This window comes from Nycticebus coucang, chromosome 19 (assembly GCF_027406575.1).
Source record: "Nycticebus coucang isolate mNycCou1 chromosome 19, mNycCou1.pri, whole genome shotgun sequence".
In the NCBI taxonomy this organism is placed as follows: Eukaryota; Metazoa; Chordata; class Mammalia; order Primates; family Lorisidae; genus Nycticebus; species Nycticebus coucang.
In genome coordinates this window covers 14,905,124-15,032,888 of record NC_069798.1, presented here as the reverse complement: position 1 = coordinate 15,032,888, position 127,765 = coordinate 14,905,124, and the positions used below count along the sequence as shown (strand labels likewise).

The 127,765-nt window shown below is 48.0% G+C and overlaps 1 protein-coding gene and 1 non-coding gene across 3 annotated transcripts; both read right to left on the bottom strand.

Moving 5' to 3' along the window:
• Nucleotides 1–13,819: 13,819 nt before the first annotated feature.
• Nucleotides 13,820–122,415, bottom strand: CABLES1 (Cdk5 and Abl enzyme substrate 1). Of its 2 annotated transcripts, XM_053571680.1 has the most exons (10): nt 121,334–122,415; nt 76,654–76,725; nt 70,585–70,677; nt 52,472–52,549; nt 34,886–34,982; nt 33,820–33,976; nt 32,638–32,741; nt 21,968–22,074; nt 20,545–20,752; nt 13,820–16,944 (listed from the first exon to the last, which is right to left on the bottom strand). In XM_053571680.1, exons 1-10 carry the CDS (start codon nt 122,158–122,160, stop codon nt 16,804–16,806), a joined length of 1,884 nt encoding a protein of 627 aa, XP_053427655.1. In that variant the 5' UTR covers nt 122,161–122,415; the 3' UTR covers nt 13,820–16,803. The 2 variants fall into 2 exon arrangements, with proteins under 2 accessions (XP_053427655.1, XP_053427656.1); XM_053571681.1 differs by lacking the exon at nt 52,472–52,549 and having other exon boundaries at nt 121,334–122,295.
• Nucleotides 99,240–99,343, bottom strand: LOC128572172 (U6 spliceosomal RNA). Its single transcript, XR_008376083.1, has one exon. It is a non-coding gene; the product is annotated as a U6 spliceosomal RNA (small nuclear RNA).
• Nucleotides 122,416–127,765: the final 5,350 nt, after the last annotated feature.

Here is a 127,765-nt window from a genome sequence, read left to right as displayed (position 1 = left end):
GGCTTGCATTTCCCAATGATTTTACTCTTGGGTCCGGAGCCTTTCCGTAAGCACCCTCCTGAAGGCCCCTGGGTAGTTGGGGGGGCCAGCCCCACGGCCCCACCTCTTAGCCTCATGTCCTGCCCCTAACCCCATGGGGTGCTGGGGTTTGGAAAGGCCAGTAGACAGAGGACCCGGGTCGGAGGTGGGCACGTTCGGTCGTGTTTCTGGGAATGGGGTGGAAGGGAGATGGGGCCGGCCTGAGTGTGATCCAGTGTAGGGCTGGGGAATAACATTTGTACGCGCAGGTGTCTCCTACATGTTATGTCACTTCCTGATCACCCTGGATGGGCTGGCTGTCTCACGAGCCCCTGACAGGACAGGAAACCTCCCCAAGGTGACCCACTACGAAAGCAAGATTCCAGAGTCACTTTCAAAAGCAGCCCACCCTGGTACCTCCCAGTGCCAGGTGGTTTCTGGACCTTCTCCTTTTACCTCCCCCACCCCCAGGTCCCTGAGCTCTGAGCAAAGCAGTGAAAACAAGTTCCCCATGGATGGCTGGTGTGGGGGCGCTGCTGCTTACCACCCTCTGGGCATCCCGCCTGCGGGGCAGCTCCAGGGCCTCTGGACTGGGCAGCAAACCGCTGGGAAGGAGCTGTTCTGGGGCTTGCACAAGGCTCCCTCTGTTCTGGAAGCGTTTCAGAGATGCAGACATTCTGTGCTTCTCAGTGAGCCGAGGATTCTTTGCTCCTGCTGTGAGCTGATTTTCAGTGGCCTAACTAGCAATGGTTCACCCTTAGTAAAACAAACAACAGCACATAAACCTCAGCTAGTTCCACCCAGGACCAACTGGGGAAGGGTCTGAAGGAACAGTCTCCCACCCTACTTCCTTGGCAGCCAAGGGAGAAATCTCATTTAAACAATTGCCTGAGCCAAAAGGAACATTTGAGTCGTTTATTTCCTGCTGTGTGTGAAAGGCCCACATTACTGGCAAAGGCAAGGCCTTGTGCTCATTGGCCTCTGAGTGAGCTGGAGCAGGGGGGAACTGTGGAAACCCTTGGAAATTCAGAGAGTGAACCTGGCACCCCTCGCCCAGGCCTGTTGATTTGCATGACAGATGGAAGGTAAGTGGGGTTGTTTAGTGAAAAGGGCTCCATCCCACATGCCATCACTGCACTGCCAAAGGATTTCAATTGGTCCTTCATTTATTTCCTGTTCCTCCATTCATCACATTCAGCCCAGTGCCCACGGGATGCCAGTCTTTGTTACAGATGTCTCCGTTTTCTCTGGCAGGACTAACCTGCCATCGTGAAGGAGTCAGCCACTCGGGTTGCTGAGATGAGATCTGGTGTTCCAAATAAGGTGAGGCTGCAGGGAGGTTCAGCACTGAGCTGTCCTCCAGGCATAATCTCACCTGTTCTGGCAGGAACAACTCCGTGACCTTCTAGGCATTCTAGACCTAAAGCAAATACAAGCGCCCTGTTTTTAGGAAGGCCCTATGTTTTCTTAGTCACACAGATTGAGATTTTTAAAAAATAACAGCTTCATCTGTCTTGGCACCTGTAGCTCAGCAGCTAGGGTGCCGGCCACATACACCTGGGCTGGCGGGTTTGAACCCGACCTGGGCCTGCCAAAACAACAATGACAACAACAAAAATAGCTGGGCATTGTGGCAGGCGCCTACCGTCCCAGCTACTTAGGAAGCTGAGGCAAGAGAATCACTTAAGCCTAAGAGTTTGAGGTTGCAGTGAGCTATTGCTCCCTGGCACTCTACCAAGGTTGACATAGTGAGACTCTGTCTCAAAAACAAATAAATAAATAAATAAAAATAACAGCTTCATCAAGATATAATTCACATGCCCTAAGATTCGCCTAATGTGTATAGGTCAGTAGGTTTTAGTATATTCACAGAATTCTGCAACCATCACCACTATCTAACTGTAGAACAGTTTCTTTACCCCTAAGGAAAGCCCACCCATTGCCATCCTTCGCCTCCTCTCTTTTGCTGACCTAGGCAACCACTGGTTCACTCTCTGTCTCCATAGATTGGCCTCTCCTAGAGATTTCATACGAATGGGATCATGGAATATGTGGCCGTTGGTGTTAGAGTGAAGTTTTTAAGAGGTTCATGTACTCCTATCAAAGGCAGCCTTCCCAACCTGGGGAGGAAAACTGTGCATGGAAAGCGGGGGGTGATATCAAGGGACTGTAGAGATAGGTATAAAGAAAATCTTAGGACACCTGCCCATCCTCCTTATTCAGAAGTGAAAGCCAAGCCTGGTGGCTGAGTCAAGCAACACCCCCTTCCCAATAAACAGCTGTCACTAACTTTATGCATCAGCCAGATCTCCATGGAAAGATAAAAGGTCCCAGGCATCTACCATGATTGCCCACACAGATCATTCAAAAGGAAATTCTTAGCTGACCTCCCATAAAGAAGGACATGCAAAATGTAACTTGAGATCTGTAGGGTAAGTCTAGCTCCTAAAACTCAAGTCCCTTGGGATTCTGCACTAATAATATGAATAACTTTATCTTCCCAGGTGAGAAACAGAGATGAGATGAGATCAAACATTTTCCCCTACCCAGGGACAGCTGCATTACCGATGCTTCCTTCATTCCCTTTATCTTTTTAAATATCTGTGTTATCTTACACAAAATGTAGATTTCCTGGGTCTCCCAAGAATGCAACCATTCGCCTCCCTGCCCACCCCCTCCTCCTTTTTCTGTGTGGCCACTCACCTTAAATACTGAGTTCCCAAATTCCTTTTCAGGAAAAACCAGTCCCAGATGCTTCTGTGGCTTGTGTTTTTCCCAAGGGCTTCCTCAAACTTTGGCTTAATAAACGTCCATTGATTGAGATCTTTGCCTTAGTCACGTATTTTGGGTTGTCACAGGACTCTCCAGAGAAAGGTAACAGGAGAGGGTCTGGTCACTGCTCTTCTAGAGCCCTGGGTGCTAGGTTTAGCCTTTATCTTTCAGCCAATGCTATGTTACCCTCAGGCCTTCAATAAAATCCATTCTGCGCAACAGCCTTGTGCTGCCTTATGGTTTGGGTAGTAAAGGGTCTGGGTCTCTTTTGTGGTGAAGTTGGATCTGGAAATTGATACAACTATCTGGTGGTAGCACTTTAAACTTTTGGCTCCTAGTAGAGGCCATCTTCTCACTGAGGTTACTAATGAGCCTCCACCGTAAGGCCAAGGCTGTGGCAGCCCTCAGTGTGCCCTCCACTCTGTCCCCTGTTCCCTTCCTCTCGTCCTGTGTTCACCGTGTTCACGTGACTCTGTCCTGTCAGAGTGCCAACTCCTCTAATGGCTGTTGGCTAGAGAATGCCTTCCTCAGAGTGCATATTTGGTAAGCTCACAGACAAATTAAGTATTAAAAATATTACAGAAATAATAAATGATTTTAAGACATTTGATAGAGACATTATAAACATGTTTGACCAATAAACCCAGGCAAAAATGTCTGCATTAAATTGTGAAGGTGTTTTTATTTTACCAGCAAATTAAAAACTACCCTGTATTTTGCCATGGATAATGTGCACCTGCGTTTTTGGCCCAACCTTTCAGGAAAAAGTCTTTTGTTTTAATTTTTTAATTCAAAATTTTATTTATTTTTGGGCACTTGTTTTTTGTATTATAAAGGAATTTTGTAAAACTATCAACTAGTTTGCTAGCTCTCCCCTAAAGTATAGGAAGAGAAATCTATCGCTCTAAGAGAAACACGTGGCTCTTCATTGGTTGAAAATGGTTTTGTTGCAAGTTTGTCATAAATTCTAACAAAACTGATTACTGTAGTGCATGGTATTATTTTGCATATGGATATCGTTATTGTTTTCTAGAGCTACAATTTTAATGCCTAAGCATAAATAAAAGACCTAAAAACATTTATATAGGCTCAGCGCCTGTAGCACAGTGGTTACAGCGCCGGCCACAAGCACCAAGGGTGGCGAGTTCGAACCCAGCCCGGGCCAGCTAACAACAATGACAACTGCAACAAAAAATAGCCAGGCATTGTGGCGGGTGCCTGTGGTCCCAGCTGCTTGGGAGGCTGAGGCAAGAGAGTCGCTTGAGCCCAGGAGTTTGAGGTTGCTGTGAGCTGTGATACCACAGTGCTCTACCAAGGGCGACATAGTATGAGTCTGTTTCAAACAAAACAAAACAAACACAAAAAAACACATTTATATAGTAGGTACTCCTATAACTTGGTAAGCAAAGTGTATGGGGATTTCCTCCCACCAACAACTAATTAATTCTGTAGCAGACACCTAGACCCACCTAGGTATCCTCTAATTTAACTCAATTATGATATCAGTTGCCCAGAGATAGCAGCAAGTCCGTCAGGTCCAGGGCTCAGTCCCAGAAGACTGCTCCCCACTTCAGATGCCAATCGCAAGTGAGAGAGCGTTGCCCGAACATCTGACTGGTTATCAGTCAGAGTTCCCATGATCCCCTCCTCAGGCTCAAATAATGTGCTAGAGTGGCTCACAGAACTCAGGGAAGCACTTTGCTTGTGTTCACCACTTATTATAAAAGATAGTACAAAGGCTACAGATGAACAATGAGATGGAAAACATACATAGGATAAGGTATGGGAGAAGGGGCTCGGAGTTCCCCTGCCAAGAACCTCTACATGTTCAGCTACCTGACGCCCCCAACCCAGGTGTTCATTTTGGTTTTTATGGAAGCCATTACATAGGCATGATTGACTAAATCATGGCCGCTGGTGGTCAGTTTGACCTTTAGACCCGCTCTCCTCTCCAGAGTTTGGGGGAGAAACTGAAAGCCTGAACCCTCTGATCCTGCCTTAGTTTTTCTGGTGTCCATCTCCATCCGGAAGCTACCCAGGGACCCCCAGCCACCACTCACTGGCATACAAAAGAGAGTTGGAGATTCTGAGGTCTTAGGTGCTGTCAGGAATTGGGGATGAAGACTGAACATATTTTCACAATATCACAAAAGGGCAAGGTAAGGGAAGAGGGCCTAGAGCCTCTGTTTTTCCCAGCGTGAGGTCCTTCTAGCACCTGGATGTGTTCTCTGAACACTGATTGAGGGTTTTATACAGAGGTTCCTTGGTTGGCTAAGTCCTTGGCTGCTGGTGATGAAGTCAATCTCCAGCCTCTTGGGGAGTGGAGGCGGTTGGGAGGAGGCTGAAAGCTCCAACCTAATCACCGGGGTGAAGCTGTCTAGGGGGTCCACCAAAAGTCATCTCATTAGCATAACCTCAGGTCTGGTTGAAAGGGGCTTATTATGAAAACCAATAAGTGCTCCTGTAACTCAGGAAATTCCCTGGGTTTTAGAAGCCAGTAGAAGTTTCTAAAGACCAGTAGTGTTCAGGACCAAATATTTCACTGGAAAACCAAAGAACTATTTGATCCTTTGTTAAAGTATGGTCTCAGGAGGGCCAGAAGCATCAGAATCACCTGGGTGCCCTAGCATCTGAGGGCGGGATCTAAGAATCCATATTTGCAATAAGCTCCCCAGGTGAAAAAACACGACCCTTGTTGTATCACAGCCTCCAATGCCAGATGCAGAGGGGGAGCCACACACACCTTCCGCCAGGGACTGATGCCAACGGCTGACACGTGCTGACCGTGCTGTGTGCCGGGCCGTGTGCGCACTTCCTGTTTATCATCCGTGTGCTTCTCTTCACCTCTCCTGAGAAAGGACCAGAGTCAACTCCATTTTACAGCTAATGCCTGAAGCTCAAAGCTCAGGAAGTTTTCACAACTGGCCTAAGCCCCTTCAGCAATTGAGGGGCGAGATCTCCCAATCTCTGACGAGGGCAGCTATTGTTTATGTAAGGTTTAGAATCATTGCTGAAGCAACAGCCTCATTATATTTTATTATGGGAGATGAACCACGGGAAAGTGGTTTATTTATTATCATTGCAGTATCGTGTACACACACCCAGACCTCTACCGGCAGATAGTGAAAGGGAAACATGCCCTCCTAATATTTTTAATACTAAAAATATTAAAAATGTGATTTATGGAGCAGCAACGTGGTCTCCAGAGAATCTGCAGTCCCATCCTAGACCAGTGGCCTAGGCATCTGCATTTTAACAAGTTTGTGCAAGTTTGAGAAGCTCTGCTAGGATCAGAATTTTTTTTTTTTAAGAGACAGAGTCTCACTTTGTCACTCTCAGTAGAGTGCTGTTGCATCACAGCTCACAGCAACCTCCAGCTCTTGGGCTTAGGCAATTCTCTTGTCTCAGCCTTGCGAGTAGCTGGGACTACAGGCGCCAGCCACAACACCCAGCTATTTTTTTGTTGCAGTTTGGCCAGGGTCGGATTCGAACCCACCACACTTGGTACATGGGGCCGGTGTCCTATTCACTGAGCACAGACGCCACCCTCAGATCAGAATTTTTGACTGCCTTCCATGTATTACTTATTGTGGGCCTCAATCCTTGAGTCCATGGTTTGAAGCTATGGCTCTCAAATGTTGAATGTAGAAAACTCAATTGGGGAACTTGTTGCAATATGGATTCCCAGATCTCACCCCCAGATTCTAGAATTCCCAGGGATTTGCATTTCTAAAGGCACCCCAGGTGATTCTGATGCTTCTGGGCTTACTACGACCACATTTGGACAAATGCTCATCAAATAGATTTTTGATTTTCCAATGAATACTACTGATCTTTGGAAACTTTTATTGGCATCAAGAGTAATCTCTCGAAGTCCAGGTCTTCTGCTAATAGCAGAAGTTGATAGGAAAACTGTTTTAATTTGGGACAGTCTGTGTAATACTCATTTCTCCTCCTTTCCTATCTCTGTGTGTCTTGATTTTAGTTCTGGGACTTATGGTTTCCTGAGAATAATTTTGAATAGTTAATACTATAGAAAACATAAAAAGCCTATTGTCTTTTCTGGGAAGACTGAGTTAGTACACCCTTTGGGTGGCTTGGTGAGGCCAGGAGCGTGCAGTGCGTGGGCTCTGGGAACCCTACCAAATGTGTCTCCCAAAATCAAGTCCTCAAGAGCTTAAATGACTGGACAGAGGTGGAAAATGCCTGTTAGGGTGGGAACTCATAGCATAGAATGAGAAAAAATTTTCAACATAAAGATTTCCCAGAGATAGGAAAAGGCATAGCACGAAAATGAAAGAAGTGCCAGCCTTAAGAGTAAGGGGTTTGCTGGTTTTTTTATTGGGATAAAGAGAAAAGAAAAAGAAAGAATATTTATTGCTGCCAGCTGATAGCAGAAGGCCGCTGTGAAGCAGCTGAGCTTATTTTTTCCTTTCTTTTCTATGAGGCGGGCTATCAGTCTCTTTGGAGTGTGGTCTGAGAGAGAGCTTACACCCCTGCTGTCTGCTTGGGAATCCTTCACTGTGCTGTTTAAACTCTCAGAGTCACAGGTGGTTAATCTTAAAGACAACTAGTTAAGCCACAGGTGGGTAATCAAATAAAAGGGGCAGTTGTATGCTGTGATCATTTTCTTCAAAGAGGCAATTGTGTGCTGTTAAGTTTCCTCTTTTTTCTTTTTGTTAGTTTATTTTTCTCTGTGAGATAGTTTATTAGCAAGGCTGTCTTTTAATACCCATATCCAAAAGGGACAGGGACTTGTAGGGACCTTCCAAACGGGGTGGCCAGAGAACTTTCAGCTGAAACCATGAGATTTTCTTTTTTTTGTAGAGACAAGAGTCTCACTGTACCGCCCTCTGGTAGAGTGCTGTGGCGTCACATGGCTCACAGCAACCTCTAACTCTTGGGCTTACGCGATTCTCCTGCCTCAGCCTCCCAAGCAGCTGGGACCACAGGCGCCCGCCACAACGCCCGGCTATTTTTTTGTTGCAGTTTGGCAGGGGCTGGGTTTGAACCCGCCACCCTCGGCATGTGGGGCCCGCGCCCTACTCACTGAGCCACAGGCGCCGCCCGAAACCATGAGATTTTCTAAGTGCTGGGAGGGCTGACTGCTCTGTGGGTGTGGAGTGGGCACTGTGCTGGGGACTGGAGGAGGCCTAGAAAGGAAAAGGGGCTTGTGGGGAAGATGAATTATTTAGGCTTTCTCACCTGAAGGCCAGCAGGTGCTGGGTTATTTTGGATAACCCTGATTAAGCCGGCAGGTACCATGTTATTGATTCGTTGAGGGTACAATGTTATCTTAAGTAATCGTGATTACTCAATGCTTCATTCAGAACCACTGTTCTGGCTCCTATATAAGGCTCTGAGGTTTCCCACCTGTGTGGACGTCCCAAGGCTGACTGCCTATGGGGGGAAGCTTCCTATGCTATGTTTCCCCCCACAAGCTGAATGAAGTCCAATGTCCCTGTGCCTGCTCGCTGGCTACGGTGAGTTGAATAAAGGGCACATCAAAGCTGCCTTTAGCTCCTTGGTTTTTATTCAGTCTGTCTGAATCCTGGGTGAACCTCCTCAGCCTCAACCACTGGCACTACAGGCTGAGTGACAAGTGGGGGAACACGACATCCTTGGGGACCAGCAGGACAAGGGGCAGTCAGAAACCCAGGGGAACTTTGAGGAAGGAAAGGGGTCGGGAAGTCCCAGGTATGAAGCAGAGGTGCAGGGAGGTAAGACTTCCAGGACAGCCCGGCTGTGGACTGGCAGTGCAGAGAGAACAGCCTGGGGAACCCAGGGGAGCAGAGATGAGCCTGCAGGAGGGTGATGCAGGACACAGACCAGGAGGTGAAGGGGGGTCCTGTGGAGGAGAGGGAAGTAAGCCCCTGCTGCAAGAAGACACAGCTGGAGGCGAGTGAGCACAGAGGGGATGTGGAACAGCCTGGGTCTAAAGCAGCCCACCAGGGACGGCCCGGGGAGGAGGTGTCTCCCCAAGAAGAGCTCGTTTGGATTTGGATCTGACACATCTGTAAAACCTGAGCAGGACTGGTGAGGGGTGCAGGTTTGGGGGCACGTAGTGCACGCTCTGAAAACCCCCCGCGGTCTGCTGTGCTGTCCCGAGCCTTGTGTATGCTGGGCAGCAGGGCAGCCCCTCCCCACTGTGCGTGGTGGTGATGCAGAACATGGCAGAGCCTTACCTGCAGCAAGGTGGAGCCATGTCGCTATTCACAAAAATGTCCCCAGTTCTTCAAGTTAGTGAAGGGCCAGCTGCATTTTTACGCAGGCTCTGACTGAGATCTGTGCTGGGGGTGGTGGGGCAGCCACCTTCTGTGGCAGGACCTGTGCAGGTGTCAGGTGAGTGAGTGTGGGCTGCTGGTCAGAGGCTCTGCCCTGGAGTGGGGGCCCAGGCTTGGGGACACAGACAAGCAGGAAAGCTAGCCCCTCACCAACGAGCCAGGAGTCACCCACTGAGCCTCTGTGTGGGACTCTGTGAGGGAGGAGAGAGACAGCAGGAGGCTCCACCCCGCCATTGCTCAAGGGCTCCCAGGGTGGCCTGTGAGGACCGCTGTCTAGGGGAACTGACCGCCGTGGAACTCCAGGGGCAACATTACAGGGCCTCAAGATCACCCCACTGAGCCCCATAAGGGAGCATCTGGGGCAATTTGAGTTCAGGGCAACAGCAAAGTGCCCAAAGTCCATCTGCTGGCCACCCGGTGTGGAGTCACTTTAATTGAAGAGATTACTGTACCTCTTCAGGCTGCCCTGCCTCGCCACACTTGTCCTAGCTCCTGTGTCCCTGAGCTGCAATCAACACCTCTATCTGCTCGAGCTGTGGGAACAACAAAGAATCTAAGTGAGATTTTGTCCCCGCTTGGTCCTAGGTGCCCCATCTGTACTCCAAAGTCTTCCTCTACAGAGCAGGATGATTTTTTTTTTTTTGCTAACAGTTCAGTGGAGGCAAAAATAGTTTCCATTTATTGGGCCCCTACTGTGTGCCAGGTCCAGTACAGGAGTTTACTGTGCCCTCTCATTGGCTCTTCCAGAACCCCTCTATGGGAGGAGTCATGACTCCCAGCAGGTGGGGGCTGTTTGGTGGCTGGCTTACGGCTGCCTGCACAGTCTCCTGGGCTCTAGAACCTTTTCCTTCCGTCCAAGCCCACCTCTTCTGGGATCAACAGCCTCTGGGCTTTGAAGGGATGCTGCTGAATAATTTTCCCTTCTGTTTGGGGCCTTCTGCTTCTGGCTGCATGCACTTCCCAGAAAAATGTTCTGGACCCAGGCTTTCCTTGAAAGTTACTTTCTCCATACAAAAAAAGAAGTGGGGAAACTGAGCCATTCACATTTGCATCTTGTTTTTATTTTGCAAATAAAAATGAAAATTGATTTCATGGGAGAAGGCAGCTGCCTTGGGAGGAATGAGATCTAGTTTAGACATAAAACGGTATGTCAGTTTCATCAGGGCCTTCCAGATGCGCCTGAAAGGGGGTCCGGGAGAACCTGGACAGGACGTGTGGGGGCTCCAGCGCTGGCAGTATTTGTGCCTTTCCTTCCAGAAATATGACAAGTGGGAGTGGGGGTAGGCTTCCTTTTTTATTTTTATTTTTTTGAGACAGTCTCAAACTGTCGCCCTGGGTAGAGTGCGGTGGCATCACACCTCACAGCAACCTCAAACTCCTGGTCTCAAGCGAGTCTCCTGCCTCAGCCTCCCAAGTAGCTGGGACTACAGGCGCCCGCCACAACACCTGGCCATTTTTTGGTTGCAGCCGTCATTGTTGTTTGGCGGGCCCGGGCTGGATTCGAACCCTCCAGCTCAGGTGTATGTGGCTGGCGCCTTAGCCGCTTGAGCCACAGGCGCTGAGCCTCTCTTTTTTTTAAGCCAGAGTTTTTAAAAAGTAACTTGTAACAAGGGTCCTGGCAGGACATGCCATCTAGTCTCCTCCCCATTGGACCCACGGGGTTTTCTTTTTAGTCATATTTCATGATGGGAGAAAACCCAAAGCTCCAGCGTCCTTGAGAGGCTGCCCTGTGAGGCCAGCAGCATGTGGGAGGGGCCTGGGTGCCACCCGTGCCCCTGAGGGCTGCTTTAGGGTCAGGATCACTGTCGCCCGAACTACCTTTATTTCCTTTTCCCCCTAGAGGTGTGTGATTCTTCTTGACCTTTCCTGCCGGTTCTTGGTGCTTTTTTGGAAGATCCCTCCTGCTTGTTTCCAGGACACTTTGGAGTGTAGACAACCCGGGACCGCCCTGCTTGATGAGGTATGCTTCCTATACCATCTGTCAGTGGTCGTATCCCGCAGGTCACAACAGGAACTTGATGGCTGCCGTGATAGGGGCAACTGAAGTGAGCTCAGGGAAGGAGTATTCAAGACACAGTGTGAGACCCTGGGACCAGCCCTTGGTTAGGGGCGGCAGCGGGGGTACCAAATACATGGGCCGACCCTGTTCCCCTCCTGCTCTGATTTCCAGGCTGTGCCTTTCCTTCCAGAACCTACAGCAGCTGAGGGCAAGGGAGGCTGGGTGCTGTTGGTCTGCAGAGTGAGAACTAGGAGGTTTGGGGGACTGGGGGGTGGAGATGCTCCGCAGAGAATCAACTCAGAAGTGGAAACAGAACAGCCCAGTGGGGCAATCTTTGTGATCCTTCTGATGGTTCATTCAGCTCTCCTGGTGTTTATTTGGTGGATTCTGTACACCGGGTGCTGTGGCAGCTTCCCAGGGGTATGCTGGGGGACCGCCCTGGGGACGCTCTAGAGTAGCAGTCAAGGACTGTGGAGGTGCCCCTCGAGCACATGGCTCAGCCTGGCTTTCGCCCTCCACCTTCTTGGCTTCTCTATCTTGACCCAAGCTTGAGGCAGAACTGAGCTGGCTGGAGTTTGAATCTTGCCTCTGTCACTTCATAACCGCATCTTGTTGGGAAGGTAATGTTTCAGGGCCCCCGTTTTCCTCATCTGTGAATGGGTGATTTCAGTGCCTAGTACAGGGCTGGCACCGGATCCCTGCTTGGTTAATATGGAGTCCTGCCCAGCTCTGCCCCCATGGCAAACCCTGGATGCAAAGATTTATCTGCTTATTACAGTTCGTGTCTGAACCCCCTAATATTATTCGTACCTGTCTTCCAGCCAAGAATACAACTTTTCAGTTCTCTTTTGACCCTCTGCCCATTAAGGCTCCTTCTGGGAGAAGGTGTCACCAGGTACCTTCCACCTGCCCCCGGGGATCTCTGTCCAATATCTGGAAGTGCACAGAACCCAGTGTGAGACACATCTAATAAACCTCAGGTGACCTCAGTAAGTATGAGTCTGGAGGCATGCTCATCCATGATGTCCCCAAGGTCATGGCTGTAGGGTCCCAGCTACAGTAGAAGAGAATCATGCTCTGGCACTGTCATAGCCGACTCTCCTTGGTCCCAACTCTCCCCAGGGACCTGAGAACTAGGGATTTGAGCCCCAAGTAGTGACCTCAACTGATACTGGCTGAGCTGATACACCCTAAGTCAGCTCTGTGCTGGGGACCTACCTCTACAGAAGCTGTAGCTTGGTCTAATTTAGATATTTTGGCCTCGTGCATCCAAAAAAACATTCAGCAAGGCAGCTAGGGAAACATGTCAAAACTACCTCATAGGGAGAGACTGGTACTTTTCTTCTGGTATTAAAAGAAACTATTTCTCTAGACCTTTTCTAATTTAGACCAACTCTGTACGTGATGAGTGGTGTCTCTTTTTACACAATCTTGTGTCCTGAGCTTATACAGAGGAATTGTGCCTTCCAGTCTTTCATATGCACACAGATCATCCATGGATCTTAGGATGCAGATTCTGCATTTTTTCTTTTTGACACAGGGTCTCACTGTGTTAGCCCAGGCTGGTCTCAAACCCCTGGCCTTCTGTGATCCTCCCATCTCTGCCTTTCAAAGTGCTAGAATTATAGGCATGAACCACTGGGTCAGATGCTGCATTTTTATTGTAACAAGCCCCCATTCCAGTGCTGTAGATGCTGGTCCTTGGGCCACACTGAGTAGGATGGTAGTAGGAGATGGTATGGAGAGTCTTTGACTTATGACAGTGGTTCAACGTACGATTTTTCTACTTCGTGATGGTGCAAAAGTATTCAGTAGAAACTGTGCTTGGAATTTTCATCTTTTCCTGGGCTAGCCGTGTGCTGTGCATACTGTCTTGTGATGCTGGGCCAAATTCCATCCCGTAAAGCCTGTTTGCTAACAGTGTTGCGTACCTCCTGTTATTACTGAACGGTTTAGGAGCAGCATGCTTAAGGAATGGTGGGCTCTGCTATGGGGCTATGTAGGTGTAGTCACCGTATTTTCGACCTGGTGTTTCCAACTTAGGGTGGGTTGAGACATAACCCTAATGTAAGTCAAGACATCACGGAGGGAGGTGCAGTCCTTGCCAGGTTCCTTCATGGTTTGACCGGCCCTATGTTTGCAGAGTTTCTGGGCTATCTACTTAAAAGTCTGAATGGTGCTGCACAGGGCAGGGCTCTCTGAGACAGCACCTTTCCCAGGCTCCTTGAGGCCCTTTGGCTTGGACATGAGGTGACCAATAGGACCTTTCCCCTTCATCTCTCACTTTCATCTTTTCCAGCTTTTTACCATACTCATCTTGCAGTTGTGCTATGGGAAGCCACCTGTTATATGCGACTTCAGAGTAAATGGAGGTTTACTTTTCTCCAGCTCTCAGCTCTCCCCTATGTGGATTAACTGTGGCCTGGTCAGCATTGTCCCTACTGAACTACACTGACAGCCCCAGAAGGCAGCCTGAGGCTGCCCTGGGGAGGCAGGACTCCCCCCTACAAGCCCCTCGCATTGACGGACTTCTTCCACCACTGGACCAGTAGCACAAGGAGCAGGTACTCAAACCACCTGGCTTGAATTTACTTTGTTCATTGCCCTCTGCCCCCATAGCTTGCAAAGGTGAGGGTGTGGCACAGGCTTCAGGATGTCCTATGTCACAGGAGGCAGCAGGGTGGACCAGGGGAGGGCCAGCCACTCAGCACCCAACCAGATACATCTAAGTGGTAGATACAGAATTCAGCAGCAAGAGCATGAAAGTTTTATTTGCTGTTGAGGGATGGAGGGAACAGGAAGGAATGACAAGGAGGGGACGGAAACCTCCCATGTTCTAAGGTGGGGCCCATGGTACAGAGTGCTCTGGGTGCGCTAAGTGGCTGCCCCATGCCAAGCCTGCCAGCTGGTGAAAGCAACAGCTCTGTAGGGGAATCTACAGAGAAATAAAAGCCAAGGTAAACAAAAGACGTCTGCATTTAGTTTGAATTTCCTGGTTTAACATAGATTTTATTAGGGAGGAAAAATGGTCACTTCTAAGTATCCCTGGGCTGGTTGGGGCTTGGGCCCCGGGCCTCTAGGGCAGGGACAGTGGAGGTCCCCAGCTCTAGATGGGCCCCTGCTCCTGCTTCCTCCCAAGGGCAGCTGTCCCAACCTTGCTGCTGTTTGGTTCCCTTACTTAACAGTCAGGGCTGACTAGGGGAGAGGGGCTCTTGGTCCCCCAGGCCACCTCTGGGGAAAGAGGCAGATCCAGGTGTGTGTCCCAAGGAGCCTGGTGGGCGGACCTTCCTGCAGGTGCTTGTGCCTGAGAACTGGGGGGCAGCATCAGGGCAGTCCTAAGATGGACCAGGACTCAGAGGGGCCAAAACTGCCTTGGTGGTGGTCAAAAAACCTCAGAACCAGTCTGGTCAGCGGTCTTCTGTGGGTACATATACTCAGGCTTCCTCACCAAACCCCAAGGTTGACAAGTGTCTGGAAGGTTCCACAGCTCAGTGGTGGCTCTGGCAGTGACCTGTATCCTTCACCGTGTTTCCCCCACCTTCTCATCTTCCTTTGCCTCTGGAAAGCTCGTGTTGTGAACATGCAAAGGAGACCTGATCGAATGCCTTCACTCTCAGCCCCTGAACCTCTGCCCAAATGAAAACCAACAAAACTCCCCACTCAACAAACCCATAGGCCAGGAAGGAGTTTAGAATTAACATGTCTTTAAATACACCACTAACTTCATGAGTTCATTTCATAAATGCTAATGACCAAATCTATCACCCCAAATCCAAGAAAAATTAGCCTGATTTTAAGACATAGAACTCAGGCTTCTCGCTCCAGTCTGGGCTGGTGGCCTGTGCCATCCACCTGATGTCCCTGAGTGCAGCAGGAGACTCAAGGTGGGTGGGTGGGTGGTGGGGGAGCTATTGGGCCATCTCTAGATAATGGAGCCCTGCTTCGTAGGACTGGCCAGGGAGCTGCATGGGTAGGTGGAGAGCCAGGTGCTCCCCAAAGAGAAGCAAGGTGACCAACTCCACAAGAGAAGGGGCGAGGGCGTTGTGTGCTTAGGGCAGTCCCTCTTGCACATTCTGTGCTTCCCGATTCGCTTTATTTATAGCTGGTACCCTTAAATATTAGTTGATCTAACTTTCGATCGGCTGAAGAGACCAAATGAATCATGCCCCTGACCCCCTCCAAAATCATCTTACAACTGATTCCAGTCAAGGAAATTTGTTAGCAAAATATTTAGAACAAATAAAACAGTTAAAATTCAGTTAAATCAAAGGTTCTGAAGAAGTCAAGTATTCTGTTTGGGCCTCCCCAGCAGCTGCTTCAATCCCTGCCCCCCACAGGCTTGACAAGACCTTGACAGCTCAGCTAAGGGAAGCTGTCTCTACTCGGCTCCCCCATCACCCCTTCTCTGGCTGCTATGAGAAGCTCCGAATGTGGGACCTCTGTGTGCAATCTGGGGTGGCGGATGGATCAGCAGTGGAAGGTTGAGGTGACTGGGAAGACACGTGTGTCTACACATACAGGTATACATAAAAGGGTTTCATTCTCTTTTCATATGGCTGCAGCCTCTCTTCGGTCAAGGCACCTCTCTCTTGTAGCTCTGAGATGGCCTGGTGACATGCCTACTGCAAGGCGTCCCCGTGAGTCAAGATAAGTCATAATTAAAATCCTGCACTGACAGCCCCGGGTACCCGGGAATGGTAAGAGCCGCTGCGGCCTCAGCTCAACCTGAGCATAAACCCTACTTTGTCTCATTGGGCGAACGCCAAACACCAATCATGCGTCTTATTCCTATTCTGGATTTTTATAAAACGTTTTATATATAGATACACACAGCACAGGAAACGTGCTCAGTATGCACTCTAACATAGAGCACAGGGACGCCGCCACCGAGCGCCACCCCCGCTGTCTCCACAGTGGGGAAAGTGCCAAGGTTAAATACATGCACGCCTCGCGGCGGCAGGAAGGGGCAGGGCGCCATGCTCCATGCCTTTCCATGACTCATCCAACACTGAGAACTCATCTTGTTTGTCCCCTTGGTGGTGACAGAAACAGTATCATTTTCTAAGGGCAGAGAATGTCCAATGATCTGGCGTGGAGACAGTGATTCTTATCCAGAGAGCATCTAAAAAGAATTGCCAAACCTCAGCCTGGCTCGTGACCCCAGGCTGAGGTCTGCTCTATCAGGGGTGGGCTTGGCTATGGGGGTGGGTGAGGGCTGCTGCAGTATCTTGCAAACCCACACGCCCCCGGGGAAAGTGCACTTCCAATGGCCGATACAAAAAGAGATTGGCACAACTCTTGGACACAAGGAGGGCATCTCTGCAAAGCTTTTTCCCAACTTCTGCAGCTTCTCACCCGGCGTCTGTGCAAGCCCTTTGTGCCCTGAGCTGGAACAGGTCTGGAGAGAAGACGCTAGACCACATTCACAAGGTCTGTGTGTGCCTGGGAGGAAGACCAAGGTGGGGCGGCTAAGAGTTCTCGCTAGTGGGAAGGGCCCCTGCTGCGCGCACACGTCTCCTCGTCCCTTGTTCTGTGTGGGACACAGCTCCAGGCTTCTCTGGGCTAGTCACACTGAAGACTCCCTGGAAGGTTCCAGGACTAGCTTCTCCACAGAAACATGTTGAGAAGGAAAAGTTTGGTCTTTTGAGTTCTGTTTTTTGCATTTCCAGTGGTAAGTGTTGCTCCACCAAGCTGGGAGGAAACAGTCCTTGGGCCACCCCGGGGCTGGTGCTAGGAGCTCTGCATCAGGCGTCTGTAGTGGGGCGTGACCTCGTGCTCTGGCAAATGCAGGGCAAACTCCAAGGCCACTAATACTGGGAATTCAAAGGCAATCAGTTCTCGCCTGTTCAGCCGGAACTTCTCTTCCAGTTTCTGCAAGAAAAAGAAAACCCAGTGTATGTTAGTGTTTGAAATTAAAGTCCTAGGCTTTTTCCAAGTTCAACTTCTCTATCCATTTGCTGGTGTGTGCTTCTGGGGACACCCATGGGGGGTGAGTCTGCACTTCCTGCCCTCAGTCCTGGTCGGGGAGGAATCAGTTGAATCCCTCCCCAGGGCCTGCAGCCTCACGCAGTCACGTGACTTCATTTAATCTTCACAGTGGCTCATGCCTATAACCCCAGCACTCTGGGAGGCCAAGATAGGAGGATTGCTTGAGCTCAGGAGTTCAAGACCCGCCTGAACAAGAGTGAGACCCCATCTCTACTAAATATAGAGAAACTAGATGGGTGTTATAGAGGATTAGGGTGTTGTGGTGAGTGCCTGTAGTCTTAGCTACTTAGGAGGCTACAAGCAGGAAGATCTCCTGAACCCAGGAGGTTGAGGTTGCTGTGATGATGTAACCACACCCTACCACAGGCAATGGAGTGAGACTGTCTCAAAAAACAAAATCCATAACCTTGCAAGGGTGATGCTACATTTATCTCTATTTACAGATGAGAAAACAGGCTCCAGCAGGTCAGAGAACATGTCCAGGGTCATGTGGGCAGTAAATTGCAGCGCTTAGAATCAAACCGCACTGGGCCTCAAGCTTCACCTGCTCAAACTGTCAATCAGGCTGAGAAGGCGGGTGGGCTAAAAATAGGGTGAACACCTACAATAGTGACCCCCACGTGCTCAGGAGGTGAGCTGATGGTGCAGTTTGGTTCTTACACCTCACACACAAGAACCTGATTTCTGGGGAGGTCACCCACTTTTAGAGTGTCACATGGGTAAACAGGGCTGCTGCCCACTGGCACCCTCATTTTGCCTGGAACACATTCTGTTTTGGCTTAAGACAAAAACATCACCAATGAAGTTAGTTGTTGATTACATTCTGGCTATAATTGGGATGTGATCTTACTTCAGGCTCATCGCCACTGCAAATGGTTCATCAAACCATGACTGTTCTGCATCAATACCACCAGCTTTTGCTGTGTGGCATATTATTCCACTGTGATCTAATTTACAATTTTTATTACTGTCCGTTACATCTAAAGATTCATTAGTTCTACAAATCTCTATCTGAGCCTATCAATTAGCTCAGATGCAGTCTCCTATGATCACCTCCATGTTCATGTATTTACTGTACAAGCTCAGTGACGCTGTACCATTTCTTAAGATTAGTAAAGCACTGACCTATGGAATGAATATTCTTTCGGGGGGGGGGAGTGCCCACAGCAGTGCACCCAAATATTCTTTCGGGGGGGAGTGCCCACAGCAGTGCTGATGGGGATGGCTGACAGACATATGGGGCATTGTATTAACCGTGTCTATTTTCTGTATTTTGATTATAAATATTAATGAAAACTATAAAATGGGTTCAGCGCCCGTAGCTCAGTGGTTAAGGTGCCAGCCACATATACCAGGGCTGGTGGGTTTGAAGCCGGCCCGGGCCTGCTAAAAACAATGACAACTACAATAATAACAAAAATAGCCAGGCATAGTGGTGGGCGCTTGTTGTCCCAGCTACTTGGGAGGCTGAGGCAAGAGAATCACTTAAGCCCAAGAGTTTCAGGTTGCTGTGAGCTGTGACGGCACTCTACCAAGGGTGACACAGTGAGATTCTGTCTCAAAAAAAAAAAAAAAAAAAGATCTGAGGTTTTTGCTGACCTTAGAGGGACTGCTCCTCCTGGGTTAGCCAAATCCTCTATGGGGACCCCTTCCAGGGTGCCTTTGAAATGCAAACCAACCAATCCAGAGCTTACACCCCACCACTTCCCCTATGGTTCCCAAGCTCTGGGTCTCTACCCTGCCTCATCACCCCAAGGCAGGGACCAGACAATCAGGGACAGCCCCTGTGCCCTGGAGCCCACTGATATTACCCCAGCTAGCCAATCCTAAGCCCGGGTACTGCCTTGCCTGGTCCTCTCTGTAGAAACCACAACAGAGGCTGGTGCACAGCCTCTTCCTTCTCCCTCCTAACCAAGCCCAGTACCTCCTGGGTGGTTCCTATGGCACAGCCCTGTGAAAGACTGAGTGTTCCCGTCCCCCCACAGTTCTTATGTCCTTGGCAAAATCCTCAATGTGATATTAGGAGGTGGGTCCTCGGGCATGACAGGTTTAGGTCAGGGCCTGTGCGTGTAGTTCTCATGATGGAATTAGTGTGTTGGTTAGAACAAACCAGGGAGCTTGCTCTGTGCCCCGCCCTCTCCAAAACTAAGCCAAGACCAGGAAGACATCTTTAAGCCAGTAAAGAGCATCCTTGCCCGGGACAGAAGTGACCAGTGCCCTGACTTTGGACTTCTCAGCCAATGAGAAATACATTTCTGTTATTAAACCTGCCAAGTCTATGGTAATTTTTTGTTTTTTGGTTGTTTTTGAGATAAGGTTTCACTCTGCTGCTAGGGCTAGAGTGCAGTGGTGTCATCATGGCTCCCTGTCACTTCAGACTCCTGGGCTCAAGAAATGCTCCTGCTTCAGCCTCCCTAGTATCTAGAACTACAAAGCATGTGCCACCTGGTCTACCTAAGTTTCGTATTGTTTTGTAGAGATGGGGTCTTGCCTTGTTGAGTCTTGAACTCCTGGTGTCAAGTAATCCTCCTGGCTTGGCCTCCTAAAGTGCTGGGATTATAGGTGTGAGCCACCGTGCCTGGCCATCTATGGTATTTTGTTATGGCAGCTAAGATATCCCTTCTCTTGGGAACTCAAACTATTTTTTCAATGGCAATTGTCTCTTAACCTGTTGCTGTAATGTACCTAAATTTTCTATTAAGATACTGAATTTTAGGCTCAGCACCTATAGCTCAGCGGCTCGGGCGCCAGCCACATACACTAGAGCTGGTGGGTTCCAATATAGCCAGGACCTGCCAAACAATGACAACTACAACCAAAGAATAGCCGGGTGTTGTGGCAGGCGCCTGTAGTCCCAGCTACTTGGGAGGCTGAGGCAAGAGAATCACTTAAGCTCAAGAGTTTGAGGTTGCTGTGAGCTGTGATGCCACGGCACTCTACCAAGGGTGACAAAATAAGACTCTGTTTCTCAAAAAAAAAAGATACTGAATTTTAAAATAGGCATTCATATATCTATCCAAGGGACTAATGTGTCCTAGCTTTGTGGGGGCTCTCCTTTAAAGGAACCCACCCCCTTCCCTAAAGAGGAGCCGACTGAGGCAGCAGGAAGCCAGAGTCTTGTTGACCCAACACATTTAACAGTGGAGGCTCTGGGGGACATGCTGCTCACAAGACCCCTTGTGGTTTCTTGTGGTTATAGCGGCTTCTATGCCTGTGAGAGCTGTTTCACCCCTCATGGGGTCTGAAAATGGATTTCCGTGATCAGACCCAAAGCTGGGCATCTTTGGTCTTGTTCTTTTGTTCTAAGCCAGCCTGAGATGGGTGTCTGACATCCACTGCGGGAAGGTCGGCTTCACGGCCCCAATCTCTGCTGTCCTCTGAGGATTAGAAACCTTTTAGGCACGGTCACCGGCCAGAGTCTGACCCTGGACTGACGTGTTTGGACAGTGTGCTCCCCCAGCCATTAGGACACAGGCCACTTACATCAATCAGATGCTTGACTTCATGTTTTTTGAGGTCACTTCCAATTTTGGCTGCCAGCAGCACGCACGCCCCAGCACAGAGCTTCCGGTTCTGCTTGTTGAGCTTCCCCTTGAGGGCGAGCTTCTCGAAGTAGACAAAGGCCATGGCCACCGTGGGCTCCTCGAGGCCACAGTCCTCCTGAGCCAGCTTACGCATCTCTCGTTTCAAACTAGAGGGAGACAAGGAGGAGGGGAGAGTCTTGTTACAACCTAAGAGTTGCAGAAGACCAGAAAGAAAAAGACTACCCCCTCTCAAAAGCATTTTCTCTTCCTCGTCCCCAGGGTGGACTGGGCTTACGTTCTCAGACGTGTCAGAGTTACTGTGTGGGGGGAGCAAATCACGCAGCTGGGACTCTTCTGGACTCATCTCGGTTAGTCAAGTTGTATAGACCAACTGTGTCATTTTACTTTTATTCTCTCCCCAGACCTGGCAGTGTCGCCACTTCTAGGACAACAACAGGCAGGGACAGCAGCCTAGGTGGGAAGAGTGACCAGCCAGGACTCGAATGACCACAACACTGGACATAGGAGGACCCCACTGAACACAGAAGATGTCCCAGGGTCTCCTTGGAGACCCAGAGTGAAGTTGTCCAACGTAACAGACAACATCTGGAAGACACAGTCATACCAGAGAGATGGTCATACGAGGCAGACACGAATGGGGCACTTGGCCTAAGCCCTGCCAAATACCTGTCACTTGATTAACCAGGACAGAAAGGTGCTAGGCTGTGAGCACAAGTTATAGCAGTGTCCTTAGGAACCCTGCTGAGCAAAGGGACAAAGTGTGGATGCTTAATTTTTCTCATTTTTCCCACCACCACACACACATGTGTACTCGCATGTCTGACAGTTATGGACGCTTTGGCCGGCAGGTGCGTTATCACCACAAAGTCAGTTGGTTCGGCTATAGGGAAATACAGGCCTGGCTTTGATTTGGCTGCTTTGGTGATGGTTTGGCTGGCTGACACCTCTGGGCACACAATTGAGGACAGAGTTATCTCACAGCCTAAGATACCAGCTCTTTTCTCTTCTTGGCCTGGGTTTGAGAAAGCAGAGACCTGAATGTTTATCCTCTGAGTTTTCCATGGTGGAAATCTTATAGAGCCAGCGAGCTGCAGACGGTTTGAAGTGATTCTTTCACTGAGGACCCTCCCCCTAGATTTGTGTCAATGGGGTGTCCAGGGCTTGGACTTCCGTCCTGCTTCTCTTGGCCCTCCCACCACACTGTGGCACATGTCTGCCAGCATCAAGGAGTCCCTCTGTGCTGAACATGACAGTGATTCAGTTACTGGAACAAAAGAGGGGACCATCAGCAAATCCTACATTTAATGTGTACTGCAAGAGGAGCTCGAAGGGAAAGTTCAAGGGGGTGGTGACTCCTGTACCTCCGGATTTTGCTGAGTGTTAACTTAATGTGGGGAAACTTCTCCTTGAAGGTCTCGTTCATGTCTTTCTTGAGATCCGAGGGCTTCACATAGTCAATCACTGTAGTCTGCAAAAGAGAGGCCACACCAGTCACTCTTTGAAATAAGGGTCCCATATAACAATTACGTGTATTACAGCCCCAAACCATCAAGCAATGGGAAAATCAGATTCAAGCACAAAGAGAGTCCTGCTGGATCCAGGAGCCTGAAGGGGACAGTGGCTGCTTGGGGCAGGAAGAAAAACCAGTCTCCGCCATTAGCAGCATGGGGAGGTGTTTAGAAAAACCGTGGGTGCCTGATGTGTGTGTGGGTGTCCCTGTCCCCGTTCCTGTGTCTCAGACTGCTGTTCACATGCAGGGTTAAGAGCATGGGTGGGGTTTGGACTTGCACAAATCTGGGTTCGATCCACACTGGACCATTCACAAGGTCACCTGGCTTTGGGAGACTTATCTAATCACCACATCTGTAAAACAAAAACAGCAATAGTACCCACTTAACAAGGCCACTCTGAGAACTATGTGAGAAGTGCTCTGTGTGGTGCTGGGAGCAGCACATGGTGTGCATTAATGTACACAGTTATGATTTAATAAAAAAAGTTCGCTTTTTAAAATATTATTTGAGACAGTCTCTGTCACCTGGGTAGAGTGCTATGGAATCATAGCTCACTGCAACCGCAAACTCTTCGGCTTAAAGTGATTCTCTTGCCTCAGCCTCCCAAGTAGCTAGGACCACAGGTGCCCACCATAACACCTGGCTAATTTTTTCTATTTTTAGAAGAGACAGGGTCTTCTCTCTCTTGCTCAGGCTGGTCTTGAACTCCTAAGCTCAGGTGATCCACCCACCTCAGCCTTCTCGAGTGCTAGGATTAAAGACATGAGCTACCGTGCCCAGCCTTTAAAAAATTTTTTTATTTTTTAAACTGTAGGAAAATATGTCACAGAAAATTTACCATTTTATAAATTAAAAACAATTTTTTATTTTTAGAGCTGGGGGGTCTCCGTTGTTGCCCCATCTGGGTACAGTGGCCACTCACAGGCACAATCATTGCTCCTGGGCTCAAGAGATCCTCCTGCCTCAACCTCCTGGGCAGCTGGGACTGCAGGTGCACACACCATGCCCAGCTCCGAAAATTTACAAATCTATTTCAATCATTTTTAGGAGTACAGTTTAACAGCATTAAGGAAATTCACCACCATCCACCCACAGAATATTTGTCTTCCCAAACTGAAACTCTGTGCCCACCAAACAACTCCCCATTCCCTCCCCCAGCCCTTGGCAACCACCACTTGACTTTTTGTCTCCTAAGTGAAGTCGCTTATTGTCTTTTCATTACAGGCTTATTTCACTTATCATGATGTCATCAAGGTTCATCCATATTGTAGCATGGGTCAGAATTTCCTTTCTTTTCAGGGTTGAATAACATTCCCTGCATGTCTGTAGAGAATAGTAGCTATTATTAATAATCCCTTGAAACTTGAATTTCTTCCTCCTCATTTCTAATTCTTTCCATCCCTAAAGTCTGGCTCCTTGGAGCCCCTTCTGAACACTTTTCCCTCCCTTTCTCTCTGTGGCCTGCACTGTTAACTCTGATTAAAGTCTTTTGCTGGGTTTCACCTGTTAGTTTCATTCCTCCTCCAGAGAATGCTTGCCGAGGCTGTGTGTCTTCTGGCCGACTACAGGCAACAATGAAAGCCCAGATAAAAGAAGGCTACAGATTCTGACATGAAGGTCCATTCGCAGGGATGGTCCACTGCCAGCAAAACACATCAAAGGTTTCCTAATGGCTCTAACAAAACTTGGTGGCTTTCTCTGAACACCTCTATTTACAGGACACACAGTTATAGCAGACACTTGGAAGCCTCTGGTGTCAGTTAAAGAGCAGGCAGCAAGCACATCCCAATTCAGACTGACCTGATGGGTACCTTCTCTGCCTCAGCATGTCCTGTCTTAAAATCTAATGACTCTTAGAGGCTGGACTTCTTAGCCCCCCTGAGTGACAGAGTTAGGAGACCAAACTGCAGGCATAAGGGTGACAACGGTCCCCTCCACTGCTCATTCTTTCTGGGTTGGGAGAGAATAAATTAAAGCTGACACCAATGCTTTGAGCTCATCCACTAGTCTAATTGTGTGGGCTGTAAAAATTCACAATGCCCAGGCTTTGCCAGAGCATGTTACTGTAAATCAAAGTGCCAATCTAATAGGCTGTGGCTCCTTCTTGGTCTGGGACCGTCTGAGTGACCACTGTTCTCATGGCCACCTAATTCCAGGTCATGGAGTTCAGAGGGCCAGGCCGTGTGATGGACAGGAAACTCCAGCCCTGTGATGCCTGTGTTTCTGCAGAAGTGATCATTCTGCTGTTGGGGTGTGAGGTCACTTAAATGTGCTTTCTTGCAGTTGCATGGCTGTGTGTGCACAGCTGCATAAAGGGGAGAGGGGAAGTTTAGCTGGAAAGAGGAGACCACCCAAGACACAGACTGTCCAGAGGGATGCAGTTCAGAAAGGAGCCCTGTCTGGCTGCCCCACAGGAGACGGGAAGCAGAGTTAGGAAGGCCTGACATGGGGCGGACACCAGCTATCCCTTCTTGGTAACAGGAAAAGATAAGCCCACAACTAACTTATCTGGAGAAAAGTCTATCACATCTATCTCAGAGACACTGGGACACCCTTCGCATTTTATAAAAACAAAGGCTTGACTCGAGAGAGGGGCCTCCATGGAATTGAACGTGGGCCCCACCCTGGCCCACGGCACCAGGTACAAGGCTGTGAAGGCCTCTCAGACAGGGACGGGGTGATCCAGGAGCGGGTGGGTGTGGGTACGCCCCATAACGATCCTTCATTTCCTACTCTCTGCCTCCCCAATCTCCCTAGGAGTCCTCAGGAGCGGCTTTGAACAGACGTGAGCTTGCTGTGGACTCTTACCACTCTCCTCTGACCTGTGGGCAGGAACATTCCAAAGGGACTGGGTTCTAGCCCAGCCCTAGCGATACCTGCACCCCAGGATCTAGGCGTGAGACCAGAGCCAGCTGCTCAATCTCTCCAAGTCTTGGCTGAAAGCCATGACTGTGCAAAGGAGGGACACAGCCAATGATCCGGACAGCCCCTTCCAGCACCCACAGCCACTGGTCAACCAGGGCACTTCTGCGCTGGGAGCTCAGCTGGGCACTGGAAAGATGTTCCTGCTTGTTAAGGTAATTAAGCAGCACAGCGGCCCTCAACTAAAGCTATCTAACCACCAACAGATGGGCATTTCAGCTGTTCTATGCATTTAATCCTTTCCCTAAGAGGAAAGTAAATCACGAGGAAACTATGGAAATGAGGGGGCAGCCTAGGCAGCCCGTGGCTGCATTTGCTGCTATTTCTACCCATCAAATTCCAAATATATAATCCTGGATTGACGCTCCCTTCCCTTTTGGGGAGTGATTCTTTGGTTTCCCTCACTGAAACAAAGTGGTTAAGTACAGAAATACATGCAAAGTTTCATCTGCTTCAGGTTTACCCTTCCACGTGGATTTATCAGGCACGTTCAGTGTCAGATAATTGTCAGATATTTATCTGGTGCTATAGGATTTCTGAAGCAGTATCTCTACCCACTTGAGATGACACTGGATGAATGTGGCTCCAGGTTCACACGCACCCAGAGAGTATGTGGGTACACTTTTAAATGTAAACTTCTTACACGGTGGCCATAGAACATGAGCTAAACCTTACATGGACTGTCACATTCAAGTTTGTGAAATAATTATCACAAATCCAAGACCAATACATGGGAAGACAGTAGATGCTGCCAACACTCTGGGTAAAACGTCGAGGTCGTATTTCATTTTCTATTATTTTTATAAGCAAAAAATGGTTTTAAAAAACACTACATGTTACAAGATGGATGAACCTTGAAAATGTTATGCTAAGTTTAAAAATCCAGACACAAAAGACCATAGACTATAAGACTCCCCTGATATAAAACACCCAGACTGGCATATCCATAAAGGCAGAAATCAGGCTGCCCAGGGCTTAGGCGGCACGGGGTTAAGGGGAACAGCTGAAGGCCTGGGGGCTTCTTTGGGGGATGACAATGTTCTAAAATTGACTGTGGCAATGGACACATAACCTTATGAATATACTGAAAACCACAAATTGTAAAAGAAGTCTGAAAAATGTCAACTGTATGGTATGTGAGTTGCATATAATCCTGCTATAAGGAAAAAAAAAATCCATGCCCAAAACACCCTTCCCTCCCCTCAACCAGCACAGACATTGAAGCCATTTGACTTTAATACTCAACACCCGAAGCTGGCAGGCCTCAAAGACCCTGCCCGTTAGCTACTGTCCAGGCCTGTGCACTTGAGGGAGCCCCTTAAGCCTCAGGGTGGCCCAGATTGCGATTCTGTAAGGCTGCATTACGTTTCTTATAGAGGCCCTCCCCGAATCCAATACGCCTGTGAACCCTGACACCCGAGGGCTGCTCCGGAAGGGGCCTTGTGAGGGAGGGGCTGGGGCTTATTCTGCTTTCGCGTCCCAGCAACCCACCCTGAAGACAGGTAAGCCATCGAGGCAACTTTTTTTTTTTTTTTGGCTGGGGCCAGGTTTGAACTTACCACCTCCGGGATAGGGGGCCGGTGCCCTACTCCTTTGAGCTACTGGTGCTGCCCTATCAAGGCAACTTTTAATGAGGACACACACACACACTCACACACTTTTATTGGGTCAATTATTTCCCACTGCTCAGCCTCTCACAGTGTACTGAAAAGTTCTAAGATATATTCCTACAGCACTGGGGAGATTCGCGGCTGGAGGGAGAGCTTTCTCTGAGCACTTAGATTTTGATATTAAATAAATAAAAGAATGGGCACTTTATCAGGGATATCAAGCCAAGAGATTTTCGTTGAGATTTACACTCCTATAGCTATCACAGGTTTTCTTTCTGATGTCAAAGCAGGGGTAAGAGGGATTTCTTCCTCATAAAGAAAAAGGATCCAGAAATCCTTTCACATAATGTTAATTTCGTTGACTTTGTCTCAGCTCACTCACTTTCTCTCCCTAATTGCTTTCCACACCCAGAAGAGGGGCACCCAAAACTCACTACCGACCTGAGCTGCTGCGTTCTCATGATAAATAACCACTCTCGTGAAACTTTAATTATATGCCAACCAGGCAAAGAGCCAGAAGCGTCCGCCCTCCCTCACCGCACTGAGACACACCTTCATTAAGCTAATGCCCTACAAGACCTTGCACGCAGCCAACTTTCTCATGTTCTGTGGTCACAGTCTAGAAACCGAAGACCAAACCATAGGGCAGATGCAATTTGGTTTGCACACCTGCCTCAGGATTTTCTTTTTTTTTTTTTAATTCAAAAGCTCACCATTGCCCCTTCAGTGGGTCATAGGAGGAGTGACTTGTAGGGATCAAAGTTAAAAAAATACAAGTATGGATGTCAGGCAAGTTTGAAAGGGTGCCCCAGGCGCTTTGTAAATGACAGGCTTCACCTGGGAGCTCACCAACTTTAAGGCATGTTCTACCTGCGGCAACGAGTGGCCTTTTTATATTATACTTAGAACAAATGCTAAAGAAAATACATATTGAAATGCATCCTGGCTGTTTAATATCACCTATGCTGTGACCCAGAAATCCTGCCCCTGGGCTTGGCGCCTGTGGCTCAAGTAGCTAAGGTGCCGGCCACATACACCTAAGCTGGCAGGTTCGAATCCAGCCCGGGTCCGCCAAACAATGGCGGCTGCAACCAAAAAAATAGCTGGGCGTTGTGGTGAATGCCTGTAGTCCCAGCTACTTGGGAGGCGGAGTCAGGAGAATCGCTTGAGCCCAGGAACTGGAGGTTGCTGTGAGCTGTAATGCCACAGCACTCTACCCAGGGTCACAGCTTGAGGCTCTGTCTCAAAAAAAAAAAAGAAATGCAAACGTATGCCCACAAAAAGATACATACAAGAACGCTCATAGCAGCAGAATTCTTAATATCCCTACACTGGAAACATCCCAATGTCTATCCACAGGAGAAAGGTAAACTGTAGTATCCTACACCACACACACAGCAATTAAGAGAAAAATCCAAAAAACTATGGACATACTTAACCCAGGGGAATCTTTCAGGTATTAAGTTATATGAAAGAAGATGGACCAAAAAAAAAAAAAAGTACCTACGGGGTGATCCCAAGCACGTGATGTTCCAGAATAGGTGAAATTAATGTGGTGACACAAGTCAGAAGAGCAGTTGCCTTTGTGGGAAAAGGAAGGGAAGGTGAGTGGACAGGAGGGACTTTCTGCAGGGCCAGAAATGCTCTCGGTCTGGATCAGAGGGGTGGTCACAGAATTCATGGAACCATACACTTAAAACAGGTACATGTCATTCTTCTTTATAATAAAGTATCCTAAGAATGGCAATGCAAGTATCCAATGTACTCAATACCAATATGAAACCAATAGAAAAATAACTACATGCCCGTATGAGAGAGTAACACAAGTATATTCAAGGCTGGGGGAGGGGAAGGGGAAGGGGAGGTGGAGGGAGTGATGAGCTCTCACCTGATGGGCACAGTGTGAGGGTAGTACCCCTCGATGAAGGACTCAACTACAACTTGAACTTTACCTTCGAAATACAGCGTAACCTAATCATTTGTACCTTCATATTAATTCTGAATAAAAATATAAAACAGGAGCATCTGAGTGAACATATGAGGTCGGACAATTAAGTTTGCAAACCAAACCCATCCTAGCAAAGGTGCTTTGAAGGGTGCGCAGGTTCCCAAGGAGGGTACTTTGAGGTGAAGGTGACTACAGTGATGATATTCAGTAAGGAGGTATGTAACACTTTTTTCTAGGATGAGTTCACCAACTTGATTGACCTCTTAAATTATTACCAATATATGTAATATATTGCTGTAATATATGCTACAGCATCATCCAATGGGCAAAAGGATTAGCTCATTACTTCAAGGGTTGCTTGAGTCTGCAGAGGCTCCACAGACACCTTAGAGCCTGAAATTCCATAGATGGGACATTCCCAAACTGGACAACACTTGCACGGTCTTAGGCTGGTGCTTCCAATGGCCTGGCCTAATTGTACTGCTACGGGGGGACCAGGGTCTGTACCTAGGGACACTATTTAGGGGGTGGGCAGTGTTGCACATTCAACCAGCCCATGAAGGGCAGGGCCCAGATCCATAGGCCTGCTGTCTACCTGCGGGAAGTGGAGGGGAGGTGTACCCTGCCACTCACAAGGAGACGAGCTGACCCAGGTCTCAAACAGGGCTTTCAACAACCTGACTCAAATAATCCCGCAGCACTCACCATCCACTTAGGAGCCCAGGTACTATTTCAGGTGTAGCTCCCTGTGCCTGGGCCCAAGTTAGTGGGGAGGAAGGGTCTGTCAGGGCCAGCGTTGTGTATGCTTGACCTCCCTACCTCTGTGTGTGTGTAGAGGGGAGGGCAAGGACTTTTACTGTTATAAATACCAGTTTTGAGTCAAGCATGGTGGCTCACGCCTGTAATCCCAGCACTCTGGAAGGCTGTGGGTGATGGATAGCCTGAGCAGGAGTTTGAAACCAGCCAGAGCAAGAGTGAGATCCTATCTCTACTACTAATAGAAAAAAATAGCTGGGTGTTGTGGCGGGTGCCTGTAGTCCCAGCTCCTCAGGAGGCTGAGACGAGAGAATCACTTAAGTCCAAGAGTTTGAGGTTGCTGAGAGCTATGACGCCACAGTACTCTGCCCAGGGTGACAGAGGAAGACTGTCTCAAAAAGGAAGTATCGGTTTTATGCCTAATCTCTCTCTCTCACATTCAGAGTTTTCCCACACGGGCTTTCCCTACTAAGAACCACCTCTCACCCCTGGATACTCGCCTTCGGTGCATTCTACAGGGCCACCTTCCTCGAGACCTACCTCCTGGAGCCCACCTCCGGTCCTCCCACCAGTCATCTCCTACCAGACCTCCCCACTCTCTATCTAAGGTTGAGGAGAATGGATCTGTGGCTGGTTGGTTCTCTGCTGGGTAAGAAAGCACCTAATCCGGCGTAGAGAAGACCTCAATCAGTATTTGTTGAATGGGCCTCCTCTATACTTGGTCCCCAACACACAGAAATAATGCAAATAGACAAAACGACCCCTCACCCCGCTTTTTTTCCTATAATTTCGATGCCAATGCCAGAGGAATAGCCCTATAACCCATGACTGCTTTTAGGAAGGAAATCTCTGGGCAGCTGGGTTGAGGCCCCTTGCCACACACAATGAAAGTACTGTCAGTAACTTAGAGCAATGATTTTCAACTGGGGTGCCGTAAGAGGATCTTAGGTATGCCACAAAAACTTTTAAAGATCATTACTTACATTATTTTAGAGAGAAGTTCAAGGCACAGTAAGTATATTCTTTCTTGTACCCTTTTTTTGGATCAACGTAATTTAAGTGTGCTGTGGAAGTTTAACTATAGGTTCAAGTGCGCCGGAGGATAAAAAAGGTTGAAAAACACTGACTTAGATGAAGATGCTGAAAAGTGAATTTTATCAAAGTACCAACAACTGTGGCCAGAATAGCAGATGCAGGGCTCATGGAGCTGACCAGGAAAATGCAGTTCCTGAGCAATTTTATTCTCTGAGACGTGGTCTATTCCTGGAAGCACAGACTGCAGAGCCAGCACGGTGAAATGAAGAATGATCCGCTTGGGAACATAAAATGAGGAGGGGCAGACACATGTGCTGACTTGGCAAGTCTCCTAGCACACGGTCCAAGGAGGAAGAATTATAAGTGTGCACGGGCACACACACAAACACCGCAGCCCAGAACCTCCAAGCTCACAGTGAAATCACTCCAGGAAAAAAAATCAGAGGTGGCACCAGCCTGACCCTTATCACGAAGTGTGAGGCATCTGTAGGAGAGCTCTTGCCACCCCGTGTCTATCCGAAGTAGCTTGCCCTCTTGTTCTCTCAGTTACCTCCAAATCTGTTAAGCCTGGTGGCCTGAAGAATCGCTTCATGTCCCACCCTCAGGCTGGAATTTCTGCTTCAGTGACTACCAGGCCAAGTACAAAGAGCCCTGAGCCAGGGGTTCCACCTGGGTCCCCCATTTCCCATCCGTCAGCTGCGAGAGCCTGTCTTAGACTCCCCAAGCTACAGTTTCCTGCCCAAGTTACTTAATCAAGTGAATTCTAATACACAAAACAGCGAACCATATCAAGAATCCTCATCCTTATACCTGACAGCCTCGCAGCCGCTCCCTCCTTACAATGAGGGCAATGATTCACGTCACTGATTGAACACTTACTATGGGCCAACTTCTGGGGAAGATGAATACATCCTGGTTTTTAAAATATGAACAGGTCACAGAATGGGAAAAAAGTAACTCCTGATGGCTGTGGTTTCACTTTCTGTGTTGGAAGGTGGGGGACATTGGATGGGGGATAGGGCAACTTTAAACTAACTGTGAGTCAAAGGCATTCTCGAGGGACTAAGTGTATTCCAACTCAAAGTGTCACATGAGGATGACCTCTGGACTGCCTGCCTGATCACAAGAGAATACGTGCTGGAAGCAAGTGGTGAAGGCCCATGTTCTGCCTGGTGCTTCCCTGACAGACAGATAAGAGTGCTGAGCTGACTGAAGAGCTGGGTGCCCTCTGACTACGTGGAGTTGGTTCCCACACAAGCTATTGCAGACACAAGAGCTTGGAAGAGAAAAAGGGCTCTCAGTCTTACTCCTAAGGCCAGGGCTCCTGAGAATAGCACCGCTGGGAGTACAGGAGGGAGGGAACCAGGGAGGAAGTGCTTGGCTGTGCTGCTCCACTGAGCCTGGCTATGGGCCAGGATACAGGAAGCCAGGAGGCAGTGGGGATGTTCTGGGTTAGAGCCCTCCCACCTGACGCTGGGCAATCAGTTTCCTGTGAAAGCCTGGCTCGCCCCTCCTGTTGCAGCAGCTGGGACTCTTCTTGACCCTGAGTTAGGTAGGGCAAGTCTGCCCAAAGAATGTACGTGGGACCCCGCAGCAGGCCCCTTTGGTGTCTGGAGAAATAGCAGCCCACAATGGTGGGAAATGGTGGTCAGCCAAAAGCAGAAACCAAAATTACACAAAGGGAAAAACAGGAAGAGTCCATTAAAAACAACAACAACAACAACAAAAAACCCAGCAGAGAAAGGGTTTGAATTTAACACCCACAGTGTCCTACTTTCACTTTCCCAAGAGATAATTCTGTCATCCTGAGTCTGGTGCCAAATGTTTGCTCAGAACGCACACGGCGGCCCACATCACCATGGAGCTCCAGACAGAGCTGGACTTGAACTCAGCACTCCCCACTGGGGATGTGCCTGGTCATCCCCCGGTGGGGGCTGTGAACATCTGACCTTGTACATGCCCCCTCAGAGGTGAGGGTCTCCCCCAACCTGAGCTGGTGACTTCATAGATAACCAGCAACCCAGACTTTCCCAGTGCCCAGAAAGTCAGCAGAACTTTGGGTATTGGCCCAGGTGACCAGCAGAACTCTGGGTACCGGGCCTTCCAGAAGCAATGTACTGGTAATGCCTCAGGAAGGTCCGCTAGGCAAAGCAGTCTTTGCCCAAGCCCCGCCTGTCCTGTGAGTGCAAGCAAGCCACCTCCGAGCCCTGCTGAAGGAGCAGGCGAGATGAGCATCCGCAGCTACTCACCATGTATGAAGGAAAGATCAGAACGCGTTTGTGCTTTCCGCAAGGCCACTGGGGGTCGTCCAAGAGATTTGGGTCATAGTCCATAAAGTCTCCCAGGTCACTACCTGAAGATCACATGTAAAACGATAATTAGGGGCCCTGCACCCTCCAAAGCAGAGGCAGTTGGGAGGATGCCAAGTTAGACTGAAGAAGGGCTGGGTCCAAGCGTCACTGCTTGCTGACTTTTGGTACACGTCTCTGCACGCCAAGGACATGTACAGCCCCCCTCAAAAGGGTTTGACAAATTCTTGACTTTCTGACACCTTTTACCTTTTCAGAGAATTTATGTATTAATTTCCTGCTTCATATGGCACGCAGAATGCAGAAAGCATTTGCAGCATGCAGCCCCTCAGAGGCTCCTTTTCTAAGGCTGCAGACCAAGTCAGCAGAGTCAAGTGGTGCCATCTGAGAAGCACGACCTGCTTGGTGCGGATGCTTCCAGGCAGGCTACTGATATGAACATAAATCAGAGCGGCCACCAAGGCACACAGCTGGAATGACCAGAGGTGGCCAGACCTTAGGACGGGGCTTCAGAACTCAGCACTCGGGTCAACCTAGGGAACTTCACATTCACCTGAATTTCTCTGAGAGTGGAACCAGGACAGCTTCATCAAAAGCATTCTCCCTTGTATGATTCTTACAAGGGTTTATACAGGGGGAGCTTGCTACAAGCACACAAGTCTCCCTTCAGCCGCCAACTCAGCTCACCTGCTATGGTAATCGCAAAGAAACTCTCACACTGATCCTGAACTTCAGGGCCCGAATATTTAAAAAAAAAAACCACAAAAGTCAAACTTGAAAGCACTAAGAAAATGCAGGCCAGAACCAGGTCACGGTTGGCTGAGAAGAGAAGCTGAGGCCACAGAAAAGCTGGAAAATCCAGCCACCTCTGCTTGGTGCAGACAGCCTGGGCACTTCTCTGTGTGGAAACTCAGGCAGTCAGCAATGGAGGCTTCTGATCAGAGAGATCACCTGGGGCCTGGCTGAGAGCCCGGGGGCTGGAGATCAGGCGTTCCTGAGAGTCACGTGGCCTGCAGGAACCTGTCCTCCAGGCGGTGCCACAGGGAGACCAAGGCACACGGTGCACGGGAGCACCTCCCGCCACGAACTCCCTGGACCCTGGACCCAGCGGGCTGAGGTTACCTGTGTCGAGGCTCCCCTGGGTGCTGCTCCCCCGGCCTGTGGAGAGGCTGCGGTGGCTCAGGTTACGGAACTGGGAGAAGGAGGAGGTGGAGTCTATGGTATTTCTCCGGGCTCCAAAGGCATTTGTGGGTAACAGAAATTGGGTATAGGAAACAGTCTAAAGTAAAAGGTGGAGACAAAAACAGGCCAGTGATTAATCCCAGGCGATGCTAGGTCTGCATTCTGATCAAGCAAAAGTTGCCTCCCCAAGTTCAGGTCCATGTTCTCACATTTGCAATTTTAAAATCCAACGAGATCTGAAAAATGACATGGGTTTTGGCACTCCTCTGTGCTGACTTCTAGCCTGAGCTGACTTTGGGCTAGGTGCAGTTTTCATTTACCCCACTTTGTCTGACTATTCCTGTGTCGTGGCAGAAATATGAATGTATCTGACAAAGCACACAGACCTTCTCTACACCCTGAGCGCAAAGATGATCACTCAGGTGCAGAGGGACCAGCTGCTCTGGGAGAGGGTAGGGGAAGCATTCGTAATCCCAGGAGCCTCACCTGCAAGTGAACCATCCTGGGACAGTTTCTCTAAGAAACACTTGCATCCTTGCCATAAGCAAGTTTTATGTGGACCCAGCACGAAAAGGTCAAGTTCACCTTTCAGCCTTTCACTCCTGAGACTTCAGCCCAGAAGATGACTGCATGTGGATGAAAGGAATGGACACTCCTATGGCTGTAGCTCAGTGGTCACTGTGTCAGGCTGAGTGACTCTTAGCTTCTCAGGACCATGGGAAGGTAAAACACCTTTGAATAGTCTAAATGTTGTTTGCTGACACCGATAGTTAATGGATATTCAAATCACCCATCACTCCACCCTGGAACACGTGTGTGTGTGTCTGTGTGTGTGTGAGACGGGTGGACATACTGACTGCTCAGAAGTACAGCTCATTCAGTTGTAAACAGCACTGGCAGAGAAACACCCCCTGACACTGTCACTGAATCATGCTGCCATGGAAGCTGGGGCGGCTGGCACCACATGCCCGGGACCCTGCCCAGACCGGATGCCAGGCAGCCTTACCTTCCCGTCAGCACCCAGCTCCACACCTTCCAGACCAATGATCTCTTTCAAGCTCACGGCGCCAGCTGACTGTCTCCCTCCATCCAACTTCAAATCCCTAGAAGGACAAGCCAGAGGAAAGAATGCTTCTGTGTGCACTCCAAAGAGCCACGATGATGCTTACTACACGCACGAGCTAGCACAGTGACACTGACAAAAATGACCGTGTGGGCCCTGGTAGGAGGGAGCCCTCTGTCCCCCCCTCGAGGGCTTGCCAGGGGGGCTCTGTGGGCAGTTCTGCTTTGTGACATAAATGAAACTCAGCTGAACTGAAAGCCTGAAGAGAAAGCCCATGGTTTACAGGTGCCCCTTCCTACAGGTGGCCAGTGAGAACTAAGAAGCCAGGACGGTCCCCGAGCACTGTAGAGCAATAGTTCTCAGGGGCTGTGGCCACCGGGTTCTTCTCACGCCAGGTGAGACCTTATCTCCTTGCCGTTCCCCTTTCTTAGAAGGGAGAAATAAGCAGCACATTGTACCCCACACTTGCATTAATGTACAGAGCTATGATTTAATAAAAAAAAATTCTTGTTCTAGACAGCTATCAGGTTTATTGTGGGGAATGAGGAATATAATGTGATAGTCACACCCCTGTTACCTTGCCAGCCCAGCTGGAAAACAAGTATCTTTTTATAAAATAATAATCTCCAGCAACAATAAGCATTTATATGGCACTTGGCCATTTCCACATCATCTCTTTGGTTAAGATGGTCTTGGAAGAAAGGTAGTAAGGTTATGACCCTATTTTACAGAGGAAGAAACTGAGGCCCAGAGCAGGTAAACAGCTTTCTGAGGTCACCAGCGCAGCAGGTTAGAGAGCCTGGTTTTGCATCCAATGCTCTTTGTAGTATGTCACTTTGCCTTGGCGATGCAAGACAGGTGGACACACTGACTGCTCAGGGGTAACTGCTCACATTGCTCCAGGACCACACCCTGCCCTTGCAGAAATTCTTAAATGCTGCTGCTTTATTAGAATTACCTGGGGATCTCTGACAAATGGCCATCTGGCTCCTGCCCCCAGACATTCTGATTCGGTCAGCATAGGAGGCAACCTGGGCATCAGGAATTTCAGATGCTCCCCAGGGGATTCTAAGTTGCAGCCACCTTTGGGAATGACTGTCTTTCAGCTTTTGTCTCTGTGATACCCAGTGCTTATTAGTGAAAGCTACCCAGTGCTTATTAGTGAAAGCCACTCTCGGACTGATAGCTGATGTGTGGTATGGCCTGGGCAGAGGCACCATGTCCAGAGGTCGTCTCCTACAACCTAGGCAAGGACAAATACAAGGTGAAGGCAAGATGCTCCTGGACAAAGGTAACCAGGGAAAAAGAGAGAGGGGGAGAGAGTGAGCCTGGTAAGTGGGGAGGAAAGAGAAAAGAAAGCCACCCCAAAAGGGAAGGAAAACAGGGATTCTTGCTCCGTCAGGCCAGCATTCCAGTGTGTGGGCATTCCATGGATGAACTGGCTCCCTTATCCTACCTGTGATATGGAGCTCGATTACTGACAGTTTTTCAAAATAAATACCCAAGACCTTCTGCATCAAGTGTCCATTCTCCTTGGGGGGCCATGGGAGTGCCCTACTCAGAACATCTCCGGAGCCCCTTTTGGAATCAACACCAAAGTTATGCAGAAATAAAGCCAATGACCAACCCTCTGTTCACACCCACAAGCCAATCTACTCTACTGCTCCACCAGTTACCAGGACCATTCTCAGACTTCTTCAAGCAATTTAGGATGGAGGAGAAGAATGCCATCAGCCCACTAACGCGGGGAAATGTCTATAAAACAAAACCTTGAACAAGGCGACAGGGCAAAGAATGCTTGTGGTGGGTGGGAAGTCAGGGGCCCTGACCACAGGCCGGACAGGAGGTGAGCGGTGACAAAAACAGCAGCATCTTTCCTCTCACTCAAGGACTTGTTACAGCTTAGTTCTACGGACTTCCTGCTTCCCCAAAGCCAAACCCAGCAAAAGCATTCCCCAAATTCCTAACTCCCAAACAATTTTCCCCATGTTTCCACTTTGCCAGATGGAGATGTTATTTACGGCTGAAATTAATAAAAAGCAGGGACTATCTTCATGGGGTGAGAAGGCCAAGAGAAATGAAATGAGGAGTATGAAACTAAGGCTGTGTTAAGAGCGCTCCCAGATGGAGAGCCGGCTGCAGGCAGGAGCACAGTCCCCTTCTACTTCGGCATCCTGTCTGCACGGAGTCTGACATGTAAAGATGCCCAAGGAAATATTTACTGAGCAGAGGTAGTCAGGCTCTCTGCTGCCCTGCAGGTATTGGTTTCTATAGACCGCATGGAATGTGGGTGTCTTCCACCGTTTTCATCTGTCTTCCGTCTGCTCTCAGGCTCACGGCTTCCCTGGGGCAGCCCTGCCCTGGCCAGCTGTGTGCCTGCCGTGAAGTGAGCACATCACAACATGGTTGCAGAAAGGAGACTAGCGGCGGACTAAAAGAACCAAACCAGCCCTGCCTCTGCCCACCACCCCTCTTCCTGGTGCTTTCCCCAAGGAAATGAAGCCCTAAAGCAGTGGTTCTCAACCTTCCTAATGCCGTGGCCCTTTAATACAGTTCCATTCCTGTGGGTCACGACTCACAGGCCGAGAACCATTGCCCTAAAGAAAAACATACTTTATGTGCTCATATAAAATCCAACATTCCTCTCCATGAGATAAACCCAATATAAAGACACAGGGGTTCTTAGACCCATGTGCCTGAGCTATGCCTGGGAGCACACGGAAGGGGAAAAGGGCCAGGCAAGGTTCCCCTGAACCCAGGGAAGCCATCTCTTGAGAGTTAATGTGACCTACTCAGGTAACACTTTGCACTGGCTTTCCACTTACATCAGGCTGCTTTCTAAATCGCTAAGGCCACGCTATTGGGTCCACCCTCAACTGCTCCTGGAGACACACACGTCTCACTACAGACCAGCACCCCGCCACAGAACTTCGTGCAAAGACCAAGATACCCTTACCAGCCCTATCCTACACAGTGGCCACATGTGACACTGGAGCGGTTAAAACACGCCCAGCTAACTCAGGAACAGAATTTTTCATCTTACTCAATTTTAGTAAACCTCATGTGGCTAGTGTACCAGACTAAAGCGTCTTCTTCACACACTGTTGACAGGTCATGAGTAAACTCGTGTTTTCACACCCAAATGTTGCCGATCGATCAGGAGTTAACTTGTATTTGCACTTCTATTAGCTACTGCAATTTTTAAAACACAGGGCAACATACAATATTGTAAAAGCATTCTTGATCATGTCACTGGTGTAAAACTTGGTGACATGGGATAGCTTCTGCATAAAAGTGCTGGTCAACAGTGTGCCAATGCTTCCTTGGCAGGACTTTGGCTGCCATTAATTTGGAACTTCCTATGACAAGGTAACAGAGCCATGTGCAGCTAATGGCTTGGGTCTGGTCTCTTAGTTTTTTTCTCCAGAGTGGCCCGGCCACTTTGCTGCCCATGACCTCTGGGCCCTGCAGATGGAGAAGTGTCGCAGGATGACCCTCAGTGGGGAGGCAAGTGACATCCATGGGGTCCGTGATCAAAGGGGACTGATGCCCTGCACCCTATCTGCTCCCAGCCACAATAAAAGTTCACATTCCATAGGTGGCAGAGAGCAGCAGAGCTTTTTGCCTGGAAGGGTCACGGGGGCAGGAGCAACGGTTTCTGGCAGTGCCCACTGAGGAACAATAACCAGCATACGACCCCAAACCTCAGGCATTACAAGAGACCCCAGGCCCTTCTTCACATAATTCTGGTGAGGGGGAGGAAGATACCCAGGGGTAACTGAGTCTGAATTCCCCTTCAGCCTTGTAGAAAGGGGACTAGCAGTGAGTTAAAAGAAGTGAGGTTTTTTGTTTGTTTTTTGAGTCAGAGTCTCACTCTGTCGCCCTGGGTAGAGTGCTTCATAGCTCGCAGCAACCTCAAACTTTTGGGCTTAGACGACCCTTCTGCCTCAGGCTCCTGAGTTCCTGGGACTACAGGTGTCCACCACATTCAGCTAGTTTTTCCTTTTTTTTTTTTTTTTTTTAAGATGGATCACTCTGGCTCAGGCTGTCTTGAACTCATAAGCTTAGGCTCCCACCTCAGCCTCCCAGAGTGCTGGGATAACAAGCGTGAGCCACTGTGCCTGGCTTTTTTTTTTCATTTTTTCTTTTTCTTTTTTATAGTTTTTCTATTATTAGTAGAGATGGGGTCTCGCTCTTGCTCAAGCTGGTCTTGAACTCCTGAGCTCAAGCAATCTACCCACTCTGCCTCCTAGAGTGCTAGGATTACAGGCCTGAGCCCTGGTAGCTGGCATAAATGAGGTATTTCTTGCACACTGAAGCTCCTCATTTCCACTGTATTCACACATCAAAACTTAACTGCTCTGACTGCTCCCTGGCAGCCGAGGGCACCCTTTTCTGTACTTTTTCCTCCCTCAGGTTCTGGGAGAGGTTGTCACTAACTTGGGGGCTGCCATTCTGTGTGTGCGTGGTGGAGTACACAGATGCAGGCTTAGCCACCTGTCCACAGAAAACGAAGCACGTCTCATTCAAGCCATTTCTAACAATGACAGCTTCTTTTCACAGCTTTTGCATTTGTACATATTAAGACTCTCAGGTTCTGAAAATTACATCTTTCACAAGAGGGCTGACAAACATCTCTGGGTTGATTTATTTTTTTCAGCTAAGTGCTCTGATAAATGTCACTGAAACTTCCTGATATTAAGCTGAATCACATGAAATTGCCATTCTTTGGTGGTATCTGACCTACATAAACAGCAACGTCACATCGTACCATCTACTACTGCAGACCAGGTAACTGCTCAGACCCTGTGTGAGTGCCAGGCAAGAACCCAAAGCCTCTGCTCTCCTAACCTTCCAGAAGCCCACAAGACTGGAGTCGCCTGCAGAAAGGAACTGTGAATGGTGTAAAGTCATCCAAAAAGAATCTTTTAAAAAAACGCCAGTGAAAAAGAATTAAGTAGAAGTCTCAGGGGAATAGTCATAAAATCTTCATGTTTTCCTTCTAACATCATTGTTCTGAATTCTCATTAAAATGGTATATAAAAATAGAAATATCTGTTTGGCTCCAATGCCAGCATTAACCCTCCAGCACCAGAAGACAGAGCTGGGGAATGGAGAACTGCAGCTGAAAGTAATTAAAAGCAAACTGAAGTTGGACTTTTCAATTTCTTTGTAAAGCCTAGAAGATTATTGTTTTTCTCAGATACATCTAGAGTTCAAATTAATTTATTTATATTGTATCTCCTTTTAAAAGTGAAACAGAGGCAAGTTCAAATACCATACATGGATATTGTCCAAACTGCATGTATTAGGACTTAACTGCTGTACCAGCTTAGTCAGGTTATAGGAAATGATCTCATTTCTGCAGACACCCTAACTGGACCACTGGCAAGGAACCTCGGACAACACGAGGTTCTGATTCCTTCTGTCCCAGGATGAATAAGTGCAACTTAGACCTGTGTACTTACAAGAGCTGATTTCTCAGTCTAGGCAGGCTTGGTCACTTCTGCAGAGGCTGCAGGCAACAAGCTCACTCTGATTGCAAGTTGGTTTTTTTGTTTTTTAAACAAAGGCTAAGGTTTGGAACTGACCCATGGGGGTGGGGAAAGGGGTAGGGGGAAGTCAAAGGAGGTGGGGGGGGATTAAAACAGGTGATCAAAGTGCATTTGGGGTGACAGCCAAGCAAGGAGAAGAACAACAGTTGGTTCATTTGGCGGGGTATAAACGTATGTTTCACAGGACAGCACTGGAATTTACTTCACACGGCCTTCCTTGAAAGCCCATACCTTCATGGCTGGAAACCCCCTGGACCCCGTCTTAGTTTTGGCTTCCCCAGTATAAGCAGATGTTGGTAGTCGTGGAGTCATCTGATCACAGCAGATGGCCAATCTAGATATCTAGGGGATTACCTAGGTCACTATTAACCATAAAATGGCCAACTCTGGATTTCATTGTTTGTAAAATGCCTTTTAGTTTCCTCTCCTGTGGTTCACCAGGCAGCTGCCCACTGAGCCATAACGCAATGGGAAGGATCTCAATGGGAAAACAGGATTCCCTATTACATAATGAGATGCTCAGGCAAGCCATGGTGCGTCCCTCAAGAGCATGATGAATGGGTATTACTGTGAAAAACATGTCCACGTAAGACTGACATACTTAAGACCTGAGAAGTAGATGGAAAAAGTGTGTGTGATGCAATAAACAAGGTCCCCGGTCTCTCTGCTCCCAAGATGGGGCTGTACCGACTTCGGTCCAGGGTCATTTCTCTGATGGTGCTCTCGGCTTAAGACCTTGGAATGCCAGCCAGGAGCTGTACTGGGCACTTGCTTTTTAAAGGACAACAATAGGTTGAACGCTTTGATGTGTAAATCATTTACAAGCCAATTAAATATTAACAGGATTTCTAGGCCCTTCCCAAAGAATAAAGAGATAAGAGATTTCCTGCACAGAAAGCAAAGCCTGAAAGCTGGATTAGGAAAGGAAATACCCCTCGTGTACTAATTTTAATTAAGAGATTACCCATCCACAAGAACTCCAAGACATAAGCCTTTATCTCAGCTTGAGAAGTCCCATTTGTGACCTCTTCAGACACAGGGCAGCTGCCATCCTGGGTGGGGTCGGCTTGCTTCAGCCGAGCAGAACGTTACACCTCCGGTGTCAGTGAACAAGGCCCACATGACAGGAGGCAAGTTAAATCAAAAGCAGCTTTTAGTCTATGAGTCCTTTGTCTCTCACACTCAGCACTTCATCAATAGCCACTGTCCCCGCCCCACCAGGGGCAACTGGCATACAATGAAGGGGTCTTAATGTAGCTTACACCAAAATCTTTGTCTAAAGGCAGCTCCTATAAACAGCCGGATAATGGCATGATTCATCCATGAGATCATTCCAGAATCGTCTCTGTGTGGGAATACTCTTGGTGTGAGGAAAGAATCACAATTTGTGAAAGTGTAATTTTCCACAACGAACATTTTCTGGGGAAAAGTGGGTGGGGAGGAAGGGGCATTTAGGCTCAAAAGCTCTAAGAATAGAAGATAGTCGCTGTTCCACTGTGTCACAAAATGATCAACACTCAGGAAATGGACTCAAGCGGATGACTTCATCTGAATGCCCCAAATGCCAAAATGCCCACAGAAACACCACGTGGAAGCTGTTGACAACTTAAAAACACACCCCCAGAGACACCTTGCACTCCACTGGAAGCCATGCTCTAGGAAGCTAACCCAGCGAGGCCACTCCACCCAGTGGGGTCACCTGAATGGTCTGTGCCTACATCACAAGAGGTTGTTGCTGGAATCATGTAGTTTGGCTATTTCACATAACCCCCAAACACGACTTAACTATGTTACTTTCTACTTTCTTCTGGTTAGATCCATATAGACAGAAATAACCTACCTGTGTGCCTATTTCAGGAAATCAAGAATATTCAGTTGCTGGTGCCAATTCCCTTAGGCGCAGGGACAATCAGGGGACTAGCCCTTAATACAATGCCTGCAGCCCTCACTCACCAGTGGGCTGTGCTTAGCAGGTTCCTGAGCTGGCAGTCTGAAGCTCAGAACTCAACTGCCATTTATGCAATGTTATAAGTGGAGACGAGCCCATACAAGGCTCTTTCAGCCTATAACGTAACCGAAGCAGCCCAAAAGCAGAAACAAGAGCTTGGGTTATAGGAGCAAAAGGTCAGAGGGTATAAGAGGGCAGAGAAACAGGAGGAAGTGGAATCTCTCTCTTGGTTTCCTGGTTTGGCTGGGGCTGACCCTAAGCAACAGGGTAAAGGTCAAGTTTGCATCATTCCACCTTCTTCTCTGACCCTCCTTTCCTTCGTAGAACTCTGAGATCCTTTCCCCTAAGCTATTCCTGTTTTCTACAATTTGTTCCTTCTCTCGACATCTAAATCCACAAATTCCTTTGCAGCTCCCAGGTTTTCCATGGCTGGTCCCATGCTGGTGGCACAGGAGAACGGGGTAGGGGCTGGAGCGGGGTCTCAGGTCGAGGTGTTAGACAAACTGGTTACTAAGTGGGCTCCACCTATTTAGGAGATTCGAGAAAGTTGCTTGCAACTTGCCTAGTGAGTGGAGGGTCACCAAGCCAAACCGCAAATCCACACTAGAAAAGACAAGGCCGTGACTAATGTGGATAAAAGGCAAAAAGATTCAGGCTGGCCTTGGCAACTGTGAGCTAAGGAAAGAGAAGCTGGTTTAAGGCTGGGACTCTTCCCAGAAAATAGCATGATTTACAAGCTTCATCTGAGAAGGGTGTTTACAGCTATGGGAAGGTTTGATGTTACAGTTACAGTGGAAAAGATGGGCAACATCTGTTCCTCTTCTCTGTAACAGGCTTCTACTAGCTTGTTTTGAAAGGTAGGATTTGGGAAGAAAGATCAAAGCAAAACAACCATCTCCTCACCTTCCAAAGAAGAATATAAGGGGGGAAAAAAAAAAGACTAGAAGGAAGTAGACCAAAATGTTAAGACTTGCTTTGTTTAGGAAGTGAGGCTCAGTAATTTTTATCTTTTATTTTTCAAATTTTCTTTAAGCAGCATGTACAACTGGAAAACAAAAAATCTAACAGAAGCAGATCCGAAGATGAATTCATTGCATTTGTAGGACTGTACTGCTGGCAGACTCATCATGAACCAGATGAGGATGGGCTATGTTGGAGCACATCTAGAAAAAGCAGTAAAATAGCTCTATGACCAGACAATGGGACTGCAGCTAACACTGAATGGGTATCTAGTACTTCCTGGCAGGGTGCTCAGTTTTCATGAGTCAAACAGAACTCTCTGAAGTTGACCTTGTGGTCAATTTTATCTTAACAGAAGAGTGAACCTGAGATCAGCAAGACTAGTTAATTTGCCAGGACTGGTGACTCTGCCTGACCACCAGCTGGTTCCCAGGCCATATTACCTCTACAGCCTCAGATGCCCACTGTTGTGAGGGCAAGGCTGGATGTCAGGTATGTGGTTTTCCCTGTAAGGGATGTAAGGCATGAGGGGAGGTGGATAGTTCTGTGGTTAGCTATTTTATTTATTAGGGTTCTGGGTACACCTGAGTTGAAAGAATGGCTTCTGCAGCTTAAAAATAAAATGGTTGAAACCAACAGATGGCCAAATTTCTTCTATCTCTCAATGCTTCTCATCACTGAGCTCAACTGAACCGACTTGCCTGAATCATCTTCCCCTTTAAGAATGCTTTAAGGAATTAGCACGGAACACCTGAAGAAGTGGAAGGAGATGTGCCTGTATGTCCAGGAAGGGCTTCTGTGTCCTTGGAAGTAATTTTGGTTCACTGAGCTCAGCCCGTAGGCCTGCTGTTATGATCCTTGGTAATGATTAGTGGGGCTCCGGTCTCAATGGCTGATATTTGAAAGAAGCGCAGCCCACAGCCAGTCTTCAATCTGAGCCTGCCAGTATATCCTGCCACTTCCCACCCACATGCACCTATACAGGTGGCTGTGCTGGGCTCGACAGCCAGGGCCCAGCAGTGAGGACTGAGGCAGGGTGTCAGTTCACCCCAGACAGAGCAGCACTCCAGGGAAAGGGCAGAGCTCCTCACTCTCCACAGAACCACGCCTGGGAAAACTACCCTCTTCTTACTCTGGGCTTGATTCAATCCCAATAAGCAAAAGCAGTACACATAAAAGGAAAGTCATGAATTGTTCTGCTCAGAACAGGGCTGTGTTCTTTACATCTGGGTCACATGCTGCTGGTTTGGACAAGTCTAAAGTCTCTTACAGAGACTAGGTAAGCAGGCCAGACACCAAAGGGGCTCAGGCAAAGATTGCAGAGCCAGGTGTGACCTTGGTGAAAGCTCCTGGCATTCTTGGGCTTAACATTCAGGGTGCAAGTGTCCGTGAACGGTTCTGAAGGTGCACAGCGTGTGTGATTTGTTAGCAAAGCCGCATGAGAGCTACACCAGCTGTGCACCCAGTGAGGCCAGGCAGGGCGACCAGCTGTGCACCCAGTGAGAGGGCGTTACCTGGCCAGTGAGGCCAGGCAGGGGACCAGCTGTGCACCCAGTGAGAGGGCGTTACCTGGCCAGCGAGGCCAGGCAGGGGACCAGCTGTGCACCCAGTGAGAGGGCGTTACCTGGCCAGTGAGGTCAGTCAGGGGACCAGCTGTGCACCCAGTGAGAGGGCGTTACCTGGCCAGCGAGGCCAGGCAGGGGAGCAGCTCTGCACCCAGTGAGAGGGTGTTACCTGGCCAGCGAGGCCAGGCAGGGGACCAGCTGTGCACCCAGTGAGAGGGTGTTACCTGGCCAGCGAGGCCAGGCAGGGGACCAGCTGTGCACCCAGTGAGAGGGCGTTACCTGGCCAGTGAGGCCAGGCAGGGGACCAGCTGTGCACCCTGTGAGGGAGAATCACTTGGCCAGTGAGGCTGGGCAGGGGGACCAGCTGGGCTTTGGTCTGAGTCTAGGTGTGGCTTGACACCCTTTCATCATTTAGGCTTAAGATACTTTCACTGTGGGTATGACAGAACCATTTGGAGAAAAGCAGGGCCCTGAGGAGCTCTGCTGGGAGCTGGAGTTGAAGAGAAGAGCTGAGGTCACAGCCTAAAGGGCTCTGTCACTGTTATGTCACAAAGGAGACTTTATTGGGGGGGGGGCTGAGCCTCGAATAAGAAAAAGGACAAGAGTGGAGCCACCAGGAGCACAGTGCTCTGTGTCTGATTTTGGCCCAGTTTTCCTCAATGGTGAAGAAATCACAGATCTGAGCTGCGGTCAGAGGTCACGGGGCTGTTGAGGCACAGCACTGGGCAGGCAGAGCAGGGGCCTCAGGCCCAGAGCACGGGCAGTGGGACAGGTGGTGCTGCCCGCTGTGCACAGCTGAATTGGAGACCCCAAAGTTCAGAAGTCCGTGTGGACATCTATGGGGACTGGTTGGAATCTGTCTTGAGGGCTCCCTGCTGGGCTGAGGCTGGATCAGGGCCTTGAGTTCTCCTTGGTTTGGGTTCTGCGGTGGCCTTCTCAGAACTGGTTTGGGGGCAGGTAGATTCTTTGATGAACTATCGTGGCAGAGACCACAGACTAGCTCATAATACCCAGCAAGGGTTCCCCCGGGGGTCTGGCTCTGAAAAGGAGAAGCCTGGAGGTGGAAGCGAATATCCCTGGGGAGATGAGAACGTCCAGCCAGCTGGGAGCGGGGCCCCATGGCAGTGTTTGCACAGGAGAAAGTGTGGATGGTTCTGTGTGTCTGCTGGTTTCTCTGTCCTGGAGATTCCACGAGTTATCTAAAAGCCACGGCCCCACTCCAACCACCAGAGAGGACCCTGCGCCTGCAACTCAAGACACTGAGAATATACTACCCTGTGCTCCAGTCCTCTATGTCCCTAAGGGCCACCAGGCGTCCATGCTATAGGCAAGACTTTGAATTCCTACAGTCAAGGGACAGAATAAAGGACAGTTATTAGAAGCATCTCATTTTACATTTTAACAGATGATTTCCCAAAGTGTCATGGGCAAGCAAACTGTAAATCAATATCTTATGAGCAGCTAAGAAAGTTCAGTATTTTCCAAAGTACTGCCACAAATCTTGTTGTGAAATGAAGCCATGTCTGCCTCTGTGACCGGTGATTCTCTAACGTGGCTGTTTTGCTCCTTTCTCAAGTTTTCATGCATAGTGCTCAGACATGAGAAAGACCTTTACCGGTCCCTACCTCGCTTCCTGGTGGTGTGAGGGAGAGAGCTGGGCAGTGTGGGAAGATGCTGGGAAGACCCCTGTAGGCAGCAGGTCAGGGCTTGGAGCCAGTAAACCCCAACACCTCCGTGGGCAGCCAATGCACCAATAGCACACAGGCACCTTGAGAGTGTCTAGGTCCCCACTCTGCACATGCCTTGCTAGAGACAACACTCAGAGGGGAAAATGTGTAGATTATTTTTCACTCAAGACTCCATCCAGAGATGCTTGGGGTTTGCCCTGGGAGCATCAATATCTACAGGGTAAACCAGCAACCATTACACCTTCTGAATGCCACCAGCCAGCAGCTCTGCCCCTGGGGTCCCCAGAAGTGGCCTTCGTATGGCACACATATGTCCAACAGCTCCACTGTCACCAGGGTGCACACCAGTCAGCCAGAGCTGCCCATCACTGGTCGTCAGCCAGCCAGACTGGCCCTCAGGGGGTGATCGCGAAGGGAAAACACTGGGCACTCTCAGGCCAGCCTCTGCGGGCTGAGCTGGCCTCCAGCAGTGAACTTCGCACAGCAGAGCTGCAGCCACACTGCCTGCCCTCACCTCCCACCCCGGGGCAGTGTTAGGCCTCTCCCAGCCCCAGCCTCCCCAGGTAAGATGATAATACTGGCATCAACTGTAGGGGGCTGCTGGGAAGATAAACTGCTAACTGATTACATCTGCACAAATATTTGACCACACTCCCAGCTAAGTGGAAATATGCTTTTTCCAAACATCTATACCTATAAACCATAGGCGGGGAGAGCAGTTAGAAGACTGTGGCAGTTTTTAAATAACTAGGCAGCCTCCTTAAAGTAGCAGCTCCAGAGATCACTTTGGGAATGATTCTATTGTCAGTATAGTATAATCCTGGAGGCATGTAAAATAACCCCAAACATTTCCCATTGTTGTCAAGCCCAGGGTAAGTAAAGCCTCTGTCCTTATGGCCCGCACCGGAAAAGAAGGCAACTAATACAATTGTAGTAAAGGACCAGATCTGCATATTTTTGAAAAATTTCAAATTTTTAAAAACTGATTATTCAGGTGTGAGCTCTAGAAGCTGCTGGCCGCTGACAATGGGGAGCGTGAACAGCATGTCTCATTTCTAAGTCCCTTGTTCAACAAGGCTTACCACTTCCGCATCAGCAGCGTTAACAAGAATGAGAACCCCACTGGAGCATGCGGGATCTTTGGAGAGTCTAGTTAAACATCCCCATTTTACAGATGAGGGAACTGGGACTCAGGAGGGCTGAGTGACGGGCCCGTGACAGTCCATGACACTCCAAGGCCTGGTCTCCTAGAACTCACTGTGTCCCCAGCTGTCCTTCTTCCCCTGCACTATGCAGGATTGGATACACTGTGTCAGTAAAGAAAAGGGACCCAGCCTGAACAGTGCTTCACCAAATCTCTCAACAGGGAAGGTCCCGCCCAGGAGTTGACGAACAGCAAACATCGTCATTCTGAGAGGTCAACACTGAGGAAAGAGTGTCCTCCTCCGCGTCTCTCAGGCCTCACACTCTCAAGTCCAGCTGAAGAACCACCTTCTCCGGGGCACGTCCCCAGTCCCTGTCTGAATTCACTGCACACTGCTTAGGACTCACTCACCTGCTTCCCATGTTCATGGTCAGTTTCTTTACTCGCTTTTGTCTGTCTCCCACTGAGAAAGAGGATCCACAAAGCAGGCTCCAGGAGGAAAAGAGACCTTTTCTCTTCCTTCATTGTATCTTCACTGCCTTGGACAGTGCCTGGCACATAGTAGGTGCCCAGAAGACTTGGAGTGACTTTATGCTGCTGTACAGGGGTAGCACCTAAGTGTCTACGCTAGCGGTGTGCCAGGATGGCGAGGTACTTGGAGGGGTAGGGGTGAAGGGACGCTGTAAACAGGCACTATTGCTTTTACTTAAGACTTCAGATTTACTATAAGGTTGGGTGCTGACCAGGATTCATGGGCAGTCTGAATGCTCTCCAGTGCCTCCCCACAGCGCCTCGCTGTCTTCCATGGCTAACGCACCCCTGCTCCCCTAGCAGGACCTGGCATCCACGGGGGCAGAACAAACAACCTAATATATAAACAAATGAATAAATGGACAGTGAAACCTCTCCTAAGATTGGTCTATTTCAGTCAACTGATGTTAGGAACCAAGATCAGTGTTCAAGTTAAAATCAAGAACAAAATTTAAGGGCCGAGGCAGGAGGCAGGGCAAGATGTGGGCAGAAGCCAGAAAACAACTCAGAAAGATCAGATTCCTCTGATAGATGCTTTCCATGTGAGGGAAGTTCAAGTACTCAGCAGATGAACTTGTGAGCTTACTTTCTTATAAAGTTGGAACTGTACATTGACCCCTTCACTGGGGGTGGGGTGGGGGTTGTGTTCTGGAATAATAAGGCACGTGCGGCCTGGTCCACCTGCATAAATCCAACATAGACCCAGGAATAGGAAACTACAGCACCAGCAGGCTGAGGGGGCCAGGATCCTAAGCTCTAGTGCTGCTGGGGACAGGGACTGGGGCGAGCTTCACCCCTTAACGCCTCAGAAGCCAGGCAGGAAGGTAAAATCACATGATCTCTGGAGGCTTTTCCTTTGCTGAAATTCTGTGACTTATATTCTAGTCATCACAGAAATTTTCCACAATGGAAAGACATTCTTTAACACATATAGAACCCAAAGAAGTTTAAAATGTTTATAGGTATAAATTATATTTACTGGTAAAATTTTACTAGAATATTTTTATTTGCACAGTTTCCCAATAATTAGTTTAAAAAAATCCCGTATAATGATCATAAATGGGGTTTTATAAATAGGACGCTTGCTCATTAAAAAAAGAATGCTTCTTACTCTTGCTGCTGTATCACAATATTTTGAATTATGCTCTCAATTTCTTATGGGAAGACTTAAGTAGAATGTGCTGTGGAAACAGGCGTGTTCTTTTCTGTTAGCTTTAATAAAGGATTAAATCATGGTTTTTGTTATAGAAAATGAACCTTTTCTGCACCTTGGTTTCCTCATCTACAAAATTCGGACGGTGGTGGCTTTGAACCTGCCCGTGTCTGGGATATCAAAGGTGACGTCCAGTCATCCTGCATGCTCATTTTGCTTCTCCATCCTGGGCCAACAGACGGAAGAGCCAGATCTGCTGGCAGCCAGGAGGGGCCCCTGGTAGCAGGAAAAGGCCCAGAGAGACAGCTTTTCCTAAGGCTATGCTAGCCAGCATTTCCCTGAGGGGTTTAAAAGTGTGGCCGGCCACACATGTCTACAAGGATGTCCAGTGAAGAAAGTTCGGGAGATCTCTATCTGGGTAATTTAAGAGAAGATGCATTCCTGTTGGCTGTACAGAAAATGCCATCATCTTCAAATTAATGATGTGGGGCAGTAACTTGCCTTCTGCAGTCTATAAAGATGCAAATGGAAGTCCAAAGAAGGTGATTTAGCCACGTAAAAAACTCTGTCTCTCCAAGGTTCTTCATGCTGACTCCCTCCTCTTTTGCTCTCAGAAATATGCGCCCTTGCTCAGCTGACTGTACCTACTCTCTGCCACACCGGGAACCTCAGGTCCACTCACTCCTGGGAAGCAGACACCAGTAAAGCTCCATTTCACAGCAAGGACTCTATGAACAGGGCACTTGTCTGGCCTCTCTGCTAGGATGGGTCATGCAGAAACTTACAGCTAAACAAACTGGGGTTCAAATTCCCATTCTGGCCTGAAGTTGATGTCTAAGACTTTAAGTCCTGAGGATCAGTGATCTTATCTGACAAAATAGAAATAAGCACTTGGGTGCTACAGTGAGGGGACCCTGGAACTTGGGAGTAAGATAGTCTTTTGGGAATGCAACTAATAGGGACACTTCAAAGATAAAAATGCACCCGTAGCTCAGTAAGTAAGGGTGCCAGCCACGTACACCAAAGCAGGCAGGTACGAGTCTGGCCTGGGCCTGCTAAACAACAATGATCACTGCAACCAAAAAATAGCTGGGCATTGCGGCGGGCACCTGTAGTCTAGCTACTTGGGAAGCTGAGGCAAGAGAATTGCTTAGGCCCAGGAATTTGAGGTTGCCGTGAGCTGTGATGCCACAGCACTCTACCGAAGGCGACACAGTAAGACTGTCTCAAAAAAAAGTGGAGAAGCCAAACTGTCTTTAGGAAACAGAATGAGTCCTTGGCCGGGAAGACTCAGCAGTCACCTGACTGGATGGATGTCTTTAGCATTTATTAAAACTTGCAATTAATCATGTGTATCATTTCAATGTGTCTCCCCTGCTAAGCTGTAAATTAGGAGGACAGAAACCCTGTCCCTCCTTTTGTCTTTGTTCTGGGTACCTGGTCCCAGAACTGGCACTCGATAAACACACAGGACATAGCTAAAGAAAGAACGTGCCAATCAGAATGTCAGCCAGGGAAACCCAAAGAAATGAGGTTGGCACCAGTGCCATCCAAGCCAGGTCCAAGAGAAGACCTGTTTGTGGGCCCAGAGCTTTCTACTGAGAATACAGATGCCTGTATGTGCACAGGCTAGTCACACTCAAATATTCTGGGAACTGAGGCCATGACTTGCAGTAAGATGAATGAACTGGCTTCTTAGGGTCACGCATCAGCTCTAGGGGCTGGTACAAGCCAGTTTCCCTAGACAATGAGCCTGCTCTTCCCACAGAGCCAGACCCGGGGCCTCAGCAGGTTGGTCAGGTAAAGCAAGCTTCCCCATAACAGCTCTCCAGGGCAGCCCACTAGCCACCTCTGAGTCAGTATAGGACTTGCTGTTACTTTTTCTAGAGCACCCAATTTGCAAGTTTGTTGTAAGATGATAATAAAGGACAAAGTGTGTGCTCAATAAACAGCACTATCATTATTGCTCTGTAAGTGCATGTCTAATCAGTGACTGAGTCAGGATTCCATGGGTGAAGATGAGCTGTTTTCTGCCCCACCAAGCTGAGAGTGTAGAGTACAGATGAGGACCACAGTGAGATGACTCGAACGGGCTATAAGTCTGACAGCTCTACAGGGGAAAAAGCAGGTCATAGCCAGCAGGCGTGTCCGGGGCAGAGCTCACGGAAATGTGGAAGATGAGCACACAGAACCCAACCAGGGTCCACACTGCCTCCCTCGGGGACACTGGTCACACGTCTGTAGTCTTTGGCTGTCACAGTGACCAGAGGCAACATTCCATGATGCTCTTGACATCCTACACAGTGAACTGTCCTACCCTCGACTCTAGCAGCACCCTGGTGACAGTCACTGGGAACGTGCAGAGGTGACGGGAGGGTGAGAAGTGAGGTGCAGCGGGTGGCCAATGAGCACAGGGTTTAGGCACGGTGATGAGTGGCGGCAGCTCTGCAAGGATGGGCCCCCATACTTACTTTTTCCAAAAGGAGGGGCTTGTTGAACTAGAGAAGGACACGGTCCTCTGGCCTGCAGCCAGTTACACGCATCTGAACCTGGCACCACTTTTTGACTTTGCCACACGCTGGGTGCCAGCTCCAGCTCTCCAGTGTCTGACCCCAAGCCTGAGATCGAGACGCAAGGAGGTGGGATGGTCATGGGGTTTGGTCTGATTCCTTCCTGACCTACCTTCTTTCCGAAAGTTGGCACAGCCCCATGGAGTGCGATGGGTTCCGTAACATTCTTATACATTGGACAAGGTCACAAAATGCACATTTACAAAGAACAGGCAATAGGACAGGGACACGAACAAGGAAGCTTTCTGGCCGAAAAGAAAGCAAAACAGCTTTGTTTCCCTTCAAATTTACAAATACTGAATTTGCAGAGTCAAAGCAAGGCAAAGTTGTTCCAAAGGGAAAGGGTCACACATTACGCACACAGAGGTGACAACCGTGCCCCCAGAGAACCACAAGCATGCATGTATATACATACCCGACTTGGGTACTGTCGCGGTACGGCAGCACTGAAAATATACTACAGAAGGATCTTCTGCCACTGATAAGGACTATTCTAAAAAATGAAAAAAAAAAAAGAACAAACAAACAAACTAAATGCAAAGACTCAAATTAAAAAAAAATCTACAGCAATTAAGCATTCAGGGAATTCAAAGCAGTATCTGCACACTCCCGCCACCTCCTTTGACAGATGGTATTCTGCTCTCTTTGCAAAATGCAACCTCAGCTCAGCAGAAGTAGGCTGCCTCTCCTCATCCAAATATTAACATGGGAGACACCAGCAAGGGTCTCTAATGAGCGTACGTGAAGCCTTTCTCTGGGGAGAGTTGCTGACTGTGAGCTGCACATGCAAGATGGAGCAGATAGGAGCAGAGTCTGGGGTGGCCGGGGCTGGGCAAATGGTCATGCCACATTTAAGCCGCTGATTTCTATTCTACAGTGAACAATGCAAGGGCATTTGCGCCAGAAACTCTGAGCAGGAAAGACACTCTGACGCCATTATGATCGTTAGGGTTTTCATCTGCTGGCAACATGTTAGGTTCTGAGAATAGATTAAGGGAACAATTACATAATCAGTCTTAGCCTCCATTCCTGCTAGAAAGACTCTACTGGAAACAGTTCTACAAGATGCTCTTATGCAATCAAAACCCACTTGAAAAAAACATTTAAAAAAAAATCAAAAACCCTCTGAAGTACTTATCCCGGCATCTGAGAATAACTTTTGCCAAAGGCAATTGCTGATGAAAAAAAAAAAAAAAAGAGGAGAAAGGAGTGGAGAGATTAAAAAACAACATTCTTCTTAGCACAGGTGAATACGCATCGTATGAGGAGCTTATTTATTTTTGTCATTGTTCCCATCAACAATCGTAGTGAGAAGACCAGGGAAAACTCTGCTAGCAAACGTATCAAGGTCTAGGGATTTTAGTCTTATTTTAACAACTACGAAATTAAGTTGCCTACATCTTGGGGATGCAAACTGGGCCTGTGTCCCTGGCTCTTTCTCTCTGGTCTCGGCACTCACAGCATTCCCCTGGTGCTTCACTACTCACCCACACCACGGTACTCCAGTCCCACCTTTTTAAAAAAAATCCTGTTTTATGCCTGACTTTTACCTGCTATTTCTTCAGCCTGTTTATGTCCTGCCCTGGAGCAGCCAGTCAATTCCTATTTATTCTTTAAAATGTAGCTCAGAAGCCCCCTCCAGGGAGCGTCCTCCCACCCCGGCACTGAGTTATGCTGCCTCCATTTCCCGTCACGCTTATAGGAGGCACCGATGTGACCAGTGCTGCTAATCCTTTGCCTCCCTCCTCTTCTAGTGGGGAGTCCAGGGGTTTGGCACATGGTGGCTCCTCCGTAAATGTCCATTCCATGTTCCTGAAATGCAGGCTGGGCCTCAGAGCAGCACCTGGGTGTCCGGCATGTAGGGGGCAGGACTGCAGCCGTCTGTCACTCCATGTGGTTCGTATCTACAGTGACAACACTCCTAGCTTTCAATACCAGTCATCACGTTGGTTGTCCTCAGGCAGCTAACTCTTCTAAGCCTCAGTCTCCTCTTGTGGGACAAAAGAGGGACAAAATGAGCAACTGTCCTACTGGAACGCCACAAGGTAAACAAGTCCATATGGGAGATCCCTCAGAACAGGGACTGGCAGACAATATAAACAGAATAAACACGATCTGCTGTTCCTGCAGACTGGCTTCTTGCGTTCAGGTTCAGTTTTGTTAGGCTAGTTCTTGGATTCAGAACCTTTTCTGACTTCCATGCTGAATCTCCAGGCCTGTTAAGATCTGGAATGCTGTCATGCAGGACAGCGGGGGGACCTCATTACACACAATGCAGGCATGTTGCTCAAGGGAGAGGTTACTCATTAGTACCACAGACCCTGACCCTCTATAAAGCAAGGACACAAGTGTCATGCTCAGAGTGGCCAATCAAATCCTGAAGGGCCAGGATTTCATAAGCCAGGTCCTCTGGAGAGCCCAGCAAGAGAGCTTATAATGTTGCAATCAACGCCTGTGTAAGTCTGCCTAAGTAGACGTAATAGTAGCTAATGCTTACTAAGCATCAGTTACCTGCCAGGCCCTGAATGCTCTAACCAATGGGGCACAACAAGAGAGTGATGTGCTAAAGGTGAGCAGTGGCAGGCAGGGCACAGTAGGGATTGGAACTTGAGTTCTTTATCACCGTCAGTGCTCCCAGGGGCAGGACTGGATACCCACGGATTTCGTGGACATCAAGAAATCAGTCGGCACCTGGGTGGCCTTCCAGCCTGGCCTGCAGGTCACCAGATCTAGTGCTGGGAGGGGCAAGAGGGTGACAACTCTGATATCAGAGTTGGCTCCAGCCAAGGAGGCTCTGTGCTCCTTTCCCGATGGAAGGACAGAGCTTCTCCATGGCCCCGTCGCCACTCCCTGCCATCCACCCGGGAGAAGGCCTGGGACTACTCATTCATTCCTCGGGTCACGTGGTGTGCACGTCTTCTGAAACGCTGAAGAAGGAATGTGTTGAACAAACTCCCCTGGCTTAGCGTGTTTGCATTTTCTTCATTACTCAGTGCTAATGGGTCCTCCCTTCCCAGACACCAAATTTGTTTCGACGTTTTTAATAGAACAAGAAAACAAGAGACTAAATCCAAGTGCAATCCGAGCCTTCTCTCTACCATTTCTGCTGCAGGTGGCTGTTAGTACATGGGCTGTATTGCTGGCTCTGGGTGGTCCTCACCATGAGGTCCAGGAGAGGCTGACAACATGGGTCTCAATCAGAAAAACAAGTTACTCCCCTGTGTAGGTCAGGTTTACCAACTATGAATGTGGACTGCTTCCCAATATTTCTAGCAGGGCTGGTACTGCCCTACTTGGCCAGTCTCAAGCAGGGGAGGGAAAAGGACAGATTAAGGACCACATGTTTGGGGGCCTTCCCTCCCCTGTTCCCATGATCTCAGAGACTCCCACTTCCCGTAGGGGCAGAGGAGGAACCAACAGGAAGAGACTTGCACAGAGGCTCGGCCACAGGTTTGCCGACGGAGCTCTCAGAACAGGTCTGATCTGGAGGGACTGCAGGCCTCGGCCACAGCAGGCGAGCGTCATCACCTGGGGAACGCCAGTATTCTCGGTTTCCTGCTCAGGCAGCACAATACTGACAGCAGGTCCCACGGAGCCAACCACGAAGCCTGGAACCTGGGGGATTCCTATCAATGTGCCGCTTTGCTCTACACAGGCACTGAGAAAACAGCTGTCATAATGGAGATGTCCTGGAAGAAAATCAGATCTGTGTGCTCCTTGGAGCACCTGGTATTTGTGAAAGAATTTTAACTCAGGTGCTGGGAGACAACCAAACCCACTTCCGATAGGCTTTGGAAACTGAACACTTTCGTGTCTTTGCCTCTGATCACGGCTACCTTCTTTTGTGCTGAAACAGCACGCAAAATGCCCAGCTAATTTTCTCCATCTGTGACACAGAACACTTGAAGTCAAGATGACTAGAAAATGTTATGCAAAAAAAATTATGACTTCAATAGAGGAATGAACTCCAGGGAGATGGGTCTTCAAAGAATGAAAGGTCAAACTTCCACACAAACATGTGGCAGAGTGGAGGGTTGGGTGGGGGGAAAGGAAAATGCTCCCCAGGGCTGCAGCCCACGTGGGCAGAGCTGCCTTCGGATACACGATGTGTCCCAAAGCTTCCCGGAAGGGTCTAGGCTGGATCACTGCCTAACCTCCTGCATGCAGCTTCATTCCTGTGCTCGAAGGTAAGTGCTTTGGGGATGAAGGGTCTTGCAGCGTCAGACCACAGTTTCCACAGCCGTAGTTTGCTCATGAGATGCTGCAGTGCTCCTAACAGCCAGAGATACACAAGGACCCCCCACAGCGCCACAGACCGCTCTCATCCAATCTGCCTGCAAGCCCTCAGCACCCGCAATGTCTAACATCTTCTAGGAGCCTTAGTCTTCCCTAATTTTTCCCCAAACTGGCTTCTTGTTGTATTTCCAGATCCCTGGGGCATATCTGCTGGCTGTGAGGTATGATCTCTTCCATGTGCAATATTACAGCAGAGCAGAAATATTCTCTGATGCACATAAAAACAAGCAACCAACTCCAAGGGGCGGACAAGGAGAGTCACATCCGCAACAAGGGAGACTGAGGACAGTGATGCCTGAATGCAGCCCGGGGTGTCTATGGCCCAGGGACCCACATTTGCGGCCAGGCCCATGTGCAGAAATTCTGTAGTTCATTCCCTACATGCCCAGGAAGCAGTTGAGAACACATTTAAAAAATGATGATGCTGTAGGCTGAATTATATCTCCCAAAGGATATGTTGAAACCCTAACCCCCAGGATCTGTGAAAATGGCCTTATTTGGAAATACAGTTGTCTCTCCTTATCTACGAGGGATATGTTCCAACCCCCCACGGAGGTGCCTGAAACCACAGGTAATAGTGAACACTACAGACCGTGTTTTATCCTATATAATCACATTACATAGAGCAAGTAGCACGGACAATGTAGATATGCTGGACCAAGGCCCAATTCCCAGCCCAGGCTGGACAGAGGAATACTAAGAGATTTCACCATGCCACTCACAACAGCTCTCAGTTTAATTTACAAATTGCTCATTTCAGGAATTTTCCGTCTAATGTTTTTGGACTGTGGTTCACCCTGGATAATGGGGGACTACTGCAGAGTCTTTGTAGATATAATCAAGTTAGGATGAGGTCATGTTCAACTAGAGTGAGCCTTAAATCCATGGACTGATGTCCCCGTAAGAACAGAGACTTGGAGATACCTGGACACACACAGAGGGAAGACGACACTCGGCCCGGCACTTCCAGCCTCCGTAACTGTGAGCGAGTCCCTTGTCTTAGCCACCCACTTTGTGGAACCTTGCAGGGCAGCCCTGGCACTCAGTCGCGTCCTCCCAGCCCCACATCACTGGCTCTGTGGGTCCTGGGCATGTTCATGCTGCATTTGCTGTGCTCAAAGTGAAGCCGTGAAGACTCACATCAGGAAACAAAGGAATATTATGAAATCTAGGAAGCCCCTTGTCTTCCCAGCTCTGCTCCAACCCCCGTTCCCACAGGCCCCTTCCTCCTCTTACAATGCCGTATTAAAAGCTGGGAAAGGTGGGGGGTTGACCCCTTTCTCTCTCTTCTGAAGGGCTGGCAATAGCATAATGAGAGCTGAACGAAAACACCGCCACCACTGACAAAATGTTCTTGTTTGCTCTATTTAAAGAAGCGTTAGCCATGGGGGGCATGTTTTTCGTTCTTAGGAACGACTCCCCTCACTGCTGGATGAGCCCCATCTGGGTGTAAGGGCAAAGCAGAGGATCCGTGGGGTTCAGAGAACATTCTTCACACAGCGATCTGTTTGTTCCCTTCTGCCTGCAGTGGGACTGAGACAATGTCCCAGTGTACGATGGTGGGAGGTGGAAGGGACCCAATGGAGGGGCGGGCTCTCTCATAAGGAAGCTGAGGAGGTGCTGGGGCGAGGAGGAGGGTGGGATTCCAACAGGTGAGAACAGGGACTGGAGTCCAGGATGAAGGGAGACACAGACCGACAGGGTGATGGGTAGGGCAGCACAGGGTGTCAGGAATGAGGGGCTCGGGACACAGCTGGCACAAATCATCTGGGAAGATGGCCTGGAGAGCTATGCCAAGTGACTCACCCATACCAGGGAGGCCTCATTACTGGTGGAGGTTCAGTCCTCTCGTGACTTTTACTATGATCACCATCCCCACTGCCACCTGTCCATGACTGCCACATCACAGTGACAGGACAAGCCTCACTGCTTACTAAGGACACACACCAGGTCCCACGATCCAGGGAGTGGCAGATTTCTGAGAAACAAGTTAGATGATTTTTCCCCTCCTCCTCCCTCCTTTTCACAAACATTTTGAGAGCATTCACTCCATGGGACGCTGCACTAGGAGGTGGGGATCCCTGAGGCTGAATGACAGAGAAGAGCTCCCTTCTTCACAAAGCGTCACGCTAGGTGGGAGGAACATAGTGCTGGGTGTGATCAGGCACTCCGGAGAACATCTAGCCTAAGGAGGCAAGGTGGGCTTCCTTGAGGAAGTGACCGCTGAGACCTGAGGGGGAAACAGCAATCAGACCACAGTGAGAAGACAGGCTGGTCGAGGAACTGTGGGCAGGGGAGAAGGATGGGAGGAAAAAGAGCTAAACTCTTCCCGGACCTCCATGTGCCTGACTCGCCGGCACTCCCAGCTCCCTCTGAGAGACACTTGACCCCAATACCCTTGGGACACGCAAAGCCCCAGCTGGTAGTGGGTCCTCTGGCACACCTGCACTTGGCTGGGCACTTACTAAGGGCAGGGTGTGTGTGTTCCAAGTCTGTTTACATCAGTTGTACTTGTTATTTTTTACATTTGCACTTGTTCATTAGAAAGTGCACAAACCGAGGAAATGTAGAAAAGAGAAATCTGTTCCTAAAAAAAAAAATGCTGGATTCTTTAAAAAAAAATATTCAAATAAGGCAAATTACTGAAAAAGCCTACAGTTGAAATAGTTATAGGCGAGATAGCACAAAAGGTTAAGGGGCTGGGCATGGTGGCTCATGCCTGTAACCCCACCACTTTGGAAGACCCAGTGGGGAGGATCATTTGAGGCCAGGAATTTGAGACTAGCCTGAGTGATATAGTGAGACGCTGTCTCTATGAAAAATACAAAAATCAGCCAGGTGTGGTGGTAAGCACCTGTAGTCCCAGCTACTGAGGAGGCTGAGGCAGGAAGATTGTTTGAGCCCAGGAGTCTGAGGTTGCTGTGAGACATGATGACGCCAGTGTACTCTAGCCTGGATGACAGAGCAAGACCCTGTCTGAAAAAACATAAAAAATCAATATGAAAAAGATTAGGAAAAAATGGTAAAAATCCAAAAGAATTTTGTATTTAGATTCTTGGGTCCTTTTCAAGAAGTCCACTCTGGACATCTTAGCAATGAATGGGGATGATGATAAGCAACAAATTCAAGGACACAGATGGACTCTGATCTGCGGACCCATATGCAAAGAAAAGGGTTGGCACCAAGAACGTGGTGGAACGGAGAATCACTAATACACCTTAAGTGAGAACACAACGTTTAAGCTTTGTGTGTGATCTTTGTGGGTATTTCTTCTGGCATTTACTAACCCTTTCCCTTAGCCGAGCAATTATTACACTATAAATAATTCAGCACAGCTGGAGGGTGGCATGTGGAAGGAGGAGAGGCCTCCTGAGCCACGGGAAGGGGTTGGGGTTTGGGAAAGGAAAGGAGCCGTCACTGAGACTTCTCATCACTGGGGACTGCAGCTGGGGCGTGGACAAGATCAGGACAGTGTGGTGAGGAAGGAAGGCAGTCTTGAGAGGGCAGCAAAGCTCACGAAGACAGGAGGGGACAGGTAGGGGGGTGTCGGCACCACTGAGGGGCTGAAACAGACATGTATTGTCTCACAGTTTTAGGGGCCAGAAGTCCGAGCCCAAGGTGTCAGCAGGGCCACACACTCTGATAGTGCTAGAGAAGGGTCTGCTCCAGTCCTGGGGCTCATGGTGACACGATTCCCATCACCCCATGGTGCTCTCCTTGTGTGCGGGTCCCTGTCCCCATTTCTCCCTGCTATAAGGACACCAGTCACACTGGTTAGGGCCCACCCTATTCCACTACAACCTCACCTTAACTACTGACATCTGTAACGACTCTATGTCCAAAGAGGGTCACATTCCAAGGTGGGGGCGGGGGTGTGTTTTAGGACTTCAACATAGGAATTTTGGGGTGGGGGATGTGACACGGCCTGTATCAGGGTGGCAGGAGTCACAGAAGTGATGAAGTCTCCTCGGAGCCCTCCCTCGCACTCACCCAGGACAGCACACAGCCATGCCCTGAGGTGCAGCCGGAACCTGAGCTGACTGCCCTGTGACTGTGGCTTTCTTCTCGGAGCACAAAGGACCCCAGGGCTCCTAGGCCAAGGGAAGGGACTGCCAAGGGAAGGTTCTGTCCAGTCTGAAACGCTTTCCCACCCACCTTTCCCCTGCCACTTAGTTCCTGCAAACCAAGCTGGGATGAAAGGAAGCCGTAAGCACTTGCGGGCTGAGCGCGTTTCCTCAGTGAACGTTTTACAGCGCTTGCAAGGAACTCAGCACAGCTGCCTACCAGGGAGGTCACCTCTCCCCAAAGCCTCAAGCAGCTCCCCAGAAGCCAGTCTCACCCCATGCAGTTTGGGGGTACGAGTAGTAAAACCCCATGCTGTAGTGCTGAGTGACCGTCTTGTGCACCCGGCTCCTCCCCCGCTCCTACCAGTCGGTGCCAGGCAGGCAAAGTGAAGCAGCAGTGGTCAGCCAGACTTGTGGGTACCTCTGGGGGCCACCTCAGTGAGAGGAGAGCCTGAAACCAGGAGGCTGCGCGAGGCCCAGGGAGTCCAGGAGGGTCCCTCAGGCTGTCTTCAAGACTGGGCTACTACTAAAATTTTTCTTTTGTTACCCCTGCTGGAGCTGGAGTGTGGCGGAATACATAGCTCATTGTGGCCTCGAACTCCTGGGCTCAAGAGATCCTCCTGCCTCGCTCTCCTGAGCAGCTGGGACTACAGGTGTGAGCCACTGTGCCTGATGTGGTTTTGCTAAACACACCAACGATGACAGGGACAAAGATGCTTCCCTCCCAGACTCCCACTGCTGGGGCAATGGTGAGTTCTAGTCTTTTCATGAAAAACAAATGCTCCGAGAGGGGAAAGCCTGCTTGGGAAAGGTACCTGGCATCCACTTTGACAGGTGCTTGACAGCTATCATGTTGATAATTTGATTCTGGGAGGAAAAGCAATGACATTGTTCTTCTTTCAAAAGGCCAGTCCAGAGCTAGTAAGAAGTTGTTTTATTGTTTTGAAATGTGCCACTTCTTCCAACTCATCTTTCAAAGTCAATTAGGTCAACAGATCGGAACTGATGAGATCACAAACAAGGTCACAATTTAGTTATGACCTAGACTCTCCCTTTCCCCCTCCGAAGATTTTTTTGTACGAAAAGGAAAGGCTCCAGCTCACTTTAAAAAGTAAATAAAGGGTGCTAAAAACTGTATTTTTAAAGTTTTCCTGAGATCACACTGAGTTTTCCATTCTAGCTCTGTTCTTTGTCCACTCCCATCTCAAATCCTTTTAAATCTCCTTGAAAATTCCTTCTAAGGGATAAGACTACTCAGTTCACTCACTGCCAAGAATATTTTGCTACCTGTTCACCAGGGATGACTCCAAAGGAGACCCAGGAGGTGGTGCTTCTGGGACACATGCAGCCATCACTTGTGTACAAAGCGGACATTCAAAAACCACGTGACTTCAAAAGGATGCCCCGTAATGCCCACACAGGCGCGTGCCTGAGGGAGGGGACGCTCATAAGAAAGCAGGGCTCCTCCCCGTCACTCTTAGATGTTTCTGAATCTCAAGAACCAGGAGTTCCAAGAGGAAAGGTCCTTTCCTAACAAGACTGTGGGGGCCACCAGACATAAATGTCAGAAAAGCCACCAGCTGGTTTCCATCTGTATGCCTGGATGTGCCATGGTCCACTCCGATGATTCATTTTTACCTGGCCAGCAACAAGCGAGGTTCTCCCAATGTCTGTCGTTTTCACAAGGGTATCTTGCACCCGAGGACTGAGATGCATCCAGCTTTCTGTTGAGCCTCTTCTCCCAGCACACAGCGAGCCCTCCGTGACCAGCTGTCATCTAACAGGAGGCAGCTCCCACTCGCCAGTGGGAGAGTCATCCCAGGACAGTCACCACTCATTCCAGATGCCCCAGGGGTCAGCCACTGGCTACCGCTAGTCCTTATCCTCGTCCTCCCTCCTCTCACTCCACCTCACTGCCTTTCCCTAAACACACCCCATACGTTCTGGCCTCAGCGTCTCTGCACCTGCTGGTCCATCCACCCCAAACGTTCATCACACCGGGAAAAGCCCAGGCAGGGCCCTTCGGCTTCACATCTCGGCTCTCAGGATTCCTGGTCGCCTGCCCCTGGAACACCCTTCCACACCCCTCACCCCACGACATAGTCGATACCTTGCCGAGACAGCAGCCTTCTAACAGGACGAGCTCGAGCAGCTCTCTCGGCACAAGCATCACACTGTTAGCCTAGATGGGAACACGCTGCCCATCCAAATGCTGAGATATTTTCACTCCTGAAAAGTCTCCATCCTGTACTGTAATCGACAGTCCACCCGAATGACCCTCCTCCCTGGTGAGGTTAACCTCAGTGAACCGGGCCTGGCGTTTTCAGCAGGTGAAGTCTCTGTGCCTTGCTTCTCATCTGTAATGTGCCTTCTCCTCCTACTTTTGGTGTCCACATGGTGACAACGAGGCTTTCCGGCCTTGACTCCAACCATGGGTCACTATGGCAGGAGACTGCTCTGAAGGAAATACCATGTTATTTATCCAAACTGTGCCCAGGCTGGTGATGGTGGGAACAACAAGATCTCTAGCTTCACAATTACCCAGCCCTTCTCATTACTCTAGCCACTAGGACATGCTGTTGTGAATAACAGCCTAATAATACTCTGCTGAAATCAATAAATGCCATGTCCAAGTCAGTTCCCTAATTTACTAACCTAGTAATCCCATCAACGAGAAATATAGCTAATTGAGCACCTTTCCTTAGTGAACTCATGTTGACTGCTAGCAACTTCTACCCTTTTTAAAAGCATACGAACCACCTGTTTCTAAACTAGTAACTTGCCCCAAGCTCACCAGTCTAAGTTTAGAATTTACCCTCTCCTACCACCTCAGGCTCTTTTTTAAGGCAACATTTGTCTGGCATTAGACTTAGAATTTCTTTCATATTCTGTGGTATCTTAAGATCAGGCATATTTCTGAATTCTTTCCATTCCCCAGAACCAGTCCTGAAGACTCAGACTCATTTAAAAGACATCCTCATTTATTCATCACTCATTGAGTGCCTACTCTGTGCCAGCACATTGTTTTGTTTAGAATCTACACTTTACCGCTCTGCTTGACAAGTTAAAAGTAAGGCAACAGCTGACATCTCCTGATCTTGTACCATCACTAAGAAGTTCGCCATCCTTTCCTCTTCTGAATATGGTTTTAAAAGCTCTATGACTATCACCAGTATTTTATTGCAGCAAAATATGGATAACACAAAATATGCCACTTAACTACTTTTAAGTGTACCATTTAGGAACATTCGGTATACACACAATGTCACGCAACCGTCATCACTATTTCCAAAACTTCTTCAGTCACCCTATTCCCTGCTTCCTGTCTGTATGAATTTCCCTATTTTGGATTTTTTTTTTTTGAGATAGAGTCTTACCTATTTGCCCTTGGTAGAGTGCGGTGGTGTCACAGCTCACAACCTCAAACTCTTGGGCCCAAGCGATTCTCTTGCCTCAGCCTCCCGAGTAGCTGGGACAACAGGCACCTGCCACAATACCCGGCTAGTTTTTGGTTGCAGTGGTCATTGCTCTTTAGTAGGCCTAGTCCAGGCTCCAACCCGCCAGCCTCGTTGCATGTGCTGGCACCCTACTCACTGAGCTACGGGCGCCAAGCCCTATTCTGGATATTTCATCTCAGAGGAGTCACACAACATTTGACCTTCTGCATCTGGCTCATTTCACTCCACGTGTTTTCCAGGTTCACACACATTGCAGCCTGTATCAGTGTCTGGCAGTGAGCTAGATATGAGCAGGGCAGACGATGGGTGTGGTTAGACTACTCTGGATTGGTTTGGGTCAGGCTGACCTGGGCTGTTATGGGAATGATGCTGATTAAGACCTTCCCGGTGGGTTGTTATCAAGATCTTGCAGGTGTGTGGTGTAGACAATTTGTTAAGACTCCAGAAGACTTCTAAGAAGCTTCTGGTACTCCTCAGAGTTGTGTATAAAACCCAAAGCTGTGCTTTCCCTGGGGCCTGCAGTCACTAGGGCCCCACTTGCCGGGCAAGTTGTTAATAGACTTCTTGTTTCTTGTTAAAGCTTTACTTGCTCTTTTCAATTATTTCGGCAGCCACCTCAAGCTACAGCACTGCTCTAACATCAGTACTCCACTCCTTTTCACTGACTGAATACTATTCCAGCACACATACCACATTCTGTTTATCCTTTTTTTTTTTTTTTTTGAGTCAGCTTCACTCTGTCACCCCTGCTATAGTGCAGTGGTGCAGGGGGTATGATCAAAGCTCACTGGAGCCTCAAATGATCCTCCTGCCTCAGCCTCCCAAATAGGTGGGACAACAGATACATTAATTTACAGATCAATTTTTCTACTTTCTTTTTTTTTTGTAGAGATAGGGTCTGTAAGTAGAGATAGGGTTCTTACTCGGGCTGGTTTCAAACTTGAGCTTCTCTTGCCTCTCAGAGTGCTAGGGTTAAGGTGTGAGCCATCATGCCCACCATTGTTTATTCGTTCTTTTGTTGATGGACTCCAGGGCTGTTTCCACCTTTTGGCTATTGTGAATAATGCTGCCCTGATGCACCAATGTCTGTTTGGATTTGTCTTTCAGTTCTTTGGGGTATATACCTAGCAACAAATTGCTGGGTCATATGGTAAGTTTACATTTAACTTCCTGACGAACTGCTGGACTGTTTTTCCCGCAGCAGCTGCACCATTTCCCATTCTCGCCAGCAATGTGCAAGGGTTCCAAGTTTCTTTTAATAGTCTTTAGCTGATGGTGGACTTTAGTCTTCCTCACCACATTCTTAACAAGTTTTTTTCCTTTTTTTTTTTTTTTTGAGACAGAGTCTTACTCTGTTGCCCTGGTTAGAGTGGCCTGGCCTCAGCCTAGCTCACAGCAACCTCAGACTCCTAGGTTCAAACAATCCTCCCACCTTAGCCCCCTGAGTAGCTGGGACCACAGGCGCTCACCACAACACCAGGCTAATTTTTCTATTTTTAGTAGAGATGGGGTCTTGCTCTTGCTCAGGCTAGTCTTGAACTCCTGAGCTCAAGCAATCTTCCCACCTTGGCCTCCCTGAGTGGCTAGGATTTCAGGTGCAAGCCACTGTGCCCAGGCCTTACAAATTTTATTAAGCCATTCTTGTATTCATTCTTGGCCTTTAGCTAATGATTTCAAAAATCAGAATTCAACAGAGAATTTTCTCAAAACATGGCATGACATGATGTCCTATAGTGCATGGATTTTTATCACCCACTGTCTCTTTTATCTCTTCCCTTCAATGAAGAGAATGAGGTTTGCAATCTGATGCCTGATTTCAGTTCCATCTCCCACTTTCTTGCTATGTGTTCTAGTTTTCTCTGTAAACTGGGGTGAGGAATGTTTCAGTTTCCTGTGATTACAGTAATAAATTACCAGAGTTAGAGGCTTAAAACAACACAAACTTCTTATTTCACAGGGGTCCAAACTCTGAAATGGGTCTCATGGGGCTAAAGCCACAGTGTTTCAGGGATAACTGGTTTTCCTGCCTTTCCAGCTTCTAGTGGCCGCTGGCATTTTTTGCTTTGTGGTTCCAGCTTCCATCTTCCAAAGCCAGCGATGGGCAGCCAAGTCTCTTTCACAACACTCTGACTTCATCAATCCTGTTTCCCTCTTTCATTTTTAAGGACTCTGTAATCACACTGAGGTCGCCTAAGTAATCCAAGATAACCTCTCATTTAAAGGCCAGCTCATTAGCAACCCTAATTCCCCTTGGCTACGTAATGTAACAGTCACAGGTCCGGGGAATAGAAATGTGGACATCCTCGAGGGCTGTTACTCTGCCCACCACAAGATAGCAACGCCTTATTCATATGGCTGTTTCAAGAATTATTTGTATTTCTAAATTCTTTCCATTCTTTGCAATCTAGTCCTGAAGACTAAAACTCATTTAAGCCAGGCGCCAGGGCATGCACCTGGTTCCAGCTACCTGGGAAGCTGAGGTGGGAGGACTGCTCGAGCTCAGAAGTTACACTGCACTATTATGGCACCTGTGGGCAGCCACTGCACTCCAGCCTGGGTAACATAGTGAGACTGTGTCTCAAAAAGAAAAAAGAAGATATTTCTACTCATTTATTCAATACTTACCTGCTGAGTTCTAAGTCAATGAAATAAAGCATGGTAAGTACTTAGAGCCTGGCATACAGTTAACACTCAGTAAATGCTGCCCAGCATTACCTGGTGATCAGAACTTTAAAATCTCTTTTTGCAATATGGTCCCAGCCACAAGAATCTACTTTTGTCTGAACTTTCTGAGCGGTGTGTCCCTAAAACTCAGCAAAGGACGGCTTGATTCTGTAACTGTCAAGTCTGACATGACTTCCCTGAGGCTTCCGAGGACCCTGCTGTCTTCTGTGTCAAGGCAGAATCCTTACTGAGGCTGCTCCCCAATAGACACAGCACCAGCAGGGCCTGTCAAGGGTTCCTCCTGCACTGGTGTTACCATCGCCCGTTGGCCTGCTCTGTGATCCCTGTCAGGAACCATCCTCTGTGGTTACCCCTGGCCCAACCGCCAGCTTCATGACTCCAAAACACCTCAGCTTGGCTTCTTTGCACCAGATCCAAACACAGAGCCCTCTAGCAGGGCCCGAGGCTGGCCTCCCATAATTAGGACTCCAGACGGATGAATGTGGTTTGGCCTCCACGTGGGCTCCATTCTCCATCACATCCACTCGCTCCCACTGCCGGTGTCCACGCACTTCATATGCTGGCTGGGATTCATCTAGGGTCCCGAGAGAACATGAAATCGTCTCTCTGGCCCCACGGTTTATTTCTAAGCAGCTACCCTGATATTACCAACCATGAGGTATACTTAGGTTTTTTGTTTTTTTCAATGCTGTAGCATTGTCCTTTATGATATAAGGTTGAATTACCAAGTTTGCGCACTCATCCTTTGAAGTGCTCCCCTTGGCCATCTGGTGACCAGACTGACAGTCAGCAATGAGGTATGTAGCACTTTTTCTAGGATAAGTTTGAGAATTTAATTGCCTGACCCTGTATTTGGTTCTCGGTTTTAAGATCTTCCCCCAACCTTTCTCCCTCAAGGTTGAGGTCAGATACTGAGTCTCATGACAGAGGCTCCCTGCTCATTTTATAAGCTATACTCTGTTCCTCGCTGAGACAAAGGGTCCAAACCCTCCTCAGTAATGGGGCCTCTATCACCCGGTCAGCAGGCTTGGGGGTGAGGAGCCTCAACACCAGAGTCTTTAGGACCAGAAGAGCAAGGAGGCTCCAGTTTGGCCTGTAGATGGAGGCTGGGCCAGGCCAGTCAGGAGTCCCAGGGAGACCTGGGAGCTGGGCGCAGTCACTGTGGACAGATGTGACTGAGCGGGAGCCAGCCGGGAGCTTCAGGGGCTGTGCAGATGCCACAACCTCACCTCCCACCCCTGAGGTGGGATTGGAGACCCTCCAGCTATCACATGGGTCTCTCTCTCTCAGAACACAACCAGGACTCCTCCTACCAATCACCGTGGGAACTAGAGCTCCCCAAGGCCAGTCCATCAGCAGACCCCGCTCCTGCTGCCCAGCTGCCATGGGGCAAGATGTCCGCTTTCCACTCTTGAAAGGCTGGGTCATATCGTCTCATTCATCAGCTCTTTGACCACAATTTCCTTCTGTCACCTCAGAAATTGTATTTTCCTCCTGGCTTCCTCCTACGCCCTCACTTTCATCTGTTCAAGCACAATCCAGCCTTGCTAATAACCCCCAGTGAGGCCAACTGGCACCTCCCGCCGACCCTTTCATCTTCTGTTTGCACAGGAAGGCCAGCTCTCACCTGGACAGACACCACTGGCCTCAGCCCACAGCCTGCAGGTCCCATGATGGCAGCTGGCAGAGCTCTCTTTCCTGCCCCATCCTCAGACCTTCAGAATAGCTGAGTCCTCTTGGCTCCCCTGAAAACTCCCCCGCAGAACCACTAGCAATTGCGGGCTTTGCTGACTGTATACGTCATCCCGGGTCAAAGGTGTGCTGAAGAAGGCAGCTCTGTCATAGACTTTGGGAACCCCAGGAATCTAAATCTTTAATTCCCTTCATCTCACTACCTCCTAGCCATGCGGGGTAATTACCCTGTTTTCCCGAAAATAAGACAGTGTCTTATTTTAAGGTGTGCTCCCAAAGATGCGCTAGGTCTTATTTTCAGGGGATGTCTTATCTTTCCTGTAAGTAGGTCTTATTTTTGGAGGATGTCTTATTTTTGGGGAACAGGGTATCTGACTTTGTGTCCTGACAGCCAGCATCAGAGGTGAGAATACTATTCCTATGACCCATTGCTTTGGCTTTGTCTCTGATTTCAATTAGGAAACAATTAACAATCTTATTGTTAAAGAGATTATGAACAGAAACACAAATGTAAATTGATGATACACAATTATACTAAAATGGCACGAGTTAAGGTTTGTAAAGTAAAAGCCTCAAAACAAAATTCTAAGTGACAGTGAAAATAAGGATGAGAGAAAAATTCAGAATATTTCCCAACAAATTACTGGTACTGAAGAGTATTATTTAACAAATAATGATTCAGTAAATTTTAAGTAAATATTCTGCACCTGAATTTTGAACATAGACTATGTAAAAATTATTTGCAAAACTCAATTTTGCTATTCTGAAACCCCTGCAATTTTTTTTTCAGATTAATATAAGAATACAAATGATTAGGTTACTTTGTTAGGTAAAGTCCAAGTTACAGCTGAGCCCTTCACCCAGGCAGTGTGCTATATACCCCCTACATTGTGCCCATTAGGTGAGAGCTCAACAATCCACCTGCCCACTTGAATTTCATTGTTTTTCTATAGTGAAACCACTGAAATTGTTGTAAATTATGTTCTCTATCCCCCTTACCACTGAAATTGTTGTAAATTATGTTCTCTATCCCCCTTAGGCTTAAAAAATAGGTATGACTTCAAGCAAGCAAGTCTTTAAAAATTGTAATTGTTAGTGTTACACAGGCTGTGTAGGGATTTTATCCCACTAAACTACAGTAGAGCTGGGCCTTCATGAGTCTAACTAAAAGAGCTTTTGACAATTTTCATTTTGTATGGATTGGACTGTATTAGTGGGATTCACACCATCTTCCACAAGTCAGGAGGAGATCAAATAAGACCGTGTTTGCATTAGGACCTGTATTCTAGGCAGTGTCTCTAACTCAGCCATTCAAATTAGTAGGGTGGAGCTACCCCCTAAGGATAACAGAGCACAGGGGCCCCTGGAGATCTTGCACTGTTCACAGGCACGGTCAGGCCTGAGATGAAGGGATTTAGTCATTCAATCATAAGCACGCTGGCAACCATGATTCTGCTGTTTGTTGTCTGGAGAGTTTTAATATCAAGCCATATAAATTTCAACTACAATAATTTTTATTTAACAGCTTTTCCAAAGAACAACTGAGAGCTAGAGAAAGCAGTACATACTCCAGATGTCAGCAGCCCCAGAAATAAGAATCAGCTCTGAGGAAGAATCTGCTGGCAAAGTTGTGATTCTACTTTCCTAACGAGAGTTAAAGCCAGAGCCAAAACCAAGTTCAGGCAGAGATCTGGCGGGTATTTATCAACCAGAGCACACAGTGATGGTGAAAAACAAAAACAAAAGCAACAGAGCAAAAAACACAAAAATTCATAAAAACTCGACTGTTTTTCTATTCAAAGGTTCTATAAAAATATATTTGCATTCAAAAATTCAGTTTGTTGTTGGTCTAAACATCTCACTAAGCCTTAGGGAGCATTAGTCTCTACAGACTCCTTTTGGTGATTTTGGCATTAAGTGGGGTAGAAATGATATGGGGAGATTCCAGGAGATGCTGTTCATGTTTAAAGTGTGCGCTCAGCTTTGTGGCGTTGTGGCCAGTTGAGCTGCCCCTCCTCCCTGCCCGGCCCCTCCCTCCTCCCTGCCCCGCCCCTCCCTCCTCCCTGCCTCACCCCTCCCTCCTCCCTGCCCGGCCCCTCCCTCCTCCCTGCCCCGCCCCTCCCTCCTCCCTGCCCCGCCCCTCTCTCTTCCCTGCCCCGCCCCCCCTCCTCCCTGCCCCGCCCCTCTCTCTTCCCTGCCCCGCCCCTCCCTCCTCCCTGCCCCGCCCCTCCCTCCTCCCTGCCCCACCCCTCCCTCCTCCCTGCCCCGCCCCTCTCTCTTCCCTGCCCCGCCCCTCCCGCCAGGGGGCAGCTGTCAAGTCAGGGCAACAATACCTGCCATTCCTCGTGTCGTGTTGCCGCATGTTCTTGATAAAATGAATCTTCTTAAAATTCTTTGGTCTGGGCGAACCTGAGAGAGTTCGACATCTGAAAAATAAAGTCATTTCAAAACACAGTCAGTTGCCCACTGGACAGCTGAGAAATCTCTCCACAAAGACAGGAAGGAAAGATCAGACAAATGGTTCGAGTCACCCAAGGCAGGCAGGAGTCCAACGGCTGGAAGCAAGGACGCTTAAAAAAAAACACCTAATGACAGACAACTTCCTTGATGATACTGATAATATTTTATATGGGTCTCTGAAATGCCGGTTAATGAAAACCATTGTCCCCAGTTGCAATAAAGTAAGGCACACAGAGTCCAAAGACATTATTCTTATTGTTATCTTAAAAAGGACCCTCCTAGATCAACACAGGTAAAGGGAACAGAAAACAGTAAATTTAAAAGATTTAAAGGGGGAGGAAAAGACACTGGAAAATTCAGTTTAAAAACATCCCTGAATCATTTTTCTTCTGTAGTAGGACTTTGGCCTGAATTCTCTGGACAGCTGCCTCAATGATCCACTTCCTGGCCCATGCCTGGAATCATAGCTTTAAACTGAATGAGAAGCAGAGACTCAGCTAGTTCATGGGTATTTCTTAGGGTTTCTTTCTTTCTTTTTTGATAAATTTTAAATAAACATTTGTTGAGCTAAAGTGACGTGGATTCAAAATACTCTTTTTTCCCTGGCATAAACATTTCCTTATACTATGGGACTGGCAAACAGACCGTAGACCAAAGAGATGTTATTTGTGTAGTGTTTTCAAAGTTAACTAGGAAATTCTAAGTCACAAAACTGCAACAACAAAAAGCAAAAAGCCCAACAAATAAGAGTCTGAAGCTTAGTCTTTTCTTGATAAAAGGAGCTATGACTTCTATGTTTTGGGGTTTGCTACCATAAAACCTTTCTGGCCATGGGCCCCAAGAACTGGCTCTTGCCATAGGATGTGGGCACCCAGACTCCGTGCTTCTCCAAGTTCTGGAGAAGCAGTGCCCAAGCTTCCCAAAGCCCACACTGAGGTCTGGGCTGGGTTGTCACCTGAATTTGGTCAGTTCTACACTCTGAGTATTTAGGGAGAGAAAGAACAAGATGACTCTAACAAGGATGCTCAGGGAAGGTGAGGCGTGTGATCACGTCTAGGAATTGGACTGAGGAACAGACAGGGCTTCAGACCTCCCAGAGTAGCTTCAGCCTCTGCCATCTCCCAGAGGGCCACCTCCAGGGGCTCAGGAGTAGTGCCCCCCATCCCACCCTGCTAGTAAGGGCAGGCTCCCCACAAGGCCTGCCTGGAGGGTGCTGAAGCATTTTTCCCCATCAGAAATAGTATCTTAAAATGTAATTCAAATTGAATAAATAACACTAAAACACTAAAATTTAAACCAAAACAAAGGCATCATATCGGGTATTTATTTGGTGACTTTCATCAGGAAAAAGGAGTTTCATGGGCCATGAGTCCAGAGGAGGAAAGCCCCACCTTTGGTTGCTGTCCACTACACAGGGGCAAGAAGCTTCAGCAGACACCACGGTCCTCCTGCCCTCTCCTCCTAAACTTACTATTGACCTTGATTTATTATTGTACTTCCCATCCCTCCCTGCTGGTGTCACAGGGTTAAACATGAAAACATATGTAAGCTCCATGCCTATTCAAATACAACATACTTTACATATACACATAAGAATTCACATTCAAATTTCCAGTGATGTCATTATTAATAAACAATTAGCAACAAAAGGTGCCTCTTTTATCCTTAAAACCACAGCCATATTAAAGGTCCTGAATTCTTGGATTTAAATGATGTTTAAAAGCTTGCAGAAGCCGGGGCGGCGCCTGTGGCTCAGTGAGTAGGGCGCCGGCCCCATATGCCAAGGGTGGCAGGTTCAAACCCGGCCCCTGCCAAACTGCAACAAAACAGGCGTTGTGGCGGGCGCCTGTAGTCCCAGCTGCTCGGAGGCTGAGGCAAGAGAATCACGTAAGCCCAAGAGCTGGAGGTTACTGTGAGCCATGTGATGCCATGGCACTCTACCAAGGGCGGTACAGTGAGACTCTGTCTGTACAAAAAAAAAAAAAAAAAAGAAAAAGCTTGCAGAAGCCCTATGCTTCCTACCGGCTTCCTCCATCAGGGTGAGAGGGAGGGATGGTGCCCTACCCCCCCTCCCCCTACTCACTCCAGCCTTCCAATCCCAGATCTAATTGGCTCAGCATTTAGGCAGAAAGAGTCTCACCCAGAACCCCAGACTGCCTTGCTTTTAGCTCCAGAATGAGTGCTTGAGTCTGCAGGGCACTCAAGGTTCCCAACTGTCTCTCACACACAAGATTGTAGAAACATGAAGTTGCTGGACAGCAGAGAATCTTGGAAAGCATAGAAATATGTCTCTAGCGGTGTCTGGACAGGGCCAAGGGTTCAGGAGTGCCCTTATACCCTTCTTCCATTTCCCTCCCAAAAAGCAGAGCTTCCTAGGGCCAGCAAGTCTGAGGGCAGCGGGCCAAAAGGAGGGCAGTGAGCAGGTTCCGGCCGCACACAAATCCTGCCACCTCAGCACACTCTGGAACCTTCCTCCTGCCACATTCCAGCTGCAGGAAGCTGGCACCGATAAAGCAGAGGAGGGATGACCTGAGCTGCTCCCCGCCACCCATACCCAGAAAGAGGGACCCCAAATTCTTCAGCCTTCTGCTGGAACTGCAGGTCAGCAAAAGGGCCACAGGTGGCCATCCATACCAGTAGGGAAGGAGGCAGCTGTGCTGACTTTTAACAGCTGTGGCCACCAGCACCCCTCAACACAGTCTGGAAAACCAGGGCAGCTGCTGATGGTTGCCACATTCGCCACCGCGGACAAACTGAGGTTTCTGTTGACAGCTAGGAGAGGTGGCCTAATTCCTTATTTTTGGATATGGGGAAACAAAACCACCCCGGCAGGTGGTAAACTCCTCAGTCCGAGTCTTCTCATTGTAAATGTTTGCTTCTTAGAGTTCTAGGTGGACAAAGGAAATGCGCTAACGTGATCTGCAAGAGGAAAGTAGGACTTTTAACAAGGGCAACTTAACAAAGGTCTTTTATTTCCACATCAGCCCCCAGTTTTAACTTTCTATACACCCTACTAATCTAGCCCTTCGTTCAGCAAGCTGTTTGTCGTCTTTCATATTTTTAAGCATTCAACAAAACCACCAGGGAATCTAAGAACTGCATTAAGAGAATTGTGGTGTTAGCAACGATCGCCAAGGCAACTGGAATACCGAGCACCCAGGCTGTACAGGTTAAGCAAAGAACCAATTAATTTCAAAGCCGCCTGCGTTAACATGTTAACTCCCATTTAAAAACATGCGTTTAAAGTGACGCAAAATTAAATTAGGATAGAATTAAATTAAAAACTAATTTAATGAAAGATTAGCTGTTTCCTGTCAGCACTGATTACAGGATGCACTTAATTATGTGAAAGGTTTAATAGATGCCTTGGAACAATTTGTTCTTGGGTGACGCTTAAAAGCAAGTTGGGCATATAGCCTTCAGCCCCCACAATTCCCAAAACACTTCCACATCATTATTAGCACTTTCACGGATTGGGAAGGACCTCAGAGATCAGCCTATTCAACCCTCCCATTTTACAGAAGGGAAAGCTGAGGCCCCAGTGGCACTGAGCAAATTTCTAGTTAGAGGAGTGAGGCCACAAACTCAGGTCCCCCTGACTCCCAAACTAACACCTCTTCTACACTATGCTTAATTTTATTTCCCAGGAGTAAGTAGATTTCTAAGTAAATATGAGAATCTTTTTTACATTCTAAAAAAGTCCACGTGGGAAATAAAGATGTCTAAAACTGTCCAAATTCCCTTTGTTTGTGACTTAGTTTTAAAATCTTAGAATGGAATACTATGCAGCCTTAAAAAAGATGGAGGCTTTACCTCTTTTATGTTTACATGGAGGGATCTGGAACATATTCTCCTATGTATCTCAAGAATGGAGGAAAAAGTATCCAATGTGCTCAGTACTTCTATAAAACCTACTATTACTCACACTTTCTTATGGAAGATAGAACACAACTACAGCCCAGGATGAAGGAGAGAAATGGAGTGGGAAGGGAGGGGAGGGGAGAGGTTTGATAGAGGGTAAAAGACGGGACCACACCTATGGAGCATACAACAAGGGTACAAGTCAAATCTGTCAAGTGTAGAACATAAATGTCTTAACACAATAATCAAGTAAATGAGGTGAAAGCTATGTTGATTGGTTTGATCTAACCACGTCAGATTGTATAAAAAAAAATCAACACATTGTACCCCACATATGCATGAATATATTCATAATCTATGTGTATTTGCCATAATAAAACATATAAAAAAAAATAAAATCTTATAACAACACAAGATTCCCCTGGATTCAGTGTAGCATATTCTGCAAGTAAGAGGTTGAGTAAAGCCAGTTTGTGCTACCACAGGGCTGAGGAGCAAAGAGCAGAGGCCCAGCCTGGTCAGATTTGAGGAGAGAATGGGGGTGCAGGGGGCACCAACCAGGAACATAGGTCTTCCCTGCGCCTCCTCTTAACTACTCCCAGACACAAGGACACTTGTGCCCCGAGGCGTCACAGCCCTGTCCAGGAATCCTTGAGGAGGGAATGTTTCAGCCTGTACCCTGAACCACCTGTTTTCCTTGGGCTCACGGTTACCACATTCTTTATTCTTCCAAGGACCTTGACTTCCAGCAGCCTCTTGAAACACCAGGGGGTTCTCAGCTTTATTCACTGACTTTCCTGTCTATGGCAAGGAGAACCTGGGCCAGACAGCCACCTCACGTGCTGCCGCCAAAGCCCCTCAGTGGCCTGAGAACATTTTCCCTTGAGCCTAACTGAGTTTGGACCAAAGCTAACTCCCTAATTTGATTTTTAATTTTGGCATGACTCCTGCAGGGGAACAGTCTTCTCCCAATACTGACTAGTGGCTCAGAGAAGAATACTTGTGCCCAAGCCACGTTCACCTGGCAGCCACATGCCATTCGCCCTAAGAAGCTAGAGGTTACCCACATTTGTAAAAAGCCTTTAAAAGTGGAGATGGGACTGTTGGGCCCTGACTTTGTCTTTGGGATGACATGTGGGATGAGATGCATGGTCACCTGAAACTTTTGCTCTGACCCCAGGCTGTCTGTGCTCTTCACGTGGGGGGAGCCTGTGGACATGGCAGGAGCCGGCTCCAGGGCAAGGCTCTCCCCTCCAGGAGCCCCTCTCAGGCTCAAAGAGAGGAGCCAGGGATTCCCTCCATTTTGCCCAGGTGCCAGATTTGGGTTCCCTCCCGTGCCCATCCCTGGGCGCTCACATCCTCCCTTGGTCCTTCCTGCTGCCACCTGCCCTGCAGTCTCTGTGAAGACCCTGTGTCCATCTTTCTAGATCCTTCTGCAGAAGGCGGGGCGTCCACCACTGCCCCACCCAGCTCCAGGCAAGGAGGATGAAAGCAGGTGCATGAGCTTCTTCCTCTATGGAGGGCCCAGCAGACCCTGTGGCTGGATTACTAGAGAGGGACCTGCCAGGCACAGCACATCACACAGAAAGATGCCTCACAAACATATTTCAAATTCCAAGAGAGAAAGGGAGCACCTTCAGACCCAGGGAGTCCTGATTGGGCTTCTATAGCAACTAGCTGGGGAATGACATAAGGGCCCCTCCTAAGGAGCTCTGGTATCCCTCCAGCTGGAACTGAAGTCCAGGTCCACAAATACTGTGTAACTATACCTGGGGAAAGGACATCCATGGAGCAGCAGCTATGAAAATGAAAAGAAAACCACAGGTGAAAAAGCACCCAAATTCACATGCAAATGGCAGCTGTGCCAATACCTAATTGAGACTGAATCATTTTCTAGCTCTGATGCTCATCCCGGGTCGAGGTCCAAACCAGAGTATGTTCCACAGATCCCAGGATTCAGATGATGATTTTAAAATTTAATTCTGTATATCAAGGACTTGAAAAAAAATCATCAATTTTTGGCTGTACATCTGTACTGCAAATAATTTACATATGTGTAAATGGAAACACTGAGAACTTACCTCCGCAGAGGGGCATTCTCCTCGATGTCTTCCAGGGTCTCCAAAGAAGATCTCTGGGAGATGAGGCGACGTCTGCAGAGAGAAGGAAGGAAAAACAATTCTAGCAGTTAAAACTATATGGTAAAACTGATCAGACGGTTCTGTAAATCTAAAACTGTCCTTTAAAAATGAAGTCCACTTTAAAAAAAAAAAAAAAAAAGATGGGACAAAAGCTATCCCTAAGAGAATGCCATGTTCATGCCTTCCCTGCACAGTGAACACCAGGCTCATCTTGCCTGGCTGAATTCTGAACATTCTTCCTGGTAGAAGGCCTCTTTGTGGTGATTAAGAAAGTCGCCCTTTTTATAGCTACAATTTTCCCCAAAGACCAATAAAAGACAAGATGCCTCTTATAACATGTAGTACAACTTGGTTACTGTGTGCAGTTCTTCTAAAGCATTAGATAATACTGTTAAGTATTCAAATATCAGTGCTCTGAACCAGGTAACTCATAAATACCACCTTTTAAAACACCATTAAGTAAATCTGCAAAATCACCAGGATCCAATCAAAAAGTCATGGTCTACGGATGGCCATGATTTCCAGAACAACTAGAAAGAAGGAAGAAATTATTCCATTGGGAGAGTATCTCAGAGACCCCTAAGAATAAGAATGTGGCATGATTATGCAGAACGTAACTCCTCTGGGCTGCTAATGGACTGCAAACCACCTGCTAACACCTCCTCAATCTACCACTCTCTTTTACCAGGCTGAAGTAAGGACTGGTCCTACTTAACTAAGAATATCAGAGTAAAAGGAGCAGGGTGGGGTGGTGGTAACTTATAAATCCACTTGAACAAGGGCCATAATTTTATAGTAAATGATTTGGTGGACGTGGACAGATAGAGAAAGTTAACTGAGTCTTTAAAGGGGGAGCTAAAAACATACAGATAAGTCTTTTTTAAAATTAAATTTGACAAAATTTGGAATAAGGACAGGTAATTTGTAACCTCAGATTAGATGTGCCAAAAACAATTAGAAATAAAAAACAAAGAATATATAATTACACTGGGAGGCTGAGGCAGGAGGATTGGTTGAGCTTAGTAGTCCAAGACCAGTTGGAGCCAGAGTGAGAACTCATCTCTAGTAAAAATAGAAAACTAGCCAGGCATTGTGGCCCGTGCCTGTAGTTCTACCCGGGAGGCTGAGGCAAGAGAACTGCTTGTGCCCAAGAACTTGAGGTTGCTGTTAGTTAGGATGCCATTGCACTCAGGGCAGTAGAGTGAGACTATCTCAAAAAAAAAAAAAAAAAAAAAAAAAAAAACAGGGCGGTGCCTGTGGCTCAGTGAGTAGGGCGCCAGCCCCATATAACAAGGGTGGCAGGTTCGAACCCGGCCCCAGCCAAACTGCAACAAAAAAGTAATTGGCTAAGCCCACTAGCTAGAGGTTGCTGCGAGCTGTGATGCCATAGTGCTCTACTGAGGGTGACAAAGTGAGACTCTGTCTCTAAAACAAAAAAAAAACAAAAACAAAAACAAATCACATGCAATTATAACTACATTCTAATTTATCCTATAGAACAGTGGTTCTCAACCTGCCTAATGCTGTGGACCTTTAATACGGTTCTTGTGGGTCGTGACCCACAGGTTGAGAACCGCTGCCATAGAAGAATATAACACTGTTTGGTTTTTAAAAAGTTGGTGTGTACTTGTTCTAACCAACATCCCTGACTCCTCTTGCTTCATGTCTTACTTTCCCAAGACAATCAGGTCATCTTTGTAAACTATTCCAAGATTCCATCATTTTCTGGGCACCTTTCTTAACCTTTTGATATTCAAATCCTTTAAACCAGGGGTCCTCAAACTTTTTAAACACGGGGCCAGTTCACTGTCCCTCAGACTGTTGGAGGGCCGGACTATAGTTTAAAAAAAAAAACTATGAACAAATTCCTATGCACACTGCACATGTCTTATTTTGAAGTAAAAAAACAAAACGGGAACAAATACAATCACACCGCCTCATGTGACCCGCGGGCCGTAGTTTGAGGACCCCTGCACTCCTCAGTGTCTGCACAGTGGCTCACCTCTGTAATCCCAGCACTTTGGGAGGCCAAGGCAGGAGCATCAGCTGAGGATAAGAGTTGGTGGCTGCAGTGAGCTATGATGATGCCACTGCACTCCAGCCTGGGCAACAGAACAAGAGCCTATCTGCGCGCTTGCCTTCAGTTACCCTAAGGAGGTCCCGGGGCAGCTCAGATACAGCCCAGGCCCCAGTAAGGCCCAGGCAGGTCCATCCTCTCAACCCATCCATGCCACCAACACGACCGCAAGCCCAGCCCACTTGGCGAAGCTGGCTCAACTCTTGTCCTCAAGGACTCAGAGTCAGGGGGGAATCCATGGGATGACGACTGACTCTTGAGGAATCCCATTAACAATTCCTTAAGCCCTGTGCAGTCTGGGACTGCAGGGTGCAGAGCACCCAGGGTGGAGCACTAGAGGCCTTGCAGGGCAGCTGGGGAGCCAGGGTGGTCACCCAAGTAAAACAGGCCCATCCACAAAAGCATCCTGACAACTCCCCTCTCTAAAAGCTGCATGCAGCCTTCACAGACTGAAAGGAGAGGTGCTTATTTAGGAAATCATCAAAATAGAATATGCCTTTTTACAATTTAGAAGATTTTTTTAAGCTAGCATATGTGATAATACTCCTCCTGAGTTGAACAGGTGCACAGTCACATACACACACACACACAATTATTAAAGACTAAATGTCTGTGTCCACCTCAAATTCCTATTTTCAAATCCTAACCACCCACTGTGATGGCATTAGGAGGTGGGGTCTTTGGGATGTGATTCCCTCATGAGTGGATTCGTGTCCCTGGAACCCCCCTCCCCAAGCTCTCTAGCTCCCCTTCTGCCCTGTGAGGATACAAGAAGTCAGTGTTCTGTAACCTGGGAGAGAGCCCTCCCCAGCCCCTAACCATTTGGACTTCCAGCTTCCAGACTGTGAGAAAATAAACTTGTAATGTTTATAAGCCACCTGGTTTATTATGACCCTTTGCTATAGCAGTCTGAACGAAGGGACACACTTGTGTGCATGCACAGGGGCACTTAAAGTCCAGATTTCTGGATGGGAATAAAAAAGCCCAAATGCCCACCTATTCCTTTATATTCAGCAGATGTCTTTCTCTTCTTTGTGAATGGAACAAACCAGTAGATTCTCTGAGATGGAGACAGAGAGCTTGGAAGGGACTACCGACAGCTACTGTAAAGAAATCATCCTGCCGCAAAGCGATGGCCTGCCCTTCCTAAGACACGACCTGTTTGCTGCCTCCAGGGTGTGCCCTGTGAACTTGTAGTGTAACTCAGTGGTGCCCATCTCTGCTCCCACCACCTTGCTAGATGCTTCCAAAGTATGTATTTTCCCCCTTGACCTTCTATCCCCAGGAGGCTGCGCTGAGGCAGGAGGCCAGTCTTAACCAGCCACTTTTCACCCTGCAATTTGCCTCCTAAACTAAGCCCATTTCTATGCAAACTCCTTATCAAGGGCACAGTTAACTAGCAGAGGTCTTTGCATATTTTAATGGCTGACAAATAATATTTAGCCTTGGACCAAAATAGCATACTACCTTCCTAACCAAGCAGACATTCAGTAAGAGCCTGGCAGGGCTCAAAGCAAAAGCATCACTCACTGACATCATCAAACGGAGGTGTTTACGTCTAGTCTCCAGATGCAGCATGCTCGCAGAGCCCCCCAGGCCCTTCCCCACGGGCCACCCTTGAGGCTGATGTGGGTCACCCTTAATGCTCATGCTCAGTCAGCCTCCCAAGAGTACCCAGGCTCATTTTACAACAATATCCTTTGAATGCTTGGCTCTAAGCAAGGAAGTCGTAATGATTGCACATCTATATATGTCTACTTGGACCAAATTAATCCATTTATGATTAAGGAATAACAAACAGTTCATCTGCAGGTGCAAATCGCTGTATGCTCCTGGGCCCCAGGGCTGTGACGGTGGTACTGTTAGAATAAAACCATTTACACTAAAAGCTTAAGGAAGGGTCACAGAAGGAAGAGAAGGGGAAAAAAAAAATCACACAGAAAAACGTGTGGCTGGGGTCATGGGGGACTGAGAGAGGCAGGACCCAGGGCCAGCATTTCTAGAGTGTCTTTTAACACAATGGCTGTCACACGCTAAGAAAATTTTCCTTGGAGCATGGTGCTTTATTATGAAAACAGAATAAAAACTTTGAGAACAGAACAATCCTAAAACATACATCAATAAAAAAGTAATATAAAAACTTGAAAATAAGTAACATAAAAAGGACAACATAAAAACTTGAAAAATAGGGCGGCGCCTGTGGCTCAGTGAGTAGGGCGCCGGCCCCATATGCCGAGGGTGGCGGGTTCAAACCCGGCCCCGGCCAAACTGCAACAACAACAACAACAACAACAACAACAACAACAAAAAAAATAGCCGGGCGTTGTGGCAGGCGCCTGTAGTCCCAGCTACTCGGGAGGCTGAGGCAAGAGAATCGCGTAAGCCCAAGAGTTAGAGGTTGCTGTGAGCCGTGTGTCGCCACGGCACTCTACCAAGGGCGGTACAGTGAGACTCTGTCTCTTAAAAAAAAAAAAAAAAACTTGAAAAATAGTTCATAACTCACATGGCCGTTAATGTGTTAAGCACCAAGGGGGTCGATGGACTTATTTCAAGGGTAGGAACAGTGGTCAACCATCCAAGCATTGGATGGTCAACCATCCAATGGGTAGGAACAGTGGTCAACCATCCAAGCATTGGTCCTCCTGACCATACTAGTGGAGGTGGGCCAGAGGCCTGACCATACTGAACGGCCCTGTCTGCTAATGCTGTCACTGTTTTGTTGGCAGCAACTCGGAGAAGCCCAGGAGAGAGGGGCAGAGTGGGAGCTGTGCGTGGGCAGGGCACCCTCATCAGCTCTTCTGGGAGAGGATCACTGCTGTCCCTGCTGACCAGTGAGGCTCTCTCTCTCATGGCCATCCTGGGGTCCAGTGGACAAGCTGGTCACCTGGGGCAGACCCAGTCCAAAGGGCAATGTGAAGCATGGGCAAAGCTTTGGCCTGAGAGTTAGGGCCCGCTCACCACATGGATGTTAGGTTAGGTCAATGCTTTCACCCCGGGCTGCATGGTGGACCCTCCGGGAAACATTAGAAATCACTGAAGCTGGACCTGCCTTCATAGATTCTGACTTACTAGCCTGGGTGTGTCTGGGTAAGAGGCTTTTAAAGGGTCCCAGGGAATTCCAGTGAGCGGGACACATAAGTGCCATGAGACAGGTCATTTCGGACATCCCACCCAGTCCAAAGGTGGGCGAGAACTGTCTCCTAAAATTCCACTTACTCATCTTACTCTCCTGCATCAGGAAACATGGGCTGTAAACGATCACAACCAACCCCAAGTGATAAGTGGTCTCCTTTACCCTCAAATAAGCATCTTTTAAGGTTCAAAAAGCAAAAGGAAAGGGGGCTAATTAGCAAATTGAGGCTGGAGAAAGACCAAAAGATTTGCGAGCATGACCAGGTGGATAACGTACATCGTATATGCGTGCTACATACACACTAAGAACCAGTTCTGTGCTCTCTGGGAGCATAGTGTGAGGTCTGAGAGCAGGAGCAGACCTGGGAGACACCCAGGTCGACTGCCTAACCACTCACAAAAAGGAATTTTCTATATGGCTCTTGTGTCCCCTAAGCAAGAATCTCCCTTCGTGGCTACAAGCTGGGCCACTGAATGGCACACTTACCTCTCATAGGTAGGGGGGAAGAGAGGGCATTACAGATACCTCAATGACAAGGTGATGGGGGAGCTGAGGTCATGACTACTTCATACCTGTTCAGACAGTTATTATGACCAGAAAAACCCAATCATAAAAATAACACCTTAATGGAGTCACAAGACACCCACAAGCTTGTAATTTATGTGCTTTGGTACTTCTGTCTTTCTGCCAATGACCAACTTCCCTCCCCCAAACAAAACAGAACCAGCCCTGACAGTGAGCTGCTCCAGGAAGGTCCATGCTGCCCCTCCTGTGTGTCTCTGGAGAGGGACCATGCGTAGCTAACAGCAAGTGCATAATCACAGCTGAAGGCCCTCACTAGATGCGGTGGGTATTTCTGGACTTTTCCCGGAGAGCTCAAGACTTTCCACTCAATGCTTTTCTACACAATTATTAGAGGGCATGATCTGTTTACTGTGCCAATTCCCAGTCTGGTCAACAGAGCCCAGAAACCATCCTCACAAAGCTTCCCAATGCCTGAGGACAGAATCACAGGGAAAGTGCGTGCACAGTGAGACAAGTCACAGACTCAGGGGCCTACATCTCTTAGCCTCCTTTGCTGACTTAAGGTCTTAAAGCCTTAAGGAGCCCCCTCAGGGCCCAGCAGGAACAGAAGCTTAGAAAGCAGAGCTGTCTTTGGGGCATCTGGAAAACCCCTTTGTAAAATGTTATAAGATCTCACCCTTTCTGGACAAAGCCTCCAATCCCCTGGTTCTCTCTTCCCCACATCACAGATGTTATGTTTTTGCTGTGGAAATAGTGCTCAGCTCACACAGAAAAGGGGGTCCTAAAAAGCACCGATTTAAATCTGTAATTTGTAACTTATTATGAAAGCTGACTACTTAAAGGCGAGCTAAATTTAAGAACTACATGTAAACCCAAGAATTATACTATCATTTATACAGGGTGGCCCTAAAGTTCGTGTGCAATATAAGTTTAAAATTTACGTTTTAAATTGCACACAAACTTTAGGGCCACCCTATATATCTTTTGTGAAAATGCTGATTTTGAAATACTAGGCTCTCTTAGAATGCACCTCTAACACTCCACTGTTATTTCCTTCATTTCTCTAACACAGCTTCAACATGTCAAAAGCCACAGCACCACCAGCTTGCTACCCAGTTGGCAAATACGTCATAACAACACTGTTCATAAGTTGGCAAACTATAAAGCCAAGGTTGTAGATGCTCCTTTAGCAGAAGTCAAATCAGATTGTGCTCACTTAAAAAGCAAACAGTTTTGCACAAATACATATGTGCTCACAGATGAAGAAAGAAAAGTCAGCTGTCACTTCTTAATAGAAAAGATAGCGCCTTAAAGCAAAATGGCCTTAGCTTCAGCCTGAGGACACATTCATTACATATGTGCTTGGTTTTGGATGTAAAGCTTTGTCCAGCAGCAAAGGTGCTGATGACAGTAAGCACGGCCCTGACTCGTTCACCAGGCAATTGCTGCTTGTGAGATTGTGGGAGAAATCCCAGAGAAGCAGTGTACACTGTCCAGGCCAGGTCACCAGGCTGGCGAGACCTGCAGAACTTCTAGCTGGGACCAGTTAGCCTGATGCCGCCGTGCCTCCACACACAGCGCATACACCGGCTCGCTTCGTGCAAGTGAAACCTTGTCTCCCAGCCCCAGCTACACGCCTGAAGTCAGACTGAAACCTAGAACACGCACCAGAGCAATTCAAAATCCCCAGCACGGTTCCTGGGGTCTTCCTGGCAAAGGAAGAAAAATAGGATTATCTTTAAGAAAAACAACAATGGTTAGAATTTTTATTTAAAAAAAAAAAAAATACCCAACGCTGCAGAACTACTTTTGAATCTGGCTACATTTTAAAGTCTCCAGCTGATGATTCGGGCAAAAATGAAATTAAAATCAATAGACCAAGCGTTGTCGATCAGCTTATTCAAATAAAAATCTGTTTCTACATTTTTATAAGCAGGTCAAGAAAGTGACTCTCTGAATGTTTACAGAGAATACAAAAGGCACTTGGCTTGCCTGAGTTTACTTTTGTTTCAAGGGTTCTCATCAGACTTGCCAAATCCTGGAAACCAAGGTTTGAGGTTATCTCCATGTTCAGGACTGTCTAGAGCGGACAGACCTGTCACCAGGCTCTAACAGCAGGCCCAGGAATTCATCACCACGGGCCCTCCAGTCTACCCTGCCTGCTGCCGCCCAGCTCATCTCACAAGACACCCTTCCCCTCACTTTAGCCCCCAACTCAAAGATCCACAGTGATTCCCTCTCAGAACAAGTTCAAACTCCTCTGACGAAGGAAATGAAGGGGTGGTCCGAAAACAGCAGACACAGCACACGTGGCCATCTAGAAGGTACCTGCCCAGTGTCCTGGGATATCCTTGGGTTTTCAGGACAGAAAGGGACCAGCCCAGGGCCACCGGCTGAGCAACTGATCCCACATCAGAAGAGCAGGAACCAGGAGAAGCAGGTACTATACACTGGTGGTTAAAAAAAAAAATCAGGGTCTGCAAAGACTCTGTGTGGCTGATGAGTTAAATGGCCTTGGTCTTGCTATAGAACATACTGGGGAGAGGGGGCGACAAGTGGTAGCCAAGCCAGGACAGGGTGAGGGTGGGAAGGGAATTAGAGAAAGGAAAGAGCTGGCTGCCTCGGGAGGGAAAAGGTCCCTGTGAATCTAACCCAAGTCCAGGGAGTTTGGGGCCAACTCACTGTTCTGAGCAGGCATCAGGATTTGAGGAGTCAAATCCAGATGTTCTCTGCAAAAGGGTTCTCCGAGTCAAGAAGGAGGGAGACTGGGGCGGGGGGTGGGGGGTGAGGGCGGTGGCCCTGGGCCTGGTGTTTAGGGCCAGGACAGCCAGAGCATGTGTGCAACTGTGGCGGGGTCTGAGGGTGTATGTACGTCAGGACAGGCTTCTCACACGTGTGCCTTCCCAGAGCTACATAGGACAAAACATGTCTGTGTGAATCATGGGAAGAGTTTCCTTGGAAGTACAGCCTGCAGGGGCCAGAAGCCACACAGGCTCCCCATTAGAGGGGCGGGGGCAGCTCCAAGACAAACCAGAGATGCCAAGGTGAAGTGAACAGGCTGGCCACACATGCTCGTGGAGCATATATGTGCGCATGTGTGTGCATGGGGGGTGCCTGCACACATATACAGGACACAGGGAGTGCAGCGCCTGGGGGCTCCAGGGGAAATTTAGGGTGCAGACATTGGGTCAGAGTTACTTCCGTAGACAGAGGCTGAGCAGAACTTGTTCTTCCCGAGCCTTCAGAAGGCCGTGAGCACCTTTGTCTGATGCAGCCCTGGCTTCACTCATCTCCAGCCTTCTCAGGATCCTATCCTGGGATCCTTTTTCTCTTAAACACCCCAACCTGCCAATGGCCTGAACCCTGATGACCTGGCCCTTCTTTCCCACTCAATGGGATGATTTACTGTGGCTCTGCATGAACGCCTTTATATACTGAAGACTTTTTAAAGCCAGATACATTTCTTTTTCATTAGAATGGGAAACGAGGACCCTCTGGGCCCAGCTCTATCGGGCTGGCAGCACAAAGACCAGAGGAAGAAGAGGAAAAGCCAAACCCTGACGCAGGTGCGCCCCCCTCCCGGCCTGCACGGTCCAGGAGAGCTGAGATGTCAACGGAGCTAATTTAATTAGAATCAGCAGGGACTCTGGCAGGGCTATTAGAGCCAAGTCGGTGCTTAACGGGACCTTTAGGAAGCTGCCTTCCTGGTGAAGACAGCAGCATAAACGCTCCCTGGAGTTTCTCCCTTGGTTTCCAGCTTGACCTTTCTCTGTTCTGAAGGGCCTTCAGCAGAAATGGATTTTGACAGCTCTCAAACAGCATGCAATTATTTATAGCAAATTAAGGATTGATGGGGTTTTGTAAATCTTTATTTTCTAGGAGGTTTTCAGGTTAACTATGGCCCACATTCAATAGCAGTTTATGGCAACAAAGAGTGATGCCTCTTCCTTCTGCAGCTGAATTATCTCAGATTCCTTTCCAGAAGCCTTTTAAACAATGGTTGTTTCTCCTTGGCCACCCATATGTATCCCTTTCTTGAAAGCTGAATAGGGACTGGGCACAGCTGATTGTTGGCCTCACAATAAGGAGCTTTTGAAGTAGGGAATGTCCCAATGGGGGGAACAAATCTTAGTTCAAAAGAAAATTCAGAATCTGCTTTACCCTCTCATCACCCACCCAAATCCTACTTTCCTCCTAAGACAGTGCGGGGTGCCACCTACTCTGTGAAGCTGTCCTTGACATTTTCTGAATTCCTATAGTAATTGGTATCTTTACTACTTTTAGACATATTCCTGTCTAAATTCTTATATGTGGGTTGACTTTATTCTTTTTACTTTGCATTTGCTTATCTCTAACCTGAATGCAGGTACCCTGAGCACAGATAACCTTCCTTCTTTGAAACCCTTTCAATGACCAGCAGGTTACCTGGTACACAGTAGGTGCTCAATACATCCTTAAGCACAGAGTGAACAAACTCTGTTGCTAGGGCTAGCTCAGGAGAGGCAAGGATGAATAGGGGAAGCTCCAGGGGGTAAGTTTAACATTCCTCCTTTGAGACCCTTGGCAAACCAGCAGAAACTCAGGCAGTACCAAGAATGAAGTTTCTAAGTTACAGGAACTTAGAAATCATCTAGAACATTGACGTCCAAATTTCTTTTGCGCAGCAGAATGTTTTCTCCCAAACTCAATCTTATACCAAATCCCAAAATGTAACACAGATTAGAACAATTATAAATTGTATAAATTTAAGTGTAAACTACTGACGTATAACTCAGCACTGTAACAGCCGTGATGCTATTTTAACGTTCAAATATGAAACCAGAAGTTGTGGGTGACGTTTCTAGTCTGAAGGCAATCTCAGCATCTGATTTGTTTTGTTTTTTTTTTTTTTTTGATCTTGTTGGTATGTAGGGATAAAATCACCATCGGCAGATATAAGTCGGTACCTATAGTAACCATTTAAAAACATCTCTAGATGTGGCAGGTGAGACTTAACGGCACACAATCAACTTACTCTGGCAGCACAAGTTAGTTAATGCAGTTTACTAGTTAATTAATGCATAAGTCACCAGGGTGTTAGGCTTTGCTACAGAATCTTACTGAGTTTACATTTTACTACAGTTAAAAACACTAGTATGTGTATACATTTTGTATGTACAGTATATAATATATACACAGAAATAATACCTCCATATGTTAAATACAGGGTTACTCCAAATGACCAACGGTGCCACTCCTAGATGGAAAGCCTGGAAAAATGTAAACATATATCCACACGAAGACTGGCACACGAATGTTCACAGGGACATTTTTCACAATAGTCAAAATGTGAAAACCCAAAATAAAATGCAGTATGATCCAGCTGTAAGAAGGAAGGAAGTTCGGGACCTGCTGAGACATGGCCCTTGAAGACGTCCTGTCAAGCCAAAGAAGCCCGTCCCAGCAGACCACAAAGAACTTGACTACATCTACATGAAACGCCCAGGGGGCAAAAGCCACAGAGACAGAAGGGACATTAGTGGTTGGAAGGGGCTGGGGAAGGGGAGAGGGAAGGCAGGGAAGTGACCACTAATGACAATGAGTTTTTTTGGGGGGGTGACGAAAATGTTCTAATATTAGATAGTGGTGATGACTGCACAACTTTGGGAATATACTAAATAACACTAAATAGTAACTTTAACTGGATGATATGTGAATTGTACGTCAATAAAGCTATTAAAATATTTGGCTCAGCGCCCGTAGCACAGTGGTTACAGCGTCAGCCACTTACATGGAGGCTGGTGGGTAAAGCAACAATAACAACTGCCTGTGGCTCAGTGAGTAGGGCGCTCGCCCCATATGCCGAGGGTGGCGGGTTCAAACCCAGCCCCGGCCAAACTGCAGCAAAAAAATAGCCGGGCGTTGTGGCGGGCGCCTGTAGTCCCAGCTGCTCGGGAGGCTGAGGCAAGAGAATCACATAAGTTCAAGAGCTGGAGGTTGCTGTGAGCCGTGTGACGCCACGGCACTCTACCGAGGGTGGTACAATGAGACTCTGTCTCTACAAAAAAAAAAAAAAACAACAGCAACAACAAAAAATAGCCAGGCAATGTGGCAGGTGCCTGTAGTCCCAGCTATTTAGGAGGCTGAGGCAAGAGAATCGCTTAAGCCCAAGAGTTTGAAGTTGCCGTGAGCTGGCATGGCACCCTCTACCCATGGCAACATAGTGAGACTCTGTCTCAAAAAATATATATTTATTACGAGGGTACATGTGAAATTTACTAAATGTAGAATATAAATGTCTTAACATAATAACTAAGAAAATACCGTTTAGGCTACGTTAACCAGTTAGATGAAAATATTTCAAATTGTATATAAAACCAGCACATGCTACCTCACGATTGCATTAATGTACACAGCTATGACTCAATAAAAAATATTTATATACGATATGTAAAATTTACATATGTGAAAAATACATATATATATATATAGGAAAAAATGAAAAAATATATATAGTGAAAATGAATCAACTGTTTTAGGAATTTGTAAAGTCCTTGGTGAGACCCCCTAGAACTCTAGTTAACATAACTTAAAAACTAACTAGGGATCTAGTTCAATTTCCTTTTCCTGGAGATTTGCAGACTGAGAGGTTGAATGACTTGCCCAGGTCAGAGCTAGACGGTGGGAGAACCAGGAACAGAGACCAGATGATCTTGTCTCAGAGCTGTTCCCTTTATTTTCACATATAGGTTAAATCGGTCCCTTGGGTGCCTGTTTGCAGCCCTCAGCTCAGGAGCCGGTTTGAACTGAAGGCAGTGGATGGTAGACATTTCCCAGAGCAGGGACAGCTCAGCACTGTCACGGACTCCCCAGCATTGCCCCAAGGCCACCCATTAGTCCACTCTGCCTTGAGTGGCGGTGGGAGGCTGATGGGGTCATGAGGAACCAGAGTTCCCACAAGGGCACCTGCTGACATGCCCACACTCCACCCCTCTCCCTCTACACCCCTACAGTGCAAAAGCAGCTTCTTGCTCCCTGTGTGGAGCTCTGAGACTTCAGTTTCTACAACCTCCCACACCCATAACCCCCCATGTAAGACACCCTTGCAAATTACTCTCTTTTTTAAAAGTGTAATAGAAACCCCAGAGATGGGGTCTCACTATGTTGCCCTGGCTGATCCTGTTTTCAAGAGGAGAACCCACAAGCACCCTTGTCATTCAAGAGGGAAGATAGTACCCCATCCAGGGTGCTTCTCTCAGCATTGGCAGAGGCGGTTTAATTTTTTAACAGCTCACTTGGAGCCTTTTGAAAATATTATTAGTGCACCTGCCTCACCATATACATAATTAGCCACCACAGTTCTAATTACCAGGCTGTTCGGAAAGGTTTCCAGAGTGAATTTGCAGCATGGGAACTGTGCCTAAAGCCACATGAATATTCACTTAGATGCGATGTGGATTCCACTGCTACTGGACTCAGCCTGTTTCAGTAATGTGAAAGGACCCTTTATGCCACGACTTTTGCTACTGTGGAAAATATATTCCTAACAACGAGGAGGGTGGAAGATGCACAGTTTACAACCAACATTTTTAGAAAGTGACAGGCTAAAACAAACGCTATCAACTGGGTGTCGCTCTTTTGGGCAAGATCTTTAAACTGGTATCTGGACTTCCTAAACCTTCTAAAATTAGATACAAAGGGTGTACGTTGTGTGTCCATGTGTCCAGTTTCCCCTGTTACTCACAACAGAGTGTATGACCCCAAGAAAAGATTAGAATCCACTGTTACAGTGCAAAGGATGGTGCTCACAGGGGTGACGATAGAGTCGGGGAAGGCAGAGCTCCAAATCCAATGCTATCTCTATCATGTGACTTTAAACAAGTTGTCATTGTCCTCGAGATCACTATCATCACCACATAACGGAAATATTCCGTCCTATGTGCTGGGTCTGCTGGGTCTACGAGGAGGTGGAAAGGAACGTAAGACTTGGACCTTGCCCTAGGTGGCTCAGGGTCTAGCAGGGAAGCAGGACAAATTCAGCTCTAAAACTTTAAGACTTTGGTCAGTACGCATAGGTCAGAGCTTGGCATGCAGGCAAGCTCTGAGCTGTGTGGGATTTAGCAGGTGTGAGGCCGATGGGGTCCTGGGCAATCATTGTTCCCACAAGGGCACAGGTGGCCCAGTGGGTGGAAGCCCCTGAGAACATGTGCAAGCTGTGCCTCTGTGAGATGCTGGGGCTTCAGAGGGTGGCAGGGATCTTAGAAAGAGAGATGACCATCAGAGCAAGGCCAAAAGAAGAGACGAGGCGCCTCTCTGAAAAATGGGTAGCTTCCTAAGGATCACAAGAAAAATAATACCACTTTATCTAAAGGGAAAAAAGGACAGCAAAACAGACTTGGTAAAGCTCTGGCAGGAAAGGGAGGTGTGGACATGCAGGGTGCAGGACGCCTCCTTGCCCCTCACCACCCTGGGATGGAGCATACCACATATAAACCGTCACCAGGCCTTCATGCGGGAAGCCCTCACAACAAGGTGCTGCTGAACTGAGGATGATAAGAGCATAGGCCCTGCCTCCATGGCATTCTGGCGAAGAGATGCATTAGAGAGAATTATACAACCAGAGATTGCACTGACTGATGTATTATGGGAGGAGGACCCCAGCTCGAGGGCAGGAGCACGTGGGAGCAAATCAGAGATGCCTTCCTGATGTTGGCACCTGCATGGACCCTGGAGATCACCAACCTGGGTGAGGATACCACAGCCCATCCGTACAGGTCACAAGTACCCACTAGCTGCCACTCCCTCCCCACATCTCTAAAGGAAAGAGCCAAGTCTCACCCACATCGCAGCCAGCACTGCAGGATAAGGCCATCTTACCCTTCAAAAGTGGACTTTTACATCCTTTGAAACTGAAGCTTTTAAGCTTCAAGACATTTAAGTCTCACTCTGATGCTGAGCCATGCCTGAGAAACTGGACGATGCCTTGTGATCATTCAGAGCCCATTTCCCTCGGTTCATTAAAACCCAGTAACTTGGTTAGGCGTGGCAGCTCATGCCTGTAATCCTGGCATTCTGGGAGGCCAAAGAGGGCTGGGCAGATCAGATGGCCTGAACAAAAGGGCAAGACCCCGTCTCTACTAAAAATAGAAAAACTAGCCAGGGTAGTGGTGGGCGCCTACAGTCCCAGCTACTTGGGAGGCTGAGGCAAGAGGTTGCTTAAGCCTAAGAGTTTGAGGTTGCTGTGAATGCCATGGCACTCTGCGCAGGGTGACAGAGTGAGACTCTGTCCCAAAAACAAAAAGGAAAAAAAAAACCCAAACCCCAGCAGACTGCCTTTTGTCTTTAGACCAATAAAAAACACAAGGGGCATAAATGGACCCAAGGCCCACCCACATGCTGCTGGAGACACCCTGGGTGCACTTAGTCTTAGAACACAGATCACTTCAAGCTCCTTAGTAACCCTGCTGGCCAAGCCCTCTGGAGGCCACAGGGCAGGTGTGGGTGAAAGGGGACATGGCTCTGCGTATGGTCAGGCATTCACACAGCATGGAGGCTATTAGGAAGGACAATACACCACACCAGAAGCGAGCAGGCCCTAGTTATGTTTATATTTCCCTCTGGGTAAACTGGCACAAGCACTCTGCTAAGGGCTTTAAGGACATCTTTGCGTGTAATTTTCACGACACCCTAGTAACGTGGGTACTATTCTGACTCCTGTTTTGCAAGTGGAGACACTGAGGTTCCAACATGGCACCTCTGTGGCCAGGGCCACAGAGCCAGGAGATGGCACATGAGGACAACTTCTCTGCTAAACAGGCTGAGGTCCCACTCTTTCTCGCATCTCTGCCCTCCCAGAGCTGGTAGCTGCCTTCCAGAGCAGCAGAGGGTCAGAGGACTCAGCCACCTGCTTGGGGCTGACATGATCAAAAATACTGGCGGACTCCGATGACGGGAACCACCAGTTTTCAAAGAAACCTTGGGAGAGCCTGGATAGGTCACACTCATCCCAGCATTGGGACCTCTATCCCACAGCCTTTCAAATTCTGATGAGTTCTCCAGAAGTTTATGTCAAAAGAAGTGAAGCTCTTTCACTGTTTCTGCTGTGGTTTGAAAGAAAAGCTCTTTTAGCTTCAAACGACTTCAAAGTTTTTTTTCAAATGAAAGTCACTTTACCAAACTGGGAAGAAATGACTTGGGTTTTAAAAGAATGAACTCTGGCAGCCTGGGTTGGGCTGGGGGTGGGGGTAGTTTGCTCTGAGACCTCAGAGGCCCCATTCATATTAGCAATAGCTGATGCCGGGTGTGGTGACGCCTGCAGTCCCAGCTACTCTGGAGGCTGTTAAGCCTGGGAGTTCCAGACCAGTCTGGGCAAAGTGGACAGACCCCATCTCAACATTAAAAGAAAAAGAACTTTTGCTTTTCTGACAGGTCAGGAAGCTTCTTGTTAAATGGCTGTGGTTACAGGTTTAACATGTTTAGTCATTAGATCAGGTCTTCAGGTACCTGGGACCTAGGCAACATAATGCATCAGAGATGCCTAAAAAACTTCTGGGGGCTCCCCCATCATACAAATGGTTGCACACACAAATCGGATTACTCGTCTCCAGCATCCAGGGCCTCATCAGCAGGGACACAGAGAGGGGAGCTACGCAGGCCGAGGTGACCTCACAGGGAGATGGAGTGGCTGAGCTATCTGGTTTCTGTTTTTCCTTAAAATGATAAAATATATATAACAAAATTTACCATTTTAACCCTATAATTAGTGGCATTGAGTCTCTTTTTACTCTTGTACAACCATCATAATGCCCATCTCCAGAATTTTTTTTTTTTTTTTTTTTGAGCCAGTCTTACTTTGTCACCCTTAGTAGAATGCCATGGCGTCACAGCTCACAGCAACCTCAAACTCTTCGGGTCAAGAGATTCTCTTGCCTCAGCCTCCCAAGTAGCTGGGACTACAGGCACCCACCACAATGCCTGGCTATTTTTTAGAGACAGGGTCTTGCTCTGGCTCAGGCTGGTTTCAAACTCCTGAGCTCAGGCAATCCACCTGCCTTGGCCTCCCAGAGTGCTAGGATTACAGGTGTGAGCAACCGTGGCCAGCTCCAGAATTTTTTCACCATCCCAAATTGAAACTCTGCCCCCACTGAAGGAACACCCCACTCCCTGCATCCCCCTTCCTGGCCCCCGGCCACCACCTTTCTTCTTTCCCTCTCTGTGAATTTGACTACTCAGGGACTGCAAGGAAGTGGAAACATACACTTCCTCCTCCTGTCCTGGGCGTGTTTCGTTTTCAAGGTTCTCCCAGGAAGCAGCAGGTGTCAGAACTTTCTTCCTTCTGGAGGCTGAATGGTGTCCCGTTGTATGCACTTTGCTCACTTTGTTCAGCCGTTCATTCCGTGTGAATACTTGGGCCACTCTCCCATTCTGGCTACTGAACACAGGTATGTAAATTCTTCACCTGCTTTTTTTCTAGTCTGAAAGGGCAAACTGGCCTCAGTCCCATCAGCCACCCCAGGGCCAGGGTTACCTCAGGGCCTCTGGTATAAAAGCAGCAGAGGCAGTGCCCTGGGCTCCTCTGTGCACTTCTGCCTACACAGCTGCTAGTGTCACCTCGAGAGCCATCAGCTAGCTCCGTGCTGTTTACTGAAACCTGAAGTCGCTTTTGAGTATGGGAATGAACTGAACAGCGCAACAACTCACACACCTTTTTCTCCTTCCACGTCCATCTTGGGTGCTGCCCCCAAACATATGCCCCCTTCCCTCGTAGGAGGCAGAGCTAAATCCCCCAGAGCACAGTCGTGGGCTGTGGAGGGTAGGGGGTGAGGACGGCTTGGAAGGACCCCTGCCCCTCCCTCTCCTCTCTCCTGCAGCCTCCTGGGCATCACTTTGTGGCAGCCCTATACTCTCAAGATGGATTTCTTGTCCAGCTCTCTTAAGTTACCCAGGTCTCCCCAGGTCCAGGTTGTAAATCCTCTCAGATGCACACCAAAGGTCTGTTGACTGAACAGAAACACTCAGCACTCCCAAAACTTCTAAAACAATTAGCACCACGCCACCACCGTGCAAATTATAATCAACGGACTCTAACCAGTGGGATTTCCATACGGATGGCACTGCTAGCCTTTTATGTTATGTTTTGCATGAGGTAACAGAACTGCAGAAACAGGAATCTGGTAAATGAAACAGACCCTGAATTTCCAAACACTTTCTCAAAAAATCAGCCCATGGCTGCACCATACGGGAACCTGCATAGGAGAGGGGACAGGTCCCAGGGGCCCGAGTTCCCTCAGCACATCTTGGGTTCCGTTTGTTCCTTGCCTGTTCAAGTTTTCAGTCATAAGAGGGAAGATGCAGGAAGTCTCCTGAGAAGCCTGGAAAGTTTTATTGTTTTAACAACAACAACAACAAAAAGACATAGAATTGAAATGACCATAAAGTAAACATAAAATTATTAAGCATACTCCCAAGAGATGAGGGGAAATAATTTCCACTGATAATGATCTTAAGATTAGCTCTATCAAGTACAGGGAGTGAATGAGTGATCTGGTTTCTATTTCCAGCTTCCCTGGGTCCTGGGCAAGTCATTCAGGAAACAAACTTCATCTAGTTTGTTTTACTATAGAACAGAGAAAATGTCACCCTTCCTACTCCCGCCCAACCTTCAGCAGAGAAATCACGGCAGCAGACACCGCACACCGGCTTCTGCTGAGGACGCACCCCGCGAATTCCATACATGGCTCCTATGAATGCAGCAGTCTGCAGTCACGCACAGTCACACGCAGATGAGATCGGAGGCCGAGGGAGGGTGCCCGCAATGTGTCAGTGAGAAAGGACCCTTAGAAAACGGCAATGCAGTTTGGCCTCTAATTTTAAAGTTTTACATACAAATTATAACTGACAGAACCAACCCACCATGTGTGTGCGTGTCCTCCACTAAAATATTAACTGATCATCTCTGGGTGGTAGGCTAATGAACAATTCAAATTTCATTTCTGTTTTTTCCAAATATTCCATGCAAGTATTCTTTGTTGTTATTAAAACAAAAATATAAGCAGGGTGCCAAAGCTTAGTAGTTAGGGCACCAGCCCTGAAAACCAGGGGCGATGAGTTTGAACCTTGCCTGGACCTTATTAAAAAATACAAATATTATTTTTTTAAATGGCGCATTTAAATTATACATGGAGCTATATCTAAGTCTATGTACGTGTGTATGTGTGTGTATATATATATATACACACACACATATATACTGTTATGGTATCCTGGGTAGTATTCAAAATTGAATTTACATTAGTGAACACACTAGGAGAGCAAGAAACAGAATAGAAGGTTGATAAGAAGGCCTCTTGTGATTAAGCAACTTCTTAGTTGCTTGCACGCACATACCTATAAATACACACGCACATATATCTGTAGAATCATTTCTCTCCAGTGGCCGAAAAAATCACTAATTTCCCTTGAAATGTGAATTTTCAGGCATGACATGTGATAAAGGAATCGCTGCATTCACACCAGCCTTCCCTTCCCCCGTGTAACTCAGCCCTGTGTGAGCGACTGAGAGGCTGCTTCTAGATAGACGGGGGAGGAAGGGAAAGGCTTTAACAGGGGCACACTGGTGTTCACAGCAGCAGCATTCACAAAAGCCAAAAGGAAGCAACCAAGTGTCCATGAAAGGACGACAGGATAAGCAGAAGTTGGTAGGTACACAGGCACCATGGAGGGTCACGGAGCCTGAGAGAGGAAGGGGATTCTGGCTGGTGCCACGGCACGGAGGACATCATGGTAAGGGAAATAAGCCGGTCACACACGGACCAATACTGTGTGATTCCGCCACTCACATGAGGTCCGCAGAGTAGTCAAATTCATAGAAAGGAGAATGGTGGATGCCAGGGGCTGGGGGGACTGGGAGTTGTTTAATGAGCACAGAGTTTTAGTTTTATAAGATGAAGAGTTCTGGAGGCTGGTTGCACAACAGTGTGAATATACTTAACATTACTGAAATGCATACTTAAAAATGGCTGAAAGATGATAAATTTTGTTTTACCCCAATTAAAGAATTTTTAAAAATTATTCAGCACGGCTTGGCACCCGTAGCTCAGGGGTTAGGGCCCTGGCCACATGCACGGGGGCTGGTGGGTTCAAACCCAGCCAGGACCTGCTAAACAATGATAATAATAACAACAAAAAAAATAGCCGGGCGTTGTGGTGGGCGCCTGTAGTCCCAGCTACTTGGGGAGCTGAGGCAAGAGAATCACTTAAGCCCAAGAGTTGGAGGTTGCTGTGAGCTGTGATGCCATGGCACTGTACCGAGGGTGACATAGTGACACTCTGTCTCAAAAAAAAAAAAAAAATCTAGCAAATAAGGGTATGCGTGGTCAAAGAGAGCCCAAATGGACACTAGAGATTCAGAGGGAGAGGGAAGGTAGGGATGAAATGAGGGATGAAAAATCACGTATCAGGTTCAAGGTGCACTATCAAGTGACAAGTACACTAAAACCCAGACTTCATCCCCATACAATTCGTCCACTTAACAAAAACCCATTTGTATTCCTTAAATCTACTGAATTTAAAAAATAAAAATTTCCAGCAAAAAGAAAAAGAAGGCTTCGTGTAGCACTGGTCTGCCCTCTCTGCTCAGTTTATTAGCAGAGGCATGAAGGAATGTCTGGCACACCAAACCCCCCTTCTCCTGACATCACAGTCTGCAGTGGGAGTCTGGCTTGTAGTTAAACCTAACATGAGGAAAGAATCTCGGTTCCTCTCGTGCAACTGGCAACGTGGGCCCAGATGCCTGCAGGGGTGCCTACGCCCTCCCCAGCAGTGGGGGCGGACAGCCGGCCTTGCGAGGACGCCGTCAGGGCCAGGCATGCACTGGCTGCTGGCCCCGTGACGACCGGCACCGGCCCACAGCCACCTGAGGAGGGACCGAGAACGAGGTGCAAGGGCTGACTACATCCTGCAGGCTACAGGGAGCCAGCCCAATCCTAATGTGCAAAGTGAAATTAGTCAATGATGCCGAATCTGGGTGATTCCAGACAAAAGAGCCTTTAGATACTTTGGGGCAAAGTGGTATTTCTGACTACATTAGGTTTTTGAAACAATTCCACTTTCCCACAAGGGAGGGTGATGAACGAACTCCATGGTGGCCACAGACCCCCAAAGGTAGTAATATGGCTTGGTGGTTAGGAACCTGACCCTGGAACCAGCATGATTTCTCAGCACTGGGACCAGCATGATTTCTCAGCACTGGGACTGTAGTTGATCTCAATAATCTCGTGCCTCAGTATCTCTATCAGATCAGGGTGCGGTGGCTCGGCTCACGCCTGTTATCCCAGCACTCTGGGAGGCCGAGGCAGGAGGATCACTTGAGTTCAAGAGTTCGAGACCAGTCTGAACAAGAGTGAGACCCTGCATCTACTAAAAATAAAATATATAAAACTAGTGGGGTGTGGTGGCAGCCACCTATAGTCCCAGCTACTGGGAAGGGTGAGGCAAGAGGATCTTTTGAGCCCAGGAATTTGTGAGCTATGTAGCTGTGAGCTACAATGCCACGGCACTGTTTTGACAAAGTGAGACTGCTTAAAAAGAAAAAAAAATTTCTTTTCCCTATCAGGGAAATAAGATCCTACTTCAGAGGAGTGTTATACAGATTACATATTTACATTTTTTAAACTATTGCTTTCAAAACTTGTTAAAGAAAACAAATCCTGATGAAGATACATATTTATATATTAATAGCAAAAGGTAATTGGGAAAGACACTCCCTCCTCTCACTAACCACAACCTGCTTCCTGGTGTTAAGTGACCCCACCGTGAAGCAGTTCGATGTCACTACAAATCCTTGCTCACCAGTTTTTAAAAGGCTCTTTGTGGTCACGGCTTGCTGTGTTTCTCTAACTCCCTCTCCAAACCCTCTCCCAGCCACCCAGCCACCCAGGCTCCCCGGCCAGCCCCCTGGTTCTGTTCCTGCATCTTGGCCACCTGTCCCTGTTTCTGCTGCTCTGTGCTCCTTTCCTAGAGCTCTGCACACAGAAGACACTCCAAGGGTCTCCTAACACCCCGCCCCCCACGCTTTCACCTCCTTTGACTTTGAACATCATCTATACACTGACGACGTCTAACCTGTTTTCTCCAATACCCCTCCCCCACCTTGCTTTGAAGCTCCAGGCTCTCGAATATCCAAGTGCCTTTTAAAAATTTCCATGTGGCATCTTCATGGGTAACTCAAACTTCTCGTGCCAAATTCAACCTCCTCCTCCTCCTCCCTCATTAAGCCAGCCCCACCCACGCTGCCCTGTTTCAGTGATATTGTGACTCAAGAGAGGTGTTTTGTTTTGATGCTTTTTTTAAGAGCCAGGGTCTTGCTGTCAACCAGGCTAGAGTGCAGTGACATTATCATAGCTCACAACCTCACACTCCCAGGCTGAAGCAATCCTCCTGTATCAGCCTCCTAAGTAGCTGGGACCACAGGCACATCTCACCACAGTTGGCACACCCAGGAGTTATTTTTGACACCCCCTCCCTGACACATCCACCTTCAGTCCCTCATTGAGCACTGTCCTATCTATTTCTGAAATAGATCTTGAACACTCCACGAGCGTGCCCACCCCGGCCTGACCCACACCATCCTTCCTGCCTGATCAGCCAGCATGAGCTAACTCCATCTCATGGCTCCGTGCTTCAATCCCATGGACTGTTTTCCCACTGCACTAAGAAACATGAATCCTGAACTGAAGCCTACAGGCCCTAAGCCAGGCTTGCTACCCTCTCCTCTGCTTATACTCCTTGGCCACCCTGGTTTCTTCCCCAAAGGAGCTCTTTTTTCGCCACATGAACTTGCATGTCATCCTTGCACAGGGGCCATGCTAATCTTCTGTTTCGTTCCAATTTTAGTTTCTGTGCTGCCCAGTGAGCCCTGCCACGTGGCTTTGGAACCTGTCATTATCCCTGTGTGAATCCTTGCTCATCTACTCCTCACCTGCTGGTGGCCCAAGACACTTCCTCCAAGAAGCCTTCCTTGATTCCACCCGGTAAAAGCGGTTCTCCCTGCCTGTTATTCTTTTCTTCCAGGGAACTTTACACAATTTACACCTGTATTTTAGTTTTATTTTAGTTCATATGTCTCCTGCCAGGACTGTCAGTTCCCTGAGGGTAAAAACCAAGGATGTTGTTGTTCAGCCTCCTATGCCCAGTCCCTGGGACGTGGCATATGCTTAACAAGCCTCTCCTGAAACAGTGAACTGAATGAAAAACGTCAGGTACGTGCCAGCTTTTAGCTGCCTAAATCATACGGAAGGACATCAAGCATCTAGCTAAGCTAACAATGTCCTGTTTAAAAAGAATGTGACATTTTATTCTCCATTATAAAAATTTTCTTACAAAGGATTTCCTGTTGTTGTCTTCATACTTTAAAAATGTGGTCTTTTTTTGCCCTTAATAAACAATTTGAGAACATATGTAAAGCATGATGCTAAGTGTATGTATATACAGATTATATATAGATGTTATGTAGTCCTCAGACCCTCTGAAAGCAGAGTCTGTGTTTGCCTCATGTGCTAGCCCAGAGCCTGCTTCACAGTACACAGAACAAGGCCGGGCACAGTGGCTCACATCTGTAATTCCAGCACTCTGGGAGGCCAACGGGTGGATTGCCTGAGCTCAGGAGTAAGAGACCCCCTGAGCAAGAGTGAGACCTCGTCTCTAAAAATAGCCAGGTGTTGTGGAGGGTGTCTATAGTCCTAGCTATGTGGAAGGCTGAAGCAAGAGGATTGCTTGAACCAGAATTTGAGCTATGAAGCCACTGCACTCTATTGGGGGCAATAAATTGAGACTTTGTCTAAAAAAAAAAAAAAAAAAACAAAACAAACAAAAAACCAACAGGGAACAGATAGATGGAAGACAGAGCCCACCCAAAGAGCAAGTATACCCAAACTTAGCAGCGTGTGATTACAGATGGTTTTACTGTTTTTTAATTGTCACTCCTTTTAACACAACTGTAATTTACATACAACATTTCTGGAAGATAGCACCCCACACAAGACTAGTATTTTAGGAGAAAATATGAAGACATGATTTATAAAGTGAGGTATATTTTTTTATGTTACCACAGTCTGCAGACCAGCTGCTATTCAGACAGGGCCTTCACTAACAAGGGAGTCTGAGAATGAAGACCAGACAGGGCATCAGGCCCCCTGGAAATACTTCAGGTAACCGGATGGGGGCGACGACCAGGACCACCTTCCCCCACACCTGACCGGCTGCTGCAACGGATGAGCTCAGCCTACCTCTTGGACCAGTAGGCAGACAGGCGACAGGCACTGCAGGGCCTCAGTGGGCTTGGCACACACACACCTGGGGTGGAGGGTCTTGTAAAAGACAGCTTTACCCATGTCTTTTCCATTTCTGAATTCAAGACACTAGTAATCCATCATCTACCAAAACAGCTACTTGAAAATCAAAACATTTTTTTGAAAGTTCTTGAGATAATTTTATCTTATTTACATAATTTCAAAGTAGCCATTAAGAGTTACCTTGTGAATCTCCAGGGAGATTAAAGAGTCCCACTGTCCTGTGTGACGTGCCAAGTTTAAAAAAAGAAAAACAGAGAGAAGGAAGGAAACAAACCTTAATCATGTTCTCTACCTACATTCTTAGCTTTAGAAGAAATGGGGGAAAGAACCACAACCCTAAATTCTTTTGAGAAACCTATAAAGACGGCGGCAGCAGACTAATTTTAATCTCGCTAGGAGTAACAACCTTTTGTCTGTGCATGTGTGTTAATTATTTATTTTTAAACTTAAACAGATGTCTTTTATAAGCTCACATAGTCGGGATCATCTGACTGGAATCTATTTAGCTGTGTATCTCAAACTGTTGCCTCAGGCAGAATAAACAGACACAGAAGAATGAATCACTTGTTCGCTGATAAAAAGTGTATACAGTAGAAAAGAAAACTAGGGTAAAAGGTCTACTTAAAACACATTGCCAACTACTTGCTTGTAGGGAAGGTGCCCTTTTCTCTCAAGAAAATAGTTTTTCTAACAACGGTGCTTCAGCAAGCTTACTAAGACAAGCAAGTTAGGCTAGGCAAAGTTGAATATTTGACCAATAGGCCAAATATGAACTTTGGGCTGCAAATTTTTGTAAGAAAATAACAGAACCCCTCCCCCCTGCTTGGCCTGGAAAATTCTAAGACCTTGTCTCCACAAAAGCAGAGAGGAATTTCCTAAGATACTCTTGTAGACTTTGTTCTATTTATGTATTCTAAGCATCCCCCCAAAGATTAATTTGGTGCTGCTTATTTGAAGGCCAGGGTCAAATAACTCTACTTCCTTTTTAATTGTCTTCTGCTGGAGATGTGAAAGGCATCACACCTGGGTGTGGCTGGCTGCCTGAGACCTGCTTAGAAAGGTGTACTCTCCTGCACCCCACCCCCGTGGGGCATAAGACGCCCGTTTACCAATATCTTCACCAGATGCCATGTAGATGGAGGGGAAGGAAAACCAGCAGTTTTAAATACAGTTCAGTAGTTGTGAAAATGGCGCTTTGGGAGTGGCGTGGAAATCCACTAGATGACTAATCATGTTCGCTGTGTCACGCTTATTCTCATCTTCTGTCAAATGTTCACACGTTCGAGGTAAGACTATTAAACCTGGCAGGTGCCCATGACTATTTGCTCATCTGATTAGCTGTCCACTCATCAAAAATGACACAGGCTTCACGAAAAGGTCTGTTTAATCTGCTCACTGCTGACAGTTAAACTGGATAAATAAAGCTCTAAACCATATTTTCCAGGCCCAAACCATGTAACCCAAACAGATCAAAAGGACTGGAAAATTGTAAAATCCCTTCTTGGCTCTGTACCAGGCAACGACAACCATACCATACCGTTTCCCTAATTTATTTCGTGTCATCGCTGATAGCCCAGCGCGCATTCCCCGAGTGTCTACGGCTGAAGGGTAATCACAACTGAAGCTCAGAGGGCCCACAGGTGTCAGGCACGGATCAAGGCACCAAAAATGAATGAACTCCCTGTCTTACACGGGCCCACATGTTAGGTGTTAGTACTATTTTTATTTTACAAATAAGGAAACGAAGAATCACAAAGGTTTAACTTTATCTATAAACTGCCCAAACACCACAGGTGGAGAAGTAGCAAAGGCAGGATTCAAACCTAGGAGTCTGGCTTCAAGATTTATGCTCCTCATCACAACACCAGGCTGCTTTCCGTCAAACAGTATTGAAATATGATGTCAGCATTTAAATTCTGTCATTTCAGGTGGTCTCCCTACCTCATTCAAAGCCTGATTATCTTCTGCGGGAGATGCGAAAGGCGTCCCACTTTCTTCCTGCTGTGGCTGTGGGTCACGTCAGCACTGGGATTTTTGGCTTCCTTGTCAATAGTGAGATGATGTTAAGCCAGCCCTTCCCGGTTCAAGGGTATTACAAGGACTGAATGAGACTGGCTGAAGCAGGCCCTTGTGAAAGAGAACAGACTCTTTCCAGGACCCACCCACCGAGGCTAATACACCCCTGGATAAAGCGCAGTAGAGCTTCATGACAACCCCATTCTGCATTTGCAAATTCACCTACTTGCTGCAATTTATTCATAACCCTGAAATCAATACACACGGCACCTTCATGGTCACTGGCAGAGTGGCCAAAATGTCTGAGTCACCCGACATACAGATTTCTAGCTGAGGTGAAAAGGTGACCTTCTGCCCTCTTGTTTTGGCTCATACTTATCCTTTTCTTGGCACTTTCAGTGCCACGCTTTTTGCATTTTTGTTGGTGATTTTGCTTTAAAATGGCCCCAAGCACAGAGCCGACATGCTGTCTGGTGTTCCTAAGCAGAAGGAGGCTGCCATGTGCCTCGTGAGAAAATTCGTGTTAGAAAACAGAAGCTCAGGATGAGGTACACTGCTGTTTGTGAGTTCAATGTCGAATCAACAGCATATAGTAAATAAGGTGTCTTTAAAAAGACACATCCATGACACAAGATCATGTACTGACCACACGAGGAAAATGTTGTGACCAGAGGTTTCAGGGAGACTCACCATGTACTTCCCCAGGAACCATAGTTCGTATTTTCTAATTCAGTGATTATAGCAGCTTCATAAAACAAACTACTCTGAGTAATGGTAATTGACTTTATTAGCTAGAATTTGAGACAGAGTCTCACCCTGTCACCCTGGATAGAGTGCTGTGGCATCAGAGCTCAGCAACCTCAAACTCCTGGGCTCAAAATATCTTCCTGCCTCAGCCTCCCAAGTAGCTGGGACTACAGGCACCCACTATGATGCCCAGCTAGTTTTTCTATTTTTAATAGACGTGGGGTCTCACTCTTGCTCAGACTGGTCTCCTACTCCTGAGCTCAGGTGATCCACATGCCTCGGCCTTCCAGAATGTGAGGATTACAGGTGTGGAAATTTTATAACAGAAATCTACAAACAGAGGCTTCCAGCGCAGAAGGACAGAGCATAGACATGGTGTCCAGAGTCCTGGCTCTGCTTGGTGCTGTCTCCCTGGGTTTCTGGGTCTCTTTCACAGCTGAGAAGCCTCTGGTCCAGACAGCAGGGATGAGAGCTCTTGTCCTCTCATTCCAACATCTGGGGCTCAGAAGCACAAAGCAGCCTCTCCACTCTCAGTCTGAGGTTGAGGTTCCTTCTCATCAACCTGAGAGCCTATGGCCAGCCTGCTGGAGGAAATACCAAGGCCCGCCTTGGGGTCTGAAGGGGGTTGACAGACCATCTAAGGAGTCCCTCTCTATTCTAGATGGCCTCATTCCACCAGAACCTACCTGCTGGCCCATGTCAGGACTGATATTTCTCTTCCAGGTAGGGCCTCAGAGAGCAATCCTCACTAGAGTCTTACAGCATCCAAGGTTCCAGCCAGAACAGACTCAGCTCTCCCTGTCCAGGTGACCCCGACAACTTACTGGCAAAACCAGAATACATTCTTGCCTGGCAACACCTCTTAGCAAGCATTCAAGGGCTGAGGCAGAGGTGTCAGACGTTCAAAACTCATTTTATGAGTCATTCAAAGGCCAGCAAGAAAAAATGGAAACACTGTTGAGATCAAACCTAGGATGCAAAATGAAAGGACACTTCTTTAAGCCACAGGGGGAAACGTGCACCGCCACCATGATTTGGAGATCCTGCCACATGGAGACCACAAGCCACTGCAGCCCCAGACAGAAATAACTCCTGTGCTTTCCCTCAGCCGAGGTGGAAGGAAAATGGAAATGGAGCTACCAGCTCTGGACATGGCTATACAAAGCCAAACTAACTCCCAGAGCAGGTGGGAGATGCCAGTTCTAATAAAATGTCACTTTGATTACTTTTGCCAGGGTTATAAAAAGAAACCAGAGACTTCCTCCCTTGGGCATCTTTTGTTAATTGCCATTTATAAAAGTTCTGTTTTCTAGACCTGTAATATACATTATTTTCCCTTTGAAAACAAAAAGAAACTCCTAAAGTATCAATCAGCATTCCAAATGGCAAAGTGATTTGTTTTCCAACTCACTCTCTCAGCTCGGCTTGGGAGTCTGTCTGAAACGCGGGCATCTGGTACCAATTTGTGACAATATAAAATGAAAGCTGAACTCCTATGTAAATATTGTTTTTTTTTTTTTTAATTCCAGATTTCACCAGTCTGCAAGTATCTTATTCACTTCCTTACATTTCAGTCTTGAGTTTTATTTTCCTGGCTCCAAAAGAACTGAAGTTACACATAACGAACCCTGCACCTCTTCTTAAGCTCCACGGGCTAAATGCTTTCCGGTTCTGTGAAATACTGCTCACAGGATCGCCAGGTTGAAATACAGTGTTCCCATCACTTCCTATCCACCAGACCCTCAAGTATTCATTTGTGTTTGCAGCAAACAGGGTCAAATAAAACAAGTCTGCTATAGTCATTCTGTGTACACGAGCAGTAGAACCCTGTAAGTTGACCACCTAAAGGACCATATCGAACTGGTCCACTTATGAGGATGGTCAACGTAAGGAACCAGGCCTAAGGCACTGATACATGCACATGGCGCATGTCCGGTCTATGCAATCAAGTCAACTTAAGGAAGTGGTCAGCTATGGAGGTTCTACAGTAGCGGCTTCCCACCAGCAGGGGCAGGATGGGTGGATAACTCATACACAGCATTTGTTCTCAGTGAAAGCACAAATCAAGGCGGGCGTCAACACAAAACACATGGATCATAAAACAGAATTCATTTTGCTCAAGAAGACACTTGTTTAGGTTGAAACTGTTACATGTCAAAAGGCAACAGAGCAGGGTTGGGAGAGTGTGGGCTTCAGAGTTAGAGGGGATCCCTGTGCTGTCAGCTCCCTGTGATTTGGTGAGAGAAATCAACTCTCCAAAGTTCAAATCCCTTTACATGTTGGTATCAGCCCCTATAAAATCTGTAAAACACCAGCAGGGTACCTGAGATATAATAATCACACCAGGTATCTATTGAGAACCATATTCCAGAGACTGACAAGTGCTTTACAGAGATCAGAGAGCCTATTCTTTGCAGTCACAGGAGGAATCTGTTATCTCCCACTCTTTACAGATGATAACTGAGGCTCAAGGAGATTAGGAACTCACCTACAGCTACACACCCAGCAAAGGGCAGATCTGGGATGTGAAGTGACCTCTATATGGGCAGGTAGCTCATAAAGTGATCACTCAGCAAGCAAGCCTTTATTACAAAAAAAAAAACACTAATAAAACAGGAGAAAGTCACAGCAGTATCCGTAGTACTGAGACCACACCCCAGCCTTACTCTGACACACACAGCAAGTACAAATCTTAGGTACACTGGGTACTAGTTTAGTTACCAGATGGTCATGCGTTTCCAGGAGGCATCTTTCTTCTCTTGGAGAACAGGTCTTTCTTGCTCACATTTCAGCACTTGGTAATTAGGTGCAAATATGTGCAAGTTGAACTAGGAATGCTTGAAAAATCTAATGATCTTATTCTAAAATTGTTTTAATAAGAAGAAAATGTGTTTTAATTGAAATCAAATGAATGAAATCTGATTTGTTTTTGTTTTTTTTTTTAATTGGTTTGTTCAACATTTACCTTACCAGGTCATAATACAAAATTTAGGCCAGATAAGTTGAGAATGAATAGAAAACTTGGAATGATCTCTAAGCATAAACATCATTTTCCACTTTGGGAGGAAAAGAAAATTCTCCATATGTATTTATATATTTTCCATCAAAAAGTTATATGACCCTGTGGATATATTACCTTGAACTATTAGGAGAGTTCATGCACAAGACTAGGGGAAAAGACGGAGAAAGGGACTTCTTTGCTTGCATGATTTTGCTCCCAAGTAGTATTTTCTAAACTCCTAAGGTTGGATCGTGCCAGGCCTTCCTCCTGACTCAGAGATGGCACTGCCACCCAGTCTCCTTGTACTCACCTCTCGGCCAGCTCAACATCCAGCCCATCTCCAACCCATTCCACTGTGTCCTAAGTCTCTGCCAAGTCCATTCACTCCTCTCCACCCCATCACTACCACTGTGGCCCACATGTCCACCATGTCCTCCCTGGACCACAACTAAGTGCCTCTTGTTTATTCACCCCCTCTGCTCCTCCTGTCTGCCCCAGTCCTCACCAACTACCTGATGTCTGTTCATCCTGAGATCCCCCTGATCAGCAGTCACTTCTTCAACCAGCTGTTCCCACCCTGGCTCTTACTACAGGCCAAGAGCATTGAGGCCATCCCCTCTGTGGTCCACACCTATCTGCAGCCTTCTATGCATCTGGTGATTATTCAAGAATCTCTATCCAATTAAGATATAAGCTCCATGATGGCAGGGGCCATCCAAGTCACTCATAAGTTCTAGAAATTCTACCTCCAAAATGCACCTTGAGTCCATCAGCCCCTCACCATCTCCAGTCCAGGCCACTGTGTTCCTCAGCAGGATGCTGTTTTCTGGATGCAAGAAGCTCCCACATCTAGAGCACACCACTCCCTGCAGCTTCCAATAAAATGAGCGCTCTTGGCGTCACAGAGCCCTGCCCAATTCTTGCGTCTGTCATTATGCCCCTCCACCCTGGCCTTCCTTCTCTTCCTTAACAGATTAAGCTCGTGGGCATCTCAGGGCCCCAGAACAGTTCCCAAGGTCTGAAACCTGTGTCCCACCTTTAGGTGGCTAACTGCTTTCTCATCTTCCTCTGAAAGGCCTTTCCAGGCCACTGTATCTAACAGATGTTCACAGACACACATCCCCCCCAAGTGGCTCCCTCCAGAGCACCCTCCAGAATTTATTTGTAATTTTTTTGGTCTCCCTTTCCTCCCACCCCCATCTCCATGGTGGAAGAGGCCCCATATCTCTGGTGTACCCAAGTCCCCAGGTCAGAGGCTCTCAACAAATCCATTTGAATACTTAAAAAAAAAACAGCTAAGACCTTAAAATGGAGGCAGGTATAAAATACTTCAGGACACAGATGAGGGAACCAACACAAGGAGGCAAGGAAAGCTAATGCAGAAGGGACTCTCTAGAGTCTCCAAGTTCACCAGAGAGGAAGTGTGGCCGTGTCAGGGACAGACAAGAGGTGAGGGGCCTAACAGTGCTTATGTGTTACCTGGACTCTCAGCAAAGCCCCACGCCAGGGGTTAACTTCCACTGATCTGCGCTAGGATGAAAGCTTGGAAGTAAAAATATTTCACATAGCACTAGACATTGTGCACATCTTCCAGAAGGTCTACGGTGGCTGTCCCCAAACTCGCATGGACATCAGACACATACTGAGGGCTTGCTGAAGCCCAGATTATGTCCCTGCCCCAGAGTTTCCAGTTCAGGAAAGCAAAGGCAAGGGCTGGGGGGTTGCATTTCTAAGAAGTTCCTGGGTGCGGCTGGTCCGGGGAGCACATTCTGCAGCAGTGCCAAAGAACTGAACAAAAACAGAAGCATCCACATTAGAGTTTGAAGTTTTCCTCAAAATTCCATGGTACCTCATCCATATACAGATCCTTCCCACCAACATGGGCTCGGCACTGGGCTTTCTATCCACTCCCAGGGGCCAGGAAGAGGAAGGCAGGTTCCACCTTGCAGAGCAGGGCAGTCCCAGCTCTACCTCCGAGATGCTGCTGGCTATCTCTTCCCTAGGGCTGATGGGACCAACTACTTGGACAAAGGGGTGGCTTAAGTGACTTAAAACAACAGAAACCTACTCCCTCACAGGTCAGTCTAAAAGTCAACAATTAGGGTGCTGGCAGAGTAGATCCCTTCTGGAACCCCAGGGCAGACCCTTCCACACTGGGGTGCTGCCGGGCCATCCTTGGCATTCTTTGGCTGCTGACACTCCAATTCCTGTCTCGGTTTCCATACTGTGTTCGCTTCTCTCTTCTGTGTGTTAACGTGGCCTCTTAGGAGGACACTAATCACTGGATTTAGGGCCCAATCTACTGTGATCTCATCTAAACTAGTTACATCAGCAAAGAACTTATTTGCAGATAAAGTCCCATTTTGAGGTTCCAGGTGGGTGTGAACTGGTGGGGGGGGACTATTCAACCCGGTACACATCCCTTGAGTGAAAAACAAGGTGCTGCAGAGGTGGGGGTACAAAGGACCCATCAGGGCGGTGATGTGCCGGAAGCCGTGGCCAAAATCCAAGCAGCGACCCAGGACCACAGTGAAAAGCTAGTGTCTTGTGGGTCAGCTGACCCCGCCCTTCCTGGGGGCTCCTACACCAGCTTTCTTAACTACTCTCCGGTAGAGAGAATTTCCAGTGGTCCACGAACCCCCTGAAACTCTAAAACTCGGTGCATGTAGAAGTAGACACACTCCCTGGACGTACAGATTTAGGATGTGCACAGGCTCCTTTTTCTGAAAAGACAACTAGGATGCCAAAAAGAGTTTGTTTTGAAAACAAAAAGCACCTCTATGGCTTCCTTCTTCATTCGGCCCACCTCCATAGTTCGGGAAAACCCAGCTCTGCTCAGACCTGTCCCTGTGCATAAGCCTCCCTTCTTGTCTGAAATAAAGTTCACGCACTTTAAAGGGAGCATCCAGTGTGCTCTACCATCATGCACCCCCCGTGAAGTCACAGCCGCCCTGTGGGCTCCGTCCCAAAGTCACTTCCAGGACAGCCACCGCTCCCAACGCACGTGGCCCCTGACCCTTCCTGCTGCCCAGGACCTCAGATTCCGTGCACAATGGTTCTTCTCTCCACCCCTGCACACAGATGCACATGCAGAGTTGACAGTGAATTCCCTGCTGACCCAATGCCAAACAGCCTCCACCTGGGAGCCCCGGGCAAAGCCCCAGTCGGGGACTCAGAGAGAAAAGGTGAGACCCATGTGCAGAGGGGAACAGAGGGGAATGGTGACACCAAGTCCCCAGAGCAGCATACAACTATGACTTCACATGCCACGGTCACTCAGGCCACATGAGGGGATCCTGCTTAGAAGTGGCAGCTAAGCAGGAGGCACAAGACCACAGAATGCAGGTTGGGGCTCTGCAAAGGGAGAATGTGTTCAGGAATCATCTCCCTACATGTGCCCCATGGGGGCTGCAGGGACGCCCCAGGCCAGGCAGCATCTTCCGTGGGCCTGCATGTGGACAGGACTGGTTGTCGTCTCCTCTCGGCCTCGCTGCTCTGAAGGTATCGTGATGAACCTGTAAATTCACCCTGCCTTGTTTCACTTTGGCAATGGAAATTGACAAGACTCCAGTGTCAGCCAGGGGTGAAATGGCAGCTCCTAACAGAGGAGGACTGTTTTCCTTGACTGCTCTGATTTAACCACTACCTATGAAACTAAAACAATGCAGTAACTTATCTGTTCTGGGTACCTCAGCATCAACTCCTCTGGATCTCAGCAGATGTTGTCAAAAATACCTCAACCACTTCTGACATGGTGTGGAGCACTGTGCAATTGTGAATGGAAACAAAGCCACAGCTTTACTGCTTTAATCACGGAGGACACGAATCCTCCCGTGTGCTCCATGTTGCATTCCGCAATCTCCTTTTGACACGTGCAACACACCAGAAAGAAAGGATTTTTACCCATTCCACAGATAAGGACACTGAGGCTCAGAAGGATTAGGTGAGTTGCCCAAAAGGTGCCACCCAGTGGCCGGGCTGTGAACTCCAAAGCTGGTCCTTCCTCTTGTGTATCTGCTCACCCATTTTGCAGAGGACTTGTGGCAGGGGTGTGGGAATGGAGGAAGAACTCACTCCCTGTGGGAAGAACTGACCCAAAGAGAGCTCTCATTTTACGGAAAATTTTCCATGCCTGACCCCCAAACCAGGGTTCTACTGGCCTGCCCCAGAGGTTATCATGCGAAAATCAGCATCCTTGCCTGACAAGAATGAGCTGGGTGGGCCAAAACTACAGCACAATACGTCTTTGTACTTTAACATACTGACCTTGGTTGACTCCAGCCCGTAAGTTTGAAATGAGCAAAGCCCTTGCACTTTCTGTTTTTCTGAGGTTAACAACAACAACAACAACAAAAACATCTGGGGCAGGAAGAATAAAATTTTACAGCACTTAATAGGATTCTTTCTTAAGTTTTTCTTAAAAGATACAGCTATGGTAGATTGACTGTCTGAATGAATGAATCAAAGTCTCTCTCTGTTACCTGGGCTATAATGCCCTGGGATCAGTCTAAATCACAGCAATCTCAAACTCCTGGGCTCAAGAGATCCTCCTGCCTCAGCCTCCCCAGTAGTTGGGACTACGAGCACCTGTCATAATGTCCAGCTAAGTTTTCTATTTTTAGAAGATATGTAGGCCTTGCTTTGCTCAGACGGGTCCTTAACTCCTGAGCTCAAGCAATCCTTCTGCCTCAGTCTCCCAGAGTTAAGTAGGATTACAGGTGTGAGACATTGTATCTGGTTGTGGTAAAATGTTTAACTGTCAACTTAGAATGAGAAAACACAGATCTGAAAATTCCACCTCTACCACATACAGCAACTTTCACATCCATAAAAACAGCTACCATGTTGCCTTTTTGAAATGACTTGATAAAAAGTTATATGAAAGCACCTGTAAACTATAAAATGCTGAACAAATACATAGATCATACACTGTCAGTTGTTAGTTCCATGACGCATAAATGGAATCTCACAATTACCTTAGACATTTATTTTTTTATTTTTTTTTATTTTTTGTAGAGACAGAGTTTCACTTTATTGCCCTCAGTAGAGTGCCGTGGCATCACACAGCTCACAGCAACCTCCAACTCCTGGGCTTAGGCGATTCTCCTGCCTCAGCCTCCCGAGTAGCTGGGACTACAGGCGCCCGCCACAACGCCCGGCTGTTTTTTTGTTGCAGTTTGGCCGGGGCTGGGTTTGAACCCGCTACCTTCGGCATATGGGGTGGGGCCAGTGCCCTACTCACTGAGCCACAGGCGCCGCCCTACCTTAGACATTTCTAATCCCATCTTCTTTCTTGACTAGGCATTCTCCAAAAGCAAACTTTACTCAACTCAATAAAACATAACAGTTCATTGGGAACCACTTTTCAACCACTTGTCTAACAGGCCAATTTTTAAGAAAATAATGCTTCAGACTTTACCCGTCTACCTGTTCCCCTCACATCCCTCTTAAAACTATCAAAGTAGATGTTCTGCTTTCCAAATAATTGGATCAATAAGGAAAGTGCTGTAAAATAAAAATCAATGTCTAGGCACTTAGAGATCTTTGGCATTTTCAAATATTTTACTGATCTCTTGTTGAATGATTTCCCTTCTATTTATCATGAAATTAACTTAATTGAGGTTTACCCTGGCTTTAAACCAAGAACGAGACTGTGCCCTTACATGTACACACTCGCCATTACTTACTGTAGCATTTGCCTGTTCTGCTTTATAAGTATTTTTTTGTCTTTGTGACTAAATGCGCAGCAATAAACCTCAAAGCACATTAATGATACCCTCCTTAAATATAAACAGTTGTGCAATTATCCAAACTACTAACACAAATAAAAAAGGAGGGAAAAAAACCCAGGAAACCCTGATTGATTACGTGTTCTTGGAAGCTTTTAAAAACCAAACAAAAATAAAAATACAGCATTACACAGTTTCTAAAACAAAGTAATAGCTAAAGATTTTACGATTCCTACGCACAACACTCAATAGTCTGTTTGAACCCCACTGTCTGTGAAAAGTTTGGTTTTCAAATCGTGTGCAGGATGAAATTTGAGGACATGTTTTTCTGATGTGGAAAAAGTGGGTGGTGGTAACCTGCGAGAAATTCACATCATAATGTTAAGCAGCATATTCTTATACAAACTGTTGGTTTTCAACATGCTTCCTCTGATGGCAACATTTTGCACAGACCCCAAAGGGGAGAACAGAACAAAAAAGCACGTTGTGTGAAGCCTTTGGTGCACACGCTGAAAAGCCAGCTCTCTGGTGTGGGGGGGGATTTGTGACTTGAAGCCTGGCTGATTCCTGTGGTCTAAAACTCCCACTGTAACCGATTTCAGGGAACCAGCCAGGTCACGGGTTCCTTAGTTGTCTCTACTGAGTCTGAAGGAGCCAGGTACGTGTGCTACTGGACCCAGCAGAAACCCAGCTTAGGAGCCAGAAAAGCCAAGGTTCAATTCCAGCTCTAGACTCCACCTATGTGCCCTTAGACAAGTTTATTTCACATCCAGCCTCAGTTTCCTCAGCTCTAAAATGGACAAAGTCCCTATTCATAGGATTGCCAAGCAAGTAAAATAAAACAATACATGTGAAGTACACAGCAAGGAGAGGCCCTCAGATCACACACGCACACACCCCTGCCTCCCCTCTCTGGGGACCAGGAGAAGCAGGCACAGGAGGGTAGAGTGACCTTTGCAACCTGTCTCACCTCAGCCACCTGACGGGGACTGAAACATTCTGGTCAGGATGCCCATTCAGGCCACAGAACTGAGAGTGGAGGGTTGGGAGTGACCGCTACGTGAAAATGAAAGACAGAAAGTTGGGAGGGGTGGGCAGCAGGCAGTTAGGGTCAAATTTCCCGACCAACACTGTCAGGGAATGAGGTTTTCATTTGTGTGCAACCAGCATCAGGCCACATGCACAGACGCCCAGGGGAGGAAGAGGGTCATCAGCTCGGGCTAAGCGTGGGGAGGGCCGTTCTGCAGGGTGACGGATGGACCTGGAAGGAAGAGGTACCCTGTGGCAGGGCAGTGGGGACCATTCCTGGTAAAAAGTCTTCGAGGGCTGGAGCCTGGGCCCTGGCCAGTGTGGGGTAAGGCCAGGACAGCATGGCGGCGCTAGCCCTCTAAGGGGAGCAGAGGAGGCTGCAGGGACAACCAGGACCCAGGCCAGTGGCTGCCCCACCTGAATACAAGGAGGTCAGACCGTCAGGCTCAGATGTAGGTTTCAGAAAGGTTCCTCTGGAAGTCCTGGGAGAGGCAATTGACAGGGGTCCGGGGAGAAGACAGGAGCCTCTTGGGCCATGCAGGGCTGGAACAAGGCAAGGACAGTGAGGGCCAAAGGCCGCACGCACCTCCTGGGCTAGGGCGGCATGACTTTTCTGTAATAAGACAGGAAAAAAATAGCTCAGGCTTGCTGGGCCACGTGGTACGTCAGAACTGCTCAATTCTGTCCTCACAGCACAAAGGCAGCCAGAGGCAAAATACATACACGAGTGGGCGTGGCTGTTTCCAAGAAAGTGTTATTTATACAGAGCCAGGAGGCAGCTGGGGAAAGGGTGATGCTGAGAAGACACAGAGGGTCCGAGGAAGGAGCCCTTCTAGGGAGGAGGCAGCTCCTTATTCCCATCTCCTGGGTAAGAACCTGGTCAGAGGAGTGGCAGAGGGCTTGGCACCCGTAGCTCAGTGGTTAGGGCACCAGCCGCATACACCGGGGCTGGTGGGTTAGAACCCGGCCCAGGCCAGCTAAACAATGACAACAACAACAAAAAAAATAGCCGGGCGTTGTGGTGGGTGCCTGTAGTTCCAGCTTGGGAGGCTTAAGCCCAGGAGTTTGAGGTTGCTGTGAGCTGTGACGCCACTCTACCGAGGGCAACATAATGCAACTCTGTCTCAAAAAAAAAAAAAAAAGAGTGGCGGAGCTATGGACACTGTGCTATGGGATGCCAGGTCTGGTTCCTACTGCACCTCTCTCTGAATAACAGAGGCACGTGCAGTACCACGGAAGTGGTGTACACAGCGCTCTGGGAGTCCGAGGCAAATTAACCGCCTGAGCCCAGGAGTTAGAGACCAGACTGGGCAAGAGCAAGACCTCATCTCTACTAAAAATAGAAAAACTAGCCTGGGCGGCGCCTATGGCTCAAAAGGGTAGGGCGCTGGCCCCATGTGCCAGAGGTGGCAGGTTCAAGCCCAGCCCCAGCCAAAAACTGCTAAAAAAAAAAAGAAAGAAAGAAAAACTAGCCTGGCCTTGTGGTGGGTGCCTATAGTCCCAGCTACTCAGGAGGCTAAGGCAGGAGGATCGCTTGTGCTCAGGAGTTTGTGGTAAACTAGGCTGAGGCCATGGCACTTTAATATGGGCAACAGAGTGGGACTCTCTCAAAAAAAGAGAGAGAGAAAGAAAGGTATAGTGGTGACAGTGGCTCAGTGAAGTGCCATATGGGAGAGGGAGAGTGGTGACAGGGGCTCAGCTGTGGCTGAGAAGAGGGGAAACCCAGGCACCGGTGTGCAGGACCTAATTACTGCAGTCACAGAAACCCCTCCTTACCCTGGCCTGTGGGCCCACATGTACAGAACAACAGAAAGGCAGAAAGCTAAACAAAGAAACACAGCATTCAAATGGCCCTTGAGGCCATTTAAGTCAACTTCTGCCCAGTTTGGCTGAAACCACTTTAACAAGCGTTTATGAGCCTGACCCCACAGTGTGGTGGAGGGAGGTGGGCCAAAGTGCAGCCTCTGGAGAGCTAGGCCACCCGGCTTCAAAGCCAGCTCCCACACTTGGACTAAAGGACCCTGGGCAAGTTACTTAACCTCTCTGTGCTTCCAAATGGGAGTGAAAGTAGTAGTATGGTCTGAGGGTTGTTCTAAGTATGAACTCAGTCCCCACGAAGTGCCTAAAATAATGCTTGCCACATTTGTTCTTAACATCCAAGTCCCCGTACCAGCTCCTATGGGCGAAGGTATAAAGTGTCCCTGTCTCAGTGGGGGGGGGGGGTGTCAAACGAGCTCACCTCGAATCAAACCCTCACCACTGTACCAAAGCACCCGTTTACTTGTGTCACCCAACACGGACAAAGACTATGTTTTCTATCTGTCTGTCTACATCACCCATGACAACCACAGTGGTGACTCATAATTGAAATTATGTTCAATGTTTGTTGAATGAATAAATAATATGAGACTTTAAGTCTCAATGAAGAATTTCTACTACATACCTGATAATAAAGCACCTGGGGTTGTCCCTTGCCCACTTTGTGACCTTAGCCTCGTGCCCCTCCGTGTTGTTTGGGGTGTGAAATCAACATCTGTACAAGTATTCTCTCTAAACCTGCAGGTCCTTTACCAACAATAGTTACTACAGATTACATCCTTGATACAGGAGGTAGTTTCCACTGGGGGACTGTCCACCTGCCCAAGCACTGGCTTCCTGCTTGGATGGCCTCCTAACGCTGTCAGCCCAGGTGGAATGGGATAACTCTGCTGCTGAAGGTGATTTTTAAAGTTCTTTACATTGAAGGAAGCCCATTCACTCATTTGTGAATGTTTTACCCAGGGGAGCCACCCAGAACACACCTACTGCTGCCGTGAATCTTGATTCTAAGGTCAGATTGTGCACCCTTCCCTAAGCTAAATGCCCCCCACCTCCGGCCTCAGCAGGCTCATCTGACCCAACTCTTGAATTCAATAAGGAAACGGAGATCCAGAATCCAGGGATCTGAGGTCCCGGCCTGTCCCCCCTTATTCCACATCACCCAACTCGCCTGCTGTTTCCTCCCGTTCTGCTTTCAGGGCCACCTGCTCTTGGCCTTCTCCCACCTGACAACTATCTTTATGATGAGGGAGAAAAGTCCAAGCATGCGGAATTTCCTGGGATAGCTGCTGAGCCCGCAGCACAGAGTCATATGGTAGCTTCCCAATCCTCACAGAGAGCAAAAGGTCACACTCAAACTCGGTATTCTCATGGGTACTTGCCAGATCCCTGGCTTCTAACTGATTTCACCTTCTGAGCTCACCCACATTGTAGGCTGACTGTGAGAAGGGCAGCCAGCGGGCCCAGGCTGCCCTGCCTTGAGCCTAGCCACGCCTGCGGCTGCAGGTTTGGCCTCCCTAACCCAGGTTGCTGGAAAAAGGGCTTGGCAATAACTTGTGTTTGCTTACCGCTGAGAACAAAGTCCTTTCTGAACTTCTAAAACCCAGAAGAGTGACTTTGTGACTGCTGAAGTCACAAAGCAGGTGGTGACCAAGTTAGGAAAGACACCCATTTCCCCTGTCACTCTGGCTCTCAGGCACGGTAGGCTCACATCTTTCTTCTCAATAAAGACACTGAGATTACAGGTACAGCTCAAGCCTAGTTTTCCCACCAAGAGGGGCAATGCAGAGAGAGAGGGGTAGGCAGAAGCTCCAAGGAGAGTGTGAGCCGGAGCTCTGCCACCAAGGGGCTGAATGACTTTGGCAGGTTACTTAACATCTCTGAGCCTGGTTTCTTTAGCCTTATGAGAGGGACAAATCAGAGTACTGGATAAAACTTTCTTCCTCCAAGAGTGGTCCATCTGCATCCCACGTTGCTGGATGGAAATATAGAATCTGCCTTTTTTTAATTAAATTATAGCTGTGTACATTAATGCAATCATGGGTGACTCTAAACACAGTCACCTTTGAGAAGCCCAGTAAACACAGTCACCTTTGAGAAGCCCAGATAGGAAGCATTTTGCCAGAGCCCATGCTTAGTCCTCAGTAATAAAGGCAATAGCAATTAGCACTTGAAAGGGCCTAGACACAGGCCAAGGCTCTCAGGAGGAAATGAATTACAGAAAGCTGATTAACCTGACCAAGGCCAGTGTCACAGTGGCACCAGCATTCAAACCCAAGACCTAGGGCTATTCTGCACCACAAGCCTTCCTAACTCTCCACAAGGCATGACACCAACTCAAGTATTCTAAGGGGCAAAACTCTAATATTAATTTTAAAATAACACCCTGGGCACCAGGCACTCCTTCTGTGAGCACACAGGCCCACCCGGGCTGGACTGCGTATGCTCCTAGGTGGGCGTCTGCAAGTGGGAAGCTCAGGAAGTGGAGTAACCCAGAGCTGGAGCCAGCTGCTGCCAGAGATGAAGTTTTCAAAGTAAAAGAAAGCCATGAAGCACACCTTATAAATTTACACTCCCTTTCAGCTATTAACACCTTCCTGACATAGTGCTCACTGCCCAAGTGTTAAAACCACAGGGCGTGAATCTAAAAGGCATTTTTTGGGCTCCCCTCCTCTGACAACTGAGCCAGAGAACAAACCCTGCACATTGGTTTCCCAGGGCTAGGAGGCCCATCCCTGTAGCACACCCCAACAGAATGGAGACTGGAAAATAGCAATAAGCTGGGGTTTCAAACAAAGAAGATAAATTTGGGGGGGATCACTAGGGAAAAGAGTGTAAAAGCACATCAGTCCAACTGGCCTGCAGCAGCACATTCATACAGCCAACAGCTCAGAAATGACCTGTGGGCCTACTGTGTGCAAGCCCCAGTGATATGGTAGAGTAGCAAAGCTTGGTCTGGCCTGCAGCAGCACAAACATTTACAGCCAACAGCTCAGAAATGACCTGTGGGCCTACTGTGTGCAAGCCAGAGTGACACGGTAGAGCAGCAGAGCTTGGTCTGGTTACATGACTAGCCTGCAGCAGCACAAATATTTATACCCAACAGCTCAGAAATGACCTGTGGGCCTACTGTGTGCAATTCAGAGTGATATATAGAGTAGCAGAGTTTGGTCTGATTACATATGTGCCTCTGAGTAGCTGGGATGGTCTGCAGCAGTTACTCAACCTCTCTAAACCTGTTCTCCTTGCCTGTGAGAGAATCTACACACAGGTGGCTATGAGGGTTAATGTCGCATCCAGCCTAGTGAACAGAGATGGTGTAATCACTCCATCGACATGCATTTACTGAGCACCCACTTGTGCCGAGGCCTGGGTGCAGAAATTTTGCTCCCTGCTATATGTATTTCAAAATTTAGAAATTCAAGCAATTGGGTGGCACCTGTGACTCAGTGGGTAGGGCGCCGGCCCCATATACGGAGGATGGCGGGTTCAAACCCGGTCCCGGCCAAACTGCAACAAAAAAATAGCCGGGCCTTGTGGCAGGCACCTGTAGTCCCAGCTACTCAGGAGGCTGAGGCAAGAGAATCACCTAAGCCCAGGAGTTGGAGGTTGCTGTGAGCTGTGTGGACGCCAAGGCACTCCACCCAGGGTGATAAAGTGAGACTGTTTCTACAAAAAAAAAAAAAAAGAAAGAAAGAAAAAAGGAAATTCAAGCAATTAATTGTGGTTGGTTTTACAACTGTTCAAATGAAGGTAATCAAAAAGAAAGGATTCTAAGATTTTAGATCAGGGAATTCTAATTTTTATATCCCTATAACAAACTTAATATGTGAAATCTCAAATCCAAAAAAGGGGGAAGATTTCAACTTCACTATGGCAATGCTTCTCAAACTTCAATTTGTGTTGAAGTTTAACAAAATCTTGTTAAACAATGTAGATCAAGTCTTCTAATGGGGCAAGAGAGTTTGCATTTTAAGTGCTCACAGAGAAGCTCCAGAGCCCACACCTTGGAGCAGAAAGGGTCTCTGGAATTCCTCCAATAGCAAGAAACAAATCCAAAGAAAGTATAATTTGATAGGAAAACAATATCCCAGGAGAGCATCAGGGAAGTCGTACATACAGAACCACATAGGCTAGCAGGTTTCTTAAAGGGAGACATACCAGGAAAGCAAATGGAAACCAGAAAAGCTGGCCCTGAGCCTTAGGCAAGTGAGTTTGTGCTCTAAGCCACACTTTCCTAAGCAGGTGAAAGTACTCTCGTGATTATAAAAGCACCACAGTGTAGGACACATAGTGTCCCAGGATATTTCAAGTTCACAGCCACTCCAAAGCCAAACTAGTCTTTCTTAAAAGGCCTTTCCTAAAGCAGTTTTACCTATTTTTTCCCTGTGTACATCAAATTTGATGCTGTTTCTGTTCACATCTGTAACATGTAAAAAGCCTATTAAATTGCCAGATAAGGATTATTCAGAAACAGTAAGATGAAAGTGACTGGCAGAAAAGGAAGCATGTCATAGTGACTAATTCATCTTACTGTGTGTGTAGGGTAGGAGAATCCACAAAACATCTAGAAAGTTAATATTTATTTATAGGACCAGAGATGAAGTTCTAGATATTCTTTGACTCAGAAACTAACATCCTAGGTCCTCTGCATCCCCTTAAATGAGTTTCTTGGAGAACAAGTGGGAGGTAATCTGATCTCCAGCTGCTGCTAGGCGAACACATCTGTCCATCAGGAGACACGGGCCAGCCTTGCACACTGGCTTAGAATAACACGTATGTTTATTACAATTCCTGTCATACCCCTCTTGACTGCTGGGCTTCAGCTCAAAGTCTAGAATCATTGTGAGCCAGGGTGTGATGTCAAGTAGTGTAACACTGAGCTGCCCAGAAAGTGCTAAGGATGTACCACTGAAAAGAAGGGATTCCCCTCCTGGCACTCACCAGCTAGCGGGAGGAGAGTGGGCGGGGGGGAAGGAAGATGTGTGCTCTGACAAGAAATGCCAGAGCAGGGCTGTCCCCTGTGCCCGGTGTCACTAATTATTCATCTACTCAATCACCAGGCTGCTTCTCCCACCTCCATATGCTTGCCTGGGAGCCCAGGTGCACTCAGTAGCTACATACCAAGCACTTTATAATTTCACCCACTTGAGAAGATGTACACTAAAAACAGACTTGTGGATGAGCCCAGCATGTTCTTCCCCATTCATGACTGGGGGAGGAAGTTTTCCACCCAGCCCCCTTCTTACTTAGGCCAGAGGGAGCCTGAGTTTTCAGATAACATCATAAGATTGAGGCTGTAACAGAGAATGTCCTTCCTCCCCCTCTTCAAGCCTGCAGGGGTCAGTTTCTCCTCCTGAGGACCCAGGATGTTAAAATAACTGGGCCACGGTGGAGTCTACGCTAACTACACAGGACCCTCCCAGGGAACAGGTTTGCATTTTCCCACCTGCTCCTAGCTCTGCCTCCAATTGTCCCCGGAACATACAGCAACAAACTCCAGCTATTTCCTGAACAATACACAAACCTTCGGTATTTCATGTTTTTTGCTAAGCCTACTAATACCTCCAGATAACTTAAAATAACACGTCCAAAAAGTTTTCAACTAACTCAAGCAAATTCATCTTAGAATGGGGAAAAAAAAAAAATCCTCAAGCCCTCTTTCGCCTCCATCCCCCGCTCACTAGGCCTGGTTCAAAGGAATGTAAAAAGGACTTTCCAGTTCTCAGAAAAACAAAGGCAAAACTTAAGTTTCTACGGGCTGGAGGAATACTTAGAACTTCTCCAGCGGGTCACGCGTGTCTACCCCAAGTTCAGGCTCACGCGCGCCGCTCAGCTGCCGGCCAGGCCACTGCTCCGGCCCGCGCCCCGCCGAGTCGCGCCCAGCGCGGGGAGAGTGCGCCTCCGGCTCCGGACCGGGTTTCAGGAAGTTTGTGATCTTCTCCCCGTGCCAGGAGGTTTGGGAAGCGTTTTTGAGTGGGCTCCTGTAACTCCCACCCACTGCACGAGCACGTTGCTCTGGTTCTACGAGTGCCAGGCTCCTGCGCACACTTCCTGGGGACTCTCCCTCCTTTGCGTGCCCCAGCGGTCTGGAATCCCGGCCCGGAAGCACTGGATCTGCCAGGCCGCGGTTAGGTGGGAGCAACCCGAGTCCTGCAGCCAGAGACCACGGGGAGGGACGATGGGTTGGGTGCGCGTCGCATTCTGGATACTCACCGGGACCTCTGCAGCTGCTCGAAGGCGCTGGTGCTGCCGCCCTGGCCCGGCTGCTCCAGGGAGCAGTAGTTCTGCGAGGTCTGCCTGGAGAAGGCGATGGGCAGGATTCCCTGAGTGAACGAGTTGAGGCGGCCCCGACTGCCGCTGCCGCTCCCGGGGGTCCCGGAGCCAAAGAAGGCGGCCGCTGGCACCTGCACGCTGGTAAAGGCATCGTCCTCCTCCAACTCCTCCTGCCCGGAGCCCCCGTCGGGCGGCTGTGGATGGGCACAGGCGGCGAGGGGCGCCGGCCGGAGTGGCTGCCACTGCTCCCCCGACGCCCGGCCGGCGCCCAGGGGGCTTGCGAACCCTCGCGCCGCCCCGACGATGGGCACCATCGCGTGGCCGCCTGGGGCCAGGGGCGGCAGCAGCGAGGGCTGCAGGAGGCAGGGGCCGGACCCGGCGGCCAACGGCGTGCCGGGCGCGGCGAACGCGCTGAAGCCGCTTCGCTCGGCGGCGGCGAGCAGGCTGAACCGAGTCCGCGCGCCCCAGGCGCTGCCGGCGCCGGGCTTGGCCGCGCCGCTCTCCTCGCCGCCGCCCCCCTCGGCGTCCTGCGGCGGCGGCCGTCCGTCCAGCGAGATGTTGGTGAGGAAGGAGAGGGCAGCCTGGCGGCGCCGCGGGTCCACACGCGGCTTCCGGGGGGGTTCGGGCGGCGGCTGGGCCGGCGCGGCGGCCGCGGGCTGGGGCTGCTGCGGCGGCGGCTGCTGCAATCCGCTGGCGCCCGCGGCGTCGGTGCCGGCGCTGCAGGCGCTGCAGCCGCTGCAGGCGGCCGTGGTGGCGGCCGCCGCCATTGTGTCCGTCTGCGGCGGTATTTCCGCGATGCCCCGGGAAGCGAGCGGCGCCGGAGCGCTAAGCGGCGGGCGCGAGCGGCGGCGACCCGGGCTGGGCAGGGCGCGGGGCGCGGGCGGCGTGCGCGGCGGCCCGGCCCCCCCGCGGGCGGGCCATGCTCGCCCCTCGGTGCTCGGGCGGGGGGCGCTGCCGCCCCGGCCCACGCGCGCGCCTGGCTCGCTGGCTGCTCGCCCTGCGGCCGCTCGCCCGGCTTCTGGGCCTTGGGCTCCCGGGCCCGGCGTCCGTATTTATAGGCGCGCGCGCCCCGCGCTCGCGCGAAGCGCTCTTTGCAAAAACACAGTATCACGTGTGGGGAATGAAACCTAGGAGGAAAACAAAGCCGCAGGCGGCGGCTGCGGAGCCAGGCGGTGGGAGGCGAAGGGGCCGCCGGCGGAGGAAGAGGAGGAGAAAGGGGACCCGAGCGGACGGCGGGGCGGGGATCTGCGGGGTCGTCCGAGCTGCTTACCGGGAGCCTCGGCGACTCCCGGGGCGCGCAGGAGCCAGGTGCGGGAGTCGAGCACGTTGCCCCGGCGCGCTCACACGGGAGCCGGGGGTGCGAGCAGAACCCGGGGAGTTGCCGCCTGGGGCCGCGCTCCCGGGAGAGTCGCGGGTCTGCAGGGCAACTATTAGGAGCCACGCAGAGATTGGGACCGCAAGCGAGTTAACGGCACGCCGTGTTGCCGTTGGGCCCCGAGAAATAAGTAGGTCCTTATTAAAAGTTGCACAGCCCCCACGTGGCCAGTCCGGACTTAGAGCTGTCGCCAAACATTAAGAGTTGGGTCTACCTCTTTCTCAGGCAGAGGATGCAGCCCGATATAAATGCACACCCTGTGGTGCCCAGCAGCCCTGGAGCTAGAACATCTTCCCTGCGGCCAGACTAATTTACTCATCATCATTCCGTGGTGCTGGCACGGTTCTCTTTGTTTTAGCAAAAGCTAACATAAATTTTTACTTTGGCCCTGAAATATGCTCCATTGCCTATGAAGATAGGGGTGGGCTAAAAGGACCTCACACCCTTGTCACCTTGAAAATGTTGGTGCATAATGATCTCTTTTTCCCCCACATGAACTGGGACCAGATGGACAGTGACTTTGTCATTTATTTCGTAAACATCTGTTTGACACCTACTGGGTCTTATATAAATGTGGGTTCCTGCCCAAGGACACGGTGCCCCTTCCCGAACAACAGCTCTGGATGTGAGAGGAGTCGCAGCCCTACCCACCTCCCCACCCCCCGTCTCCCAGCAAGTGGGGTCAAGGCTGAGTGGGGATGGGCTTTCACCAGGAGCCATCTGAAAACACTTGCAAGAGGGTGACTTACCAAATCCAGTAAGAAACAATTGTCACTCTGAATTTAAGCCCGGTGACACCTGAGAAACTTAGCTACACTTTTGTGAGGAAGAAGCAATGTGTTTAAGATCAGCATATTAGTTTAATTAAAGGTTTAAATTTAGCCTTGGAGCAGTGGGTAACTCTACATTGAAATTCCACTCCATTTCAAGTTCAAGGAGTAAATTGAGTAATGGAGAGCAAATACACCCTGTCTAGAGATGTGCAGCCACCCTGGAGAGTGAGCTGGGCTGGGTTTCAGGTTACATTTGCTCAGAACAAAGATGGCTCATGGCCCTCTGCGTGAACAGTTGTTCATATTTTGTGCTGTTTTTAGGCCTTTTGAAAAAGTGGAGCCTGGTCTGTTTTTAAATCTGCCTTGGTCAAAGCTTCCTGGCCAACTCTGTGAAATTTCATCAGGATTTTAATTACTTTGCTTCACTAACTACCTTGAAACTTCCAACCTTCTTATTACAATTGACTTAATTTACAGGACCACTGGCTTGGTTGTGCCGGCTGGCTGTGTTAAGTGAATCCAGCCCATTCTTATAAAAGAAAAAACTACTTTTCTTTTAATATAAAAGTGATAATAAATGTTCATTACAAACATAAGATAAGCAAAAAGGAGCAAACACACACAAAAAGAAACATCACTAACCATCTCATCTTTTATGGAAATAACTTAAAATTTTTATTTCTGTCTTGCATATATTTTTAGACAAAAGTGAAATCAGGCTGTTGTATCTTCTGATTTTTGCCTGCTGTGGTGTGATCATCTTTCCATTTAGAATATTCTTCTATCACATCATTTTAATGACTACGTTGTGTTCAGTTTGGTGGAGACACTATAAATCTGCGCATTTAATATGTTTGTTGCTTCTGCTTTTGTTCTTATAAGGTGATGACAACATCTTTTGTTTTTCTAAATCTTGCTACCATCTAGTATTATTTTCTTAGGTTAAATAGATGCTGGAGCAAGTAGTATGTTGTTTTTAAGGTTCCTCATCCTGAAAGGTGGTTCCAGTCCGCTTCCTCGCAGTCTTGCTGGGTATTAGAAATTTTCCATCATCCCCTAAAATAGGTACAACTATGATATATCAATAAAGAAATGCAAAAAATTTTTCCAGCAATATCCATTTCTTTACTCATTTGATGTAACTCTTTGCCTATTTTAAGTGTCAGGTATGAATACTGATTTCAAGAATTTATTGAAGCATCAAACAAGAATCAATGTCTAACCTCCAAACTGCTTCTATGATCCCTTTTATGAAGATCATGAGAGACATGATTTATTGCTCACCTACTGTGTGCCACCCAGAGAATATTTCTAATCTTATGATCACGCTGTGGTGGTGGTGGGGAGGGAATGATCATCTCTACGTTAGAGACAAGCCTCCCCAATATTAATAATTTGCCACAGATCATTTACCTCTTTAAGGGGCTGGCAGGTAGACACACCTTGCCTGACTCCAAGACCCAAGCGTGTTCTTGCGCCCTCTGCTGGTGAGGATGTTTAATGGGGGGGGACAATTTCCAGATTTAATCTATTCACATTTGAAAGTAAACTATAATGAAGTTTTGTAGTAAGAGGATTTGAGTTTCAAGAGCAAGTCACTTAAACTCTTTGAGCCAGTTTCCTCTGCGGGTTATTATGGGGTACCAATGAGAAAGCACAGCAAGCATTTTATATACCTTCTAAGTGCTTTTTAAAATGTCAGTTTTTATTTATACTGTCCTAATCCACATAGTCCCTGAGTTATTCCAATCATTTATTTTTCAGCTATTTATCCACATTGATTTAGTGTTATGAGTAACTTCAGTGATGGAAGAATGACCTTCAGCCCTAGTGGCTTTGATAGTTAAAATGGAGGAAAATAAAAGCTCAGGACATGTTTAAATTAAAATTCAAAGCCAACTCTGTGTCAAATGTATACGTGTTATCAGAATATGGAAGAGGAGCTTTTTATTTAAAGTGAGACTTGGGGAAGCTGGGTAGGCCCTAGGTAAGAGCGAAGATTTGAGCTGACCTAGAAGATGAAGGAGCCCAGAAAGAGGACCCTTCCAGAAGTGGAAGTGTTATGTATAAATTCTTCACAGTTTGCAGGCAGAAAGGACTAGAACTTGAAATGTGATTCTTAGTCTGCTAAGTTTCCCACCCCCTTCACTTTATATTGCCTCTTCCAAGCACCATTTTTTGGTAAGAAAACTTACATGCATGAGGCAAAAATGCATGTACTCTTTTGATTGGTACATACTATAGGTCAATTTTTAAAAGACAGGAAAAAAAAAACTTACGAGTAAGTTACCTTTCAAAACAAAAAAATCTAGACCAAGAAGTCTGAAAATTAACTTAGGCGCTTATGGGCACGTGACCTTGTAAGGTCTCCAGCTAGGGCAAATTGCAAATTTTGTTCTTTGGTGGCCTCACCCATGAAGTTAGGTTTAGCGGTATTTTGCCTTGTAGAGTTGTGAGGATTACCAATAATATAAATTATGTAACTAGCAGAGTATCCGGAGTTCAGTGGGTAACGATTACCAGAAAAATACAAACTAGAGCAGGTGCAGATAAGAAAGGCCAGGACGTTTTATGTCCTAGGTTTTTGTAGTTTTCCCTGGTCCTGCCTATCAGGAAGGATCAGGAGAAGCTACAGCTATCAGCTTTGGTCCAGATCACATGATTTTGCTGTGTAGTCCATCGACATGCAGGCTGCTGCCCTTTGATGGAACACACACCAGACTGGCAGAGCTAACACAGAGGCATAATGCCCTTAAGAAGCCTACTGCTCTCCTTAATCCAATGAAAGTTATATTCACTGAGACTAGAAATAGAGAGTATCCAGGGGTGATCTTCAGTGCTTCAGCTCTTCTCCCTGAACTTCACCTTGCCCTCGGATTCTCAGGGACATTTCCGTTGACCTGAGAGAATAGAAAGGGGAGGGAGGATGAGAGGTTATTGTTCCCCCTTTACTTCGGCATATATACCTTAATTCCCCCCCCCCAGGACATTTGTGATCAGCTACAATATTTATTATAAATAAGACTTAACTAAAAGCTCAGGGATATTAGATGAACAGATTAACTTAGTAATATATAGCCCTGTATAGCAATTTACAAAAGGTGATTTATTTGTAACCCTCGTCCCAGTATTTCCTAAATGCCAATCCCATGCCAAGTCTGGGTTAGGTTTTAGAGTACCAAGGAGGGCAAATGCGTCCTATCCTGAAGTTAATATCAGAGAAAGCCATGCTAATGTTTTTACCAAAATACATTTAAGTCTCTGGAAAAAAAAAAAAAAAAAGGAATTGCTGTAGGCACAGAGTTCCTCCCACCCCCAGCAAGCCCTTTAGAGAAGAGGCTTTTTCAACCTTTATCCCCAGAACCACCCATCTAGGAGACCCTCTTCTCTCTAGACAGGAGAAGATGCGTGCCACTCTCTGCCGAAGTTCTGCTCTCAGAAGGCTCCTCTTCCTGCCTGAGGACCTGCCCTTTCCTCGGTGCTTGGCACCAGCAGCCCCTGACACCGTCCAACCATAGGCCCAAACGGGATCCTTTTGGTCTCTGGACTTTCAACACAATGAGGAAGAAAGAGGAAGAGCATTCTACTGGGGCCCCTGCCCAGGATGGGGTAGAGCCGTCAGGCTTTTATAATTTGTAGGCGAAACTGAGAAAAATAGCAGATGGGGTATGTTCATTGGACTGTAGGGGCAGTCGCATAAACATGTGTTAGTAATTCATCAAGGGCAATAGCTCGGGCCAAGAGTGGATCTACCAACCTTGTCAGTCTGGGGAGAAATGTTAATGTTCCGGGTAACACTTCTTTATTTCTACAGTCTTCTTAGTGTAGATAATACCCCCAAACAATAGTGCAGTGCGTTTATTCTTTCCATTTCCTCTGATCCATCAAAATTCTCCCGTGGCTGCAGCTCCAGCCGGTTGTGGAGGAGCAGGAAGAGTCATTCGGAATGAATGGTCCATTCAGCAAGCACTTCCTGGCAGGAAAGGGTTCTAAGTAGTGCAGGGGTATTGCAGGCCTGGGTTTGCACATCTGATTTTTCACCTCTCGGCCTCAGCTTCTCATATCTAGAGGCTGGGGCAAATCCTGTCTACCTTGCGTAGTTATTATGCAGATTAGAAACAAGGCATATGCTTTCTGCCATCTTTCCGCACCACCACAATAGTGCACGTGAATGTCCCGGCTGGTTGAAAAGAGAGGCAGACGCCCGGTTCTTTATAAGGCCGT

Coding starts and splice junctions, on each gene's coding strand:
- CABLES1 (XM_053571680.1), bottom strand. CDS start 122,160: ATGGCGGCGGCCGCCACCACGGCCGCCTGCAGCGGCTGCAGCGCCTGC. Junction 76,726..121,333: donor GAGCAGCTGCAGAGGTCCCG/GTGAGTATCCAG, acceptor TTCTCTCTGCAG/ACGTCGCCTCATCTCCCAGA. Junction 70,678..76,653: donor GAGAATGCCCCTCTGCGGAG/GTAAGTTCTCAG, acceptor TTTATTTTTCAG/ATGTCGAACTCTCTCAGGTT.